At 39.1% G+C, this 144179-nt stretch overlaps 4 protein-coding genes across 6 annotated transcripts; all 4 read left to right on the plus strand.

Annotated features, from left to right (window-relative positions):
* The first annotated feature begins 42246 nt into the window (after nucleotides 1-42246).
* Nucleotides 42247-44473, plus strand: LOC141800666 (homeobox protein MSH-C-like). The gene is made up of 2 exons (XM_074683361.1): nucleotides 42247-42762; nucleotides 43272-44473. Exons 1-2 carry the CDS (start codon nucleotides 42354-42356, stop codon nucleotides 43685-43687), a joined length of 825 nt encoding a protein of 274 aa, XP_074539462.1. The 5' UTR covers nucleotides 42247-42353; the 3' UTR covers nucleotides 43688-44473.
* Nucleotides 44474-46508: 2035 nt separating this feature from the next.
* Nucleotides 46509-49546, plus strand: atp5pd (ATP synthase peripheral stalk subunit d). The gene is made up of 6 exons (XM_074683373.1): nucleotides 46509-46605; nucleotides 47627-47757; nucleotides 48757-48853; nucleotides 49010-49081; nucleotides 49208-49270; nucleotides 49362-49546. Exons 2-6 carry the CDS (start codon nucleotides 47636-47638, stop codon nucleotides 49491-49493), a joined length of 486 nt encoding a protein of 161 aa, XP_074539474.1. The 5' UTR covers nucleotides 46509-46605; nucleotides 47627-47635; the 3' UTR covers nucleotides 49494-49546.
* Nucleotides 49547-50652: 1106 nt separating this feature from the next.
* Nucleotides 50653-109187, plus strand: pnpla6 (patatin-like phospholipase domain containing 6). Of its 3 annotated transcripts, XM_074685493.1 has the most exons (37): nucleotides 50653-50735; nucleotides 59240-59337; nucleotides 62213-62266; nucleotides 65277-65364; nucleotides 65465-65547; nucleotides 65627-65718; nucleotides 65808-65948; nucleotides 66134-66293; nucleotides 68609-68689; nucleotides 69080-69208; nucleotides 70907-70987; nucleotides 71184-71316; nucleotides 71457-71531; nucleotides 74129-74229; nucleotides 75326-75505; nucleotides 76252-76329; nucleotides 78353-78558; nucleotides 80275-80406; nucleotides 80491-80614; nucleotides 80708-80821; nucleotides 80894-80969; nucleotides 81060-81209; nucleotides 81434-81497; nucleotides 82590-82758; nucleotides 82862-83044; nucleotides 83150-83268; nucleotides 84639-84795; nucleotides 84886-85002; nucleotides 85075-85144; nucleotides 92777-92893; nucleotides 95611-95727; nucleotides 101279-101427; nucleotides 101503-101655; nucleotides 103082-103198; nucleotides 103300-103387; nucleotides 103629-103774; nucleotides 105744-109187. In XM_074685493.1, the coding sequence occupies exons 2-37, from the start codon at nucleotides 59281-59283 to the stop codon at nucleotides 105810-105812; spliced, it is 4170 nt and encodes a 1389-aa protein (XP_074541594.1). In that variant the 5' UTR covers nucleotides 50653-50735; nucleotides 59240-59280; the 3' UTR covers nucleotides 105813-109187. The 3 variants fall into 3 exon arrangements, with proteins under 3 accessions (XP_074541594.1, XP_074541609.1, XP_074541601.1); XM_074685508.1 differs by lacking the exon at nucleotides 95611-95727; XM_074685500.1 differs by lacking the exon at nucleotides 92777-92893.
* Nucleotides 109188-112885: 3698 nt separating this feature from the next.
* LOC141800589 (ependymin-2-like) lies at nucleotides 112886-117462 on the plus strand. Its single transcript, XM_074683239.1, has 6 exons — nucleotides 112886-112961; nucleotides 116524-116558; nucleotides 116639-116764; nucleotides 116881-117064; nucleotides 117148-117235; nucleotides 117312-117462. Exons 1-6 carry the CDS (start codon nucleotides 112886-112888, stop codon nucleotides 117460-117462), a joined length of 660 nt encoding a protein of 219 aa, XP_074539340.1.
* The last annotated feature ends 26717 nt before the right edge of the window (nucleotides 117463-144179 follow it).

The raw sequence follows: 144179 nt of genomic DNA on the forward strand, positions 1-144179 counted from the left end.
AAGCGTCTGAAAGCGTCTCTGAAAGCGTCTCTGAAAGCGTCTCTGAAAGCGTCTGAAAGTGTCTCTGAAAGCGTCTCTGAAAGCGTCTCTGAAAGCGTCTCTGAAAGTGTCTCTGAAAGCGTCTCTGAAAGCGTCTGAAAGTGTCTCTGAAAGCGTCTGAAAGCGTCTCTGAAAGCGTCTCTGAAAGCGTCTGAAAGCGTCTCTGAAAGCGTCTCTGAAAGCGTCTCTGAAAGTGTCTCTGAAAGCGTCTGAAAGTGTCTCTGAAAGTGTCTCTGAAAGTGTCTCTGAAAGTGTCTCTGAAAGCGTCTCTGAAAGCGTCTCTGAAAGTGTCTTTGAAAGCGTCTCTGAAAGCGTCTCTGAAAGTGTCTCTGAAAGTGTCTTTGTAAGCGTCTGAAAGCGTCTCTGAAAGCGTCTCTGAAAGTGTCTCTGAAAGCGTCTCTGAAAGTGTCTCTGAAAGTGTCTCTGAAAGTGTCTCTGAAAGCGTCTGAAAGCGTCTCTGAAAGCGTCTCTGAAAGCGTCTCTGAAAGCGTCTCTGAAAGCGTCTCTGAAAGCGTCTGAAAGCGTCTCTGAAAGCGTCTCTGAAAGCGTCTCTGAAAGCGTCTCTGAAAGCGTCTGAAAGCGTCTCTGAAAGCGTCTCTGAAAGCGTCTCTGAAAGCGTCTGAAAGTGTCTCTGAAAGCGTCTCTGAAAGCGTCTCTGAAAGTGTCTTTGAAAGCGTCTCTGAAAGCGTCTCTGAAAGTGTCTCTGAAAGTGTCTTTGTAAGCGTCTCTGAAAGTGTCTCTGAAAGCGTCTCTGAAAGTGTCTCTGAAAGCGTCTCTGAAAGTGTCTTTGAAAGCGTCTCTGAAAGCGTCTCTGAAAGTGTCTCTGAAAGCGTCTCTGAAAGTGTCTCTGAAAGTGTCTCTGAAAGCGTCTCTGAAAGCGTCTCTGAAAGTGTCTCTGAAAGCGTCTCTGAAAGCGTCTCTGAAAGCGTCTCTGAAAGCGTCTCTGAAAGCGTCTGAAAGCGTCTCTGAAAGCGTCTCTGAAAGCGTCTCTGAAAGCGTCTCTGAAAGTGTCTCTGAAAGCGTCTCTGAAAGCGTCTCTGAAAGCGTCTGAAAGCGTCTCTGAAAGCGTCTGAAAGCGTCTCTGAAAGCGTCTGAAAGTGTCTCTGAAAGCGTCTCTGAAAGCGTCTCTGAAAGCGTCTCTGAAAGTGTCTCTGAAAGCGTCTCTGAAAGCGTCTGAAAGTGTCTCTGAAAGCGTCTGAAAGCGTCTCTGAAAGCGTCTCTGAAAGCGTCTGAAAGCGTCTCTGAAAGCGTCTCTGAAAGCGTCTCTGAAAGTGTCTCTGAAAGCGTCTGAAAGTGTCTCTGAAAGTGTCTCTGAAAGTGTCTCTGAAAGTGTCTCTGAAAGCGTCTCTGAAAGCGTCTCTGAAAGTGTCTTTGAAAGCGTCTCTGAAAGCGTCTCTGAAAGTGTCTCTGAAAGTGTCTTTGTAAGCGTCTGAAAGCGTCTCTGAAAGCGTCTCTGAAAGTGTCTCTGAAAGCGTCTGAAAGCGTCTCTGAAAGCGTCTCTGAAAGTGTCTCTGAAAGCGTCTCTGAAAGTGTCTCTGAAAGTGTCTCTGAAAGTGTCTCTGAAAGCGTCTGAAAGCGTCTCTGAAAGCGTCTCTGAAAGCGTCTCTGAAAGCGTCTCTGAAAGCGTCTGAAAGCGTCTCTGAAAGCGTCTCTGAAAGCGTCTCTGAAAGCGTCTCTGAAAGCGTCTCTGAAAGCGTCTCTGAAAGCGTCTGAAAGCGTCTCTGAAAGCGTCTCTGAAAGCGTCTCTGAAAGCGTCTGAAAGTGTCTCTGAAAGCGTCTCTGAAAGCGTCTCTGAAAGTGTCTTTGAAAGCGTCTCTGAAAGCGTCTCTGAAAGTGTCTCTGAAAGTGTCTTTGTAAGCGTCTGAAAGCGTCTCTGAAAGCGTCTCTGAAAGTGTCTCTGAAAGCGTCTCTGAAAGTGTATCTGAAAGTGTCTCTGAAAGTGTCTCTGAAAGCGTCTGAAAGCGTCTCTGAAAGCGTCTCTGAAAGTGTCTCTGAAAGCGTCTCTGAAAGCATCTCTGAAAGCGTCTGAAAGCGTCTCTGAAAGCGTCTCTGAAAGCATCTCTGAAAGCGTCTGAAAGCGTCTCTGAAAGCGTCTCTGAAAGCGTCTGAAAGCGTCTCTGAAAGCGTCTCTGAAAGCGTCTGAAAGTGTCTCTGAAAGCGTCTCTGAAAGCGTCTCTGAAAGCGTCTCTGAAAGCGTCTCTGAAAGCGTCTGAAAGTGTCTCTGAAAGCGTCTCTGAAAGCGTCTCTGAAAGCGTCTGAAAGTGTCTCTGAAAGCGTCTCTGAAAGCGTCTCTGAAAGCGTCTGAAAGCGTCTCTGAAAGCGTCTCTGAAAGCGTCTCTGAAAGCGTCTGAAAGCGTCTCTGAAAGCGTCTCTGAAAGCGTCTCTGAAAGCGTCTGAAAGTGTCTCTGAAAGCGTCTCTGAAAGCGTCTGAAAGCGTCTCTGAAAGCGTCTCTGAAAGAGTCTCTGAAAGCGTCTCTGAAAGCGTCTGAAAGCGTCTCTGAAAGCGTCTCTGAAAGCGTCTGAAAGCGTCTCTGAAAGCGTCTGAAAGCGTCTCTGAAAGCGCCTCGAAAGCGTCTCTGAAAGCGTCTCTTAAAGTGTCTCTGAAAGCGTCTCTGAAAGCGCCTCGAAAGCGTCTCTGAAAGCGTCTCTGAAAGCGTCTCTGAAAGCGTCTGAAAGCGTCTCTGAAAGTGTCTCTGAAAGTGTCTCTGAAAGCGTCTCTGAAAGTGTCTCTGAAAGCGTCTCTGAAAGCGTCTGAAAGCGTTTCTGAAAGCGTCTCTGAGTATCTGGAAAGGCCTTGATCAAAACTTGTTGACAGTTGCTCGGTGTTTGGGAATGTCATGTATACTTCAGATGCTTTCTTCTCATTAAATCAACATTCAGGATCAATACAGAATATGTATACTTCTGTTTTAAAAGCATTTCCATGCGTATACCAAGAATGTGGCTGTAGCAAAGACCGGGCTGCGGTTGAAATCCAATACGTATGAAAAGGAACATTTATCCTTCCAGAAAATCTCCAACGTTTCTCTTTGCTTTGCATTTCTTCTCTTCCTCTGCAAAGCTTTTCATCTTAGTGAGGTTTCACCGCATTACTACAGGGACCTTCAACCGCAGGACCAAATCCTCAAGGTACACAGAGCACAGGCCGCGTTCCCACAGACTTTCAAACACCCGTATCAGCCCATGTCTGCACATCTCTCCCTTACATCTCCCTCACAGCCTGTAAATCAGCAAAGCTCACTCCGGGCCGCTGAATAAACGCGCAGGAGTCGCTGACTAATTGATAGCGTTACAATCTGAACTGGTTCAGAGCAGCGCTAAATTGGAAACACCGGGAGAGGAAGACAGAGGATGTTGGCAGTAAAAGAGGGAGGAGAGACGGAGGGAGGGGGAGACACAGGGTTTGATGACAGAGCAAGAAGAGGATGAGGAGGAGAGAGGAGTTCACACGAGAAACGGCCCCAGCTGATACGTCGGGAACGTCTTTCCTTTGGGTTTAAAAACACATGATCACAGAAACATACTCAATGAGGTTCCTGTCTTTCTGGTACTTAGGGTTTAGTGATAACCTTAACGCTTTGAGGCATTTCCCTTCTTGGCCCAGGTAACCAGGATAACAACGGTACCAGAGGAGGAAGATTAACTTAAACACAGCAGCATCTGATCATAGAAAGACTGTTTTTCTACAGATCAGCTAAATTAACCATCATGGGCCTTTGTTTCCTCTGTCTTTGGATTGGCCTCGTGTTGTCACACAGCAGCAGCTACCAAAGGAGTGACAAGGACGGGCCAGAAAGACCCAATGGCATGACTTTAAACAAAACAAAGAAAAACTTTTTATTGTCAAGAGTAGAAAGACAAGTTTCAAAAAAGGTAAAGTGCTGGAAGTGAAGAACAAAGCAACAACCAAAACTCTAAACTACGCTGGCACAAACGAGAAAAGCAAAGTAACAACTGAGGATGGGAACCAGATGAGGTACTTTTCAGTGGAGGCTGCTGGTCAGTCAAGGAGGAGAAGCTCATTTTTTTCCAGCCTACATCATAAATTTGTTCATTTATTTAAATGTAAACTCTACCCTCTGTTCCTTTTCAAAAAAATGATCTGAAAGGTGAACTCACAGGGGATCGATAAAGTGTCCGGATCAGTCCAGAACTACTGAGAAGATGCTCCTGTGGAGGGTTATACTTCAAGATCTCTGACTGGCTCATTCCACTGTCAATCAAAAAGGGATTCAGCCTCAGACAGATCATCCAATCATCATGCAGAAGCCCAGCGTCCAGGCCAGCCCACTGCCTCATAGACCCCCAGAGACGCTGAACGTCCGATGGGTGGGACAAAGCCCAGCGTTTATCCAATGACCGTCCAGTTTCCACAGTGGAACAACCCACTCTACGCTTCCCCGCTGAAGTCAGAAGACGCTCAGCGTCCGACTGTGTTAAAGCGCTGGGACGCTGCGGGGATGAATGAGAAGGAGGTGGAGCCAGTTACCTGTGATAGGAGCTGATTCTGAACTAAAGATGAAGGAATTCTAGCTCAGATTTTATCAATGAAATGTTCACACAGCAGAACATATCAACACTTTTTATAAGGACATTTTAGAGGAAGCTGAGCTTCACTTGAAGTCTTAGAGCACCACTGGTACTTTTTTAGGTACTGACCGAATTCTGTCAAAAGTACCAGGTACCATGTTACCCGGTACCCGGTACCATTACCACGTTAAACCAAAAGGTACCATGTTTTGGTACCTGAATGCATCCTTGTGACTGTGAGGGAGTGGAAGAGAAGGAGATTTCCCATACTGGACAAGAAAAAAAAAAAAAAAACTTTATTGAACAAATTGATATTTTATCATACAATTGTATCGTTCCGTATCATTTTAAATGTGAAAGGTACCCATCTGTAGTAACAACAGGAACTCGCAGCAGGGAACTGGTAATCCAAAATCAAAATAGCAACAACAAACTTGGCTCAAGGCAGGGAAAATAGCGAGGACGCCACAGGAACGAATGACGAGACGAGGATTAGACAAAGACTTTTATACTGGAGGTAATGGGAAACAATCATCAAGATATGAAACAAGAGAAGAAATGAGGCTGCTAAATAAAACCAGACATGGCAAACATGGGAAATAAGACTGATGTGAAAAGGTGCAACCTTAACCTAACGATGAGCCTCCACTAGGGATGGCTACCTTGCACATTTGCAAAGATATGGTACCAATTTATGGAACTTTGCAATCAGTACGAGTGCTCAACGGTACCAATATTCAGAACTTTTCTGTGTGTTTTTGTCGCAATGAAAACAAATTAGTTCAATCTCAAAATCTCAAAGTTTTCCAGTTTAACTCATCGATTTTTTAATATATAACATTGCAATGCTGTGTTCATGTCCAGCATGGAAAACCACCTACTCTTTCACTAGTCTCTACTCCGTCTTCGCTCCGTCACAGCACTGGATCAGAAAGTTTTCTATTCAAGTCAATCTGTCATCTCAGACCATAGACTGTATACAGAGTGGACAGAGTGTCTCCGCCATTTACCTTTGTACGGTTTTGAAGCCAAAATACCCCCGTCACAGGCCCAGACATTGGCAGCAGTTGTGCAGCAAGAGTCTGCAACCCCCCCCAAAAAAATACACAAGAACAGCAGCTGTCAATCATCGTTAGATGTGACGTAAAGCCTCGTTTTTAACCTCTTATAACTAATGGAAACGAAACTTTTCAGAAAAAGAGGACTTGAATACAATTCAGCCAAATTATATCTTCAAATCACCACAACAATCAGACGTGAGAAACATTTCTACCAGGTGAATTAATTCTTTAAAGTTTGACCACAGCCCATCTGGAATGACTGGGGAGATGGATTTTTAAACCTATACTGCAGCCAGCCACAAGGGGGAGCAGTTTTTGTGGCAACCGCACTTCGAGCCGAGCAAAATGACTTCCTTTTTTTTTTTTTACAATCTATGTCCATTGGTTTGCAGCCACCCTCTGGTGGACACTCAATGAACTGCAATTTTTTTTTTTTTTTATTAATTATTTTTATTATTTTTTTATTTTATTTTATTTTTATTTTTTTTAATTTCTATCTTTTATTCTTTTATTTATTTGTTTATTATAGTTTTTAAATTTTTATTTATTTATTCATATTTTATTTTGCACTTTCACACTTTCACTCATGATATAGTATTGGTTAATGTTAGACTTAAAGGTTGAATGCTGCTGAATGGATAATATTGGTTTTCCAGAAGTGCATTACACACTCCCAGACCTGCAAAACGTCAATCAACATTTGACCTCGCTAGTAAATGCAAAAAAAAAAAAAAAAAAAAAAAAAAAGGCGAGGAAGAAGAAAGAAAAAAAAGAATCAAGTACCAGGAGTTTAATCCAAAATGGCAAATGGACTTTCCAGTTTTTGGATCAGACTCTGAATTATCATGACCTGGATGAACTTTCACAGACGGCACAAAGATAAGAAGCAGGACAACACCAAACTTTTACACGGTCATGTTTCTGTCTCTTTCCTTCCTCTCAGCTCAGCTCTGTGTCTACTATCAGACAAAAAAAGATTGATCCAGCCTGGAAACTATTTGTCAAAAGCTGGATTGTGTTTCTTCAAATCTGAGACCCCAACAGAAGTGGAGGAGGAGTGATAGACAAACAGAGATGTGGACATGGAGGAGGAGGAGGGGGAGGAGGAGGGTTAGAGGGGGCGTCTGTCTTTGATCTCGGAGCATGTCTGCTTCGCTGTTTTCCTTCAAGGCTTCCTGGTAAGTTTCAGTAGACACCAGCAGCTCCGCTCTCAGGGCTCGGACGCTAATGGATCAGTTAAAGGGGCCTTTGCTTTATGAGCGGGCTGAGCGTTATCATGTGGGGTTAAAGACACTGACCATGGGGCGAAGACCTGGCAGATAACCGCTCCTCTGGGGGATTACAGTAGGCCCTTTGCTGGCGTGGCGCTCCCTCTTTGATTCCCTCCTCCTGCGTCCTTTCTCTCCTCTTTTCTGCTGTTTGCACCACACACCCATCAGGGAATACTTCTCTGAAACCATTTGTCAGTTGCGTAAGACAGAAAGCTGCCGATGGATTCCAGAGATGGAGGCGACCCCTTTCATACGGCGGTTTATCCGTGAGACCTGTCAGGGCCGAGCGCTTCAAATGGGACGCAGGGCCCGTCAGATAAGGATCACAAAGGCAGAGACATACCTCCTAAAGTGATCTTTGTGCGTCTGTGTTTCTGTTCGACCAGCCGGCCCGGGCTTTGGATTGACAGCTCGTAGGCCTCCTCTAATTGAATGTGATAGATTCAGTCATTACGGTAATTGGCAGCTGGTTTTGATCGGGACCTGTCACACTCACTCACAGGTTTTATGGCCTAATTTCTCTACTCGATTGGGAAAGTGAGTCCCCGCAGAGAATACCCGCTTCTTTTCATCACGTCATGTTAGCAGTATGTGGTTTTCACATGTCTCAATCCAGACGCTGAGGGAGCTCAGATCAGTGGGTCAAGGTCCAACATGTTGGGACCTGGATTTGGATCCAGAACTTTCTCCCTGACAGTCACTTAAGGGAGCACCATACCAACCTTTTTTCTCAATTTTTTCTGTCAGGTTTCCCCTTTTTTCCTTTTTTAAATACATTTTCTAAATTATTTGTTTTATTTTGTTTGTTTTAAAACATTTTCATTTACTTTTTCCTCTTTTAATTTTTTTTAAATTAATTTTTTCCTTTTTTTCTTTATTCCTCGTTTCACTTATTTCTAATTTTACTCCTCCTCTTTCTCTTAAGAATTATCTTATTACACTTTATATATCTCATTTGCGTTTTTGTCTTAAATTGTTTAATACTTTAGATCAGTGCCTCGATAGCAAACTTGTTGTGCTGGATTTGGATCCAGAACTTTCTCTCTGAAAGTCATTTAAGAGAGTACCAAACAAACCAGAGTTTTTTTTTTTTTTTTTTGTTGTTGTTGTTGGGTATCCCACTTTTTTATTATTTATTGATTTATTTATTTATTTATTTACTTTTTTAGTTTATTATTATTATTTATTGATTTATTAATTTTATTTATTTATTTTTCTTTCTTTTTTCAATTACCTTTTTTTTTAATTGTATTTTGTTTTGTTTGTTTGGAATTTTTTTTTCTTCTTTTTAATTTTTTGTTTTTTTTTTCCTTTTTTTCAATTTGTTTCACTTTTTCACTCCTTTCTAATTTGACTCCTCTTCTCTTTCCCTTAAGTTTTATATTATTTCACTTTATATTACACTCTGACAGTTACTTAAAGAAGGACCAAACAAACCTAAGTTTTGTTTTTCTTTTCCTTTATTTGTTAGGTGTTACCATTTTTTTTCTTTCATTTAAAAAAAATATAATTTTTTTTGCGTAATTTTTTTTATTTTTTTTTATTTCATTATTATTATTTTGATTTTCACTTAAATACTTTGGAGCAAGGGGAAAAAATCTTGGTGAAGGAAAAACTGATTAATTTTTTGAACGCAGATTCAGGTTAAATTTTTCTTCCAGTTATTTTGAATAGTTGTAATAAAGTCTCTCTGTTTCCTGTATCATCAGTGTCTTTTTTCCTCTTTGCTGTCATTGTTGCCTTTTTTTTATAAGTTTACTTATTTGTGTATTTATTAATTTGTTGTCACATAGTTGGGGACCCTTTTTTCTGGCATCATACCACTTCTGAAAAATGTAAAATGTTGCCATCCTTGCATTGAATTTAAAGAGATTTGCATTGAGTGTTAAAACATGAAGACAATAAAATGTAAAAAAAAAAACCTTTCCCTCTCCAAACCTGAAAAGTTTTCTTCAGCAACCCGTCGAGAGAAAGAGGGGACCTGTCGTAAAATAGCCAATAACACGTGTTTCAAATTGGCCATTGGTAATAGATCGGTTTACAAGCCTGGCTGCTCACGGGCCCGGTGGCTTCACCCCGTGTTGATGGAGCACCAGGGAATTGTGGGTCAATTAGTTTGCCACAGCAGAAAATCCTGCCAATTAAAGCCTGTGGTCTGCTGCACACTCTTCCTGTTGACAGCGGCGGCAGAAAGCTCCTCGCTCTGCCAGAGCTGCTGTGGGTCCAGTTCTGCTGCGTGGGCGTCCTCAAACAGGGTTCCCCCAAAAATATCAGTGCTGGGGACTAGGGACCCCCTGCTGTGGGAAAAACAACAGGCCCATCCAAAAACAGACAAAACTGACTAAAAGACTTCATTCTTAGATCATGATACACATTTTCTTCTTTTAAAACTGAAAATCTGCTCCAGTAAGATAAAATCATGACTGAACTTCACCTACCAGGGTTTGTTTCAGTGCAAGTATTTATACCTACAAAGGTAAACATAACATTTGGCACGTTTTCAGCAGCTTTTTAAGGTTATTTCTCCCCATAACCCTGGTTTGATGATACCCTCATCGTGGATATTTACAGTGGAAATCAGCAGGTGAAGCTCCTCTAATGTGGCGTTGGTGTCTGCTGTTAGCTCTGTTAGCCATGTCTGCGAATAGCATGATGCTACTCTGCCCTCTGGTATTCCCTCTGTTGCTGGGTTAGCACAGCTAGCTCGTCCATCTTATTGGAGATAGATCTTACGTTCCCAATAACGATGGATGGAAGGACAGGTCCATGTCGTCACTTCTTTGCTCTCACCTCAGAACCAGCACGTGGTCCTCACCTTGTTGGTAAACATCTGGCCTAGCACCAGTTAGCATTGACATGCTACAGGCTGCTAACAGCTGATTTCACATGTAAACAATGCAGCCATGGTTAAATGTAGGATTTCCAGACAAACATAGGAGAAAAAATAGTAAAAATATCACTGAAGACACAAAAAGTTTGGCGCCACGACCGACAAATGAGCCATACAAAGTAATGATCCACTCCAAAGACAAAATTAATGAAAAAGAGACAAAAAATGACAAGAAACGGAGAAGGGAGATTTTGTACCAACACACCCCCAGCGAGCAAGATTGCACTAGTCCATCCTTGTCATGTGACCAGAAATGCGACACCTCCATTTGGCTGTTATTAGCCTGCTAGCAACAATTCAGGCTGCGCATGGTACTTCACCCCCATGGACAAAACTACAGCAAAGTGTAGTATGTGTAGTAAAAATGTGCAACACTGCAGCTTTTAAACAAATTTCTGTGTTTTGCTTTCAGCATTTTTATCAAATTCATATTTATTTTCAATATTATTTATTTTATCTTTATATTTTAAGTATCATTTATCTTAAAATTTGTATAACTAATGTTTCATTTTATCTTTTTAAAAAGGCCATCAAAAGTTATACACTATAAAGCTGTTTAATTAACAGTACCTGTCATGTGAATTATTTTTGACAGTTACGTTTCAATTCATCAACATAAAAACAAAGTCTCAGGTTGGAGACAATGTGCCAATAAAGGTAATTAGTATCATATTAAATCTTTAAAGTTTGGTATCACCCAGCATTTCTTTGCAGAATGCAGTACCTTGAGTGTCCACTAGAGGCTGGCTGCAGAAACATCAGAAACCACATACACACACATTCAAAGCAGACAGTTATTACAGTGAAAAACAAGTTCATGGCCTGGTTCAAAAAAACAGTTTGGGTCAAAAAATCACATTTTTTTTTAATGAAGAGTATTTTTTTCCTAACTTAATTTTTGAAGTTATTAAACTTATAAGTTTTGCCCATATAAGGGCATGACTTGATTGACAGGTAGGCACCGTGTAGCTGACTGCAAAAAGACTGAAGGCGCTCCTCAAACAAAGCTTGGTTGAGTTCAGCATTTTTTATATACCCGTAGCCCACGGTGGGCTTTAAAACTCTGTGCTTGAAATAAATGAGTGATGTCACTCATGAGCACTATGTCTTTATTTTATACAGTCTATGCTCTGTTCTTTTAATACAGGTAAAAAACAAAGAGAGAACACAAAGCACATGTGTTCGTGGACAGCTGACAGACGGCTCTTTTGTTCCAGTCCAGTGATTGAGTTTCATATTTTCTGCTTTTAAGTGCCTGGAAATCTGTATACAAAAAGATAAACAGGACATATAAAGAAATAAACAAAATCAAAAAGGCTTTAAAGGAGTTCATCAGTTCAAAGGAACGGTTCAGTGCGGGGATGATTGGACCGTAGGCCACAGCGCTGCTCAGTGTAGACAAAAGAGGACAGGAGATGATTGCAGGGAATCACTTTTCCATTCTGCTCGCTCCGACTCGGTCACAATAGCCTCGGAGAGCAAACCTATCGTCTTAGGAAGGAGGAGGGGAGACTTTTATCTTTGGCCTTTTTTCTTCTTTGTTAGAAAAGAAAAGAAAAAACAAAAGGCGCTCGCTGTCAGAAGCTTTTATTGTGAAGTCTTCTGTTCACAACGCGGCTGCAAATTGTTGTTTTTGTGACGGAGCGTAACAGTAAACAGGAGTTCAGTGTGGGATGTTGGTGAAGGTTTGGACATCACCAGATTTTTCTTTGTCTGTGTGTGTGTGTGTGAGTGCAGAAAATTTAAGAGACAATCAAACTTCTGCAGCAATCCTTTTCCCAATCGAAGCTAAAAATAAACATTGAGTTTAAAGAGGGAGTTTAGCTTCTACAGTGTTTCTTCACTACGTCTAAAGTCTGGTTTCTCCCTCTGCGTTAACTCTACACTGAAGTTACCGACACAGATTTCAGCTCGAAATACTCCTGCACCCATGTGTCTGTGTCACTCTGCATTTCTCCTCCGAAACACTTGAGGGCGCTGTGATGGAGACTGAAAGGAATACAGAGGAAACATCTGCGGACACAAATTTACACCACTGAGTATTTCAGACTCTGTCTCGATGTCCAGTGTCCGCGGATGTTTCCTCTGTATTCCTTTCAGTCTCCATCTGTAGCAGCTCTTCTTCTGTGTGCTCCGGTTCATACAGGTATCCTTTTGGTTCCAAAGTGAATGAAACTTCATCGTCGCTGTCATAGTCACTCATTTTGAATTTCCTACGCTGCCTCACAATCCTTAGAGTACAAACAAAAGAATTACGATACTTGATCAAACTTACACGAGGCTAAAACCAGCGCTCGAAGCATAGCTTGTTTACATTCCCTACAGCTGAAAGGAGGAGGGGGGACGGAGCGCACTAGAAGGATACATGACCAGTTAGTTAGGTCCGGATAAATGTTTATATTACCGAAGACTTAATGCACTTGAAAAATATTTTATGTATCGTACTCTTAAACTGTGGTATTACTTTTTGATTTTAGTTCTTGTAGGCAGAGAAAATAGCCTTTGAATTTGGTACCGTCTGTCCCTGTTAGCGTCTATTTCCTCGTCACCATCGATTAAAGTTTGTGTCTTACTGAGGGAGAGGAGATAACTTTCTACTGTATCTAATGTCCTTAGTGGTCACATAGAGCTCATACAACCCCACTTCAAAAAAAGCTGAACTATCCCTTTAAGTCAGGCTTTTTCAATATGACAGGCTTTAAAACTCTGTATTAAAAACAAATGAGTGATGTCACAGAGACTGTGCTCATATATGATGTTGACTCAATCAGAAGTGTGAACCAGGTTTTAGCTGGCGATGGCTTCGTAGAAGGTTAAAAAACCTAAAAGTGACACAACCGACTGTGTCAGCCTCCAGACTGGTTTGTAATAAGTAGAGAATTAATAGATTTTCAAAGTTGTTGAGTAAGTAATAAAGTTTTCTCTTTGTTTTAAACTCTACTCAGAGTCTGATCTGACTCAGCCTCTCGTGTCTGATCCGTGTCCCCGTCTGTGAGCCCGAGGCCTCAAACAAACAGAGTGGAAACCCGGGATCGCCATCCTCCAACATGCACAACCACTTATGATCACTTCTAACAAGTCTGCAGACACGGCGAGCGTCAGCTGATGCACGCCGACAGGCACAAGGGTCGGCACCGCGGGAGGATCTCCCTTTAAAGGCCGATTATCCCGTGGAGTCGGCGCGGTTTCAAAGGCCAACAGTAGAAGATGTTGGCCTCTGATAAGACACACATGTGTTCCATCACACTTAATTGAAGCAGGGTTTCCTGAAAAAGAAACAAGCCCGCAGCAAAATGACAAAACAAACAGATTTAAGGACATAACAACTGTATTTGTAATGGGAATGTTTTTCATGCTGCATGGAAATGGCTTCTCGTGGGGCATATTCCTTTCTGGAGTAGTCATAGTTCATCCCAGCGTGGTGAATGTGGTGAATGTGGTGAATGTGTGTGTGTGTCTCTTTTTTTTTTTCACTGGACATCTTTCTGTCTTGGAGAGCGCAGCGTGACGAGAGCTTTCCAAATCTGATTACAGGTCTGCAAAAACCTCAAACAATGCCGTGGCAAGCCTGTCACTTACAGTCACAAGCCAAAGTCCTTCTCAGATTTTTCCCCTGCCGTTTTTTTCTTCCTCTTTATGATCCCAAGTTAAGAATAAAGACATTAGTCATGAGTTTTAAGAGGAAACACGCAAAACAAATTTACAGAGCTGCATGAAGGGAGGAGATAAAGCTTGATGAGAGCTCTGTAAACACAAAGAGATGCAGATTAGATCGATAGATCCAGCTTTGAGAAGAGTCAGTGAGCTGTGTGTAAGGATTACATCATCTTCAAACATCAACATGGGAAAAAAATAAAATCTAAACAAGTGTTTTATGTTTTATTCTTTATAAAAAATCATCTTTTTATACTTTAAATGAGCCACATTCCCCTGACAAGTTCAGAAAAATGAATTTTTAATAAGTTTTTAAAAGCAAAAATGGCGTCTGAATTGTTTGTAAAGAGGAAAAAAATCGTTTTGCAAAGTAAAAAAAAAGTGTTTGTCTCACAAGTGAAAAAAGTTTTAATTTAACAAAAAAAAAAAAGTTGTAAAATTTTGAGAATGGACTTTTTATGTTTCAATGAGGATTAAAGGATTAAAGTTACAATGTTACAAATTTAGAGCTGTAATCATATTGTAGATCTGTTTTTGGAAAGGTTGAGTTGATTCAACTCGTTATGTGGTGAGATTTGAGCTTCAGTGTTAAAACATCAAAGTTATAATGTATCAAGAATAAAGTCATAATGATAAGCAGTTAAAATTGGAATGTTAAGAAAAGAGTGGGTCATTACTTTGTATGGCTCATTTGTTGGTCATGGACACCAAACTTTTTGTGTCCTCAGTGATACTTTTACTATTTTTTCTCCAGTGTTTGGAGATCCTACATGTAACCATGACTGCATTGTTTACATGTGAAATCAGCTGTTAGCAGCCTGTAGCATGTCAATGCTAACCCGTGCTAGGCCAGATGTTTCCCACAAGGTGAGGAGAAGGAGATGAGGACGACGTGCTGGTTCTCAGGTGTGAGCGAAAAAGTGACGACATGGACCTGTCCTTCCATCCATCGTTATTGGGAACGTAAGATCTATCTCCAATAAGATGGACGAGCTAGCTGTGCTAACCCAGCAACAAAGGGAATACCAGAGGGCAGAGTAGCATCATGCTATTCACAGACATGGCTAACAGAGCTAACAGCAGACACCAACGCCACATGTGAAGAGCTTCACCTGCTGTGAGCAGACAGGATCCAGGAGACAGAGACTGAACAGACTGCTGAAGAAGCTCAGTCCTGGACCCTGTGGAGGTGGATATCAGTGGAATAATTTAGGAAACAGCAACATGTGCTCAAAGGTAGGCTCATTTTGTTTGATGGTCGGATCCTGTGAGACGTGTCTGTAACGTGTAACGTCAGTGAATCCTGGTTCTGTCCTACCAGAGCTCAACTACCAACTCCAACCTCACCAAGCAGAGCTAACGTAACCTCACTCTTCATTTTATTGATAGACTCTCAAGTTTGAACAGACCACTGCAGAATAACTGCTGACTGTGGGTTGGAGCCAACATTAGCACAAACAGTTTAGCACTTTTTTTAGCCTTTAGCTCGTGCTCTATCTCTCTCCTGTTTCTCTTTCTTCTGCTCTTCTGTCCTTTTTCTGTCTGACAGTTAGGCTCCTGTGTCCACCATCACTACAAAATTAATCACAGAAATTGTTTTCAGCAGAGAAAAACACAGATCTCTCTTCTCTCTACTAAACTTGTTGTCATAGAAACCCAGACGTGCCGTAACTCAATCCGGTCCCCGACGACCTGATCAAGAAGCTAAGAAGTAGCATTTCACGATAACCTATATTGATGCTGATAATCTGATTTTAAAGTGTGGATTAGGATCAGGCAGAGATCTAGAAGGGAGAGTTTTTCAAGCAATGTTTGGAGGTTGAAGTTGTAAGGTTATTTTTTTACCCTAGTATTCAGGAGTCATTTTTGTCTTTTTTCTGGACCTGTCAGGTCAATGTGGCTCATAAAAAGTTGGTGAACTTTGCTAAAAAGGTAATGTGAGTTTTATTTGTTAAGGAAAGGAAAAAAAGGCTCCTCATCTCTAAATCCATGGCTTCCAGCTTTTTTCCCATGATCCCCTTGGATGTATTTAGCATTTACAATTTCTCATTTACGGGGATATTATTACCTCTCTGGCACGGCGCCCCGTTTTCTGAATCCCTCCCTTTAATGTTAAATCCTGTGGACATTAAAGTCTTCCCTTGACTTACAAGACATGACATCTCTGGAAACATACAACCCGGGTCAAAGATGGAGCTCGTTAAAGGATTGCACACGACCACAAATTCACGGACGGGTGTGTGTGTGCTTGTCTGGTGTGTGTGTGTGTCGTCGGGGAAGCCGGGCTTTGTGAGCGGCCGCTGGAGATGAGAGACAAAGACAGTTTTGTGCAGACGGCTCAATAAGCGTCTCCTGTCATTTTTGATTCATCGCGTGGAAACTGTGTTTGTTATTGACGACGGCTTTTAACAAGCACCGCGAGCAACTTTCAGGATACGACTGTAAGGAGATAAAACCTCAAAATAAAGCACGCTACGCTGCCTCCCTGTGATGTTAAATCAAGAGCACGTTTTCCAGAAAGGTCAGGTGATTAAAAGCTGGTGCAGGAACAAACTGGTTCCCCCTGTTTCCAGTGGCGTATCACTGACACAGCGTCCGCTCTTTGCTTCTTATTCTATCTGTTTGCTCTTCATAACTCAGCTTTTCACATCCCGTCTTTTATTATCGCTAAATAAACCAAAGTATAACACTTCATCCAGCCTTTGAGTCTCACCTACAGGGTACAAAGAGGCCTCACAGCGTCCGCAGCCAACGTTCAGCCAGGCATAACTTCAGCTAACTGTTTGTCTCATTATCTGCAGTTTGTATCTCGTTAAAGCGAGCCGGGGAGACGCTTAATGACCCCACAGACGAGCAAATTACAGAGTTAATATCATGATCTTTAATTAGACTTTACAAGCACAGTTATTTTAAAGTCTTGTTTTTCTGCACAGATCCTTTAACTGAGGCTACATCTCCACAAGACGAGTTTACACATCCCATAACTGCTCAATAATCCCATTCGCTTTAATTGGACCATTTTTTTCTCCACACTACCCTCCCTCCTCCCTCCTCCTTCCTCCTCCTTCCTCCTCCTCTCCTCTGTGCTAAAATGCCCCAACATCATGATGCAATTTGGGTTTTTTTAATCACCGTTTTAGCAGTTACAGCGCGGCTGTCCGATTTCCTGCTACAAAAGTGTGTAGCGCCATTAGCGTGAGTAATTCCACACAGCAGGCCTCCAGTTGTGCGTGTGATCGCAGGAGGAGAGAACAACAAGGTCCAGGATGGAAAAGCTGAGTTTACGTCCCGTGATCGACCGCCTTTGTTGTGGTAAAGGGAAAATACTAATGTACACCGATTTTCAGGTGTGTTTAATGTTATACTGTCTCTTTAAACATACACTCAAAAAACACACCGTTAGATAACTGTAACTACCTTAAATACATCCAATCCAAGAGGCCCAACCGTTTCTTTCGGGGACTTCTTTTCTCTGACCTCCTCGTTCCATCACCACAGACTGAGGAAACCAAACTTCACCTATCTTTTTTTGACCGCTACTCCTTCTACAAACTTTAATAGATTTTCACCGTTCAAACTTCAAAACGTGCGTCTCATTCGGGAATAGGGGGCTGTGACATTTCATGACCTTTTCACAAAAGCTTTCAGAGATATTTCAGGTTTTATGCGATTTCAGTCCCATAGAAATGAATGGGAAGTTTTCAAAATTTTCTCCCCTCAGGACATTTTTCAGCCTGTTTTAAACCCTTCTCATTCAGTCATACATTCAGCTAGAAACTTCACTCAAACTTCAAAACATTCAGCTACTTTTGGGCTTCATTTTGTGGGTTTTGTGTTCTACCAAGCATTCATAGTTTCTCCACAAAGACCCTTCAAAGGTCATGATGCATTTCAGCCCGTCGAGTCGTTAAACATTGGTGTGTATTGGACGGAATGTTCCAGATTTCTGGGAAAACTGCCCCCTTGGCCACATTTTTTGCCCCACCAAGACATATGAGGTACCAAAACGTAGGCAATCTTGTCCTGCTTCTGACAAAGTGTTTTTTAAAGCAAAAAGATGGAGCAATTATTCACAAAATGGCCAACTGTCAGGAAAAGTCATTAAATCACCCCATGTATTCCAATGTTAATTCTTGAAGGGTTTTGTCAGAGATCAGTGGAGGATCACTCATCTGTCTCTCGCTGTCACGACCACATTTCTGGGTCTATAGACATGAAACTAACATGCACAGCTTATTCAGGATATCAGGACTCATACAGTCTTGTTGTTATTCTGACCATACCATTGGTTTTGTTACAACTGCAGGCAGTTTGACACCTTAATTTTAGTGGGAAGTTCTTGGGAATCAACAAACTTCACCAGCTCTTTGATGGCTGTTGGTAAACAATGATTACCATGGCAACATCAGGCTTCAGATAAGCCTCAGCTGGCGGGTTCATTCAAAGTATAACCCTCAGTCATTTCATTATTTTCAAGTAAGTTCTTTAAATTTTTATTAATTCCTTTAATTTTTCAATACATTCAGCCTTTAAAACCTTTGAATTCATTCATCAATTCCATTTATTCATCCATTCATTTCCTTTCATCCAAGAGTTCATGACAGGTTCCTTCAGCACTCTGCATTAGCATTGTAGAGAAATCTTTTCAGAACTTTATTCAACCATTTTCAGACATATCTTCAGTCATCCATCTTCAGCATTCTGCATTCACAGTGCAATTTCTTCAGCAATTTAGGGATCAGACTTCCGTTTTCCCTGTGTCAACTCATTATTTTTGTAGATTTTTTTCTTCAATTTTTGATCTTAAATTGATTTCTTTTAATCATTCCTTTAATTTTTTCATACATACATTTATATATATATCTTTATCTATCTATCTATCTATCTATCTATCTATCTATCTATCTATCTATAAATTAAAATGTTAAAACTAGTAACAGTGAAGGCAATGAAGGCTGGGTCTTCCAAACTGAATTGGGACACAGCTAAAGACAAACCTTTGAGATCTTCTTTCACACTGTGGAAGGCGATTGTCAACGAGCCTCAAGGAAATTATCGCCATCTGCTGTTAAGGAGTATGATTGGACCACACTTCTCTTCAAAATAAAAGCACAAGATGTTTTCTTAGCATATTTTTATGTCCATGCAAAAATCTCGATCCATTTTCAAAAGTTTTCCTGATTAACTAATCCAACACAGCTCTGGTTGACTTTAAAGAGCGTGTGAGAGTCCCAAAAGGTTTCCTTAATGTGTCTGGAGGAGCAGAGGTAGTCAGTGAAGGTCAGGAGTGACTCACGGCGAGAGTGGGATGCTTTGCTGCTGTGTCACTGTTACATTCAGGGAGGTCAAGGTTGAGTGTTTCCACAAAGAATCACCTCCCGTGTCTGAGGAGGAGCGCACACCTTCATTAAAGTGTATTTGACGCTCACCCAGCCCTGTGTGCTTGACAAAACGGACCCTAACCTCGCCGTTTGTGGCCCCTCCACCTTCCAAACCAGCGGAGGAGTCAAGCAAGCAAAGCCACTCAGCGGGTCAGATATTGAAAAAGCTGCACTTACAGAGCGAAAAGCAAAACAGAGAGAGTTTGTCTTAAATAAACGCAGCCGGGGCTGGGGTGATATCTGATAAAATAGATCAAAATTACATTATTGGCTTTTATAGCCCAGTGAAAACATAGCCAGGAGGTTTGCTGTTTGGCAGAGAGCGGCTCGTAATATGTCGAGGAATTGTTACCATCTGGCGTGACTGCAGGGAACACTCCTCTCTTAAAAACCTCAAAGTCAGAATGATACAAGTAAAAGCCGGCATTCATAACCAGGTCGGCTTTTTATGGAGGCCTGTCCACATCGATTTGGCTCCACGGCGTCTTGAAGACAACTCGAGGTATCGAGAGCTGATTCTAGTTTCACGGCGTCCAAAAACAGCATTTAGTTTTTTAAGGCGTAGAGCTTGAAATGTGTCATTTTTGCTCCAAAGAGAAATCCTTCTTCAGCATGACTTCATCCAGCTCTCAGTGAGGAGGACAAAAACAGCGATACCCCAGAGCTACACCCCTCTAATCGTGCTCTCGTACGCAGTCTCAGCCCCATTATCTCATTATGAGATTACAATGTCAGCGTGCTCACAATTGTCACAATTAGAGTAAGTGCTGCAGTAATTTCCAGCATTAAATGGACTCTTTGTGAACTCTGTGTCTGCAGGCTGAAGGAGGGCGAGCTGGCGTTGGGTCAGATGTGATGTCATGAGTTCAGGTGAGCAGGTTAACACATCAGAATGAGAGACTATGAAGAGAGAGTCAAGGTAAAGATCCGTTGGACATAGAATGACATTAACTTTAAACTGCTTCTTCAGAGATCCCGAGAGTGCTAAATCAGGGCCAGGAGTTTGGATCATTAGAAAAACAAATTAAAAGCTGAAAGTTTAAGCTTTGAGCTTGAACTTTAAAGAATATATCAGCAAATTAAAATAAAGATAAGTAAAAGAAAACCTGAAGGCTAAAACACAAACAATATTAAAAAAAAAAAAAAACTAGCTAAAGGCTAACACACTGGTTAATGGCTAAAAACACAAGCTAAAGGCTAAAACACAGGCTAAAGGCTAAAACACAAGCTGAAGGCCAAAGAAACTAGCCAAAGGCTCACACACAGGCTAATGGCTCAAGGCTTAAATACAAGCTGAAGGCTAAAACACAAGCTGAAGGCTAAAACACAAGCTGAAGGCTAAAACAGAGGCAAAAGGCTAAAACTTCTGGTAAAGACTAGGACTCAGACTGAAGCCTGAAATGTAAGCTAAAGGCTTAGACAAGGAATAAAGGCTAAAACACAAGCTGATAGCTAAAACACTAGCTAAAGCCTTAAAATCTAGCTCAAAGCTAACACACAGGCTAATGGCTAAAAATACAGGCTAAAGGCTAAAAAACAAGCTTAAGGCTTACATAAGGGCAAAAAGCTAAAAATTAAGCTAGAGATCAAAACATGGGCATGAAGCTAAAACACTGTGCTAAAGGCTAATACATGGGCTAATGGCTAGAACACAAGCTGAAGGCTCAAACATTGGCTAAAGGCTTACACACAGGCGGCTAATGGCTAAAAAATAAGCACAAGACTAAAACAATGGCTAAAAGCTAAAACACAGGCTAAAGGCTAGAACACAAGCTGAAGGCTAAAACATGAGCTAAGGGCAAAAACATCAGGTAAAGACTTTAACTTAAGCTGAAAGCTTACACACAGGCTAATGACCTAAACATGGGCTAAAGGCTTAAACACAGGAAAATAACTGAAACACGGACTGAAGGCAAAAACATGGGCTAAAGGCTGCAACACAAACTGAGGGCTTAAACACTAGCTTAAGTCTAAAAACTTAGACTCAAGCTGAAGGCTAAAATGTGAACTAAAGGTTTTATCAAAAGCTAAAGGCTAAGACTGGGGATAAAGAATGAAACACAAGCTAAAGGCTTAAACACTAGCTAAAGTCTTAGGACTTAGACTCAAGCTGAAGGCTAAAATGTGAACTAAAGGTTTTATCATCAGCCACAGGCTAAGACGTGGGATAAAGAATGAAACACAAGCTAAAGGCTTAAACACAGGCTAAAGGCTAAAATATGAGCTAAAGACTAAGACATGGGCTTAAAGCTAAAATATGGGCTAAAGGCAAGAACACAAGCTGAAGGCCAAAACATGGATTAAAGGATAAAACTTGGAAAAAAGACTGAAACACAAGCTGAAGGATAAAACACAAACTGAAGGCTAGAACACAGGCAAAAGCTAAAAAAAAGCTAAAGACAAAAACATAGGCTTTAAGCTTAAACACGGGCTAACGGCTAAAACATGGGCTAAAGGCTTGACAAGGGCTGAAGGCTAAAACATGGGCTAAAGGCTAAAACGTGGGCTAAAGCCTTGAACACGAGCTAAAGGCTTAAACACAGGCTAAAGGCTAAAATTTAAACTAAAGACTTAAACATGGGCTTAAAGCTAAAGTATGGGCTAAAGGCAAGAACACAAGCTGAAGGCTAAAACATGGATTTAAGGATAAAACCTGGAAAAAAGACTGAAACACAAGCTGAAGGATAAAACACAAAATAAAGGCTAAAACACAGGCAAAGGCTAAAAAAAAGCTAAAGACTAAAACATAGGCTCTAAGCTAACACACGGGCTAAAGGCTAAAACATGGGCTAAAGGCTCGAACACGAGCTGAAGGCTTACACATGGGCTAAAGGCTAAAACGTGGTCTACAACACGAATGCTATATACCTAAATACCTTACCTTAGCGTGTTGTATCCAGTAAACAAAGAAGATTTATCTTCTCCAATCTCTGCCAAACACACGCCTTGCTCAAAGTAATTCACAACAGTGTACATAAGACCAGAAGGTGGCGCTGCAGTCCAATTAAAACAGATCCTCCTCACTGCACCTTAAATAATGCAATGAAATGGAGGAACTGGTGGTACTCAATAAAATCACTATTTAGTTCAGCCCTTTCATTACAAAAATAAATAATCTGAATGATCAAAACTGATTAATTTGAGAGTTTTATTTGAATGATTTATTTTTAATCAATTTTATCTGTGTGCCCGTACTTCACTTTGTGTGTAGTGCGGGATTAAAATGTGTTAACTTTGAACATAACAAGGGTCGACCAGAACCCTGTTGTTCCCCAAGGCAAAAGACCAAAACCTGAAAAATGTCTGTTAGCTTCATGCTAACACCAACAGAAAATCCCATTGATGGGCTAACACACTTAGCATCGGGACTTTCCTACTGTCTGTGAGCACTCTTCTTATCTGAACCCACAGCTACATGTTTTCCTGCCTCTTAGAAATGACAAGAAATGATTGAAACTGAAGTTTCTTCTGCAAGTCATAGAAAACTTCATCTAAAGAGCTTCAGAAATCCTATAAAACACCAAGAAAACATGCAAATACTCAAAGTCCATCCTTATGATTTTTGTATTTTTTCTATTTATTTTTATTCAAAGAAAGAAACCGATGCTCTCACAGACCTCTGAAGGTTAAAAAAATGTTGTTGTGGTTTTTTTTGAATCTTTAATTCACAGGAAAAAACCGAAGTTCTCGGCGAAAACCTAACCAAGACAAAGGCCTTACATGTTCCTAGCTTTTTCAAGAAGGAAAAGGCCTAGTTGTTTTAAACGGTCCATATGCTCGTAAAGGTCAAAGGACCAAGGGTTACGCATATGGGCCAAGACCAAAGAGGTCCCGGTCATCATCACCAAGCACCACGTCCAGTATGTTTCCCTACGTATCCTCCCCAAAGTATTTTTCAGCCAGTTAAAGGGTCTGCGGAAAAACCCCCCAAACCAGTGGGGAGGTTCACGATTGGGGATGTCAGTCTGTTCCTCAAATGTTGGAGTGTGAAGCTCTCTTGGAGGGGAAGATTTTACCCTCCTCCCTGGGAGCTGCCGAGCAGACTGGGGTGTCTGTTCTGCTCTTCTTCTGTTATGTCCTCGATTTCGGATGTAGAATTGGTTGTCTAAGTTTGGGGCGTACAGCCACCGTGGAGGGTGCATTTTTGTGCTTATTTTTATAAGCTGCTGAGCAGGCTCTGTTGACTCTAGATCCTTCTTTGATCTTTTCACAGGTTGAATATTCGGAGGGTCTAATCGTTCCTGAGGTGTTGGGGCTGAAAGCTCTTTTGAAGAGGATGGTTTCACCTCCTCTTCTTGAAGCTGCTCAGCACAGTTTGGTGTCTCTGAAGCTTCTTTTTCAACACTTTGGACTGGTCTCAACACAGGAACTTCTTCTCTGGTCTCTGGGTCTTCTTCTTCTTTGAGATCAGTCTCCACTGGTCTCAGCTTTGGAAATTCAATCCTGGTCTGAACTTCTGGTTGGTCTCCCTTCCCAGGTTGGCTTCGTCTCAACTCAGGAAATTTCACTGTGGTCTCTGGTTCTTGATCTTTCTGAACAGCTTTGACCAGTATTGACTCAGGAAGTTTTTCTCTGGTCTCTGGTTCTTCTTCTTTGAGATCAGTTCTGACTGGTCTCAATTTAGGAAATTCAATCCTGGTCTGATCTTCTGGTTGGTCTTCCTTCCCAGCTTGCCTTCGTCTCAACACAGGAAATTTTTCAACTCCATGACATGTGCAATATAAGGGCTGGTTATCTTGGACGGACACCCTCATGCAGCAAACCAAGCCTCTCTCGCGTAGCTCTTTTTCGTGAAGCCTCCTAAGGGCCTGTCCTCTTGTTTGGGGTTCAGGTCTGTTGTCCAGTTCAACAGCTGGAGTATTTTCTGGGTCAAACTCAGGTGGCTCTTCAGAATCCAGGCCGAGCCACATGAGCTGGCCGAGAGATAGCGCCATTCTTTTAAAAAAGGACATCTTCTCTAACAATGTGGGCGATGATAATGTTTAAAGTGTGTGTGTGATCCAACCTAAGTGTGTTTGTAAAATGAGAAACCAGAGTCTGGGTGAAGCCTTTTGGAAGGTGAGATGAGGGGACAGATGCAGAACTCATGGAACACTCCTCTGTGACATCACACTATGACATCACAAACATTCCGTGTGTTGATGTCTGAAGAACTGGAATTCAAATTCAACTTTATTAGCATGAAGTTTTAAACAATAACAACAGCTGTCAAAGCCAGAGTTCTGATTCAAGGATTGAGGAAACATCAAGTAAAGACACATACAGAGCAAAAAGAGTAATAACACCAATAAAATAAATCAAACAATAATAAAATAACAAAAATAGACTAAAAACGATCTTTATTTACGTGGACATAATGTTTTTGTTACCTAACAACACCTGTTTAACTGTCTGGATCTGTTCCTCTTCAGTGAGCTTAAGAAATTTGGGCCATAAATGTTTGAATTTGGGGAAAATGTGTCTCTAATATTTGTCTCATTTGGACAGGTGATGAGGAAAAGGGTCTCAGCTTCTACCTGTCCTGTGTTACAGAGCCGACAGAGTCTCATTTTAATGGCCAGTTTATGATCAGAGAGTCTGTATTTATTGAGCGTCTGTCTCTTTAAGAGCTCTTTAATAACTGTGAAATAACCTGCAGATTTAAATTCTCTCTTTGTTATATCAAATGAGGTCTGATATTTAAATTTGTTGATGGGTTGAGTTTCCAGCTTCCACTGATGGTAGTTTCTCTCCTTGTTGGTGATGACTTGTTGGTTTTTATTTTGAAAAACAGATCTTATTTCCTGTAGTGTGGTGTTTTCCTCTGGCCCAGCCGTGGGAGGGACTCTGTGGACTCTTCAAATGTTGTTACTGAACTCCAGGAGGACCGTTCCTACTGGGTTTGAGTCCCAGAGTTCTGCCTTCATTAAAGCACTCCAGACCTCACTTCAGTACGGTAGGATGGGCTCGATCACACTCTTAAAAATCTTAATTCAAATTTTAACAGGGGGTTAAATCTAAAAAATGTCCTTATAGATCGAGGGTCTGAAACCTTTACTTTCAAAAGAGTCTTTTTCCTCAGCTCACCTGGATGAAAGCCACAAAATCAACTTTAATTTCACAATAAAGACAAAAAAATGGATAATCTAGTGATTAATAATATAAATTAGAAGTTTTACATTTTTTATTCATAATAAATTTGCAAATTAGAAAAAAGAAAAACTTGTAATGTCAATATTTTATAGATTTGCAAAATTTATGAAATTTTAATAAGTTCAAAATAAAAAAATGAAATTTCAAAAATTATCAAAAATTGCAAAAATTAAATTAAAATATGTGCAGAAATTTTAAAGTTTCAAAAAAATTGTTGAAATGTCATAAATTGAAAAAATAAAAATAAAAAATGCAATTTTAAAATGTTGCTTGATTTCCAAAAAAATTTAAAATTTCTAAAAATGGCAAAAAAAGGATTCAAATAAAAATTTTAAAGAATTGCTGTATCTTCAAAAAATATTAAATTCTTTTCTCAATTTGCAAAAATGTCAAACATTACAACAAAAAATTTCCCGAAAATCTTTCCAAAAATTGCAAAAATTAAAAGCTTTATTTCAAGAGTTGATGCATTTCTAGTACAAAATGTGTCGTTATCATCTATACCCTTTGTAAGAAAAATAAAGATATATATATTCATCATCAATGAAAAAACTTTAAAGCTAGAAGGAGCCACTGCAGAGGAGTCAAAGGTTGCAGACCCCTGTTATAGAGTAATGTAATGAAATGGAGGAACTGGTGGGACTCAATAAAATCACTATTTAGTTCAGCCCTTTCATTACAAAAATAAATAATCTGAATGATCAAAACTGATTAATTTGAGAGTTTTATTTGAATGATTTATTTTTAATCAATTTTATCTGTGTGCCCGTACTTCACTTTGTGTGTAGTGCGGGATTAAAATGTGTTAACTTTGAACATAACAAGGGTCGACGAGAACCCTGTTGTTCCCCAAGGCAAAAGACCAAAACCCGAAAAATGTCTGTTAGCTTCATGCTAACACCAACAGGAAATCCCATTGATGGGCTAACACACTTAGCATCGGGACTTTCCTACTGTCTGTGAGCAATTTTCTTATCTGAACCCACAGCTACATGTTTTCCTGTCTCTTAAAAATGACAAGAAATGATTGAAACTGAAGTTTCTTCTGCAAGTCATAGAAAACTTCATCTAAAGAGCTTCAGAAATCCTATAAAACACCAAGAAAACATGCAAATACTCAAAGTTCATCCTAATGATTTTTTATTTTTCTATTTATTTTTTTATTCAAAGAAAGAAACCGATGCTCTCACAGACCTCTGAAGGTTAAAAAAATGTTGTTGTGTTTTTTTTTGAATCTTTAATTCACAGGAAAAAACCGAAGTTCTCGGCGAAAACCTAACCAAGACAAAGGCCTTACATGTTCCTAGCTTTTTCAAGAAGGAAAAGGCCTAGTTGTTTTAAACGGTCCATATGCTCGTAAAGGTCAAAGGACCAAGGGTTACGCATATGGGCCAAGACCAAAGAGGTCCCGGTCATAATCACCAAGCACCACGTCCAGTATGTTTCCCTACGTATCCTCCCCAAAGTATTTTTCAGCCAGTTAAAGGGTCTGCGGAAAAACCCCCCAAACCAGTGGGGAGGTTCACGATTGGGGATGTCAGTCTGTTCCCCAAATGTTGGAGTGTGAAGCTCTCTTGGAGGGGAAGATTTTACCCTCCTCCCTGGGAGCTGCCGAGCAGACTGGGGTGTCTGTTCTGCTCTTCTTCTGTTATGTCCTCGATTTCGGATGTAGAATTGGTTGTCTAAGTTTGGGGCGTAAAGCCACCGTGGAGGGTGCATTTTTGTGCTTATTTTTATAAGCTGCTGAGCAGGCTCTGTTGACTCTAGATCCTTCTTTGATCTTTTCACAGGTTGAAGATTCGGAGGGTCTAATCGTCCCTGAGGTGTTGGGGCTGAAAGCTCTTTTGAAGAGGATGGTTTCACCTCCTCTTCTTGAAGCTGCTCAGCACAGTTTGGTGTCTCTGAAGCTTCTTTTTCAACTCTTTGGACTGGTCTCAACACAGGAACTTCTTCTCTGGTCTCTGGGTCTTCTTCTTCTTTGAGATCAGTCTCCACTGGTCTTAGCTTTGGAAATTCAATCCTGGTCTGAACTTCTGGTTGGTCTCCCTTCCCAGGTTGGCTTCGTCTCAACTCAGGAAATTTCACTGTGGTCTCTGGTTCTTGATCTTTCTGAACAGCTTTGACCAGTATTGACTCAGGAAGTTTTTCTCTGGTCTCTGGTTCTTCTTCTTTGAGATCAGTCTTGACTGGTCTCAATTTAGGAAATTCAATCCTGGTCTGATCTTCTGGTTGGTCTTCCTTCCCAGCTTGCCATCGTCTCAACACAGGAAATTTTTCAACTCCATGACATGTGCAGTATAAGGGCTGGTTATCTTGGACGGACACCCTCATGCAGCAAACCAAGCCTCTCTCGCGTAGCTCTTTTTCGTGAAGCCTCCTAAGGGCCTGTCCTCTTGTTTGGGGTTCAGGTCTGTTGTCCAGTTCAACAGCTGGAGTATTTTCTGGGTCAAACTCAGGTGGCTCTTCAGAATCCAGGCCGAGCCACATGAGCTGGCCGAGAGATAGCGCCATTCTTTTAAAAAAGGACATCTTCTCTAACAATGTGGGCGATGATAATGTTTAAAGTGTGTGTGTGATCCAACCTAAGTGTGTTTGTAAAATGAGAAACCAGAGTCTGGGTGAAGCCTTTTGGAAGGTGAGATGAGGGGACAGATGCAGAACTCATGGAACACTCCTCTGTGACATCACACTATGACATCACAAACATTCCGTGTGTTGATGTCTGAAGAATTCTAATTCAAATTCAACTTTATTAGCATGAAGTTTTTAACAATAACAACAGCTGTCAAAGCCAGAGTTCCTACTGGGTTTGAGTCCCAGAGTTCTGCCTTCATTAAAGGACTCCAGACCTCACTTCAGTACGGTAGGATCGGCTCGATCACACTCCTAAAAATCTTTATTCAAATTTTAACACGGGGTTAAATCTAAAAAATGTCCTTATAGATCGAGGGTCTGAAACCTTAACTTTCAAAGAGCCATTTTCCTCAGCTCACCTCGATGAAAGCCACAAAATCAACTTTAATTTCACAATAAAGACAAAAAATGGATAATCTAGTGAATAATAATAAATATTAGAAGTTTTATGTTTTTTATTTATAATAAATTTGCAAGTAAGAAAAAAGAAAAACTTGTAATGTCAATATTTTATAAATTTGCAAAATTTATGAAATTTTAATATGTTCAAAATAAAAAAATGAAATTTAAAAAATTATCAAAAATTGCAAAGATTAAATCAAAATATGTGCAGAAATTTTAAAGTTTGAAAAAATTGTTGGAATGTCATAAATTGAAAACATAAAAATAAAAAATGCAATTTTAAAATGTTGCTTGATTTCCAAAGAATTTTAAAATTTCTAAAAATGGCAAAAAAGGATTCAAATAAAAATTCCAAAGAATTGCTGTATTTTCAAAAAATATTAAATTCTTTTCTCAATTTGCAAAAATGTCAAACATTAAAACAAAAAAAATCCCAAAAATCTTTCAAAAATTGCAAAAAGTAAAAGCTGTATTTCAAGAGTTGATGCATTTCTAGTACAAAATGTGTCGTTATCATCTATACCCTTTGTAAGAAAAATAAAAATATATATATTCAGAATCAATGAAAAAACTTTAAAGCTAGAAGGAGCCACTGCAGAGGAGTCAAAGGTTGCAGACCCCTGTTATAGAGTAATTAGCTCTACAAGCTTTATCAGCCAATGAAACGTTGGCCTAATCAAAACATCCTGAGACCCAGGTACTCCATGGTGTGACTTCCTGTTGTGTTCCACTAAGTAAAATGATGTTTAGCCTCTGTCCAGCCCCACCAACAAGTCAAAGAGAGAAACAAAACTGAAATAGTAGCGTCTGTGGTCAACATGAAAAATTACAGCGTTTTCAAAACATGTTCCTGAGAGCAGTTACTCACCGTACCATGGGTCAGTCTTTCGTGGTCAGAGTCAGTCGGTCTTATCTCCCCTGGGACCGGTGCTCCAGGTGTTTAAGCGTACTCAAATATAGCTTCGTAGGGGTGTCATTATGTGATATCCTTCAAAGAGCTTATATTTCTCAATTTACGTTAGCATTAGAGCTATACTGTGTTGTTGCTTTCCCAAATCAGCTGACACCTATCGGCCATCGCAGTGATTGGTGGACTCCCTTAACGGGAAAGTCCTGATGGCTTCAACATGACAGGATGAGGCGGCACAGTGGAGGGGGCGCCATCATGATCCGGGGACCTTCAATGGACCAATGTAGCTTCAGGTTGGTCAGGGGCGTCAAACGGCGGCTGGCTCTGTGGAGATGTTGCAGGGGACGTCCTTCATGACTGAGGGCCCTGGTCTGTGTGGTAAGGGCCAGACTGTGAACGAACCTTCGTGAAGCCATCTTCCCCACATGGAGCAACCTGGAAACACGGGCCACCTGTGTTTGGTTCACTTCTTTAAAATCCAACAGAAATGGGATTTCTTTATCAGATTTGCATTTTTCTCACATTCTGGGACCTCTGAACTCTTCTTCAGGCTCTTCTCCCAAAATGTTCACAATCCATCGATGAAGACGTGAATTCTCGTCATTTTTTTTCCAGTGTTGAGATTTTGTGTGTGAGGAAACATGCGAAGAGGCTGGAGCAGTGTGTGTGTGTGTGTGTGTGTGTGTGTGTGTGTGTGTGTGTGTGTGTGTAGGCCTGTGGCATATGAAACATGAGTCCCTGTTTAGCAGTGTGAACTGTGGGGGGGAGAAAAGGGGGGAGGCTGTTTTCTCAATTCCTCCTTGACCTGTCACTATTGATGATGTGTGTGTGTGTGTGTGTGTGTGTGTGTGTGTGTGTGTGTGTGTGTGTGTGTGTGTGTGTGTGTGTGTGTGTGTGTGTATGTGTGTGTATGTGTGTGTGTGTGTGTGTTTGAGAATCCCACAGACATGAGGAGAAGGACAGCCCCCCCTCACCCTCCTGATATCCTCTCATGCCACCCCCCAGCCCCCTCACCTCCTCCTCCTCCTCCTCCTCCTGCTCTCCTCCCTCTCCTGGCGCCCCGGTATGAGGGAGAAAGCTGTTGTTAATAAAAAGTTTTCAAAGAATGGGATGAAAAGGGAGGTGAAATTGAGCGGCCCTGGCCGTATTATTTCTTCTCCGTATGGGAGCTGGCCTCTCGCGGTCTCTCCGACGCTCTCGGACCAGGAGGGGGTCGCTGGCTCGGTGACCATTCCTGCCCCGGGGCCAAAGCAAATGATTTGCCTCTCTGAGGCTTCAAAGGGGAGCAATTACACTTAAGTAACCAAATGAAAAGATAGCCCAGCTTGGCAGCAGTTTGGGGGAAACAGTGGAGGCCTTTGAGGGGAAGAGGCACCACACCTCGGGAGTAATGTGTAACAGCTCGCATCGCCGCGCACAAAGAGGGAAGAGAGCGCAGGAGAAAACAAACAGCACAATAATCTGCCACTGGATCCAGAAAAAAAGGTGCTGAAACCAACCCAAACCAGAACAACAACATCATTTAGAGCGGTTCACCAAAGCGGCCGACAGCTTTCAGAGCAATTGTGGCTTTTAGAGGAACACGGAGCGAAGCGGCGGCCGCTTTGGCAGGAACGAAACACAAACACAAACCGACTGTGTGCAACAGTATACCTGGGAAATGCAGCTTGAAACAGACACAGAGGTTTCCTCTGCTGGGTTTGTGTACGTTACAGTTTTTCTCCGCTGGTTTGGCTCATTTCTCGACACTGAAATTATATTCTCAAAACTTTAACCCAGGTTTCTGCAACCTTTAGTTTAAAAAATAAAAGGAAAAAAAAAACATTTTTCCTCAGCTCACCTGGATTTAAGTCATTCAGGAGCCAAAAAATCGACTTTATCTTCACAATTAAAACACAACGGTGAATTAAATTCTCAACAAAGTAGAAATCTAGTGAATGATTATCCAAACCAAAAGTCTTTTGTGTTTATAAAACTATACTTGTGATGTCTTAGTTTTTTTATTATTATTATTAGATTTGCAAATTTGTAAAATAAAAAAAAATCATAGAAATTTGTAATTTCATAAATTTTATAAATTTTAAAAATGTGTACAATTTCAGAAAGTTTGATTTTTTCAAAAATGTTGAAGTTTCAAAAATTTGCAAAATAAAAAATGTAAAAAAAAGTATAAAAATGCAACAATTTTACAATTTAAAAAAATAGCAAAAATTATAAAAACAATGTATAAAAAAATTGGAATAATTTAGAAATTTCAAAAAATTAGCAAATTGAAATAAATAAATAAATAAAAAAATGTAAAAAAAAAAAAAAATTGCAACAATTTTGAAATTTCAATAAATTTAGCAAGATTTCATAAATTTAAGAAAAAAAAAGGAAATCAACCCTAAATTATGCAACCTCCAAGTTTTGCTGAATTTTCAAAAATTCTGGCCACAGATTGTTACCCACGTCACAGAGCAGGGGCAGCGCCATGGGTCTTATAAACATAATTTTTTTCTTAAAAGAAAACACCAAAACATTGGTTTTAAAGAGGAATATCATAAAATGTTGTCACTTTAAGCTTGTTTTGGTATTGACAGATATCCTGTCTGAATAAAATGAGCCAAGTTTGGTGATCTTTGAGCCTGTTGATGGAAAAGTTATGACTCATTCAGGCTCCTGTTTTACCAGTAGGACTAAAGAATGATTTTGGGAAAGACTGTAGATTTTTGTCTTTTATTTAAATGTGGTTAATGTTGCTGCTCTTACAGCCTATAATACATGGAAAGTTGAGGCGGTGCAGCCCATTGTTGGGTTAGAGCGCTACTCTTTGGCAGATACCACTGAGAGCCATTGCTGCCTGATGAACTAAAATTTTATCAAATATAAAAGGACCAAAAAGTAACAAAACCTGCTTTAAAACATAAAAGGGAGGACTGAAATTTCAACATTTTCATCATGGTTTATTTTCAGAGGGACATTCACGCCAACATGGTTACTACATCAGGAGATGATGCTCCAGCTTTATCAACTGTGAAAAAGTGAGACTTCAAGAGAAGTACGGAGAGCCTCAAAGATGACCCAAGGTCTGGACGTCCTGCCACAGCAACAACCCAAGAAAACATGAACTTTTCTCACGGCAGCAGCTCAAAGCATTTATTCATGTAGACATGGTCAAGAGGATCTGCTGCAGCTCAAAGTGAGCATCACAACAGAGAATGGTCCCAAAAAGAGAAAATATCCAGTGAGCAGCAGTTCTGTGGGACAAAATGCCTTGTTGATGCCAGAGGTCAGAGGAGAATGGACAGACTGGTTGGAGCTGATAGAAAGGCAACAGTAACTCAAATAACCACTGGTTACAACCGAGGTCTGCAGAAGAGCATCTCTGAACACACAACACGTCCAACCTTGAGGCAGATGGGCTACAGCAGCAGAAGACCACACCGGGTGACCCTCCTGTCAGCTAAGAACAGGAAACTGAGGCTACAATTCACACAGCAACACCAAAACTGGACAATAGAAGATTGGAGAAACGTTGCCTGGTCTGATGAGTCTGGATTTCTGCTCCACATTCAGATGGTAGGCTCAGAATTTGGCCTCAACAACATGAAAGCATGGATCCATCCTGCCTTGTATCAACGGTTGCTGCTGCTGCAGCTGGTGTAATGGTGTGGGGAAATTTTTCTTGGCTCACTTTGGGCCCCTTAGTACCAACTGAGCATGGTTTAAAGTCCACAGAAAAAAAAGAAAAAAAAGAAAAAAAAAAAAAAGAAAAAAAAAAAAAAAAGAAAAAAAGAAAAAAAAGAAAAAGAAAAAAAAGAGAAAAAAAAGAAAGAGGGAAAGAAAGGGGGGAAAAGAAAAAAAAGGAAAAAAGAAAAAAAAGAAAAAAGAAAAAAAAAGAGAAAAAAGAAAACAAGAGAAAAAAAGAAAGAAAAAGGAAAAAAAAGAAAAAAGAAGAAAAAAGGAAAAAAAAAAGTCCCCAGCCTACCTGAGTATTGTTGCTGACCATGTCCATCCCTTTATGAGCACAGTGTACCCATCTTCTGATGGCTACTTCCAGCAGGATAACGCTCCATTTCATAAAGCTGGAATCATCTCAGACTGGTTTCTTCAACATGACAATGAGTTCCCTGTACTCAAATGTCCTCCACAGTCCCCAGATCTCAATCCAATAGAGCACCTTTGGGATGTGGTGGAACGGGAGATTCTCATCATGGATGTTCAGACCACAAATCTGCAGCAACTGTTGATGCTATCATGTCAATATGGACCAAACTCTCTGAAGAAATGAGCCAAACCAACGGATAAAACCCTGCCACAGTTTGTGTCTCTGTTTGTTTGTTTATTTGTTTGTATCTTGTAATCACTGCGGACGTAAATCAGCAGACTGCGTGTGCAGCGGGATAAACAACATTAACTGCGACGGCGAGCCCCATGAATTGTGGCTCTGTGAAGTCAGCCTGATAAAAGCCTGGAAAAAGGATCTATTGAGCGCGGTGGAGACGGGGAGTTCGGCAGGGGAGCTCACCTGTGGAGAGGAGTCTATAGCTGCATAGACGGCCCAACAGCTGCCAGGGTTGTAAGTCTCGGCACCTAGCAGAGCTGCAGAATGGGAAATGCTCGGCGCTCTTTCAATGCACTGCCACTTAGTAACAGAAGGCATGTGCCAAACTTGCAGAATGAGAATGAAGACTCCCCCTTCAGAGTTCACTAAATATCAACTCTCCTCACCCCCTCCTCTCCCCTGCCTTTCTCCCCCTCCTTCAGTCTATTATAATTCCTCCATAAAAGAACAATGGCTGGCTGAAAGACCCCCAAACCACAGAGATATACCAACAATCGGCAGGGGAAAGGGGGGCACGGAGCTGAAGTGTGGAAGCCATCAATTACCGAGGGCCTAAAGTTAACATCCCAGCAGGATATGTGCATTAGAATGCAGATATAGGCCGGCTACGGGCAGCAGATGCCGAGCGGAGCGGTCAAAAGAGCACGCAGAGCTCGTGAGAGGACATATGCAATGTGGGAGAAACCCAGAAGCAGCCGAAGAAGAAAGAAGAAAAGAAAATTAAATTGAATGATGATTGCAGACGCGGCGTGGAGCAGCTATTGTGTGAAACCGAGCGGTTTTAAAATGTGACAAACAACCGACATCTCTCAGCGCGGAGGCCAAACACACGGCTCAATAAATCTCACACATCATCAGCAGGGAGATGGGCTCGGCGGCAACAAGTGGAGCAAACTCACCGCGATTCCTTCACACACACACACACACACACACACAGCGCCCTAACGGGATTTTCCTCCCCGCGCCACATCTCAGCAAGACTCAGCCCCGGAGGCTTCCTCAGCCCGCTCATTTCCACCCCGCCTGCAGGGCTACCTTCACCGCCATTGTGTGATCAGGCTCATTAAGCAACAGGACGGAGAGGAGGACAGGCCTCGCAGCCTCCCTCAGCGTTCCCGCAGCACAGCTCTCGCTCAGGTTGTTCGTGTTTACTCCACCGGTTGGAGTCAGGGATGAAGACGACGAGGAGGAAGAGGAGGAGGAGGAGGATTTACACACACACACACTCAGTCGCCGCTCTCGGTCTTCTGAGAACCAATCCGGCTGCTCGATAGCGGCCCCATTCAGGAGCCAGCCATGCTTGTTTGTTTGAAAGAGAGGCTGCTTTCTTAACTTCCCACCCTCTCCTTTGTTCCTCTTCTCACGGGGAGGACTTTGAAATTGTAATCTCAGGAAATTCAAACACTCACATTTGTTCTGACCTCTGGTGCCTGCAATAACGTTATGACTCAAAGACAGGGAGTGAAATCTTTAAATCTACACGTTCAGCAAGCTTTCAGCGTCTCATCAACAACGTAAAGGTTTAAACAAAGAAGACAACGAGACAAACCTACATTTACACTGTAAAAAATACAACATAAGGAAGTCTTTGTCTCTGTCATTAGACCTAACACCTAAAAAGTCTAGATCAGGGGTTTGCAACCATTACCTTTGAAGGAGCCATTTTCCCTCAGCTCACCTGGATTAAAGTCATTCAGGAGACACAAAATCTTAACTTCACAATAAAGACAAAAAAGTGCATAATCTAGTGAAAAATTATCTAAACAATTACTTTTTTTTGTGTTTTTTATTTTTTATTAAATTTGATTTAAATTAGAAAAAAAGAGAAATTTTTTAAGTCGTAAATTTGATCAATTTTTGCAATAATTCATTAAATTTTGGAGATTTAAAAAAAATAAAAATTTAAGAAATTCAAAAAAAAAAAGAATTTAAAAAATGTGCTAAATTTGATATTTCATAAAATTTGCTGAAATGTCAGAAATGTGCAAAAAAAACAACAACAACCTTGAAACAGTTTCAAACCTTTGCTTCATTTCCAAAAAATTGTTAAAATTTCTAAAAAATAAAAATAAAAAATGCAAAAAAGGGTGTTTAAAAAAAAAGTCTAAAAATTTGCTAAGTCTTTGAAAAATTTGTATTTTTTTGTCAATTTTTTTTTTTGCAAAAATGTCAAAAAAATGAAATTAAAAAATTCCAAAAATATAGAAAAAATTAAAAGCTGTTTTTGAAGAGGTGATGCATTTTTATTATAAAATGTACAAATAAAAGTCACTTTTTTTGCATTTCCTCATGCTAAGAATAAAAACCCTGATCTCCAACTGCAAAAACTGAAATGTGAGCAAGTTTTTGTGTTTTTCTTTATTTGTATGTATGTCTGTATTTACTGCTACAAATATCTGATTAGAGCTGATCTGTTTTAAGATATCATTAGACAAAAATGATGCCTGGTTTACTGAAGAGTAAAATTAAGATTAAGAGTAAAATTGAAGAAAAAAGCAAAATTTTTCATTCCTCTGTGTATTTTTTTGTCTTTATAGCAATTCAGGCGTCATTTTTGCCTTTAATTATCTTGAAATCAGACATTTTTCTGTGACTGATCAGTTGAATGTGGCTCACTTCAAGTCTAAAAAGGACATTTATACTAAAATCTGAACATCAAGGACTGCTTAGATTTCAGTTTTTGCAGTGAAAAAAAAACAAAAAACAAAAAAGATCAGGTTTCCATTGCTTGAAGTGAGGAAATATAGGAAAACATGGCTTCTAGCTTTTTTCCCATGATCCTCTTGGATGTAATCCTCTTCCCCTATACTCAGGCTTCACTTTTTAGATTTAGTGTCTTCAAATAAGACATTTTTCTTTGACTTGTTGGGTAAATGTTGCTTATATCAAGTCTAATAAGACAACTTTTTACTTTACATAAAACAAAAACACTGGTTTGATTTCAGTTATTTGACCACTTTCAGGCCAAGTGTCCTTTTTTTTATTTTAAATCTAAAAATGGTCTGATTTAACGTGATATGAGGCACGTTCAACTGACAAATCCAGAAACATGTCTTATTTAAAGATATTTAAAGACAAAATTAGGTCTGAATTGCTTGTATCTGGTGAATGTGCTACGAGCAACTTACATCCAACCCTCCGTGCAGATATTTGTTACTTGTTACAAGAACTCATTTTTATCTTTTAATAACTTGAAATGAGACAAAAAACTTCATTAGATCAGATTGATTTCAGTTTTTTGCTGAGAAGAATTTAAAAACGCCCCAACTTTGTCATCTTTTCATTGGTAACCTGTTGATTTTAGGATCAGACTCTCAGTCTTTTTTAAGGTACAGGACTCACCTCTTCATACGTTTCTGAGCAATAAGCCTGGACTCCATCGCTCACATTTCACATTTGATTTTATCCTCTTCCTCATCAAGACAATTTCCCAAACTACGACCCAAACACTCGCTGAGATTCCAGTTTTACGGTGGCTGAAGATCAGGATTTTCATCGTCAGAAAGAAGAAATGAGAAAAGCTTTGCTTTGCTTAAAGTTTGGTCGGTTTTTACTGAACATACACAGTTTCTCAGAGCAGAGGTTCCCAAACTTCCAGGTCTCATATCCCCAATAAAAAAAACGAAGAGCTGTAAACCAGAGACCTTCTACTGTGAGAATACTTGGATTAAACTTTTGGACTGAATGTCTAATCCAAAATCAGACTAAAAAAGGTTGAAAAATACAGTGTTTCCCAACCTGTGGTTCACGGCCCCCTGGTTGGCCGCGAAGGTATCGCAAATGGGCCCTCAAACTGTTTCCAAAACAGTCTGAACTTTGTGTTTTTGGGAACATCGTTCTGTATTCTTTTCTGTTTTAAATGTTAAAACTCAACATGTTTAAAAGGATATTTAACATGTTTACACTTTTTTCCCCATTATTTATTTATTTATTTTCCCCTTTGTTTTCCCTTTATAGGGTTGGGAAAAAATTTAGGAACTTAGAAACGAGCCCTGAGTTGGAAAGGGTTGGTAACCACTGATTTAGACTATCTAAGGTCACATGTCGATGCTTTTCCTAAATGAATCTACCTCCACTGACACCGAGGTCTTTGACAGAGAAAACACTTTAAAAGTTTTTGTTTTCATGCTTTTTAAAATCAAATTTAGCCTCAATTTCTTAAATAGTTTCACAAAAATAGAATGAAATATGCAAATGTAGGCATTTTTTGATGGTGGACGACATTTTGTAACCCTGACTTTGGGATCCACTGGGTTTGATTTTGTTGTTTTTGTTGTTTTTGATTGAATTCAGCCTTTCAAGAGAGAAACCTTCACAGTCACATTTCTCTTTCCCTCAGGGTGAATAAGGAGCTGATACATTTTGTATGGCATTCTCCAAATCACTACACTTTATTCAGCAGCCTCTGGTTTTGGCTCGGCCGTGCAGAGAGAGGAGAAAACTGAACTGCTGCCTTCAGCCTCCGCTCTGCGTCCCGGCTCCGGGGCTGCTGGGAGCGAATCAGATTGTGGTGACATTCTTGGGTTTGCGAATGAGACCGCCGAGCAGCCGCACAAAGTTCCTCGTCCCAAGTCCTCAAACCCAAGCCGCCCACTCACATTGTCTCGAGACTTTCCTCAAGAATGTGGATTTCTATGGCCGACGGCGGAGCCAGACAGAAATTACCAATTGCATTGTCACCTCTTGTGGTTTTACTCCTTTAACAATCTGCGCTGGCAGCCGAGCTCTGGAGGATCCCTCTGCACGAAAACATCTGAAAACATCTGCTGCTGAGAGACGGACAGAGAAAATCTGGAGAAATCTCCAGATTAAGCCGACGATGGAGGCAATTTGCTCGCTGCAGAAATATTTCCCTCATTACCCGGCGTGCAAACACAGGGCGCTCTGATGCCACAAGAGGAAGTGGCTTTGGCAGAGAAACGCCAAGCTAGCGTTTAAGTGCAGGATCGAAGCCTGTTTGATGTGGAGCGGATCAACTTGTTAAGCTAAATGAAAGGTCAAGACATTTTTTCCAGGGCGATGAGCAAAACTCAAAGCGGCTGGAGCTCGATGCCAGTCAATCCACCGAGGAGATGTGCCCCTCAAAACCTGAACACATCCTCTAAAACGACGTGTTTGTTTGTCACACCAACACCTCACCTGGACCTGGATCAGCGTCTGTTACGAGCACATAAAGCTGTTTTCGCCCTCGCTCTTTACGGCCTGGTTAAGTGGGTTCAACGAAGCATGAGAGCACTGAAAGTGGCCCCCGTGCGTACACGTGGAAAAAAAAAAGGAGAAGTTTTCATTTCTGAGGGGAACAAGCTCTCCTGGCCTTGAAGGACAGATCTGCTTTCAGACTCACTAACACCTTCTGACACAGTTCACTCGCCTGCATGCTGTTACAGAAATGTCTTGTGGGGCGGAGGAGCCGAGGGCCCCGAGGTAAACACGGCGAAGCGAACACCAGGGGAGGGGAGTTGACTGTACGTGTGGATTTATCTGCGTGTACCTGAGTCCTTGAATCCTCTTCTGGCACGCAGCACGGAGATGAGACGGAGGGGAAGGGGACGCGCGGTCGCTGGGGTTCAAACCCAAACCAGCTGGGTGACGAGGGGCCCTCAGAGTGTGAGGAGTGCCCCCACTTTCAGGATTTACTCAGGTCATAGGATGACTCCAACTTCAGCCTGATCGACACTGACTTAAGTTCCTTAATTTAAAGGGACAGTACAAATTTAAAGCTCAGAGAGGACTTTCTAAGAGATCTTGAAATAGTCTCACTTTTATATAATTCACTGTTCGTAATCACAGTATAAAGTGAGATTATCGCCAAAGTTTAGATCAAGGGTCTTCAATCTGTGGCTCTAAAGCCTCATGGGGCTCCTTGACTCCTTTGCAGTGGCTCTTTGTAGCTTTAAAAAATGTTAATAAATTAATAATATATATATTTATTAAAGATGGTGTTGATGATTAAAAAAAAATGACATGGAATAAAACAATTTGTTAATATTTTGTTGAACTAAATGTACATATCAGTCAATAAAGCTTTCAATTCTTTTCAAAAAAATTTGCAAATTTTTGTCTTTTTTTGATTTAAAAAAAAAAACAATTTTCAAAAGATTTTGTAACTTTTTATAACTTTTAAAAATTAAAAAAAAATCTGAATTACTGCAAATTTTGAAAATTGATAAAATTCCCTTTAAACCATTTGGGGGACTTTTTTTTACATTTCTTAAATTTGCAAAACTTTTTTAATTACATTTTTTTAAATTTTTGCAAATAAATTACTTTTGACATTTTTTTTAAATTTCAAGATTTTTTTTATTTAATTTTTTTTTAAATCATATTTTTAATTTTTTTTCTTAAAATCATGTATTTTATTTTTTTTAATTTTGCAAATTTATGAAATATATGACATTATACATTTTTCAATTTTGTAAAATATTTGAAAATTTATTTAAAATAAAACTATGACTATAACTAAATAAAGCTTTACTTTTATCCACTTTTTGTCTTTACTGTGAAGATAAAGTAGATTTTCTGGCTCCAGGATGACTTTAATCCTGGTGAGCTGAGGGAAAATGGCTCTTGTGAAAGAAAAAGTCGCAGACTCCTGGTCTGGCTGTAAGAGGAGTGATCTGTGTTTGTCTCTGCGGGAAACGACAAAAACAAAAAGGAGGCCAGAGCACCGAGCTGTGAGGAACACGAAACAGTCTGCTCACCTTTTGAACGCTTAACAAATTGAGTTCACCAAGTTTGACTGTCACCTTTCAAACGACAAACGCATTCTTATTCCTCATCGCTTTGCATCCTGGGAAAAGTTCTGGTACAAAGAAAAGCAGAGTTAAAAAGAAGAGTGGTGCACACCTTGGCTAAGTCACGTCTTTACAACAGTGGGGGATGGTGCTCATGGGAAACGGAGTCTTTATTCCAGATACGACAACAGTTTTAGGCCCCGTTTACACTTGGCGGAGACTCCCGCAACGATTCTTCCTTTGCGTTTCCAAAAGCCACCCGCGTTTACACGAGGACGGCGTGAAAACGATCCACGTTCATACGACTCCAGGAGGACAAGTCTCTTCTTCTGTTCTTTCTTTTTCTGCCGTTTTGTTGTGTGAGACGGTCGGGAATCCAACCATAATGCGTATTACCGCCACCTACTGGACTGGAATGGCTCAACTGGAAATATGGCTGAGCGCACAGCCTTCACCTGAAACTGCGAGTGCACATGCGGTGACGTCAGCGTTTCACCCTGAGACGCTCCGCTCTGTGTTTACATGAAGCTGGATGGAGGAGCGGATTCAGATCTTTCCACTCTGGGGAGCGTTTTCAAAAGTTTGCGTTTTCACTGAAAACGCAACGTGGTCTCACCTAAACGGAAGGCCAAAACGCAACGAAATGTTTGCGGAATCAACTGTTTTTCGGCGTCATGTAAATGGGGCCTTAGAAACTGCTCCCCCTGGTGGCTGGCTGCAGTATAGGTCAAAAAATCCATCTCCCCAGTCATTCCAGATGGGCTGTGGTCAAACTTTAAAAAATTAATCCACCTGGTAGAAATGTTTCTCACGTCTGATTGACGACAAGATATCATTTGGATGCTTTTTATTCAAGTCCTTTTTTCTGAAAAGTTTTGTTTTCGTTAGTTTTACGAGGTTAAAAATGAGGTTTAACGTAACGTTTAATGATGATTGGCAGCTGCCGTTCTTGTGTATTTTTTTCAGGGATTGTAACTCAAGACAGTTTTAGCGCCACCTACAGGCCTGGCATGCTTACTCTAGCGTTTCCTTCCCTTTTTCTCTGAATTTCAGCGTTTTTGGTTGAAACATTGTCGTGTTAACGGGGCTTCAGACTTCCTCTTTCATATTTTCCCTTAAAAAGTGCTAAAGTATGATTGAAAGCTGAGCTTCCTTCACCTGTCCAACCCTGATCCAGACCCAGACTTTCATAATTTACCCTGAAAAACCTCTTTAGTCCAGTTTTGGGACCATTTTTGCAGATCAGGTAGAGTTTGTGTAATCTGTGGCTACAATTTCTTTAGTTTAAGGTCAGATTTTAAGTGATTCTGCGATAAAGTCATCCTGATTTGAATGAATTTGTCAGACAGAGAAAAAGTCCTGATCCATCACAGCTGATCCCATCCACCTTTCACACACTCACCCCGCGTCCCTGAAAGATGTGGACCTGAGTCCCCTCGGCCCTGCAGCCTCTCAGACCAGACGTGAAGGAGTTAACTGTCAGCTCCGCCGGCTCCGCTCTGCTCCTGCAGCGGACTATGAAATATTTGGGGGACAATTGGTTAAGTGGAGTTAACCGTTCGCCTTTTCTCCCTGAGGTATCTTCCTGTTTGATCCCGCCGAGCCTGGCGCCTCGAAAACACAACTTGTCTGGCTTATTAAAGAGTCTGACCTGCAGAAAGAAAGCGCCTGTTGCGTCTCAACTGAGGCCATTGTGAGGCGAGAGGAGCTCCTGACAGCCTTTAAATTGCTGTAACGCTGTGTGACCAACAGTCATACCTAATCAATTTCTCCCCGGACTGCACCTTTTCTCACTTCCTCTCACTCTGGCCTTCATTGTTTTTACATTTAAGGCTCTATTGTTTGTTTTACTCTGCGCAAAGTGCGCATGAGCAGCACACGGAGCTCAACGTGTCAGATTTTCCCTATCAGATTTTTGGCTTTTGTTCCTCTCCAGTGAAATCATCACTTTGAAGTTTGCATCTCTTGCTCCCAGTGAGGAGAGGAGCTCGCTGAATGGTGCCGATGCAGCTCCGTTAATGGATGTAAATGGCCAGAAGAGTCCTCCCCACTGGTTAATTGCGCTAAAATTGCTCTAAGCTACTTTGTGAGGGCCATCAATGGCCCCGCGCCGCATGGGGTCTGTATGATTAACTTCTCCTTCCTTTCAAAGGCCTCTTGATGTTCCCTTTGGAGGCAGCAGGCCAATCAGAACCGCACTCCGAGACGTCACGAGGCCGGTTTGCCGCGCTGATTGGTGGGACCGGGATGTGGGACCAGCCCCTGTCCTTGTATAGACGACCCCGTACAGCGCGTAAAAGCTCCTGGGCACCTCTCTGAGCGCTGAGACGCGTATTGGACACTGCAGCTACACCTCCTCCCTCCTCTGAACGGGCCACACGGAGGTGCATGGCCCCATCGCCCTGCGTCATGATGAATCCTGCGCAGGGATCACCGTCCCAGGACGCCAAACAGCTTCATCCGAAGGAGGAGACGGACACGGAAGGAGAGGAGCCCAAAGACATGACCACTGAGAAAGGATACAAACGGAGCAGCCTCCCGTTCAGCGTGGAGTCCCTCATTTCCAAGAAGACCACCTGTCGGACTTCCTACTCCCCCTCAGACTTAGCTCAAGTCCTGCCGAAGCCCGCGGCCGGCCAGGGCGCACAGTTCTCTCCAAGGACTCTTTACGCGGAGAGGAAGGTGTCCGCGGAGAGCTCGCAGGGGGTTTCCAGCAGCTCCAGCGAGGACAGTCCGCAGTTCTGTGAGAAGGATCAGGGCACCTGGTTCCAGACGAACTCCTTCACCACTCCGCCGCGTAAGTCAGGAGGAGTTCACACTCTTTGAAACTCTGAAACATGCGCGCACTACATTTAACAGTCATATCCAAGACAGCACACAACACAAGGAAACACAGGGAGGCAGTTATAAAACTTTAAATCGTCCCATCGTGCGTGCGTAAAGTTTTGTCCGAGCCACTGAAGCGATGGCAGAATTGTTTGTTTGGGATTTTTAGATCATATTTTGTTAAAGTTACATTTAATTTATTTTCGTTTGTCTGAGAAATGAGACAAAAGTGTCTCGACGAATGAGGAAGAAAAAAAAAACTTCAGGCCTCTTAACTTTGGAAGAATGTTTGCTTGACTGAATAAAAAAACTTTTTGATTCAAGATATTTTTATTTCTCAAAAATGTGAAAAATAAAAGACTCATTAGGATTTTGATCGTATTTTCTGCCAGCGCATGTCCAGTAATGAGATCATTTCAACAGAGAGAAATAAGATAAGATTCTGAATTTTAATATTTTTGTCCCGTTTTTTCTCAACAGGGAGCTCCAGTCCAACTCAGTGTACTCTAAGGAAACACAAAAACAACAGGAAACCTCGCACACCCTTCACTACCTCTCAGCTGCTCGCGCTGGAGCGCAAGTTCCGCCAGAAGCAGTACCTCTCCATCGCCGAGAGAGCCGAGTTCTCCAACTCTCTCAACCTGACGGAGACTCAGGTCAAAATCTGGTTTCAGAACAGGAGGGCCAAAGCCAAGAGACTCCAGGAGGCCGAGCTGGAGAAGTACAAACTGGCCTCGAAGCCTGTCCTCCCTGCCTTCGCGCTGCCTTTCCCCCTCGGTGCGCACATGGGCTCCCCGGCATCATGGGGCCCTTCTAACGGCTTCCCGAGGCCCAGCCTGCCGGTGCCAGGACTGTTCAGTGGACCCGTCACTTATGGGATGTACTATCTGTCCTAGTGTTGTTTGTTTGGGGAGGTTAAAGAGGGGGAAAGTCACCTGTCGTGGTTGCAATACACTTAGAAACGAGAAAGCTGAGTTGTCCACTTCTCTGAAAACATTTTATAATTTCACTTTGGAGATCAGGTATTTTCTCCAACCTCCAGGGAGGAATAGAAAAAATCTGGGAAGCATTTTTGATACATAATTGTGCGCGTAATTGGCCAGAGTGGGATCACTTGCTCTCCCACATTTCAATCGGAGTCCAGGTTTGTGGATTGTGGACTCGGTTTTCAGGCAGGACTCCAAAACTAAATGTCAGGCCTCGAAACGACATGCCTTAAATATCTCTGAGCAGCCCGTCCGCCGCGCTGGACACTTCTTATGCGTCCAAACCTGACGCTAAAGGTCTTCTAATTCAGAAACAACACTAAAGTACTTAAAGTCAGTGCCTTAAAGAATTACTTGAAGTATTTCTGCTCCTCCAGCATTGACTGCTCGTCCTCTCAGCAGCTCCTGTCACACTTTCTGTACTTTTTTAACATGAAGCGGAATCATATTCTAGATTTCAAACAGCCTGTATTCTTACTTCTTGCTCTCACAGCGTGGCCTTTGAGAAGGGAAGATGTTTTCGGAGGGTTTTTGCTGTAAATGTAAATAAACTGTTGTTGGTGAAGAGCTGCAGTGACGCGCAGCAGGAAAAATGGTATTTATTGAATATCTTTGTATCTGTACTGTGTACATACATCCCTGTAAATGTTTACTTACATGTAAAAACAAAATGATGTTAGAAAATAAAAATTATACACATGGAAGGATCTCGATGGGTGATTTATTTTAACAACTTGTTTGATTTTACTTCCGCAGTTTTTAAAAAAATCTTTTGTGACATTGTATTTTAAAACAATCTAGTTATTCCAAAATCATTCGCACTATTTTTGTAACAAGCTTGAATATTGAATGATTTTTTTTATCACTTGTTTTTAGATTTTTAGTCTTACTTTCAAAGTATTTTTTGCCCTATCTTTGAAAATTGTCTTGGAGAAAAAATATTTCGATCCAGTTAAAATAAACTGGATTCTCGTTTTGAACACGTTTCTATTTTTAGTTTCTAGTTACATTATATTTTCCCAAATGCAGTTGAACATGTTCTCCAAGAAAATATTGTAAATAGATCATCTAAAAAAAAAAAAAAAAAAAAAAAACCTTCAGTCCAGCTATATAATTTCTTTTGGACGTGTTTCACAGTAAAAAAATAATAATAATAATGAAAAAAAAAAAGTTTGCTGGTTTGCTGGGTGGATATAATGACTTACAATGGTGCAACTAATTCCAAAAGCATGGTAACGTAATGTGTTAGCTTTCACATTTTTCGCAGGTTATTCTTAAATATATATATATAGCTTTAAGTTTGCAGCCCCTTGCAGAAGTTAAGAAATATAGGCCATTTAAAAAAAAAAATGATTAAGCAGATCACTTTTCTTTCATTTAGAGATTGTGTTCAGGTGAAGCCTTTATCACAACAAAACGTTGCATTCCCTTTTTAAGTCATATTGATAACTGAAATCACCAAAATGCCCTTATAAGCAGCTTTCACACACGCTGAAATGTCTGTTAGGGGTGAGTGTCCACACCTGTGACTTTAAAATCTATAAACACTCAGCTCGATACATTTAATCTAGAGCTGCACATAATTTCTAGACAGGGTAGGTGTATTTTCTAAATCATGAAAATGGTATAAAAAGTTATCCACAGGTTTGAAAATGCAAGTCAGTGTTTAAACTCTGTTTAAAGGTGGAAAGTTGGTGGTTGTGTTGACATTTTCTACCTGGGTATTTAAACCTTACAGTCTCACAGTGCCATTCTCTTCTTGTCACCCTTCTCTTTAACATATCCAAGATCTCAAGTGGATGCTGTAGAGGATTAAGGCCACTGGGGGAAAAAAACATACTTCCATTATTATTTTAATTACTATTCTTTCTGAGAAAAAAGGCAGAATTCTGAGATTAAAGTCTGAATTTGACTTTTTTTTGTCTAATTCATTTTTTTTTTCTGAAAAAATAGTTCTGAAAAAATTAGCAGTGTATTTATTTTTTTCAACTGTAGAATTGTGACTTTTTTCTCAGACAAAAATTGAAATTATAAAAAAATTGACATATTTTTTTTCAATGGCCCTAATCCTCTTTCGTGGAATTCTGAGTTTTTTTGTTTGTTTGTTTTGTTTTCCAGAAAAAATTGTTGTAAAAAATTGGCAATATATTTATTTTTTTCAACTGTAGAATTGTGACTTTTTTTCTAAGACAAAAATTGAAATGATAAAAAAAAGTTGACGTATTATTTTCAATGGCCCTAATCCTCTTCCATGGCATTCTGAGTTTTTTTTTTATTATTATTTTCAGAAAAAATAGTTATAAAAAAATGTACAATGTATTAATTATTTTCTTCTGTAGAATTTTGACTTTTTTTCTCAGACAAAAATTGAAATAATAAAAAAATGACTATTTTTTCAATGGCCCCAATCCTCTTCCGTGGAGTTCTAAGTTTTTTTTCTCAGAAAAAAAATGTCATAGCAATAATAAAAAATTGACGTTTTTTTTTATTATTATTATTATTTTTTTTTTTTTACAGTGGCTCTGATCCTCTTCTGTAATACTGAGCATGAGAACCTAATATATTTACCTTTTGGCTGTTATTGCATTTCTTTTGTCTACAAAAACATTTAGCAGAGCTTTAAATCAGCTCTCGAAGTTTTAGTTGTCGATGAAAAGAGAGGAAAAAAAAGTTGCCATGGTTTCTCAATCTCTCCAGCAGAGGGCTCTATTTGCTTCCTAAAACCCGTCCACTAGGGGCGGTGGCGCTCACTCTGCAGCTCCTGGGTCTCATGAAGAAAAGCCACTTCCGCTCACCGTCCTGTCACAGACGTCACTTGAAGCAGCGAGGTAAGAGTGCTAACGGAGAGCCTAAAAACAAGGGCATTCAATGGACAAATGTGGTTTCTGCTTCCTTTGCATGTGTTTTTATGCCTCAAATACAACAATAAACTCGAAATTTTCTCTGGTTTCCGGTTAAATTCTGGAGGAACGGAGAGATTTATCTGACCTTGGCTAGCTGCGGTTAGCTTAGCTTTGCAGAGGTCTGAACAAAATGTCAAGGGCCCGGTGTCAGTGATTTTTAATTCAGTAATGTCTTTACTTTTTTGTAACATAAATGACTTATTAACATATTTAATGCGGTTAGCAGCAGTTTTATTTGTCTGACTATGCCTTTTAATTGAGTTTATCTGTAAAACAGGAGGTTTAACGCTGCTCGAAGTCTCAGCGAGTGAAGCTATCGAGATTATTAAATGAAATCTACCATGTATTGACTGAAGTAGTCTTTCAAATCTTTGACAGGACTAATTTTAGTCATTGTGGACGTTAATCTCGTGATAACAAATACGTTAATGGGGTATAAAATGTCCTACCATGTCTTTATGACAGAAACATTAGGAGAAATAAAAATAGTGCTTCTTAAAGCAACAACAGCTATAATATTTCTGCCCAAGTAAATTATTGCTCTTATTATTACTTTTTACAAATTAACTTTATGAAGTTTGTGGTAGTTATAGTTTGGTATAAACTGCACCGCAAAACACAGCTGACTGTTGTTTGTATCCAACCTGCCTCCATTGATACATTCTCAGTCAGGATGATTCAGAAATGCAGTTTCATTACAGCCCTGAAGGCTTGACTTAATGTGTCTGCAGAATTTAAGTGAAAGATTCAGGTTTAGCTTCCATAACAGAAGACAGGTAACATCCAAGAATCACTAAGTCGACAAAAATTAAACTTCTTAACAGTTCAACTTACCTCAAACTGATGTTAATCTAGTAGTCAGTGTTTGGTGTGGATGCATTTTGTTTGGCTTGACTTCAGATTGTTATTTTTGTCCTCATGAAGTTCATTTGTCTCCTGTTTTCAGATTGTAAGGATGGCAGGCCGTCGTGTAGCCCTCAAGGCCATTGACTGGGTGGCCTTCGCAGAGCGGGTCCCACCCAACCAGAGGGGCATGTTCAACGCTTTGAAGACTCGCAGTGATGCCATCGCTGCAAAGTTAGTTTCACAACAACAGAATAGAGCAGAAATCATTTTACAACACACAGAGGGAGAAAACAGTGCTAGTGCTACTGCTGCTTCATAGTGTGTGTTCAGCATCCATCCGGGGCAGGTTTCAAGGATGCTCATTCTCCAAGGAGCAAAATCTTCAATTTTTAAAAAAAAAAATATTAATTCAAATTCTGAACAAATGACCAGTCTAAAAGGAACAAACCAATCAAAATTGAATAAAGTTTTACCACAGGCTCCTTCGGTAAATATTGCCAAATGAGCATGCTGAATAAGGTCAACACTAGCAGAGCTAGCATCACTCATGCATGGTAGCATTTACATGTCTAAGCTAGTTACGCATTGCTTGAATTGAGTGGTTTTATCCAAGGTAAATCAGACATAGCTTCATATGTCTTTATGTTTTAATCACTGTAAATTGTGCCTGGATACAAGATGTCATCCTTCCCCTGTGCCTGTTTTGGTTTGGGTTGTAGAGCATATGGAATTTAGCATTATGGTAGGAGTCACAGCTTTAAAACAGGGCTTGGCTCATTTTGTAGTCCTAAACTAATCTTAATGTTAATCGTTTTTAATAGATTTCTAACTCTACTACTAAAGATGAGTAATTTTAATTGTTAACTTGACCTAAGATGCATTTCACTTTTTCAAAACTTATCAGTTTTACTTCTTTAAGGGGAGGGGGAACTTATTTTAGTCTAAGGATTTTTAAACTTTAACCGTAAAATGTTAAAGCATCTTTTCAGGTTTCTATCAAAACTTTAATTTGGGGCCACTGAAAGGGTTCTTACAGAAACTGTGTCCCAGCCTAAGTTGCTGTTTTGATTGTGACGTCTGCTTTGAATTACTTTTTTTTTTTTTTTACATATCAATATCCGAGCACATGTGCTTTACTTTGCTATTTTCTGAATCTTTTAGTCTTTCTTCAGATTGAAAACTATATCTTTGTGGTCATCAGTTAATCTCCATCTTCCCTCTTCATTCCAGACTGTCCTCCCTGCCAGAGACTCCTGCTGCCATCGACTGGAGTTACTACAGAGGCGCTGTAGCCAAAGCCGGGATGGTCGATGACTTTGAGAAGAAGGTGAGCTCCATTCAGCAGAGCAGTTATTCAGCTATCTGTGACTTCCGACACCAACAACTTTCAATTGATAGTTTAAGTGAGACGCAGCTCAGCTATTTGTCCTACAGCTGTTTTCTTACACATCTGTCTGCTCTGTGTTGTTCTTTCGATTCATAGTTCAAAGCTCTGCAGATCCCCGTGCCTGCTGACACACAGACAAGCTCCATCAATGCTCAGGAGGCTGAAGCTGTAAGTGACAGCTTCACAGAACAACATGTGTTCATTGAAACTGTAATTTATTTTACAGAAGCAGTAGCATTATGATTAAAACAGTTAATTTTATCAGATGTAACTGATTCTCTTTCTTTCTTGCAGAACAAAGGTGCAGCAGCCTACATTGAAGAATCCAAGGCTCGTATTGCAGCATATGAGAGTCAGGTCAGAATGAAATTTCATCAGTTTTGAAAACAGGAAGTGAATTTTATCTATTTGTGTGTAAATGTGACTTCTCCTTTTTTTTTTTCCTCAGTTGGAAAAGTTCAAGAACATGATTCCCTTCGACCAGATGACTATCGACGACCTCAACGACACCTTCCCGGAGACCAAGTTGGACAAGGTCAAACACCCCTACTGGCCCCACAAGCCCATTGCCGAGCTGTAATCCTCTTCCTGGACACTGACCTCACAATAAAGAATATGTATTTTAAAAAGAAAGTTGCATGTTTGTTGTGTTTTATTCATGTCTTTCAGAGTAGTTTTGAAATGGGAGAGGTAGTGTGAGATTACTTTGAGTGTAGTTGCTAATGCCCACTAGAGGGCGTTATTGTCTTAGTCTCATTGTGGTGGCCAGGTTAGCCAGCCTTCATTCCTAGAAACAGCATATTTTTACTGACCCAAAATTCAATCAATCAGACTATATTTGTGTAGCACGTCACTTGTGCTTATAACAGAAAAAAACATTTTGACAAAAAAAAAAAAAAGCAGCAAGACAATAACTTCCCCTTACAAAACCACATAAATAGAATTGGTGCTGACAAACTGAAAAAATACTATCATGAGATCTTAATGAAGAAAGGAATTGACATTGTTTTAAAAAATGTTTTAACACTATGAATTAAATCAATCTTGAATCGTTTTTTTACACACAACATAGACGTAATCACTAAATGTTATAAGGTGATTTTCATAAATACAAAAGGGTTTCTGCGGGAAGTTGGTAAAAAAAAGCCGGGAGTTATCTTGATTTAATTAACTGAATACAGAGCTGAATACAGTACATTAACATACATACATATGGACTGTGGTTTTTAAATAATGACCTGAGTTTTAATAGTATACATTAAGTTAAAAATATTATTAAACTGACTGGTTGATTGTTAAGCTCAGAGACAATGCACCCATAAAAATGTGTTTCATCATAATAATCAATATATCAGGGGTAAGTACCAAAATCTCTGTTTTTTCTTATGTTTTATTTCCTGTAATCTGGTGGTGTTTTTTAGCCTTAAAAAAGGTTTTTTCTTCCTGTCATTTTTTAATCTTGTCCTCCTTACAGTTCTCTCTTATTGTTCATTTTTATTTTGTAAAGCCACTTTGTTTGGAAAGTGCCACATAAAGTTTATTATTTGTAAAACTATTATAAATGTTGACGGTGTGTTAACCGACATGTCAATCATTTCTAGTATCCAATCACAGAGCCGTTTTCTCTCACCCTTAAACATCATTGGACAGCGAGTCTTTATTTACATAGAAGTAGGCGGGACATCAGCTCTTCACTCCAGTTTTGCGTTCTGATTGGTCCTTTTGTTACACTGCCTCTGAATGGGGCGGGGTTTCACGGCCAGTGATTCCTGTGTATGTTGTTTGACAGTATACGACGATTGACGGGAGTCCATCAGCCCAGGTAAAGACCTCCTTTATGTAAAATGAATAAAATATCCTTATCATGTGATGTTAGAATTATTTATTCTGGAAATTCCCCTCCATTTATACCGTTTACCTACTTATGGAAGACGAAGCTATCATTTCAAATGAGTCAGTAACGGCTGGGCTCTACGGTAGGAGTCACTGACTCATTTGGGATGATAGCACGGGGTCGTTAAGAAAAATATGAAGCCATTTCAGCGTTATAGTTTGTTATAATGTTTTTATTTATCAGCTATGGGGATACGAAGAGCATTCAGCTAACATTAGCCTCCCTAGCTCGCTGAAACTGACAACGTAAGCTAAGGGAGATTACGTTATGATGGAACAACCAGCCAGGTGCCTTCTGCTCTGGATGGAGGAAATCCGCTTTTTTCAATGAGATAGATTCAGTTTAACACGACTTTAGATACAAGAATCTCCTCTTAACTGATAACAGTTGTGTGAACATAAACAACCCGGCCTTAGTATCTCTGTACAGCTATCACAGGCTTCGTGTTGCTTGCTAACGGTTCAGCACTGCGTCAAAACACCCTCTACTGGTATGGATAACAGACATTTTCCACCAGCTTGAGCTTTAATTGAGGAGAAGTCTTTATTCTAGCCTTCTCTAGTTGTCAGTTTGTTTACAACACATCTGAGGAATCCTGCCACGAGAATCACGAGAGGCCGGTGAGGCAACACACCGTGGGGTGTAAATTCTGCCCAACTATTTTGGCCTGAGAGAAATCTGAGCTGGTGTCGTCCCCTGGGTTCACCTTGGTCAGTGTATTGCTGTCATTTGTAAAGAGCTAATGCCATATTTATGTAATAAAACGGTTACTCTATTTCGTTTTGAGGCAAAGTTACATGAAGTTATTGTGGGAAGAGAAAATTAAAGCATTGAAATTACTTTCGGGGTCAAAGGTCAAAGGCAGTTTGTGTCTAAACAAGCCTGTGTTGACAGAAGCATATATCACCCCAGGCTGTTTCAGTTACATTTTCACTTACACTCCATAAAACTTTATTGTCTTTAAAATAAGTGCTGTGAAATTTTCTTTCTGGCATTTCCAACCACCACAGCTCCGAAAGCAGGGGTCTGCAACCTTTACTTTCAAAAGAGCCATTTTACCTCAGCTCACCTGGATAGAAGTCATTCTGGAGCTACAAAATCTACTTTATCTTCACGATATAAACAAAAAAAGGGTGTAATTCTAAACTAAGCAAAAAAAAAAAAAAAAGAGTGAATGATTATCTAAACAAAAAGTTTTTTGTGTTCATGAAATTGTAAATGTGGTGTCTAAGTTTTGAATTTTTAATACATTTGCAAAACCATTGGAAATAAGGTAAAACTTGTAGTGTCAGAAATGTAATACATTTTCACATTTATGAAATTTCAATAAGACAAACATTTTTCAGAAATGTGCAAAAAAGATAAAAATAAAATGAGTAAAATGAAAAAAAAAAAATTGCCAAACTTTCGAAGTTTTAAAAAACTTGCCAACATTTCATAAATTTCTTAAAAACTTAACTAAATAACAACTTAAAAATGTTATTATTGCATTTAAAAAAAATGGTTTCAAATTAATATTTCAAAAATGTGTAAAAATTCAAAAAAAAATTTGAAATTTGCAAAATCTTTTGACAAAATCTGTTTGATTTTTTTTACTAAATTTTGAAAATTTCAGATAATTGAAATACAAAAAAACTGCAAAACTTGCAAAAAAATGTGCAAACGTTCCAGAAAGAATATAAAAGCTTCATTGTGATAGGTGATGCATATATAGTTCCACAAAATGTATATGTATATTTAGTGTCAATGTCTTTAATAATCAATAACCTCTGAAAGAAAAATAATCAAAAAAGAAAATTCAATTACATTTTTTAAAGCCACAAGGAGCCACTGCCAATGAGTCAAAGAGCCACATGAGGCTCCAGAGCCACAGGTTGAAGACCCCTGTCCTAAAGCATCACATATCTCAAAAATGCAGACTTGGTATTGTGAATCTCATGTCCTAAGTGTTTATTGTGTTTGGGGGAAAACAGACGTGGTTGTGTTAGTAGTCGACCCAGGTCTGCCCCTGGAAAGTGGAGTCAACACTGACTTCATTGTCCAAAGAGAACAATAGGAGTAGGCCTGCATGGAGGGAGGCAATGCTAAGAGACTGAAGCTGGGTACTGTCTCATCCCGAGAGTAGAACTGTGCTTTTCTTACAGCGTTATCGCCACACACAAGGATATGTAAATGCAACGAGAGACATCCGAGCAAAGCAGCATCTGTAATTATTGGACAGGGCATCTTAAACTAGCCTATACTGAACCATTTAAAGTCACTAAATACTAATACAACCAAGTGACACCCTTTATCATTACAACACATGGATAAAAATGGTATTTGAACTCTGAAAGTAGGACTTTTCTGAAGCTATACTGTGCCTTTGAAAAAATCGCGCCCTGCTTGGTGGTTTGTGTGTCACTCAGAGGGTCCCTTAATGTAAGGTGACACCCGATCCTCCACCTTTCACTGATTGAATTTCAGCCATACAGCAGTTCAGCCGCCCTCTCTGAGCCACTGATATTATAGATTACGCAGGAAATGCATCAGACGAAAGATGCAGCTGGTGCCAGCAGATGCTCTTGACACACATGTAGCAGGGCTGCTCGATATTAGACAGGAGGTTGTACTGTTTAATTAACGTTTTATGAACACACTATTGAAAATGAGCTAGTGTCTTTTTTTAAAAAAATTTGTGACCTATCTGTAAGAAGTTTGGTAGATAAACAAATATCAACGTTTGCATATTATCTATTCCACTTGGTTTTACTTAGCACATGTGTTAACAACAGTCAGAGCTCCTGAAGTCTCCAAATATAACAATTCTCAATCTAAATTTAATGATTTTGTTCACAAAAGTTATCATCTTGTTTGCACAGGAAATTACCTTGTGAGCACAACTAAGTGGAAGCAAGGCATTTGGGCACAGGGTAATTGTTTTGTTTGCACAAATAATTTTATTCCAGTTATTATCTTGTGTAACCTCCAAGTTTAAATGTGTGTTGTCAGCTTAGATCCTAATGTAACAGTCCTTTTTAAAACAAGTTGGACTTTAATCTAAGAAAGGCTGTACAGTGATATTTTTTGCTGCTCTTGCTCTGAGACGTATGATCCTGTTATCAGCAGAAATCATCACTAAGGACTAGTTATTGATGATCTATGTTGACAAAGTGCTCAGAAAGTGGACTTGAAGCAAAAAAAGTTTTAACATAATATAAGCAGGTCTAGACCTGACACATGAATTCATATGATAAGCTTTAGATACGTATTAATACTTTTTGATGGCTTCTGTCTGAATATAATTCAACTTAAAATCTATAAAACAGAAGTTATATTTAGGGAACAAGGTGTTTATCATATGTGCACAATATACTGCAATTATCTTGTGCCCAAAATATAAAAAATTCTTAAAAAACTATTTAAAAAATGCAAAATAAAAAAGAACAAGAAATGTTCCCAAAATAAAGAAATGAAATGTAAAAATTTTGAAAATAAAAAATAAAATAAAAACAAATTACCAAAAAAAAATTCAATTGGTCTTGAAATGTATAAAGTTTGCAAAAAAAGAAAAAAGAAAAAAATAAATAAAAAAGAAAAAAATAAAGTGTTTTGGGGGGGCTTCAGAGGCTCCATAACAACATATAATAAATAAATAAATAAATAACATTTAAAACATTTCAATTAGACTTGAAATTTATAAAAATTTGCAAAAAAACAAACAAACAAACAAACAAAAAAAATGTTTTTTGGGGCTTCAGAGGCTCCGTAACAAAATAAATAAATAAATTAAATAAAAAATAACATTAAAAACATTTCAATTAGTCTTGAAATTTATAGAATTTGCAAAAAAAAACAAACAAACAAACAAACAAAAAATTAAAATGTTTTTTGGGGCTTCAGAGGCTCCGTAACAAAATGTAATAAAAATAAAGAAATAAAAAATAACATTAAAAACATTTCAATTAGTCTTGAAATTTATAAAAAAATGCAAAAAAAAAAAAAAAGAAAAGTTTTTTGGGGCTTAAGAGGCTCCATTACAACATTTGAAATATTAATCTAAGATCATTCTGTGAAGCTTTTTTTCAGAATGGTCTCAATCACTGCAATTAAACCCAGGCCTCCATTCATCTCACTAACAGAGCAGATAGAGTAGGAAAGTATTGATTGCATTCATAAAACAATTCCCTAACACGCTGCAGTAAATTCAAATTCATGATGTTGTAATAATCATTGTGCCGCCTAGGCTGCAGAGAAATAAAGAGTATTTACAGTGTGCTTGGCAAAATGCTCTGCAAATTAAGAAATGTCAACAAGAAAATGAGCAGAGTGCATTAAAAACCCTCAGAGGACAGAGAAAGAGGACTCTCTACATCTGTTTCCAAAGGCACGGTGATTTTCCCTCTAATGGTCTCTGAGTTCAGGCTTTTAGCCCTGAGATGCTCCCTTGTGTATAGGTTTTGTCATGCAAGTGCAGCAGCCTACTTTGTATGCCTTCAGCAAACCAACAGACTGTGCTGCTGCTGCTGTTGTTAGCTCGGTTGTTTTCCCTCCTTGCCTCACTTTCAGCTGCTGCTGTCAGGGTTGGAGGAGGAAACCATCAGACTCTCAGAGAGCTAAGTTAGCATAGCTGCTCACTTGTCCGTAGACAGTGAATGAGCTTGTTGTCACGGTCTCAGCACATACGCCTGTGTCAGCTGAAATCACCCAGACTGGCAGATGTGGGCAGGAAGGTTGGTGTGGAGTGGGCGAATACTGGGTGATTACACTGAGCTGTTAGTCAGGGTAATGTGGCTGAACAAAGAAAATGTAACCAGGTCAAGATAAAAGTGTCTCTATTTAAGTCTTTTGACAGGTTAAGAGCAGGTGTTCTGAGACCTTTACTTTCATAGGAGCCATTTTTCCTCAGCTCACCTGGATTAAAGACATTCAGGAGCCACAATATCTACTTTATCTTCACAATAAAGACTATTATGTGTGTTTAATTCTATGCATAGTTGAAATCTAGTAAATCTAAAAGTTTTTTTAAAAGAAAACTTGTGAAGTCTAAGTTTTTTCTTAAAAGAAAAATTGCAAAAATTGTTTTAAAAAGTGTGTTAATTTTTTTTAAAAATAAATAAACTTGAAAAAAATTCAGACAACTTTAACATTTCAAAAATTGAAAAGAATACAATTTTGAAAATTTGCCAAAATTAAAGAAGTTGAATTATAAAAACTTTCAATTTCTCTTGAAATTTGAAAAAAATGTAAAAGCTTCAAACAATTTCAAATTTCAAAAATTTAAAAAAAGTTGGAAAAAATTAACCAAAACTTAAAAAGAATGTGTTTAAGAAGTTTGCCAAATTAAGAAATTGAGATATCAGAATTTTGCACAAATAAAAAATGCATAATTTTAAAGATCTGCAAAAATTGCAATTAGTCTTGTAATTTAAAATATTTGCAGAAACTTCTAAAAATTTTGAAAATTCAAAAACAAAAAAAATTAAACTTTGATCACATTTGCAAAAACTTAATAAGAATGTGTTTAAGAAGTCTGCCAAAATAATGAAACAACTGGGATATCAAAATTTTGCAAAAATAAAAAAATGCAAAATTTAAAAAGTTGCAAACGTTTTGATGAGTCTTAAAATTTCAAAAATTTCCCCCAAAAATTTTTTTATTAAATTTTTTGAATTGAAAAAAAAAAGATATATTTTTTAAGAATTTTGCCAAAATGTAACAAAAATTTGAACATCAAATTTTTGCAATAAATAAAGAAATTGCAAAATTTTAAAATAATATTAGAAAAATTTAATTATACTTGAAATTTCAAAAATTTGCAAAAACTTTTAATGTTTTGGAAGTATTCTTGAACTCAAGCACACACGTTGATAATAATGGTCAACACAACTGTTGTGTTTTGCTAATGTCTTGCCACATATCAAGCATTTATATTAATCCAGCACGTTGGCACTTAAATGAATCCATCCTCACAGAATTAAAATCAGTATTTTCTTCCAGATGAGTCTTTTTGTAGATGTAGTTATCTTCCCAGGGCTGTAAAACTTGAGGTTAGCCACAGGTGCATGGAAAGTTGGTGGGCTGTTGATGTTGTAGGAGGTGAAGTAGAGCGGTGGCAGGCTTTATTGACAGATGGGATGAAGATTTAGTTCAACTAAATGTTAACGCAGGATTTTATTTAGTGTCAGTGTCTTTAATCATCAATACCCTCTGTAAGAAAAATAAAACTTTTTCTTTCAATAATGATTTTCAAAGCAACAAGGAGCCACTGCAAAGGATTCAAAGAGGCACAGGTTGAAGACTCTTGGTTTAGAGGCACCAGAATCTGAGATACACGAGGATCTGGAGACATAGATATGCCTCTGTCTGCTCTTCTTGTCCCTCCCTCGTTGATTAAAGGGCTAATCTGCAGACTTCTTCTGCAGGGGAAAAGCTGTGGTGCTCCTCTGCACATTTGTGTACGACTGATCATTAACAAACTACCTTTGACCAACACGAACACCTCTCTGCTGCCTTTATACAGTCGCTGATATTCAAAATAAACAAATCCAGGTTGTAAAAGTGGCGGCTGGAAATTTCCTCTAGCACTGAGGCGGTCTCGCCATGCAGAGAGTTTCTTATCAGTTGTGTTTGTGTGGGTTCCTGAGACAAAGCCAGGCCCAGCGTCCTCTGCATGTGCTGCTGTTTGATGCAATAATCTGATCCCTGCGTGATGCTGCGGCTCAGTCAGAGTGATCTCAGGGAGACATTCAGCAGACTGCTTTGAACACACAGCAGCTCTCAAAACTTCAGCCCTGAGGCGAGACATGGCAGTAAGAGCTTCCTGCTTAACTTTGTTTGGCCACATGTCTCTCAGTAGCTTGGCGTGAGGTAATGCTTTAAGAGCAGAGTAACAAAGAGAAGTTTGGTAATTTTGTTGCTGTTAGGAAATGACAAAAGCTCTGCTGAGTTTAGATTGGGCAGCAACAGCAAGAAACTGGAAAAATCAGGAAAGGGTTCATTTTTTTAATACTAGTATCAAAATTTTAAAAATGTCATCACCAGGATTTCTTGGCCAGTTGATAATATTTTTGTTTATTATTGTCAGATAAGCTCTAGCTTATCTAAATGACGGCGCTCATTACTGGTCTCTTACTGGACTGTAATTGTAAACTGAACAGATGACAGACGGCTTTTTGTAGCCTGGTGTGGCAAATATTTGAGACCAGGAGGTAAAAATGTGATTACGCTGAATGTGGTAAACTGGAATAACTGCAAGACTGGAGAAGAAGCAATAGTGAACTGCATGGTGCCCCTGTGGTAGCTTTATATGATTACATCTTTAAAAGTTCTCTGTTGTTCTAGAAAACCCTTATTTCAACCTCAAAAAACACTTTGTTTGAGCTACTGTCTCTTTAAAGGTCTCGTATCCTGCTCTTTTTCTGCAGTTTAATCTGGATCATTGATGTCTTCATGAAATGGTAGTAACATGTTTTGGTCCAAAAAGCCAATAAATCAAGCACAGCAGCATTGTTTCCAGGCTCTCATAGCCCCTCTGTTCAGAACGCTCTGATTTAGTGGGCGTGGCCTTCATATGTAAATGAGCCACCGCTGATACCGCCCCGCTCTTCCACGTCACTGAGAGCGGCGCCACGAGCTCCGAGTGCACAATGTTTAGAAAACAGAGAAGCTCGTTTACCGCAACATTACAGGCTAAAACAACAGGCTAACTGCAGCTAAAATTAGCATCCTGAAGCTAACACAGAGACAGGGGGGACACTGAGGAAAAGCTCTTCCATCTGCTCCACAGCACACAGCATTTAAAATACTCACATTTCCAGGGTCCCAGGTTTGTTGGAGGATGGTTGGTAATGCGCCTGGATTCAGGACCAGTCTATTGGCTAGCTCTCTGTTGGACTGTCCAAAGTTGGAAAAGCAGTCGGCCGTGAAGTGACTAGCACACACATGCACAGTTTTACTGAGTGTAGCAGGAACATTTCCTGATAAATGAACTCTAGACACTTAGTCTGTCTTCTTCTGAGATGGGAAGCTTGAGCATGGAGCTATGTGGCTGTTTACAGCCAAAAACAGAGCAGTGATGGCTCTTCAACTTTGGCTTTCTCCTCCCCGCTGCTGGAGAGAAGACTGACAAGAGGGTTTCCTCTGTTCATTCTGCTACAGAACAAATGTGCCCAGGTGCTGAAAGCGATGAGTGGCGTTATATGGAGGCTGGCAAAATTATCGAGTGCGTTTAATTTTTGGTACGATTAATTGACTATTGTCCCAGGCCTGTCCATTCCTAGTTGCCACATTGATGTAGCTGCCTTTTTTGGGGTTAATGACTCTGTCTGTAGTGATCAGCAGAGACATGTTAATGTTTACTGGCATGGATGGATTGAAAGCTGGTGGTGCTAGCTCTGCTGGTGTTAGCCACACTCAGAAATACTGAAAGCAACATGTTTCTCTGTTTCCAGTGGCCGTTGATGGACCATCCCTATGAAGACACAGGGTTACAATGGGACAGAGTACCTCGGAACAAGAGGTCCAGGAAGACGGCCCCAGTCCCACAGAGGTTGGTAGAGTCTCTGGTTTTATTTTATAACCGTAAACCATATGCAGTAATTAAAGTGTGGTAACAGGAATTTGCATAAGCTCTGGAAGACAAACCACTTCCCTCACCAGCTTCAAGCTCAGTGTGACCTTTCCCCAGCGTGGGTCAGATTACTGCGGTCTGTAAACGTCTTTCTCAGCTAAATCAGAGAGTCCAACAGACTCCAGTCATAGGTCGTGAGTTTCCACTATTAAGCAGCTCCACATCATTGTTCGTTTGAGAGAAGCTGAACCAAGCGTGGCTTAGCATGAAGCAATGTTCAGAGGATTTTATGGCTTTCTTTGTTCCATATTTGTTAACCTGTTATATTTTATGTTGCACAGGAACACTCAGACTTGTATGTGGGTTTTCAAACACCCTCTAAGTTTGTGTGACTCCAGCTTGCACAATCTTGCAAAATCTTAATTCTGTGTGCACACAGCTGAAGGCCCATCTGTTAGCTCCGCCGTCAATATATCGGCGTCCTGCTGAGGCCCTTTACTGCCAAACCAGCCTTTGTTCCTCACACACTGATCAATAACCACTGATAACAGGCATGCAGTCTCATTGGCTGCTAGCCACGACACTAAAAACATATTACCTCTGCTCTTAAATACTTTATCTGATGGCCCAACACACACACACACACACACACACACACACACACACACACACACACACACACACACACACACACACACAGTAAAACAAACAGGCTTATCTCGACCTCAGGATCTTTCCACTCCTTGTGCTGATCATCTTGTTTTGATGAGTGAATATTTTCTTTCTTTGAATCATTGGAGTAAAAGTGATAAGCTTTGCTTCCTCATTACACCCCCTGTTTGTTTATCAGCCTGGTTTCATTGAACACAAAGCTGCAGGCGAGAAGAGGAAGACACTCCCTCATTTTTAAGCTTTTTACTCTGTCTGGCTATCTGTCTCACTTAAACTCTAGATCAGGGGTCTGCAAAAGTTACTTTCAAAAGAGTCATTTTTTGTGATTGTGGAGCTAGAAAATTTACTTTATTCACACAGTAGTAACAGTAGTATTAGTATTCACAAATTCACTAGCAAATAATTGTCCAAACAAAAAGTTTTTTGTGTTTGTACAATTGTCCATGTGATGTCTCAATTTTTTATTTTTGATAAATTTGCAAAAAATAGGATTTTTTTAATGTCATACTATTTATAGCTATGCAAAATTTATGAAATGACAATATGTCTGTTAATATTTACAATTTTTTTAATTTAAAAATTTGCAAAATTAAGAAAAAATGAAATTAAAAAAGTGCAAATTATCTGCAAAAATATTATACCTAGGTTCAAAAATAAAATTTTGTAATAGCAAAAATGATGCAATGAAAAAATTTGCTTTTTTTTTAAAAAAAGTTTAAATTGTAAAACAATTGCAAAAGAATAGAATAAAAAACAAATATTTTAAAAAAATGCAGAAATTCAAAATATTTGAAATCCTAATGTCCAAAAATTGATATTAAAACATTACCAAAATTCACAAAACAGTAAAATTGTTATTTTAGTTCAAAATTATTCCTCATTTCCAAAAAAATTGTGAAAAATTGCACTCTAAAAAATGTGATCAAAAACAATTATTTTTTAAAAATTGCAATTTCTGAGAAAAACTTTGAATTTTTCCTCAAATTGAAAAAATGTCAAAAAATGACCTATTAAAACATTTCCAAAAAATTGTACAAAAAAATTCAAAATCACAAATACAGATAGTTTTATTTTAGTTCAAAATTTGTATAATTTTTTTAAAAATGTAAAGTTTTTGAAAAATTGCAATTAAAAAACAATTATTTTAAAAAATGTCATATTCCTAAAAAAAATGATTTTTTTCTTTTTAATCTGAAAAATGTCCAAAAAATATATTTTAATTCTTTTTTTAATTAAACAAAAAAAGTGCAAAATAAATAAATAAAGTTAAAAGTTAAGTTCAACAAAAAGTCAATGCATATCTTTATTTAGTTTTGGTGTCTTTAACCATTGATACTTACTGTAAGAAAAGTAAAAATACTTAATTTTAACAAAAAAATTAAAGCTACAATGAGCCAAAGAGCCACATGAGGCTCCAGAGCCACAGGTTGAACACCCCTGCTCTAGGTGATTGATTCTGTTCTTCACCTTGAAGAGAAGTTTCACACCCTTGCAGTGACCATAGAGAACATTATTACCGTCATCCATCTGTAAGGACAGAAATACAGCTGCACCACACAGGGTGGAGTTTAATGACTGCCTGGATCACATTAGAGGAGCTCATGACCCAACAGGCGTCACTACAGGTTTTCTTGTTTGTTGATCTGCGGCCTTTGGACTCCAGACCACTCAGAGCTTCTTCCTGTCAGCTCAGATCTTCTCTGGATTTATCTAGAAATTGATTTAAGGATGTTTGCATTCTTTGAGCCTCTTGTAGGATGATAAAGATCTTATCTGTAGATCATTTTCTGAACTCTGGAGAGCAAGGTAGAAAGTGAAGCTCAGGAAATATAATTTAAAGACACATGTATGAGCCACATCTTTAAGCCCTCCTCCTCTGCTGTCTCTGATGGAGTCCCTCAGACCCGGTCCCTCAGACGCTGTCCCTCAGACGCTGTCCCTCAGATGCTGTCCCTCAGACGCTGTCCCTCAGACGCTGTCCCTCAGACGCCGTCCCTCAGACGCTGTCCCTCAGACGCCGTCCTGCCTCCAGTGTAAATCCCTTTTTCCCCACATTCCTTTGCGCTCCAGTGGCAGTGAAGCCCTCTGGTTGATGTGTCACCCTGTGTGTTTACAGAGCGCCTGCAGAAGCTCTGGTGACATGTTTGATATTAAAAAAGCTTCTCTGTCTCTGTCTCAACAGGACGGGTTCAATAACTTCAAGACGTTTGTGGAGGAGGAACTGCAGACCAGCATGGTGAGTGGGTGCTGAGTGGGCTTACCTGCACACATGTTTTTATGGACCACACTGCGTGCTGCTCCCTTTCCACTGAGGGCTCTATGAGTCACATGACACTCTGCCCCTGTCAGAGGAAATTATCCTACAGTAATGTTTCATGGGCAGTGTGGTTCAGTAGTTTTTATAAGGACACTTGAAGAAGGAAGCTGGAGATCAAACCACAGAGTCTTAGATTGAGCCGTAGCTTCCCAAACTTTTCAGCCTGCAAACCCAAGTAGTTCATACTTTTTTAAAGTTTGGAATTGATCATTTCTGTTCCCTTTAATGCGTAATCCATCCCTGGTTTCAACTATTTTAAATGTCATTTTTCAGTGCTTTTTTATGCTGCAGAGTGGTCCACCTTTGTGCACATATCACTGTGTTTTTTAAATGAATCTGCCCCCACCCATACTGCCATTATCCTAGATTGGTCTTTAACAAAGAAATGTGGAAAACAGATCACTCATTTTCTGTTTGCATGATGATGCATGGTGGGATGGGGGAGGGGCAACCCCCAGTTAAAACAACAGGCAGAGTGTGGCAGAGTTGTCTTACATGTAGCAGTATGAGCACTATGCTAAGGCACACACAGAGCCACCACAGCTGGCTGCTAAACTCCACTGCACTGGGGTTAAAACTGTAAAAGAGGCCTGTGCACCAGCCAGTAACATCTGGTGTGAGAATATGAAACAATGCTTAAAGATGCTATCGGCAGTGCATCTGTATCTGTATATGTATCTGTAGGCTAACGTGACAACAAGTAAACCCTGTCAGTTTGTAAGTTTTTAAGTAGCTGTTAACATTACAGTTGTTGAAACTTAGTGACTTAATAGATTACCAAATGCTGCAAATTCTGTACAAAGCTCACGAAAATCTCCCACCGCCCAACATTCAGTTACATTTCATCAAAAGGAAGAGTAGCTACAATGTAAAAGGATTTGAAATATTTTTAAAAGAGAGTCAGAACTACACTGAAGGAAAGAAATATCATAGTCAGGGGTCTCTCTTTATGGAACAACTTGGACATACATTTCAAAGAAGCTAAAACTTTCAGTTTCTTCAAAAAACGAATCAGATCCAGCACATTAGACATTCTAACCCGGGGGTCTTCAACCTGCGGCTCTGGAGACTCATGCAGCTCTTGACTTCTGTGCAGTGAATCTTTGTAGCTTTAAAAAATAAAATTGAAATAAAGACTTTCTGAAAAAGAATTCTTGCAAGGGTATTAATGTTATCAACACAGACCCTAATTAAATCATAATTAAAAATTTTGTACTAAAATGCATCACCTTTTGCAATGAAGCATTTTATTTTTTTTGTGATTTTTGATTTTTTTTTTTTAGATTTTTATTCGAATTGTTTTACATTTTTGCTAATAAAGAAAAGGGATTTCCACAATTTTTGGAGATTAAGCAAATTTTTGAAATTTTAAAAATTTTATAGAAATAAACAAAATATTGAAATTGCATTATTTATGGTTTGTTCTTTTGCAAATGTATGACATTTCAGCAATTTTTTTGAAATGTCACAATTTTGCACATTTTTTATTTTGTTTTTTTAATTTGTAATTTTTTTTTTAAATTTCACCTCTTGCAATACAGCTTTAACTTTTTGCAATTTTTAACATTTTTTTTTTAGATTTTTGAATTTTTGAATTTGAATTTTTTTAGCAATTTTGCAAATAAAGGAAAAAGATTCCACATTTTTGAAGATTAAGCAATTTTTTTTCAATTTTTTAGAAATCAAAAAAGAAACAAAAATGGCATTATTTAGGGTTTGTTCTTTCGCAAATGAATTACATTTTAGCAATTTTTTTAAAAAATCAAAATTTTGCACATTTTTTAATTTCATTTTTTTAACTTGTGAATTTTTTAAAATTTCACTTCTTGAAATACAGCTTCAACTTTTTGTGATTTTTTTTTTTAGATTTTTGGATTTTTTAATTTGATTTTTTTCAACAATTTTGCAAATAAAGAAAAAGATTTCCACATTTGTGAAGATTAAGCAATTTTTTAGAATTTTTTAGAAATCAAAAAAAGAAATAAAAAAGGCATTATTTAGGGTTTGTTCTTTTGAAAATGAATTACATTTTGGCATTTTTTTTGAAAAATCAAAATTTTGCACATTTTTTAATTTCATTTTTTTAATTCGTAAATTTTTAAAATTTCACCTCTTGCAATACAGCCTAAACTTTTTGTGATTTTTTAAAAATTTTTTGGGTTTTTTTTAATTTGAATTTTTCAACAATTTTGCAAATAAAGAAAAAAAGATTTCCACATTTTTAAAGATTTAGCAAATTGAATTGAAATTTATACAATTTTTTGCAAATCCCCAAAAAACTTTTTTAATCTTTTTTTATTTATTTGTAAATGTTTTAAATTTCATGAAAAAAAAAATGGAATCTCGTGAATTCTGCAAATTTATAGAATTAATTACGTTATTTTTTTTTTTTCAGATTTGCAAATTTAATAAAATTAAAAAATTAGAAATCAGGTGTACAATTTTATAAATGCAAAAAACTTTATTTTGATATTTTTCCCTAGATTATACACTTTTTTGACTTTAAAGTGAAGATAAAGTAGATTTTGTGTCTCCTGAATGACTTTAATCCAGATGTGCTGAGGAAAAATGCTCCTATTAAAGTAAAGGCTGCAGACCCCTGATCTAAACTCTGTCTGGTAGTGGGTTTTTTGTTGTTTGTTGTTTTTTTGTTGCTTCCTTTTGTTCGGGTGAAACTGAGTTTTATGTTTGTGAATTGTTTTGATTTGTGTTTAGCTCCAAATTTGATCTGATAGATCTAGAAATATATCTAGAAAGGAGACTTTTTTAAGATCACTTTCAAACTCCTCACAGGTGTGGCCATTGTTGAAAACTCGAAGCTTCATTTGTCTTTAGTTTGTGTTAAAGATGAATGTTAGGAATAACCACATCAGACTCAGCCTTTGACACAGACTGATCCTCTTTCTCCTCTTTCTCCTCTTCCTCTCAGATGGTGGGGATGGTGATCGGTGCGGGCATCGCCATCGTCCTTATTGCCATCCTCATATTCTTCATCCTGCGAAGGATACAGCTTCGAAGTCAGTATGATCTGAAATCACTGAGGATTAAAGTCATAAAGACACCAGACGTGTTTTTTCTGTTTCTATGAATCATATGGTTTTATTTTGTTCTGCACAGACCTCGAAGCTCAGGAGGCCCCAAAGTATCGCTTCCGTAAGAGGGACAAAGTCATGTTCTACGGCAGAAAGATTATGCGTAAAGTGAGTGTGTTAAAAGACAGAAGTAGTTTTCATTCAGCGACCAAAGGAATCCTGTTTCAATAAATCTTTTCCCCTAAAGGTGTCACAGTCTACCTCCTCCCTGGTGGGCACGTCCTCGTCCTCTCGGCCACGCCTAAAGAAGAAGCAGAAGATGCTCAACATTGCCAAAAAGTAAGCCGGTCATCTCCACTTCAAACCTCAAACGTCTCTTTGTAGCTCCTCTGCATCTTTTAACCTCATCCCAACCTCCTCCTCTGCAGGATCCTGCGCTTTAAGAAGGAAGTGCCCACCTTACAGGCCAAGGAGCCGCCTCCCTCCGTGCTGGAGGCTGACCTCACTGAGTTTGATGTGGCCAATTCCCACCTCCCCTCCGAGGTGCTCTACATGCTTAAAAATGTCCGGTAGGTGGGACTTCCTGTGATGTGGTTTCTTCATGACTGAGCCGATCGATGAGTGATAAGAGAATCACTCCCAGACGTGTGTTATGCAGACTGCGCTCATAAAGCTCGGTTATTAGCATTCCTCTTAAACGAGCACAAAAGTTTGTTTTTGTGTGTGTGAAACTCTCTGTGTTCCTCCTCCGCAGCGTGCTGGGTCACTTTGAGAAGCCGCTCTTCCTGGAGCTCTGCAAACACATGGTGTTTGTTCAGTTCCAACAAGGCGAGTACGTCTTCAGGCCGGGCCAGCCCGACAGCAGCATCTACGTGGTCCAGGACGGGAAACTGGAACTGTGCCTTACAGGAACGGTACGGCAGCTCATGTGTTCACGCACCCACGCCCTTTAATCCAAAGTCGCTGTGGTTTTCACCCGAGGCGCGGCGGCTCCAGGATTACGCCGTGCCGAGTATTTTTCAGTAAAAGCTTGATTTACAGGAGTAAGAGAAGCTTAAGGAGGCTTAACAGTGGAAGCTCTGGCTCGGCTGTGATTAGCATTTATTAACATTTGACTTGAATAATCTCATTAGGAAACCTGAAGAATGTTGTGAAGACGAATAATATTAAAAAACACCTTTAATCAGACATAATACGTACACACTAAAACTGAAACTTCCCAGGCAGCAGCTCCTGGAGGTCAGGAACATGTGATGAACACTTGTGGAGTCATGTTTCAGTTTCCAGGCTTTACATAAGAGATAACCTCAAACTGAAGTTTCACTTCTCTCTCAAACACGTCAAACTTTGCTGAAGTTACGCTGGAAAAACTGGAATCTTACCAAGTGTTTTTGTTTTGTTTTCAGTAGAAAATGTCTTTTTAGACTTAACATGAGCCACATTCACCTGACCAGTCCAGAAACATGACTTGTTTCAGGCAATTCAGACCTCATTTTGTCTTTAAATAACTTAAAACAAGACAATTTTCTGGCTCATTTAAGGTGTGATAAGACAACCATTACTCAAAATAAGACAAAAATACTTCATAATATTTCATTTTTTTGCAGTGTACAGGCTCTATGTTGTGGTATATTTTATTTGCCTTCCTTCAAAATCTTCACTGTGCAAAACCTAAGTAAAAGTTTATGCTTCGCTTAAAAGGACAAATACAAAAATGAAGCTTTCTTCAACTGAGACATTTTTATTTCTAAAATTTTTACTCTACTTAAACAATTTGGCATCATTTTTCTCTGGAACATGCACTGGACTAGTCGGGTAAATGAGTCACAAATAAATCTAAGAACGCAATGTTTACACAAAAAAAAGTCATAAATGCTTGCTAGACTGCAAAAAAATGAAATCAAAGCAAGTGTTTATGTTTTATTTTTAGTGAAAACGTCAAATTCTACTTAGTATGAGCCACATTCACCTGACCAGCCCAGAAAAATGTCTTATTTCAGGTTATTGAAGGACAAAAATGTGGTCTGAATTGCTATAAATAGTGCAAAATGATCCGTGAAAGGAACAAGACAAATATGTTCGGCAAGTTTCTGGAAATTAAAACTTTTCTCTCCCAACTTTTCACTTGTTACTAGAAATACAGACCTCATTTTTGTTTAAATACGTTGAAATCTTTTTGTCCGTTTGTCCTCTATCTTATCTTTTTTATCTTTTATTTCAATGTCTCTTTGGTTTTGCTTTCGTGTTTTGCTTTTTTATTGACTTATCTCCTGCTCATTATTTCATCATTGCTTTTATTATTTTTAAATTATTTTATTCTCGTATTAACCCTCTTAATATTGTCTTTTTAAACTTGCCGTTGTGCTCTCTTGTTTTTATGTCCTGATTATTGTCAGCACTAAATATGCTATACAAATAAGGTTATTATTATTATCATTATTATTATTTATTATTATTTATTATTATTATTATTATTATTATTATTATTATAATTATTATTATCATTATTATTATTATTATTAATAGTAATTTATTTATTCATTATTAATTAATTTATTATTATTATTATTAATTTACTATAATAATAATAATAATAATAATAATAATTATTATTATTATTATTATTATTATTATTATTATTATTATTATTATCATTTAAAAAATCATTTCTGAAATAGTTAGGTGAATGTGGCTCTATTTTAAGCCTGAAATGATATTAAAAATTTATTTTTAATGAAAATAAGACATAAACACTTGATTAGAGTTCAGTTTTTGCACTGAAAGTTCTGATTATTTCACTGTCAGAAAGGGAGAAATTAGAAAAGCAGGCTCTGGTGCAATTTTCACAAGAAGTAAGATAAACACAGGTGCATGGATCAAGGCTTTCCAAACTTTTCAGGGTACGACTCTTAAAATATTAGCGCTGGAGACCGATGATGCTTTACTGTTAACAAACAGCTCAGGCCTCATTTTTCTCATTTTTTTATATCCTGAAATAAGACTTTTTCTTGACTATTAAGACTTTTTAAAATAAAAAAATAAGACACAAACAAGTTGTTATAGCACAGCAGACTGATAAATCTATGCAAATAATGGGGTTTCTATTTCCATTAAAAATACCTTCCCAAAGTGTGAAAAAACTGAAACATTGCTTGAGATGTTACCATTTAAACCTGTTTTGTATTTATCTGTGCTCTGAGGAACAAATCTCTTCTTCGTGTTTTTTCAGGATGGCAAAGAAAGCGTCGTGAAGGAGGTTTACCCCGGAGACAGTGTCCACAGCCTCCTCAGCATCCTGGATGTCATCACAGTAAGACACACCTGCTTCCTGCTACACAAAACACACAAACATGAGTGTGTGTTCAGTCACACCTACTGCACACACACGTCCTCTGTACACTCATGTTCCTGTGATTCATGCTACCTGGATATCAGCGTTTAGGCCGCCGCCCACTGACTCTCCCCTGATGTCACTGACCACCTGACTCATCCACTTGTTCCTCAGGAGTCACATGACTCATGAGCACCTTTCATTTCCTCATGGTTGTAACAAAGTTAGGGACATCAGAGCTTGATGATGACTGTTGTTCTTTAACTGTTCCATCAAAGGCAGTTTAAACCAATCAGAATCAGTTTCATGTCGCTGTCATCGTAAACCGTGAGTGTTGATGTTTGTAACCTTTGTGATCTGTGTGTCCAGGGCCACCAGAAGCCTTACAAAACAGTGTCGGCTCGGGCTGCAGAGGTGTCCACTGTCCTCCGTTTGCCTGTAGAGGCCTTCCTGTCCATATTCGAGAAGTATCCAGAGAGCCTGGTGCGAGTAGTCCAGGTAAGCTGAGTGTGTTGTAGATTGTGTTCCCTATAATAGAGGCATCAGCTCGTTGCAGCAGGAGTAGAAGAAAGTTCAAATAAAAAGGAATCAATGCTGAATAAAGTAACCAGAAAATAAAGACGAGCAGGTGGTGTCAGACGAGTTTAGTGTCGTGTTGATCAGCTGGACGGTCTGGAAGCTGTCAAACATATTTACAAGAATACACTCACCGGCCACTATATCAGGTAGACCTTGCTAGTCCCGAGTTGGACCCCCTTTTGCCTTCAGAACTGCCTTAATCCTTGGTGGCACAGATCCAACAAGGTCCTGGAAACATTCCTCAGAGAGTTTGGTCCATATTGACATGATAGCATCACACAGTTGCTGCAGATTTGTGGTCTGAACATCCATGATGAGAATCTCCCGTTCCACCACATCCCAAAGCTGCTCTATTGGATTGAGATCTGGGGACTGTGGAGGACATTTGAGTACAGGGAACTCATTGTCATGTTGAAGAAAGCAGTCTGAGATGATTCCAGCTTTATGACATGGAGCGTTATCCTGCTGGAAGTAGCCATCAGAAGATGGGTACACTGTGCTCATAAAGGGATGGAAATGGTCAGCAACAATACTCAGGAATAACCAGCTGACTTTTTTTTTTTTCTCTTTTTTCTTTTTTTTTTCTTTTTTTCCCTTTTTTTCTTTTTCTTTCTTTTGTTTCTTTTTCCTTTTTCTTTCTTTTTTTCTTTTTTCTCTTTTTTTTCTTTTTTTTCTTTTTTCCTTTTTCCTTTTTACCCCCTGTCTCTTTCTTTTTTCTTTCTTTTTTTTCTTTTGTCCCCCTTGTTTTTCTTTTTTCCTTTTTTTTCTTTTTTTTTCTTTTTCCCCCCTTTCTTTCCCCCTTTCTTTTTTTCTCTTTTTTTCCTTTTTTTTTTCTTTTTTTTCTGTGGACTTTAAACCATGCTCAGTTGGTACTAAGGGGCCCAAAGTGAGCCAAGAAAATCTCCCCCACACCATTACACCAGCAGCAGCAGCCTGAACCGTTGTTACAAGGCAGGATGGATCCATGCTTTCATGTTGTTGAGGCCAAATTCTGAGCCTACCATCTGAATGTGGAGCAGAAATCCAGACTCATCAGACCAGGCAACGTTTCTCCAATCTTCTATTGTCCAGTTTTGGTGTTGCTGTGTGAATTGTAGCCTCAGTTTCCTGTTCTTAGCTGACAGGAGGGTCACCCGGTGTGGTCTTCTGCTGCTGTAGCCCATCTGCCTCAAGGTTGGACGTGTTGTGTTCAGAGATGCTCTTCTGCAGACCTCGGTTGTAACCAGTGGTTATTTGAGTTACTGTTGCCTTTCTATCAGCTCCAACCAGTCTGTCCATTCTCCTCTGACCTCTGGCATCAACAAGGCATTTTGTCCCACAGAACTGCTGCTCACTGGATATTTTCTCTGTTTGGGACCATTCTCTGTAAACCCTAGAGATGGTTGTGGGTTAAAATCCCAGTAGATCAGCAGTTTCTGAAATACTCAGACCAACAACCATGCCACGTTCAAAGTCCCTTAAATCACCTTTCTTCCCCGTTCTGATGCTCACTTTGATCTGCAGCTGATCGTCTTCACCATGTCTTCATGAATAAATGCATTGAGCTTTCAGTTCAGAAAGCTGAACGCTGACTGAAACGGTTTGCTCAGTGACTCACTTCCTGTCTAATCTGCTCAGATTATCATGGTTCGTCTCCAAAGAGTCACAGTCCTGGCCCTGCACAACTATCTGGGGCTCACCAATGAGCTCTTCTGCCATGTGAGTTTATCACTGACACACACACACACACTCACACACACACTTACATCTGCATCCTGCATCAGTATCTCACTGCACATGTTTTTTTTTTATTGATTAGTTGATTATTCTTAATATGGCTGTTTTTGTACACTCAACCTGTGACAAACACTCCGTCATGTTAATGAAATCTTACGATTCGTTCTTGTACTTCAAGGAGATGCAGCCATCGCGTCTGCCGCCTCCGTCTCCCCACCCGACTCGCACCAGTCCCATCCGCCACGGGAAACGCTTTGGGAGCCTGACAGTGCCTGAAGAGCATCGGGAAGCTGCCGTCAAGGAGGCCGCAGGTAGGGACGGATGATCGGCTGTTTCTGTTAATTTGATCATGGGAATCGATTTGTGCTCCAGTTCTTTACTCAGTTACAGCATCTCTGCTTATAAAATGTCAGATATCACATGTTTTAACTAAGGCTTGCTTTGTGTCAAGAAGGAGAACAAGGGAAGGATGGAGCAACAGTGCCAACTCTTAGCAGAACCATCTCCATGCCTGTGGATATCGCAGGTGAGTGGCAGAAATCATGCTGTGAAGACATGTGTCTACAAAGTGTTTTCATCTTTTGCAACCACAAAAGCTTTGGCCTGAGTCCTGAAACCACTCGGCTCTGCTCCCCTGATCAAACCTACCTCCAGTCAGTCACACACACAGTTTGGGCATGATGAGTCCAGTCACACTAGTAGCAGCTTTTTTTTCCCTTTAAGGAAGTTTTTAACTTTAACTTCCTGAAAAAAAGGTCAGAGTGAAGTTACAGACAAAAGACGCTGCTTTAGGGCTTTCCCAGCAAGCTGCAGGTAACAACACGTAACAGATCGACTCCTGGCTATGATACCACACACGTGTGATGAAAACCTGTGGAGTCATGTTAAAGAAGCTGAGCTTTATGCAAGAACTAACCTCAAACTGAAGTTTCACTTCTCTCTTTGACGGATCTAACATGCTAAACTTTGCTGAACTCACAGACTTTAAGTTAAATTCAAACCCAGTCTCCTCCACATACGAAATATACACACTGCCAATGATGAGCTCAAAAAGTAACAAACAGATCTGGATGAAATTTTCAGGAAATGTTCAAAATGGCATAAGAAAGAAGTGATTAAATTTTAGAGGCGATCCAGATCACATCCAGATCTGGATCCAGGATTTTTTTTTAAGAATTGTAAGATAGGGCCCTTTCTCGACATATGTGTATACAACTCCACCATAAATGGATGGATTGCTTTTCAAAACAATACAAGACAAGGTCAGCATAATTTCTGACAGGTGTTACAGTACGATCCAGATCTTGGAAACACTCTGGATACTAAGACCCGTCATCATCATTTTCAACACTGTCAAGTAACAAATTATCGTACAAACCTGCAACTAACACCAAATTGTAGCAGCAGTCTGCTGAAAGGAAGTATAACATTAAAGTAGGACTAAAGTGTTGGTGCCAATCACTATATGCTTGGTAAAGGTCTGCGCTCTCTGATTGATTTTCTAGTTTTGATTATAAAATCCCTTATAGGACTTAATTTAAGCCAAATTCACCTGAAAAATCCAGGAAAAAAATTCAAGATATTTAAAGACAAAAATGATGTTCAAATGGAATGAATAAGTCTTGCTAAAATACACAATACTAAATACAAGACATAAACACTTGTTTAGTTTTCTGATTTTGCTGTAAAGGGATCTTCTCTCTTCTTTCTTTACAATCCTTTCTTAGCATCCTTATCTCATTGTTTTCTGTTTAACATTGAAAATCTGGACTCTGAGCAAGTGTTCATGTTTTATTTCTCGTAAAAATTGCTATATGCTATTTTTGACTCAACATGGGCCACATTCATGTGGAACCCCAAAAGATTCACAATTAAATAAATAAAAACAACATTTTGAAATAAACACCAGTTTGATAAATAACTGACAAATATGAAATATGTCGAAAAAATTGTAAAAAAGGCAATGTTGTTATGAAATATGTTTTATTATTCTTAAAAATTGAATTAATAAAATAAAATATTTCATGATTATTTAGAAATTTTCATACTAAATAATAATAATGATAATAATAAAAAAAATAGTAATCACTTTTAATACAGTCCTTTATTTGAAAAAAAAAACAACAAAAAAAACAAATGTTTTTTTACAAAGTTGATTTTTATTTCCTATTTTTTTTCCCAGCAAGACAACATTATTAAATAAAAGTGCATAGTAGAAAAAGGATGTTATGAAATAAAGATTGACTTTGTAAAAAACATTTTTTGATTTTATAAAAGCTTGTAAAATGAATAACAATTCACTATTTTTTATTTTTATTATTAAAAAATTATTTATTTTTATTTTTAATGAAATTGTTAAAATAATCATAATGAGATATTTAATTTTGATGATTTGATATTTAAGAATAATAAAACATTTTTAGTGATGATAGTGCCATATTTCACAATTTAATGGTCATATTAGATATTTTTCTGTTATTATGAAAAGACAGAAATGGCGCCCTTAGTGATTGTAAAGGGTAAAATGAAATCTGTGATTGGAGTTTGAAAAGGATACTTGTTGGTTTTCTTATATTACGACATTATTTACATACAAAGAAAGACATCAACACTTGCTGAGGTTTTCATTTTTTGCAGTGAAAGATCAGGATTTGCATTTTAAAAAACAGAGACTTGAGAGAAGAAGACTAAGAAGCTTGACTTTTATTTATCAAGGGAAACTAAAAGACCCCATCACTGCAAAAGTAAAATGAAGCAAGAGTTTCTGTCTTATTTTAAGCCAAGTTCACCTGACAAGTCTGGACTTCTCGGTTTGATGTGGCTAATATTAAGTCTGACAATGGGCTGTAATTAAAATAAAACAGACATTTGCTCAAATCTCAGTTTTTGTTGTGCATGTGTCCAAAAATCTGTGGAGTCAGCCGTTTCCTGAAGTTTTATTTGCCTCTGAAACAAAAACATACGTGTCTGTAAAAGTTTCCTGACATCTTTTTCCCTTCATTCACAGGATCACGTGTTTGGACCCTTTAGTAGATGTGAAGTTCAGTTTCTTTTGTGTGAAATCATTTGTATTGTACCTCACAGATGTCTCTGTAATGTGTGGTCTTCATCCCGTCCCTGCAGGTATCCAGAAGAGCCTGAGGTCAGACTTTGATATGGCGTACGAGAGGGGACGGATCTCTGTGTCTGCAGAGGACGGAAACACTCCACCTACTTTTACGCGGGTCAGTACATCGCAGAGACGTGACGGGGTTTACTGCAAAAAACTGAAATCTTATCAAGTTTTTTGTTGTATTTTAAGGAAAATTGTCTTGTCATAGTTGACATTCAACTTATCAGTCCTGAAAAATGTCCTGTTTTAAGTTAAAAAGACTTTTTCCACTAAAAAATTAGACAAAACCACTTGATGAGATTTTTTTTTTGCAGTGTAGCAGTTTTAGGGAAGTTTAGCCAAACTCTAGGTTGGTTGTTGCCGTCCACTTTGATCCTCTTCTCATGGCTTTGTTGACATGCTGTGTCACATGTGATATAATAAAACACTGACTCAGCAGGTCCTAACACATAAGAAAAACACTTTTCGATGACTTTGAAATTTTTACTAAGGTTCAATCCTTGCAGGAAATGATGAGAGGAGGTCGAATTTATGTGGTTTATTAATCCATACATTTTGGTAAAACGTACATAATCTATAGACCAATCCTGAGAAACTCTGGAAGTTGACCAAGGCGGCAGTACTACGATGGAAAAGCTCCTTAAGTAGCATATCTTTAAATGAGAGCGGACAGAAAAATTAACCGAAGCCACAGTATTTCTGTTTTATCACTGTAAAATAACTATGCCAGGGAGATTTGGGGAAATTATGACTTTTTCCAGTCATTTTCCAGGTCAGTTTGTGTAATCTCTGTTTCAGACAGGCTGTAAAAACAGGATTGTCAGCTCAGGCTGAGGTTGGGTTCGGTTTTTATAGTCTTTAACTCGGGTGGAGTATTGTGCTGAAATTTGTGGCTCCAGCCTTGCTCTTGTGAGAAATGATACTGGATCAGTGTTTGTGTTTTTGGCTGTTTTATTGTTGTTAAATACTCAATATTACTGTATAACTGTAAGTGGTATTTGAGTGAATTCTGGAGGTTGGCAGCGCTCACAAATCAGCTGTAGGATTTGTCTTTATTAGTGTGATATTTGCTGCTTACTGGAGCCAAAACACTCATGCACTACTCTAAAAATAAATCAGATTCTGCATGTTAACTTTAGCGCTTATTAATTAATCTTATGACAATAAAATGAAAAGAAATCATTTTTTTTGTTCGTTCCGTCTCACAGTCTGTGTCCCAGGACCAGCGGGAGAGGAAGGTGACGGTGGACGAGGTCCCCTCTGGGATCTATCTGTATCCTGAGGAGGAGTCAGGAGTGGACAACATCTTCTCGCCTGTGTCTGGTCGCTGCAGCACCGCCATATTTGAGGAAGCACAGAAGGAAATCCTGAAACTCATGAGGATCGAGGTTTGTGTGACTGTCATGGGTTTTTTTGGTCATTTTTTTTTTTTCATGCAGCCCCGTCAAGCTACTTGATGTCGATGTAAGGGGACGCACAAGCCAAACACCCACAAGCTTTCAGGAGAAAATCTGCACAATGGCTTTAAAACCCACAGTTAAAGACAGCGATAAGCAATAAATGTCGTGCCAATGACATGATGATCTGTATTACATGAGAGGCTGTTATTGAATGGTTATATATTGGAGCACAGTGGCTTTTCTTGTTCTACAGTTTGTGCATTTCTCTCCAGATCATTCTTTGTACAGTACGGCCACATTAAGCAACAATAACTGACTCATTTCATTGTCCCTTTTCTGCATGAGTGAACCCATTGTTTCACATCATCCCGGAGCATCTGCTGACAGATTATGATGTAGAAAGAAGGTCAGTTGGCAGACTGAGACTGGACCCTGTTAAAGGACGAGGGGAGGGAGGGCAGGGATGTGACCTTTAGTGATGGTTACACATCAAAATCCAGAGCTGGAAACAGCAGGAAGTTGTTAACCCCGGCTTGATGAAACCTTTGCTGAACCCTCTCTGTGTTGCTCCATCGTCTATTTCCAAACATCACGCTGGTGTAACTGCACCAAAGCGCTGTGGCTGAAAGAGATGTTGCAGAATCTCCTCCAGCTTCTCTAAAGACAAACGAATGAATCATTTCATGCATGTTCATAACTTTATCTCCTTTGTTTTTCTTTCTTCTTGAACACAGGACCCGTCTCTGTTGGCCGGGAAAGTGACTCTGCATCATGCAAAAGCTGGAGCTGTGTTAGCCAGACAAGGAGACCAGGTATGTTTCAGACAAACAGTCTTTACATGGACTGTTCTGGTTCTTTAGGCTCTATGCTGCCTCACAGTGGTACAGCAGAGTTACTGCAGACTCAGTGCAACAAGATATGAACTGAGATGGTTTTTACTGGGATATTGTTGCAGTATCTGCCTGAATATAAATATATCCAGCCAACCTGGAAACTTCTATTTCAAGAGAAAGTCACAGGAAATTAGAAATCAGGAGTAAACATGAGACGTGAGAGGGAAAGCTCAAATGACTGGCTCGACCGCGTGAGTGAAATTATTTCAAAGGACACGGCAAAATCTGCGGTGCATGGCAGCCTGTTGCTGGAATATTACCCCAACATCAGGACAGAAGAATACCAAATGTCAGACTCACAGTTTGTCATACCTGAAGAATCTACAGATACAGTGATCTTATTAATAACTAATAAAATATCATTATTTTGGAAAAAGTTAATTTGACTGACAAACCAACAGTATGACATTTTAAAAGGGATAAATTATGTTTAAGCTACCATAGTGTTTTACTAAATATTTTTTCCTAAATTGGTTATTTCCCATCAATACATCAAGAATACAGAAATGTTATTAATACAACATGAAAAAAGTTTAACACATTATTGATAGAATAGAATAAAATATAAAATACTTTATTCCCAAGGAGAAATTCAGGAGGAATCACAGCAGCAACAAGGACAACAAAAGTAAGACAGTGTATAGAAAGTGCAAAAAGGTACATAGGAAAATAGCCCTCTGGTTTTCCCTCTGTTGCTGGGTTAGCACAGCTAGCTCGTCCATCTTATTGGAGATAGATCTTACGTTCCCTATAACGATGGATGGAAGGACAGGTCCATGTCGTCACTTCTTGAACCAGCACGTCGTCCTCACCTCCTTCTCCTCACCTTGTGGGGAAACATCCGGCCTAGCACCAGTTAGCATTGACATGCTACAGGCTGCTAACAGCTGATTTTACATGTAAACAATGCAGCCATGCCAGAGATTTAATTTGAGAGCAAGCTGATTACACACACACACTGATTACACACACATATGTAAAAAGAGTGCTCTCCCATGTGTTGATTTACTAAATTAACTTTTAATTTCATATATAATTTGTTTTATATTTGATTTTATCATATTTAAATTGCTCATAGTGTGATTAAGGTGACATCAAGGCTGTACATCCTTTTTATTTATTTATTTATTCATTTATTTTTTAAATGACGCCTGAGTGGGTTGGTAAAAACCTGACTTTAAGTTAAGAAAACTGTACTTTGTAGTTTCTGGTTCTGAAACGTTCTTATTTCAAGAAACTTAACAAAAACATTTAAAAGCAGATTTTTTTAAACTCTGTGCTTTTTTTCATTAATTGAAAATGTCTTGAAATAAAACATTTTTTGACTTGTAAGGTGAATGTGGCTCAAATTAAGTCTGATTAAACTATTTCTACTAAAAATAAGACAGAAACATTTGCTTAGATTTCCGTTCTTGCCGTGTAACATCAGGAAACATTATAAAAGTTTTCTTTTACAAGTTTTAGGATGCAAGTTTAATGATAGCCTTTTTTTCAAGGCTAACTCAGTCTTGCAATTTTCATAAAGCACACACTGAGACTGACTGTTTCCACCAAAAAAAAACACATAATAACCTAACATGCAGCCGGAGTTTACTCATCTAACAAAAATATTAAATATTTTGAAAAAAAATGAATTCAGCTCAAATTTTATCACAAATTTTGTCCTACATTTGAATTTTAAATCTTCGATCTTTAATTATGTGTTTCTCTCTGCCACCACAGAGATATTAGTAAAAATTCAAGTAAATGTTGTTTAAGACTCTGATCTGATTTTTTAAAAAAGATAATAATTGCACTAATTGTCTCCTTGCAAATGTAAATTAACTCTACATTTTTTATATTTCTGTTCCTGGGTAGTACAGAGCTGAGTAGACTGTGAGACCTTGAGCGTAGTTAATGTAGTTTTTCTTCCATCATGGTCTTCCTCTTTTCTCTCCTGAAGGACGTGAGTCTGCACTTTGTCCTGTCCGGCTGTCTGCACGTCTACCAGCGCATGATTAACAAACAGGACGCCGTCTGCCTCTTTGTGACGCACCCCGGAGAGATGGTCGGTCAGCTCGCCGTCCTCACAGGAGAGCCTCTCATCTTCACCATCAAAGCCGTCAGAGACTGCACGTACCTCAAGATCTCAAAGTCTGATTTCTACGAGTGAGTCTTTCACATGTGACGCACAAAAAACGCAGGAAGGAAAAACACATTCAGTGGGGAAAACAAGTATTAAACGCGTCCACTTTTTTCTAATCACATTTATTTCCAAAGATACAATTCAAACAAAATTTCTCCCAGACATTGGTATGAACTCAAATAATCCACACATGAAAAGAAATCACAACGTTCAGGTCCATAAATAATGATTATGGTGAATTAAGTACGATAACACAGGAAAAAAGTATTGAACACACCATGGAAAGGCTGTATACTTTGGACAGGAAATGCACCATACCACCTGAAATCTGTCAGTAATTATTACTTGAACTTCCAATTAGTGCAAACCAACATCAGCTGGGCTAGAGCAAATTGATGGTCCTATAAAAAAGGTGTTTTTTTTCACCAAGCAGTTAAATAGCACACACCTCATGATGGGTAAAGGCAAAGAGCTCTCTGAAGACATTCACAACCTGATTGTTGCTCAGCATCAGAATGGAACTGGTTACAGACTTATATCAAAGCACCTGAATATTCCAGTCAGCACCGTTGGGGCCATTATTCACAAGTGGAAGAAGCACCACCTTACCATCAACAGGCCACGCACAGGAGCTCCTTGAAGATTTCTGACCAGGGAGTCAGAAAGATAGTCAGAAGAGGACTCAACCAGCCAAGGACCACCCTGAAAGTGCTCCTGAAAGACTTGGAGGCAGCAGGTACGATTGTTACAGAGAAAACAATAGGCAATGCACTCCACCGCCATGGCCTCTATGGACGCTCAGCCTGCAAGACTCCATTCCTCAAGAAAAGGCATGTTGAAGCTGGTTTAAAGTTTGCTAAACAGCATCTTGACAAGCCTGTAGAATACTGGGAGAATGTTGTCTGGTCTGATGAGACCAAAACTGAACTTTTGGGCTGTCATACTACAGACCATGTTTGGAGGAGAAATGGCTCTGCACATCAGCCAAAAAACACTACACCAACAGTGAAGTTTGGAGGTGAAGCATCATGGCATGGGGTTGTTTCTCATCTCATGGTGTTGGCAAACTTCATATAACTGACGGAGCGATGAATGGAGCCATGTATGGGGAAATTCTTGATCTGAATCTGCTGCCATCCACCAGGATGATGAAGATGAGACGTGGCTGGACCTTCCAGCAGGACAATCATCCAAAGCACACGGCAAAGTTGACTCTCAAATGGTTTCAGAAAAAGAAAATCAATCTGTTAGAACGGCCTAGTCAATCACCTGACTTCAATCCAACTGAACATTTGTGGAAAGAAGTAAAGAAAAGGGTTCACCAGAGGGCACCAAAGAATATTCCAGATTTAAAGACAATCTGTGCAGAGGAATGGGCCAAAATCACACCTGAGCAGTGTGGGCCATTAGTTCAAACATATAAGAAGCTTCTGGAAGCTGTCACTGCAAACAAAGGCTTCTCCACTAAGTATTAGATGAGTCTCAGTTAGCGTCTTCAATACTTTTTTCCTGTGTTATCGTACTTAATTCACCATGATCATTATTTATGGACCTGAACGTTGTGATTTCTTTTCATGTGTGGATTATTTGAGTTAATACCAATGTCTGGGAGAAATTTTGTTTGAATTGCAGCTTTGGAAATAAATGTAATGAGAAAAAAGTTGACGCGTTTAATACTTATTTTCCCTGCTGTATGAGAAGTGCCTACGTGTTGTTTTTGACTGTGCTGCCCCCTGCAGGATCATGAGGGAGCAGCCCAGCGTGGTGCTGAGTGCCGCTCACACCGTCGCCATCCGCATGTCGGCCTTTGTGAGGCAGATGGACTTCGCCATCGACTGGATGGCCGTGGAGGCCGGCAGAGCTCTTTACAGGTATTCTGCTCCGGTTCTGTTAATAATCTGTGCTCAGTGATCAAAATGTTTGAACATCTTTATTGTTTTTCTTCACATTTACAGACAAGAAGACCAGTCAGACTGCACATACATCATCCTGAACGGACGTCTGCGCTCGGTCATTCGTAAGGCGAATGGAAAGAAGGAGCTGGTGGGGGAGTACGGCAGAGGAGACCTCATTGGAGTGGTGAGTTCACAGCTTCCTGTTCGCTCAGTGAGACTCTAAAGGCGCTGAAGTGTGAAGTGTTTTTGTTTCGCCTCATTCTACCTCCTGCGTCAGGTGGAAGCTTTGACCAAACAGCCCAGAGCCACCACAGTCCACGCCGTGAGAGACACAGAGCTGGTCAAACTGCCCGAGGGAACGCTCAACAACATCAAGAGACGATACCCTCAGGTTTGTTCCCTGCTCTGGTTGTGATTGTGCTCCTGTGCTTACAGCTGTCGCTCACGCTTCCTGTCTGTTTAGGTGGTGACGAGACTGATCCACCTGATGGGTCAGAAGATCCTGGGGAACCTGCAGCAGGGTCGTGGCCCGTTCTCAGGTAAAGTGGTTAGAAAAATAAAAAAAAACGCACATACGATACGGTGAGTGTACAGGAGACTGTCTTTACACTCTGGGAATCTGTCCTCAGGTTCAGCTCTGAGTCTGCCCTCCATGGCAACCAGCGCTGACGTCACCAACCCCGCCAGTAACCTCTCCACCGTGGCGGTCCTGCCGGTTTGTGATGAGGTGCCAATCAACGCGTTCAACCTGGAGCTCAGCCATGCCCTCAATGCCATTGGTAAGTCAGATTCTTGATCAACTTAAAGAGGGGATATTGTTTTTTTTTGAGTACATGAGTGCATTACATGATTTACAGCTCAGAAAAATCCCTGTTTTTTCACACTGGTGTTTTAGTATGTTTGGTATCAACACCCAGCGTAACTACTTTTACCCCCTCTTAAATTTGACTACCCCCTCTTTAATTGGTTAGGGAACTCATCTCAAAATGTCTGGCACTTGCAGGTCCCACTCTGCTGTTAACCAGTGATATCATCAGAGAGCGTCTTGGTGCTTCTGCTTTGGACAGGTCAGTAACATAATTAGAAAAAAAACATCTTTTCGATTTTCATATTCTCCTTCACTCTCTTGTCCCTGTTTGGTTTGTCTACATCAGGGGTCTGCAACCTTCACTTTAAAAAGGAGCCATTTTGCCTCAGATAATCCGTATTAAAGTCACTCTAAAGCCACAAAATCTACTTTATCTTTTCAAAGAGAATTAAAAAAGGTATAAAATTCGATACATTGTTATAATCTGGTTAGTAATTATCTAAAAAAACCCAAGAAGTTTAATGAATTTGTAAAATTGTACATGAGATCTCAAAGTTTTTATTTCTAATACTTTTGCAAAATAAAAAAAATAAAAAATAAAAAAATTGAATATATTTGCTCAATTTTCAAGAAATTCTGAAATTAAAAAATTTGCAAAAAATAAAAAATAAAAAAAATACCAAAACATTTTAAAACTCTTTGAAATGTCAAAATATTGCAAAACATTTACCTTTTTTTTTTCAAATAAATATACAAACATTTGCAAAACTTTCAATCAAAAATAAGAATTTCAAAATGTTATTATTTTAAATTGAATAAATAAATTAAAATTAAAAAAAACATTCAATTTATTGGGCAGTTTTTTAAAGATTTTGGAATTTTAAGAATTTGAAAAATTTTAAAGAAAATTTTAAAATTCCAAAAATTAAGTTAAAAAAACTTTTTGAAAAATTTGAAATTTCCCCAAAAATGTTTTTGGAAAAATGTAAACAATTTTTAAGTTTCATTTTTTTTTAATTGATTAATTTGCAAAAATTGTTGTCTGCTAATGTCTCGCCACATATTTAGCAAGTATACAAATCCAGCACGTTGTCAGTTAAATGAATCCATCCACACAGAATTAAAATCTGTATCTTCTTCCAGATTAGTCTTTCTGTAGATGTAGTTATCTTCCCAGGGCTGTAAAACTTGAGGTTAGCCACAGGTGCATGGAAAGTTGGTGGGCTGTTGATGTTGTAGGAGGTGAAGTAGAGCGGTGGCAGGCTTTATTGACAGATGGGAAGAAGATTTAGTTCAACTAAATGTTAACACAGGATTTTATTTAGTGTTTTTTCTGCTTTGCTCTCGTCAGTATCCATGAGTACAGGCTCTCCGGCTGGCTGGCCCAGCAGGAGGACATCAAACGGATTGTCCTGTACCAGACCGACAACAGCATGACCCCGTGGACTCAGCGCTGCATCCGCCAGGCAGACTGCATCCTCATCGTGGGCCTTGGGGACCAGGAACCTTCTCTGGGAGAGGTTTGTGTGTCTGACACCTCAAATGAAAAAAAGACACTCTGAAAAACATCCTGGTGTCTTCACGCTCTTTCTCTGCGGCTCGTCTCTTGTTCCTGATCCCCAGCTGGAGCAGATGCTGGAGAACACGGCGGTCCGGGCTCTGAAGCAGTTGGTCCTTCTGCACAAAGAGGACGGGCCGGGCCCCTCCAGGACGGTCGAGTGGCTCAACATGCGCAGCTGGTGCTCCGGGCATCTGCACCTGAAGTGTCCTCGCAGAGTTTTCTCCAGACGCAGCCCCAGCAAACTGGTACGATACAACATTCAGTGTTTCCTGTCACATCTCTGTAACAGTGTGTGCTTAAAGAAGCATCAACACTTCTTCTGACTAAGATTCCCACCTTTCTCTGTGCAGAGGGAGGTATACGAGAAGGTGTTTGAGAAAACTGCAGACCGCCACAGTGACTTCTCTCGGCTGGCCCGAGTCCTCACTGGTAACAGCATCGCTTTGGTTCTGGGAGGAGGTGGAGCCAGGTGATATAACCAAGCAGCTCTTTCACACCTTGATCTCTGTCTACCAAGTCATGTCTTACTGATTGAAGCCATGTAGCTAAAGATAATTACCACCATACAATCAGCCAGACCAGGGGTCTGCAACCTTTACGTTCATAGATACCATTTTACCTCATCTCACCTGGATTAAAGTAATTCAGGGGCCACAGAATCTACTTTATCTTCACAATAAAGATAAAAAAATAACATTTTACACAGATAATTTTAGTGAATAATTATCTTATCTGGTGGTTTTTGAAATTATCAAATTGGACATGTAATGTATTAGATATTTATTAAAAAACAAAAATCAATAATTCACATTTTAAAACTTTGCAAATCTTTCAAAAAAATGTATTTCAAAAATAAAAAAATTACAAAGTTGTAGTAATTTCAAAACTTTGCAAAAAGTTTAAAAAAGTTACAAACTTAGACAAATAAAAAAATATTGCCAACATTTCCAAAAATTTTAAATAACAAAAAAAAATTAAACTTTGCAAAAATTTCAATTTAATTTTTTTCCAGAAATTAACAACAATTTATTAAGTTGATTAAATTTTAAAACTTTGCAAAACTTATTTAAAAGTTTACAAACTGAAAAATTCAATAATTTGCCAAAATTTCAGAAGACTTTAAACTGAAAAATGCAAAATTTGCCAAAAAATTAAAATAAAAAATTAAAACTTCTAAAAGCCGCAGAAGATTCAAAAAATGATTTAAATTTTTGAAAATTTATGAAAAAAATTGAGAAATTTGCAAGTTTCAAGGTTTTGAATTTAAAAATAATTACAAATTATTTTTGAAAAGTTGTAACTGAAATAATACACTTTTTTATTGTCTATATCAAAATATAAAGAAATTAAAATGTATGAAATTGTAAAACTTTAAAAGAATGTTAAACATCAATTTTTTTGAAAAAATGAAAATTAAAAGTAACAAAAAAAAGTTAAAATATTTCTAATAAGAATCAATTTTTGAATTGATACTTGAATTCGATTACCTATATTCATATTATTGTTTAAATTCTCTTTCTTGGTGTGTTTGCTATTTTCTAACCACATATCAAGCATTTATATTGAACTGGCACATTGTCAGTTAAATGAATCCATCCACACAGAATTAAAGTCTGTATTTTCTTCCAGATTAGTCTTTTTGTAGATGTAGTTTTCTAAAAAAAAATGTACAAACTGTAAAAATGCTAGTGCAGGAATTTATTTAGTGCCAGCGAAGTAGAAGGTGAAGTAGAGCGGTGACAGGCTTTATTTAAGTCAAAAAGAGTCAAAGAGCTGCATGAGGCTCCAGAGCAGCAGGTTGAAAACCCTTGAACCAAACAGTTTGATGTCTTTCTGCAGAGGCTGCTCTCATGTGGGTGTGATCAAGGCGATGGAGGAAGCAGGGATTCCTATCGACATAGTGGGCGGGACCTCCATCGGCTCGTTTATTGGTGCGCTGTACGCTGAAGAAAGGAGCGCGGTCAGAACCAAACAGAGAGCCAGAGAGTGGTCAAAGGTACGGCACTGAAACATTTCTGACACTTTTCTTCTTCTTTTAAAGATAAATCAGAGAGACACGTTTATCTGTATTTCCCTCCTTTAACAGGCGATGAACTCCGTCTTCAAAACAGTCCTGGACCTGACCTATCCCATCACCTCCATGTTCTCCGGTTCAGCTTTCAACACGAGCATCTACAAAGTGTTCCAGGACAGGCAGGCGGAGGTGAGGAGCTGCAGGAAAAAGGGGTTTCACACATGGAGAGGTTGTGTTACTGACGTCCCTTTGTGTCCTCAGGATCTGTGGCTGCCGTACTTCAACGTCACCACCGACATCACGGCCTCGGCAATGCGCGTTCATCAAGACGGTGAGTGACAGCCGGGCTGACGGCATCGGCCGCCGCCTCTCACAGAAGTTTATTTTAGGTCAGCTTCAGGCAGTGTACAAGCTTTTACTGCAGAGGATGAAATAGAAACACACAAACAGGAAGTAAACAAACAGTTGCATGCACGAGTAATCAAGCTTTACTCAGTAACTCCAATAATACCGCTCTTAATGACAGAAAACTAATGTGTGAAATATGCTTTCTTACTAGTTTAGGATGTAACAGTTTTTATATGATGTGTAGTTTCTCAATCAGGTAGACGTAAAGCTGACCAGGGATAAAAAGTGTCAGAGTATAAGCTAGGGGTGGGAATGAAGTATGCTCATAAAGTCTGGTCTAAGCGATGGCCCTGATGACATGAACGAGAGGGAGTGAATGACAGTTTATTGACCAATATAGATACTGGGTTATCAGCAATAACAGCAATATTAATACGGGATATCGGTATTGGCCAAAGTTTTATATCAGTGCATCCCTAAAAGTTACAGCCTGAGACATTCTTTCATCTAAATGAAATCAAACCAAAGTGCAGTGAAAAATTACATTTATTCTGCTCTTTGTCTTTTAAAAAGCATTTTTTATTCTTGGATTAATCAGACAGTTTGATAATATAACATTACAGCTATAATCAATATATGACATCATCATGGGCCAAGTATTGTGTATTGTATCATGAGCCAGCCATCCTCCAGATTCCCACCCCTAGTATTTGCCGCCAACTGGTTTCACAAGAAACATTAAACTGAAGCAGTTTTAATCCTCAATACCACAAGCTGTACGACTCTGCACAGGAAGTTTAAGAAGAGACAGAGGATATAAATCTATGAAAAAAGACATTTTGATTTAAGAGTGATTCTATAATTAGGGGAACATTTCAGGTTTACAAAAAAAAATTGATTTTTTGGCTTCACATTTGCTTCATTAGTTGGCAAGCTTAAGCTCTGAATTCTTAAATATTTGAGTAATAAAAAAAATGGTGCATTATTTTTATTAACTGTGTTATGGACAAAAGTTGTGGCCTTTTTTTCAACAGAGTTTTTCAACATTTCTATGTCAGGCTACGCTCCCTAGAAATGTCCCTCATCATTTATATCAGAGATTCCCAAACTTCACTACACCAAGACCTCCAAACAGCATTTGCTTCTTGGAAACCAACAGACGATGTTTCAGAATATATAAAGAAACATCAACTTTAAGAATGTATTTTCTAACTTTTATTCACTTTTCAATAGTTATTTCATTTGTTTAGAACATGAAATTATTAACAAACAAAACCCAGACTCACACATGAAGGTTGTAAAAAAAGAGGACTTGACTACAAGACAGCCAAATGATATCTTCAAATCACCACAACAATCAGACGTGAGAAACATTTCTACCAGGTGTATTAATTTTTTAAAGTTTGACCACAGCCCATCTGGAATGACTGGGGAGATGGATTTTTGACCTATACTGCATCCAGCCACAAGGGGGAGCAGTTTTTGTGGAGACCTCACTCCGAGGCCTAGCAAGCGGATGTCCATTTTTTTTGCAGTCTATGGTCGACACAGATCATGACATCATCATGCCAAAGTTGCAGCAGTCGCACAAGGTGTGGTTAGGAAACTTGAGAATCCAACGATTAAGGCTTTTTACCTGTTGTATGTTCAGGACAATTGGTTATAAAAAACAAATAAATTTAAAAAAAAAAAAAAAAAAATCCTATTTTTTCCTTCTCCCTCCAATTTTCTGAGGCCCCCCAGATGCCCCCTTGTGGCGCCCAGGGGGGGCCACAGCCCACATTTTGAAAACCACTGATTTATTCACAGTTTAGCCATAATTGAAAAGAATTATGGCTCAAGAATCACTGTAATCGCAGACCTTGAACATGTCGCCACCTGACCTCAGTTTGGTCTTTATAACATCTATAGTAAGAAGAACAGCAAATGTTTTTAACACAGTTGATGAACAGTTAATGCGCCCCATGTACAGACAATCATTCTGATGAAATATTGTTGAGGAGGAGCTGAAACATGACACACTTTCTTCAAGGTTCACACCAAAAAGGATGGGACCTCAGCTGATTTGGGAATTGATAAGATTTTGTCAACACCAATGCCCTTATCGATTCAGCTTATCGATCTGATTCTTTATCGATTCCCTTATCAATTCCTGTTGTGAATTTTCTTGGTACAAAAAGTAGCTTTACAAGTTTTCTATGTCAACAACATTTAATTGAGTTTATACTGTAAGTGAATAAAATGTAATTGGTCCCTGAGTCTGGATATTTATGGACATAATTAAACAGAAACAGGTAAAAGTTTCACACAATGTGACGTTGATGTTCTGTGTTGTAATATATCAATAATTCAAGTAGGCCATCTGGTGTCTCAGAGTGGTTATAGCAATGGTTTAAGTTGTTTGGAACCTTTCCATAGTTATGAAGTCAGCTGTTAGCCTTTCATTAGCCTGTTAGCTTTTGACATTTGAAATTCTCTTTTTTTTTTACAAAGAGTTGATGTGATATGTTTTTGTGATTAAAGCTGAAATTCTATTCTGAAGCTGAAGTTATACTGATGTATGCTAACTGCTAGCATATCAATGCAGTTTCCCATATACGTTAGCATCAAGCTTAATAAGGTGATTTATACCAGTTCTAATGTACTGAATATGAATCTACTGAGAGAGTGATGTACATTTCTTTATGAAGTCAGTTCTTCAGGAAAACTTCAAGCTGAAAATCCTGAATCAGAGTTTTCTTGGGAAACGTTAGCTAACTGCTAAGCTAAGCTAGCTGCAGAAGACTAGTCAACGTAAGGTCCGGCGGCTCCGGCACAATGTAAAGAATTGATAAGGGAATCGTTAAGCACAAAGGCTAATGGTATCGATGGATTGAAACATTTCTTATCGATTCTCAACAGGAAACTGTTTTCGATTCCCATCCCAAGGGTCATGTGACTTTGGAGCAAACCATTGCTGATTTATAGGGTTTTTTTAATGGGTAACACAGTTGACACAGATTTCTCAGACACACAAAGTGAATTATTTTATCTAAATTAGAGACAGGTCGATTATCAGGGCCAATATTTGGCATTTTGGGGCATATCGGCATCAGCCTTTTTTTTAATCCGATGGCCGATGGCGTGTCTTTACCAGCTCAGTATACAATGCTAAAGATGTGTGGCTAATTTATGCTTATGTGAAGCGAAGCCTCAGTTTCCCAGTGACGCGCACAACACACAACCAAACTCCATGACGCTTCGGTAGCTGTGCAGCTAGCTGACGTGAGAGGGGTAGTGGGGAAGGACGAGGTGGGACCATGGGCATGACAGTGCGAAGATTGGTCAACTAGTGTGCAGCTTTGCAGTGAATATACTGAATGGATTTTTTTTGTTTCTTTTTGGTCTTTATATTGTGTAGATTGGACCATAGGACCATTACAGCCCTATAATTTAATTTGTTATTAAGATGTACAAAGGTTCCAAATCGTAGACAATAGCTTTAATAAACTCATGCTTTAAGGTTTTTGAATGAAGTTAAGTGTTGGAGTTTGTATTGGTAAAAATTTTGACTCCAATATTTGCACTTTGACTGCAAATTAATATAGGCTCAAATATCAGCTATCAGCCTCCTCCAATAATACTGAAAATAATAAACATAAACATGTACTCTGTAGTGTTAATTATGAAGCGCAAACTTGACTTTTGAGAAATCAGACAGAACAAAATCTGCAAAATTGCATTTTTTGCTAAATAAATGACCTACTGTAAAGTTGGTCATGGAGTAGTGCGCCCCATGGACTTGAAATGTACCCCTAATTAAAGAATCACTCTAAAAACTAGCTTTACATTACAGATTAATTAATATACAGAATCAGTGAGGTGGTGAAACTGAACATTTAGCCTCTGCATGCAGTCAGGTTTTATTTTACTGTGGTGTTTGTTAGATTTTTTTAGAAGTAGAGCAGCATGAACATGTTTAGAAATCTTTCAGATAACTGTTGTGTTTGACTGGTATAAAGAAGTGCACCATCACTAATGTTAGCTGACGTAGATTTAGCCTGAGAAGCTCCTCCTCTGACCCTGCACATCCAGTAAAACAACGTTCAGCTCATTCGATGCCACTCATGAGAGATTAATTGTGATTTGTAATTTCTGATAACACGCTGTGATTGCTGGATCTGAGGGGTTTGCAGGCTGGGAGGAAATGAATGCTTCTGCATCTTGGCATGTGTACGAACTAACTGCTGGAGCAAAGCCTTTCCATCTCTCTGTCTCATCGTTTCCTCCATCAAACCTTTCCCTCCTTTCTCTTCTTTCTCTTTATTTCTGGTCTCTTTCTTTCTTTCTGTTTTCATTCTCTTCATTTCCTCACGCTAAACTGTCGCTCCATTATTTCCTCGTCCACCTGACGTGTCTTTAAGTTCCACATCACGCCCCGTAGGATAGCTCTTCTGCACACTGAACCATAGTTTATGGTGTAACGACTCTAAACAGCTGACTACTCCCATGTCCATGTCAACACGTAGGATCCAGAACACGCCACCCTGCTTCCTCCTCCCTCCTTTATAACATCCCGTGTCGCTCCCCCCTCCCCTTCACATCCATTCGATGCTTCCTGTAGTTTTTCCTTGGTGCTTCTGTCAAACATTGCTCAGGTGGTGCTTTCCAGAGTGCAGTCTTCCTCCAGTCAGGACGGTAATTGTCCTCTCTCGGTTTCAGTCCAGCCGTGGTGAATCTTTCCTGTCAGGTTTATCTTTGTTGTGGGCTCTACCTCTCTGTTTCTCCTCCTCTTTGACTCTCACCTCCTCTGTCCTCCCCTTCCTCTCCCCTCGCTTGTTGGATCAGACGTCTAACAATGCTAATACTTTAATATGGTGATATGCTTAATGAGCAGACATCTGTTAAATGTGCATCGTAATATCTGAACTAATTCACATTGTGTCAGTCAACACAGTCATCTACACAACGATCTACACAACAGTTGTTTCACAAATCGAACACATGGTGAAATTCTGTCTTCAAACATGTCGGCCTCTCTGATTGGTGGTTAAAAAGCTGCAGAGGTGCCACCCTTAAAATCCTGAGCTGTGATGGATCCTGTGTGCTCAACTTTCTGGGCTGTGCTGCAACAGGCTTCTGGAAGCCTCCGTGAATTTCCATGTAACATATTTCCTGTATTATTTTTTATTTTGAGTCGTCTTCTTTCTGAGTCCTTGATGATAAGTAAAAAATAGAGACATGTTACCGATTACCTTAGCTTGGGTACTAAGAACTGGTCTTTAATCTATGAGTTTGGTGGATTTGATAAGCCACATCCATTTTGTTTCTCCATTAATGCAGGAATTTAAAAGAGCTAGGACGATATGCTATTCAATTCAAATTGTGATTCTTTGATATTTACGATTTTTGGGATTTTTAATTTGCTTTTTTAACACCAGACCACGTGAAAAAGTTAAATGATGATGATGTCAACAGACTATATCAGGAGCCATATATTCCCAAAAAAATCACATCACATGAATCAGATAGAAACATTTCGCCCTCTGCTGGAGAAAAGGGGGAACTTTTTGACAATCCAGTTTATAAACAAAAACTGAAATGAGGAACTTGTATTTGAAAAAAAAAATCATGATTTTGATATTGTCAAAAAAAAAATCCTGATATATTGTTTTTTTTTATTTTTTTCTCCCACCCCTAAAATTTGACTAAGAATGGGTGTTTGAGTTTTGTTTGGAGAGCAAAAACCATTCACAAAAGCATCAAAACTTTTTGTCAAATCATTTTTAAACTGCAATTTTTTGCTCAAAAAAACATCTTTTTTTTTTCAAATCTAAATACTTCATTTCTGTCTTTGTTTATAAGCTGGGCTGGAAGCAGAGGGTAAAATGTTTTTGTTCAACAATGTAGTAACTTGATGTCACATCCCCTGAATAAATTCAAAAAACTGGGGATGAGCCGATATCAGCCTTATTTCCAGAAAGTAAGAAAGTGTATAGAAAGTGTAAAAAGCTCCATAAGAAAACAGATGGTGACAGCTTGTCCATCATTGTCCAGTCAGCCAGCCTCCACCTCCACAGGGTCCAGGACTGAGCTTCTTCAGCAGTCTGTTCAGTCTCTGTCTCCTGGATCCTGTCTGCTCACAGCAGGTGAAGCTCTTCACATGTGGCCTTGGTGTCTGCTGTTAGCTCTGTTAGCCATGTCTGTGAATAGCATGATGCTACTCTGCCCTCTGGTATTCCCTCTGTTGCTGGGTTAGCACAGCTAGCTCGTCCATCTTATTGGAGATAGATCTTACGTTCCCAATAACGATGGAGGGAAGGACAGGTCCATGTCGTCACTTCTTAGCTCACACCTGAGAACCAGCACGTCGTCCTCACCTCCTTCTCCTCACCTTGTGGGGAAACATCAGGCCTCGCACCAGTTAGCATTGACATGCTACAGGCTGCTAACAGCTGATTTCACATGTAAACAATGCAGCCATGGTTACATGTAGGATCTCCAGACAAACACAGGAGAAAAAAAAGTTTAAAAAAAAATCACTGGAGACAAAACCAGTATACAACGTAATGATCCACTCCAAATACAAAGATGAGGAAAAAGAGACGACAAATAAGTTTATTTATAGAATACTTCAACTTTAACAGTTTTTAGTTCATGTGCTCTTATTCATTCATTCAATTTAATCGTCATTAAAGAAGTTTACGTTTTTAGCTCGGCTGTTTGAACCTTTGATTCTTAGAATGACTCATAGATTTTAATCCGTAGTTTTTTGTTTTGTTGACTGCGCTTTGTCTCCTAAAAAAAAAGGTTTTTCATCCCAATGGGAACAACCTGGTTAAATAAAAAGATGAAATACATAAAACAGATGTTAATTCCAGTCTGTTGCAGCTCAGCCCAAACAGCATGGTAACCAATCATAGTTGAGGATTGTGGGGAGGCCACTGTGGTTGTTATTTAGACATAAGGGAGGGGGGGGCGTGACTACAGCAAAACCAGGGCAGTCCGGGTAAGAAACCATCTGCACGAGTCGATTCTGTTTATTTTGTTTCTAGTGACTTCCTTTCTGTCTCAGTCCTGGAGGCTTCTGTCAGCCGCTGTCTTCATTTCTTCAGTCTGTTACTCTCTGTTCTCGTCTAGTGCAGGGAGGCACCGATCTGACTTTTTAAATCCTGAGTACAAGATATTGATTTGATCTGATACCGGTATCAGTTTAACGTTCTCAGTTACTTTATATGCAGATGATACTGATACTGATACTTTCAGTAACTACAGGATTTTCTTTTCTTTCCTTTTCTTTTATTATTATTTTAAGGGATCACGGTTTCACTGTAAACCTCAGCAGGACATAGCATAGAGCATAGAAATGAACTGAATAGATCTGTCATATGGATCAGCTTTGTATCACCGATATCTGATCTATCTTTCGAGTCAGTATTGAAACGTCCCAGGATCAGATCGGTGCATCCCTGGTCTTGTCAGTCTCTCTTTCTTTCTGTCCTCATCTCCTCAGTCCATCTTTTGGCTCCCTTCTTCCTCTCTTTTCAGCATTCTCTCTTCACCTCTTCCATCTGGGATGTGGGGTCCTGCTCGTATTTGATGTGTACCTCCTTCTCCATCTCCATTTCCCTGACAGGTTGCGTCTGGCGCTATGTTAGAGCCAGTGCCTCCTACACCCCCTATTTACCTCCCCTGTGCGACCCCAAGGATGGCCACTTGCTTGTGGATGGTTGCTATGTTAACAATGTCCCAGGTCAGATCTTAAACGCCCGCTCACCGCCCTCATCCCTGAGTGGAGCATCAGCCACTCAGACATCCCTCCTTTCTTTGTCCCCTCCCCCTTACGACTAACCCTCACTGACCAGGTGAGCATTGGGAGCCCATGGTTTGGAAGGAAAGACTAGAAACCAAAGATGGTTTAGGATTGAGCCAATCAGAGCTTCACCTCACACCAAATCATTTCCTCCTCCTAGCTTCTTTGATTCACACAGACTGATTAATCCCCTGCTTGTTGTCGTACTGTTACGAGACCCACACATATCTGGACGTATGAAGAGATGCATGATGGTCTGGCTTCCTCTTCTGATAGCTTAACCTTCCTTTATACCTTTAAAGCTCTGAATGTGTTTCACAGAAGTCTCCGTGCACCACTCTTCTTTATTTATGTTTCTGTCAGCGACGTTGAGGTAGCTCAGATCAAACGTGTTAGCCGCGGAGCACAGGGAGGCTGCTGAATGTGACTCTCGTGCCTCAGCGGAGGGCTGCACCATGTCAGCATCACATCCGTCTCCTCTCATCGTGTGAACCAGTGGTCCTAAACGTGTTTGTCCTTTGGTCCGAGCAGCTTGAGGAGGTCTCCCTTTTCATTTCAGCCACCTCTGCCCACAGGAACGTTCAGCCTCACCCACACAGCTGTCCTCTCCCTGGCTTTGCTTGCTTCTATGTGCATGCAAAACACTGTGAGCCTATCTATATATTTCTCATGAATATATACTGATGGCATGTGTTTCCTCCTCCTGTATCATTAGGGAAATGTGTTCTGGATCCTGCTGTTGCACATTGTAGCTCCCATACGAACAGAATCTTTACAAATGGTTTGAACTCCTTTATGAGTATTTAGCAGAAGAGTTCCTCCTCTCATTCACATTCTCTCACGCACAGTTGCACCCCTTGCTTTTCTTTGTGGTGCTCCTTATCCTTCCAATCCATGCAGCGCCCAGCCTGCTCCTGCCCCCTGCTGCCTCTGAGCGGGACTGCAGCAGTGGGCAGGCTGGGCGCTTCCTGCCATGTTCACCGGGGAGGATCTCCAATCACTGTCACAACATCCGCCGCTGATAAACTGAGTACATATATATTACGTTAAGTAATTTTAATAATATGAATGTTCATGAGCCGGGGTCTGCAACCTTTAGTTTCATAGGAGCCGTTTTACTTCAGCTCACCTGGATTAAAGTCATTCAGGAGCCACAAAATCTACTTTATCCACACAATAAAGATGAGAAAGTAAAAAATTTCTACAACTAGTTAAAATCTAGGAAATAAATGTATAGTGAGAAGTTTTTTGAATCTATGAAATTGTACATGAGATGTAAAAAAAAATGTAATTTCCAGGAACTTAAAAAATAAAAAAATAAAAATTATTTATTAAACTGTCTAAAATTTCAAACGATTTTGAAAATTAAAAAAAAAAAAAAAAGTTAAAAAAAAAAATACATTAAACAAATTGGCTAGTTTAAAAAAAAAATTGAAATTGAAGAAAATTTCAAAACATTTCAACAATTTTGACATTTAAAAAAATTGTGAAAATTAACATTTTCAAACTCTAAAAAAATTGCAAAAATTTAAAAAGGAAATTTTATAAATTTGCCAAAAAATTAAAATTTCAAGTTTTTTTTTTTAAATCTATAAAATTTAAATTGATAAAATTAGAAAAAAAAAACTTTCTTTTTAATTTCCAACATTTGCATAAATTAAATACAAAGAAATTTGCAATATTGAAAAAAAAAAATTAAATAAAATTGAAAAATTAAAAAAAAAGTAAATAAAATTGAAAAAAATGAAATTTGAAAAAATTGTATAATTGGTTTAAAAACTGAAAATTAAATGAATTAATTAATAGAAAATTAAAATTTTCAAAAAGAATACTTGAAATTGGTAACATACATTGATTTATCACTCAACGCCTTATTTTTTGTCTTGAGCTAATATCTTTCCCATATCGAGCAAATTAAGTTAACACATTTTAGTCAACTGAATCCATCCACACAGAATTAAAATCAGTATTTTCTTCCAGATGAGTCTTTTTGTAGATGTAGTTATCTTCCCAGGGCTGTAAAACTTGAGGTTAGCCACAGGTGCATGGAAAGTTGGTGGGCTGTTGATGTTGTAGGAGGTGAAGTAGAGCGGTGGCAGGCTTTATTGACAGATGGGATGAAGATTTAGTTCAACTAAATGTTAACACAGGATTTTATTTAGTGTCAGTGTCTTTAATCATCAATACCCTCTGAAAGAAAAATAACTATTCTTTATTTCAATAATATTTTTTAAAGCTACAAGTAGCCACTGCAGAGGAGTCAAAGAGCTGCAGGTTGGAGACCCTTGGTCATGAGTTTTGAACGTAGAGAAGCTTGATTCATGCTGTAAAGCCCCGGATCAGTGACAGAGTTTGGAGATCCAGACAGCCTTGGTGCTCTGCGATGGTTGCCATTTACTTTTTTACCTTCGGCAGAAGTCTCAGGCTCTCTGTGCAAGGTAACGAGGTTTGCAGTGGTGCTCAACAGAGTGTAAAGGTGAGCAGAGCCGCAGTCCTCACCTGCGCAGGAATCAGCTACTCGCCAGTCTGGACTGCGATCTGTGTCGACACTAACCTACAGCAAACATTATTGAGATGTTATCCCCCCTTCCTCCTCCTCCTCCTCCTCCTCCTCCTCCTCCTCCCTCCCTTCCTTCCTCACCCTCCTGGTGTGTCAGGCTCTCTGTGGCGCTATGTGCGAGCGAGCATGACCCTCTCGGGGTATCTGCCGCCTCTCTGTGACCCCAAAGACGGAAACTTGCTAATGGACGGTGGCTACATCAACAACCTGCCAGGCAAGTAGAGGTGGTGCCCTCTGAGCCACTATCCCACCAACTCTTTACCCTCCGTCTCCACCACAGAGGGGGGAGGTGGAGAGAGGGGAGAGGGGGAGGATTTGAGGTGTTTTTTCATGATCTTTAGGGGCTGGGTAAGTATGTAGATGTCGGCTGTATCATCAAGGAGGGGGGACAGGTTGGAATGGAGGAGTGATTGTATTTTTCCCCATCTTAACATGAAGCATATTACTCACATCCTCAGCAAAGACTTATTCAGTCTTAATCAACCACCAGATCCGTCTCCGGTCCGTCTGTTGAAGTCAATATTTAACTCACACTGGCTCCACTCCAGCTCCGTCTCAGTCTCTGATACACAACTCTTTATTTTGCTGGATGATGGAGCAACAAAGCCTCAAATTTATACATGCAGGAAAGAGAATTAGACTTCTGGTGAAGAACGTCTCACTCCGCTTCAATAGGCAGCGCTGAATCCTTTTAGATCATCAAAGCTGCGTATCAAACTAGTTTCTGTTCACCTGAAGGGGAAGCAGCTTTCTGAGGACGATGGCGGAGACTGACCTGCCAAATCCAGCCACAGTCTGATAGAAATCACATTATCTAGGTGTGTCAGTCGAGCTACGCTTTGTCCGATCCTGGTCCGACTTTCAGTAGTCCATTCTCGCACAAACTAAGTTCATAGTCTGATTTCTGCATGTAAATGTACTGAGTAGTACAACAACAAACCAACAAAATAACAAAATAAGTGGAATAGGGCTTCCTTAACATGCCATTTCAGTAATCCAGTAGTCTATCCATTATTGTGGTAAGCAATCCAGCAATCAACCGTTATTTTGGTGATTAACTGAGTAATCAGGCAGCTATCCTGCTGATAAACTATGTATGCTATCGCTTCTTCTGGTGATTGATTGAGTAACCTGTGGATTCTGGTGATTAATGAAGTAAGTTATCGATTATTCTGGTGATAGATTGAGTAACCTATCGATTCTGGTGAATAATCCAGTAACCTTTCAATCATTCTGGCAATTAATCAAGTAAGCTATCAATTATTCTAGTGATTGATCGATTCTGGTGATAAATCAAGTAACCTATTGATTATTCTGGTGAATAATCGAGGAACCTATCGATTTTGGTAATTAATCAGGTAACCTATTGATTATTCTGGTGAATAATCGAGGAACCTATCGATTTTGGTAATTAATCAGGTAACCTATTGACTACTTAAGTAACCCATCAATTATTCTGGCAGCTAAGTAAGATATTGATTATTCTGGTCATTAATCGATAATCGATATCATGTGAAAAAGCGAGTAATCTATCAATTATTCCGGCAGTTCCATCATTTATGCAAATAATGGAAGTCAAGAAACTCTTTGATAGCTCAGGCAGTTAATAAAGAAACCCTTCAATTATTCTGATGATTAATCAAGTAATTCATAGATTTTTCTGCTGGCGAGTAATCCAGTTATGTATAGATTATCTTAGCGATTAATCGAGTAGTTATCGATTACTCTGAAGAGTTATAGAGAAATCTTTTGACAATTCAGGCGATAAATCTATTGTTTATTCTGCTGGCGATTAATCAAGAGATATATTTATGATCTTGTAGACAAATCGAGTAATCTATTGATTAATCTAGTGAATAACTGAGGAATCTGTTAGCTATTTAGACGATTAACTGAGTAATCCATCGATTACTGTGGTGATAAATTGTGGAATCTAATTAGAGTTGTTGCACACTCAGCATTTATTTTCATTAATTCATTGCCGTCATATTTTTAATGAAGCAAATGTTCCTGCTGTAGTAATATGAAGGCTAATCATTTATTTTCAGGCTTTAAACACTTTAAAAAACTTTCGGTTCATTAGTCTGGCTGATACATCTTCACCTGGTTAATATCTTTATCTTAAGTCATCAAAGGAGGTAAATATTAAAAATCAAATGATTAAGGATAGAGACGTAAAGGACACAGATCTGGTGTGAATTAGGCCTAATAAAGATTTTACAAAATGCCTTTCCCTACCCTGTGAAAGACCTGTATCAGACTGAGGCAGTGTGTGTTCATAGATGGGGAAAATGTGAGCACCTAAACCTTTACTAAGACTTTCCTGAAGAGCAGAAACAAAGACAGTTTCTCACTCTGAGGAGGGAAACCTGGTGTTTGCTTCAGCAGCCTGGTGTCAAAAGGTTTACAAGTTGAAAAATAAAATAGTTTTAAACTTGAAGCAGAAAATGTTGATTTTTGATTCTTAAATTGGACTTTTGTACCAGGACACCAGGCTGCTGTGGGAGAGATGTTTCTCCTGTTGAAATGAGCGCTTAAATGTTGGGCTGGGCGACGGTTCAGGAAACATTTTTGTTACCTCTCAGCAGATTTATCACCCCAGGCTCCAGTTCATGGGAAATTCGAGGCCTGCTCTACTAAGAGAGTTGCGTCAGGAGTCTGGTTATTAAGTTACAGAGTCAGACGAGATAAAGTGGGGTTAATCAACGCAGAGTTACTGTGAATGTGTCCACACGAAAAATTCCAGGGAGTTTCAGACATTCTGCACAGCAGATGTGTTAATTGTGATTAATTAATTAATCAGATTAATCAAAATGATGGGTTTAATCTGATTAATAAATTAATTTTGACAGCACTAAAAATTAGACGAAACACTCAATAAGATTTCAGTTTCTTTCAGTACACGCTCACTCTCCACCCAGAAACATCCTGAAACAACCCAAACTGTGATTGTGTGATGTTACCACAAGAGCCAGTTGGTAAATTACTTTTAAAAAATAAAAACTAGGGCTGTCATTTTAATGCGTTGATTAGATCAATTAATTACACCGCAAATTAATGCGTTATAAAGATATCGCAGATTAATCTGGATCCAAAACCCGTGGGGCGTTCAAAGACACACTTATTTTCAAATGTCTGGCATTTACAAATATCCTTTTTGAAAATCTGCAGAAAATCAACCGTTTGCTCTAGCTCAATTCTGTAAAAAACAGATAATTCTACACTCTTTACTGCTTTAAACAAGCCCTGAATGATCGATATTTGTCCAGTATTTAAATCTAAAGAATTCTTTGAAAATTTGCTTCCATCTTCCTGGTGTCATGTTTCAGCTTGGGGCTGCTCTGCACCAATCAGCAACAGTTTGTGTGTTCAGAGCATGTTAAACTGAGAATACTTCACTTTTCTTTGATCCAAGACTTGAATTAAGTGTTTTGTACATAGTTCCTCACAGTTTTTAGCCTTTAGCCCTGGTTCTCCTGACCTCATAGAAGTATAGAAGTTCATATTGCAGTGAAAATCACATCCAGTAAAAATGTGACAGAAGCAAAAACCGTCCTAAAAATCAAATCAGCTTATCTTAGGTGCAGGACTGTGTAGATTTTGTAAAGATAGAACCATAAAACTTTTTTCATTTGTTCCTTATGCCTCAGGGTACCTAAAAATGTGTTGTATACATTCCCACCTTATTTTTAAATGTATTTTAATGTAATTTTAATGTCCTGAAATTCAAATTCTTTATTTTGGGATCTTAAGCAGATATGAGATTAAAATGTGATTAATTAGATTAATTAATTACAAATCCTGTAATTAATTAGATTAATTTTTTTAATCACCTGACAGCACTAATAAAAACATAAATTAATGTTATCATTTATTTCTAGATTTGGGACTATAACCGCTCATATTAGTTTGTGTTAATATTTTTGTAAAAAATTTAAAGATTACTTTGAGACATTTTAAGGTCAATGCCTTTTAAGACTTTTTAGAGATCCACAGGAACCCTGAGGACATTAAACCATCACAGAAAGATCTCATACCAGGTTCAGGACTCATTGGAGAGCACCACAGTCTGCCCATAGCCCCGCCCCTTCTGTCCACTCACAGTGAAGGGGGTTTGTGGAGCGGGGAGCCTTAAAGAGACAGACACTAAATGAAAGTATTTCAGACAGAAGCTGAAATAAGGGTTTTCTAAAACAACAAAGAGAGAAAAAAATGATTTTTTTTAAAGCTGTAAATCACATCAAGCTACTGGACAGAATGAATTAAGACTAAAATATTAACACAATTAACACCCCCTCTTTAAGGATTTAAACCCAGAGTCTTCTATTTATTGGTGTTAGTTGTGTCTTATTTTAAGTTAAAATTTTCCTATTACTCTTGATATGAGCCACATTCACCTGGTCAGCCCAGAAAAAGGTGTCTTGTTTTAAGATATTTAAAGATTTAAATGGGGTCTGAATTAATTGGAACAAGTTAAAAAAAAAAACGGCCAATGGGAAAAAAAAAATTGTCTTAATACAAGTAACTTTTCTCTTTATCTGTTGGCAGAGCTTAAGCTGTCTTACTTGTTACAAGTAATTCAAACCTTATTTTCGTCTTTAAATAACTTAAAATAAGACATTTTTCTTGACTGGTCAGGTGAATGTGGCTCATATTGAGTCTTAACAGACATTTTCTACTGAAAATAAGACAAAAACACTTGATAAGATTTGAGTTTTTTGCAGTACATGCTCACTTTCCACCCAGAAACATCCTGAAACACCTAAAACACCAACATCCAGGCAGAGCAGGGGGCTGAGGCCGACACAGACACTGACACACATGACACAGAAGTGACGTACCTTTCAGGAGAATCCTGCAGACCCTTCCTTTAAAGAGACAGCAGCTCAGACGAAGCGCTCAGACAGAAGCTCAATTAAGGGTTTTCTAAAACAGCCAGGTGGGAAAATAGAAGAATATCTTCATTTAACAGTGTTAAAATGATTTTTGCTGTCTCGCCCAGCCACACATTTTGTGTTCATTACCCTGAAGCTGTTTTTGAAGTCAAGATGTTTGTTAAAGCCAGGGGAGGGGAATTAAAGAGCCTCTCCAAAGACGTTTTTCATCTGCTGACTGCTAAGAAATAAAGCTGCAGACAAAAAGTTCACGTCACTGCTCTTATCCTGGATGTTGGACTTGAACAGTTTGAAGCTTTTATTCTGGTCTGCAGATGAAAACTCCCCTGTGTCTGTTTTGGTGTTTTTATGAAAAACTTGACCAGGTTTCACAAAGCTCTGGACTGAAGTTAAAAACTTTTGTCTTATTATCTTATAAACCTAAAACATTTCAGAGGTTTGTGAGAAATGGTTCCTTCTGAGCCCAAACGTTGATCCAGGAAGAGGGAGTCTGCTGAAGTCTACATCCGCCCCTCATGCCTGGAGAGTTTCTCCTCCATCGGCTGAATTTAAAGTCGTTCTTGGCTCCTTGGATCAGCGCTTTGGGCTTGTTGGACGTCGTCCTGGTTCTGTTTTTAAATAGACTCACACCACGAAAATGCTCACTTAATTTAACACGAGGTTACCACTCTTCAGAGTTTATCCAAAAACTAAAAGAGTGGTTTTGTTGTGTGAGTCTGTTTGGACGGTTATGGTCTAAGTTGTTTGATTGAAACAAGCATTAACTGGCGTTTTGTTGTCTTACCATCTCCGCTGCTGGATTTCCTCGTGCCATGTTTGTCCTTGTTTGTGTGTGTTTGTGCGCCGGCGTACACGTTACACGTCCGACAGCCGACATCGCGAGAAACATGGGCGCTAGAACAGTCATCGCCATCGACGTGGGCAGCAAAGACGAGACGGACCTCTGTAACTACGGGGACTCCCTGTCCGGCTGGTGGCTGCTGTGGAAGAGGATCAACCCCTGGGCTGAGAAAGTCAAGGTGAGCTGTGGAGACACCGGGGACCGTTTGTGACTCAGAGTTTTTGGAAAACTTCCCGTCTCTCCTGGTCTGCAGGTTCCAGACATGGCGGAGATCCAGTCTCGGTTGGCCTACGTCTCGTGTGTTCGTCAGCTGGAGGTCGTGAAGAAGAGCGCGTACTGCGAGTACATCAGACCACCAATCGACCGATTCAAGACCATGGACTTCGGGAAGTTTGATGAGATCTATGTGAGTGTCCAACCATCTTAAACAAATTTGGTTTTGTCACTTAAACGCAGGGGTGAGAGATATAACCTCAAAATTAAATCACAATATTTTAAGGGAATTTGCGATGATGATATTTATGATGATATGGGGGAAAGTTCAAGTTAAAAGTGGGTTTAAGCAGACCAATAAAAAACAGATAAAACCGAAGCGTTGAGTCCAACACTTAAAATGTCCAAGTTAGAAGTCAATTAAATGAGCAGCGAAACAAACAAAAAAAGAAAAAACAATTTGTTAAAAATAAATTTGCATCTCCTCTTGAAATGAAGTTTTTAATTTTGGGGGATTTTTGCAATTTTTTTTTTTTTTTTTTTTTTGGAATTTATTGTAATTTCATTTTTTGACATTTTTTCAGGTTTAGAAAGGAATTCCTCAATTTTTGGAAAATTTGCCAATTTTTTTTTTTATTTTCTTTTTTAACATTTTTACACATTTAGAAAAATAATTTTATGATTTTTTTAAATATTTGCAAATTTTTGCAAATTTCAGTATTTTTTTTTATACATTTATTTTTTATTTTCTTCTTTAAAAATGATTTTTTAAAATTTCATTATTTAAAAAATTTTTGAATATTGTGCAAAATTTTGACATTGCATTATTATTATTACTTTTTTTGCAAAATTATGAAATTTCAGCAAATTTGGAAGCATTAAAATCTTAAAAAAAAATTTGCACATTTTTTGTTTAAGTTTGCAAATTTTTTGATATTTATAAACCTTTGGAAAATTTGCCAATTTTTTTTTTTTAATTTTCAAATTTATAAGATAAATGACATTTCATTTTTTCCCTTTTTTTTAAACTTGCAAATTTATTTAAAATTGAACACAATTTTTTAATCACAAAAATGCTTTTGATTTGATTTTAATTGACTAGATTTTCACTTTGTTTAGAATTTTAGACAATTTTTTAGTTTTTTGTGAAGATAAAGTTAAATTTGTGGCTCCTGAATGACTTTTATCCAGGTGAGCTGAGGCTAAATTGCTCCTTTAGAAGCAAAGGTTGCTGACCCCTGTCATAGACGGTATGATATGGCACACCCCTACTTTTTATTTTATCTACAAATCTTCTCCTCTCATGAATTTATTTGACTAGTCATGCTATACAATTTTGTAATGTCTTAAAATTAAGATTCTTTATTTGGGACCTTAAGCAGATATGAGATAAATGTGATTAATTAGATGAATTAATTACAAATCCTATATTAATTAGATTAATTTAGTTAACAAGCAGCTGAACAGGTGAAACTGCTGAAGTGGCCGAGGAGTAAATGAGCAGATTTCTTTTCTAGAAGTCAGAATTTTACCTTAACCTGCCTTTAACCTATTTCGATTTACACAGCTGTGAGAAAATGTGTCTGAGTTCTTCCTAAAAGTTGTTTTCGGCTCGTCAGGATGTGGGCTTCCAGCACGGCAAGCTGCTTTTCACCGGCTGGGCTCGAGGGGACATCATCGAGAACATGCTGAAGGATCACCGCTCAGCCGACTACAACGACGGAAAGAGAACGGATGTGAGAGACAAGTTCAACCCTCACACACGTTCACCCACGCCGTTTCTGTCCGTTATCACAGCTCTGTCAGCAGCTGATCACTGTGGTATCTCCTCTTTTAGCTGTGTGCGTGTCCCGGAGCCGACTTCACTGACCTAGCAGAGATCGTTTCCAGGATAGAGCCGGTCCAGAGCTACAGCGCTGCAGAAGGTGAGTGAGTGACACGTCATGTTAAAGCTCCTCGTTACAGCCCTCACTTCTGCTGCGCCCCTTTAAGGTGGTGTCAGATTTAATCCATGTCGTAAATAACCGGTCGTAGCTCTTACCTGCTGTGTTCTGCTGAAACGCCGTCGCACACGTCGCTGATGCTTTATGGGGGCTATCTAAACCCGGAGGCTCAGACCGAGTGTAAATCCTCTGAGTAATATCTGCTCTAAATCTTTCTGTGCAGCCGAGGAGTCGGACTGTCTGACGGAGTACGAGGAGGACGGGATGGACACGGTGAGAGAGGAGGAGGGAGAGGAAGAGGAGGAGGAGGCAGAGGATCCTGAGGACCACTCCCCTGGAGAGTGGGGCCAGAACGGAGTCTTCCAGGCTGTAAGCAGACCAGGACCTGGTTCTGTCCCCACTTAAACCCCTGACTTCTTTTTACTGACATAAAAACTTTACAAAGAGCTCTTTGTGTCGAGGTTTCTCAGCAGGGGACATGAGTCGATGAGTTAGGATGAGGTATTGGATCTGTTTCCAGAGGGGAGAGGCTGGATTAGAGCTTCATTATTTTTAACAAAGTTTGTCCCGTTGACATGAATTTCTGCATTTCTGCTTAAAACTGCTTCAACTTGAAGATACCAAAGATTCACTTACCTTCACAAACCTTTCCTCAACTTGACTTATGTTTATCTTTTAGTTTTTGTCTGCAGCTTTTGAGATTTTACTGTTCAAGCAACATGAAGTTTTGGTTTAAAACCAGAAAAAGCAGCTCATCAGAGTGAGGGACCTGCTGATGAGATCGTTGAAATCTTCCAGACAAACTGCCAAAAAATCCACAAACTTCCCTCCACAAACATAAATAAGGCATCAAAACTTCCCCTGGCTTCTCCTGCTTCAACTAAAAAAGATATCAAAGCCAGGGGTCTGCAACTTTTTCTTTATAAGAGCAATTTAGCTTCAGCTCACCTGGATTAAAGTCATTCAGGAGCCACAGAGTCTACTTTATCTTCAGAATAAAAAACAACAAAAAAAGGAAGAAAATTATGTACATGGTGAAAATTTTATAAATTTTATCTAAACGGGAAGTTTTTTGTGTGTATAGAATTGTACATGTGATGTCTTAGTTTTTTTATTTCATATATATTGAGATGTCTTCTTAAGAATTAAAAAAATTATAATGTCATCAATTTTATAAATTTGCTAAATTTATGTAAATTCAATAAGTTGTGAAATTTTCCAAAAAATTTGAAGTTTTAAAATTTGCAAAATTTTCCAAAATAAAAATAAAATTGCAAAAAATTGCAAAATCCAAAAGACATGAAATTTCTTAAATTTGACAAAATTTTGTAAATTTGCAAAAAAATAATTTTATTTCAACATTTTGCTTCACATTCAAAAAAATTGACACATTAAAAAATTTGCAAACTGCAAAAAAGTAATTTCCAAAATGCACAGAATTTAAAAAAAAAATCAAAAACAAATAAAAGATTGCATCAACGCCAAAAAGTCAAAAATTAGCAAAATTTTCCAAAATAAAAATGAAATTACTGAAATTTCCAAAAATCAAAAACACACAATTTCTTAAATTTGACAATTTTTTTATATTTGCAAAAATTAAATTATTTTATTCTAAATTGTTCCTCCATTTAAAAAATGTAAAAATTAAAAAAATAAATAAATAAAAAGGATTTTTCAAAAATATGCGGTTAAAAAAAATAAATTTGCAAAAAAAAATTAAAAACTTGCATTAATTTACAAAAAATGTTAAAATGTCAAAAATTGAAATTCAAAGAATTTTAAAAAATGATTTTCATTGCAAGAGGTGATACATATTCAGTTCAACAAATTGTTAAATCATGATTTTATTTAGTGTCAGTGTCTGTGTAAGAAAAAATCTTTACTTTAAATATTACTTTTTTGAAGCTACAAGGAAGCTACTAGAAAAAGATTTACCCTTTGGCCAGATTTCAGGCAAATGCCAGACAAAACCTGTCAGACAAACTCAGTGTTCTTCTCCTGTTATTGAATGTAGTTAGCAAGCAGCTATCAGACATGCTGTCGCCACCATCTGGCAGGAACTTTGTATTGCAACCAGGCACCGGTAAAAAGTAAGAAAGTTTTTGCATTAACTCTAATCACAGAACTTTAATGATTCCTAAACCATCAAATTTAGTCTTTATAACATCAAACTCAGAAATCTGGTTTTACTTTAAAAGGGTAGTAAGGGCCTTGAAAGATCTGTGTAGATCCTGTTTTTCCCAAAACTTTCCCAGAAATGAGATTCAGCTTTGAGATCGTTTTTATCAGGGTCAGTGGAGAAAAATCAGTGAACACCTCGGAATTCTTTTCTTTACAGGATGAGGAAAAATCTGTGAGACAACGCCGGAAACTCACAAGTGACACATCTGAAGTCTCCGACTGCTGACAGCGGGCCACGGAGGAGCAGAGGGGCTTCAGACGGGAACAAGGGCCAAAAACCGGGGTCCAGAAACTGACACACCAGGAGACCTGAGCACGTGGCTCAGCTCCTGAAACTTCTGTAACTCTGAAAAAGTCAAAACTCACTGACTTCGTCTGTTCACCTGCCAACCCCACCGCCAGAAAAATGAATATTCCACTCCTCAAACGGAGAGATGAACTTCACGCAGGTCTCTTATCATCGCTTTCACATGAAGCTGAACCTTTGCCAGAGTCCCTTCCTGCCAAGTCCCAACCCTGCCAAACCAAGACTCTGAAATCTCCACAGTCACCTTCCTGATGATCCCAACGTTTTCACTGCGCTCTGTGATCCCTGTTTGTTCTGCGTTTGGTCCATGAACTGATCAAGTGGTGCCTGTGTGTGTGTGTGTGTGTGTGTGTGTGTGTGTGTGTGTGTGTGTGTGTGTGTGTGTGTGTGTGTGTGTGTTAGGATGAGTGTTGAAGACAGAAAACGTTCACGATCTGAAAGTTTAGAATCAGGATCAGAGGATTAGCCGTTCACGTAGAATCCAAAGTAGGTTAAAGAGAGATGGACCAGTTTTTGTTAACACGAGACTTAGAAAGAGTTCATGTCTGATTTGAGTAGTTTAGGAATTAAACAAGAGACTTTGAGAGGTTTTGTTTGTATCTCATTTATCTAAAACTCACCCAGAGCAGAAGAGTGTGAGCTTGGAGGCAGACAGGATCAAGGATGAAGGTGTGTTTTCAGCGAGTGTGTACGCGTGTGAAAGGTTTTTGTTTCAGCTTTTTTTTTTTGGTTTGAGATCAAGACGATGCCTTCACAACCAGTGTTTGATTCCCTCGCAGAGAGACGGGAACATGACGGAGGGAGCCGCCGTTTCACCGTCACAACACTACAAGAAAACAGCGTGAGCTCGTGCTGAGGTCACACAAACTGTACTCAAAGTTTCTACGCATCCTGGAAGAATCCATCCAACAGGAAGTCAGGAAAAGTTTAAAATTCATGGATAAATTCTTGTTGCGTTCACACCAAAGAAAACTGCTTCTTCTCTCTTTATCTTTAGCAACAGCAGCACAGCGGAAAATTAACAGCCCACAGGAGGTAGCAGCCTCCTTCATTTGCGCTTTGGTGCTGGTGCTAACCCACCAATAGTCAGTTATCGAAGGCAAGAACAGGAAGAAACTGGAAATGGAGCCAGAAACTCAGGAGGAGTCACAGCAGCAATCAAGAAAACAAAAGTAAGAAAGTGTATAGAAAGTGTAAAAAGCTCCATAAGAAAACAGATGCTGACAGCTTGTCCATCATTGTCCAGTCAGCCAGCCTCCACCTCCACAGGGTCCAGGACTGAGCTTCTTTAGCAGTCTGTTAGCTCTGTTAGCCATGTCTGTGAATAGCATGATGCTACTCTGCCCTCTGGTATTCCCTCTGTTAGCACAGCTAGCTCGTCCATCTTATTGGAGATAGATCTTGCGTTCCCAATAACGATGGATGGAAGGACAAGGCAATCACCTCTTCACCTCCTTCTCCTCACCTTGTGGGGAAACATCTGGCCTAGCACCTGTTAGCATTGATATGCTACAGGCTGCTAACAGCTAATTTCACATGTAAACAATGCAGCCATGGTTACATGTAGGATCTCCAGACAAACACAGGAGCAAAAATAGTAAAAATATCACTGAAGACAAAACCAGTTTAGTGTCCACGACCAACAAATGAGCCAGACAAAGTAATGATCCACTCCAAATGCAAAAATGACGAAAAAGAGACGAAAGAATAACAAGAAACAGACAAAGAAGACAGAGCCACAACCGGGGGCAGCGCTTAGCAACAAAAAAATATGAGCATATTCTGGATTTTAGTGGTAGTACAAGGTGCTTACCAACTATTTAGTTCCAGGAACTTCGTAAGTCCTGGTTCCTGTGGCTTATTGTTGTCAGTGTGCAGCCCGTGTTGATTTCAATCATGCAGATGGATTTGTTGAATCAACACTTGAAATGGATCTAGTGTTTGTGGCAAAACCGTTTCAAACGCAGAGATCGACCGGTGTTTTGGTTCAAAGAGCGACCGTGTTGATTGTCGACCTTTAGCAGGATGAATCTTTCTCAGACACTCCAGACTAAGGCCCCGTTTACACGGAGACTCCCACAACGATTCTTCCTTTGCGTTTTCAAAAGCCACCCGCGTTTACATGAGGACGGCGTGAAAACGATCCGCGTTCATACGACTCCAGGAGGACAAGTCACTTCTCCTGTTCTTTCTTTTTCTGCCGTTTTGTTGTGTGAGACGGTCTGCAATCCAACCATAACGCGTATTACCGCCACCTACTGGCTCAACTGGAAATGTGGCTGAGCGTGGAGCCTTCACCTGAAACTGCGTGTGCGCATGCGGTGACGTCAGCGTTTCACCCTGAGACGCTCCGCTCTGTGTTTACACGAAGCTGGATGGAGGAGCGGATTCAGATCTTTCCACTCTGGGGAGCGTTTTCAAAAGTTTGCGTTTTCACTGAAAACGCAACGTGGTCTCGTCTAAACGGAAGGCCAAAACGCAACGAAATGTTTGCGGAATCGACCGTTTTCGGCGTCGTGTAAACGGGGCCTAAGTGGCTGCGAGGGGGGATACAAAAAAAAAAAAACAATGTGGGTACTCCACAAATCAGGAAAAATTTGCTGTGGACCTCTGCCCTAAGCAGGGATGTTTCTCAGGGTGGATCAGCTACCCCAGAACTAACTTTTAGACCCTAGTTCCTGCCCCTCAAAAACTTCCTAGTTCCTGCTGAAAGTTCCTCCACAAAACCTTCACGCGTTCATATCCACGTGGACCACATAACTGCATTTGGTGTGAGCGCAACATTACAGAAACTCTGAGTACTGGATCACCTGAAACAGGCAGTGTTCCCTCACCTGTGACTTTTAACACTTTAATTAACACGGACCTCTTGTAGAAATTGTAACAAACTAAGTGATGATAATATCCACCATGTTAATACTGATATATGTATATAAGGTGACGTTTGTAAGTTGATGCTTCGCTGCAAATCAAGGGAACCTCCGCCGAAACAAGAAGAGTCTCCTCTCTGCACATCCTGTTTGGTTTTATTTATTTATGTTAACTACTGGCTTTTTCAAAATGCTTTCTTTTTTTAAAAACGAGCGTGGGAGAGAGCATGGGGGGGGGGTTGTCTTATTTAAATCACTCGGCTTTAGCTGTTTTTGCACTGAAATATTTGAACTATTCTCTGCTCAGATGACGTTTGGTTTATTACTTGAAAACCTCCCTGAAACGTGACGGGAACCCTACGAATTAAAACAGTGACGGTCGTTTAATACGCATATGAAAATAAATAGAATATGCATAACTTCACCTGGTGTCTGGGGTTTCTGATTTTCACCTTTGTGAAGCACATCAAGCATGCAGCGAAATCAAAACGATTAAAGAGGGGGTATTCTGCTTCCTTATATTTTTAAGATTTTTAAACCCTGAATCTGTAAACTGATTAAAATCTGATTGTTCTGAAAAAATATATAAACATATAGCGTAAGTGCTGCACAGAGTTCCAGAGAAAGCTCCGCCCCCCACAGGCCTCAGGAGGGCTGGCCAATCAGAGAGAAGGGGGTTTGTGGAGTCAAGTAGCCTAAAAAAAGACAGCAGCTAACACCAGGGTGAGGAAAAGTAGGCTTTTTTTCTACACCCTGCAAAAATTCTTCATATTTTCCCACCCTGGTTTTTTGATTCAGCTCCCATCTAAAACGCTTTGTTTAAGCCGCTGTCTCTTTAAAAGTGGGGTCTGCAGGATTTAAAAAAATAAAAAAAAAGAATCAACTTTTTCTGGGCCTCAATACATGTGTGTCAGTGTCTGTGTCTGGGTGGAGCGCAAGCAGGTACATCAAAAATCTGAAGTCTTATCAAGTGTTTCTGTCTTATTTTCAGACATTATTTTAGTTTTTTAGCAAATTTTCAAGCATTTTTTTTCTATTCCCATTGGCTGATTTTTTTGTCTTAAATGTCTTAAACTAATTTCTAAAATTCTTACAAAATATTAAGAATTTTAATATGATTGGTAATAGTCCCAAATCTAAAAATAAATGATAACATTTAATTTTTTTTTAATAGTTCCAAGTAATTCAGACCTTTATTTTCTTTAACAAGACTCTTATTCTGGACCGACCAGGTGAATGTGGCTCATATCAAGTGTAACAGTTTTAACTTAAAACAAGACAAAATAACATAGATAACTCCTTAGATAATAAAATTTAAACAAAATCATCCTTAAACCAAAATAACACAAATAAATAGAAGACTCTAGGTTTTTACCTTAAAGAGAGGGTACTGTGCTGTTATTTTTGTCTCACTTCTTTCTGTCCAGTATCTTGATGTGATTTACAGCTTTAAAAAAAATCCAGTTTTTCTCTCTTTGTTGTTTTAGAAAACCCTTATTTCAGCTTCTGTCTGAAATACTTTCATTTAGATTCTGTCTCTTTAAGGCTCCTTGCTCCACAAACCCCCTTCACTGTGATTGGACAGACGGGGCGGGGCTATAGGCAGACTTTGGTGTTCTCCAATGAGTCCTGAACCTGGTACGAGATCTTTCTGTGATGGTCTAATGCAGGGGTGGGCAAACTTTTTGATTCGTGGGCCACAGTTGGTTCTAACATTTGTCAAAGAGGCCGGACCAGGAGCAGATGGATGGAGAGCTTTAGTAACTATCAGGGTATCATTCGTTCATTCCAAATCCGTTTTAGAATCCAAAATCGGAAAAAGGATAACGACGAAAACTAATAACTATTTTTCGCTGTTTTGATTTTGTTTTGAAATTAAAATTAGAATATGAGAGAATGGAATTATAATAGGATTTTAATCTGTGTATGGTTCGTGCTTTCGTTATTCTGTTTCAAAACAAAATTTTATTTTATTTATTTATTTTTTTTTAAAAAAGGACTTGTCGTTTTGTTTTTCTCTTTTAAAACCAAAACAGAAAAACATAATTACAGAAAAAAAGAAAAACACGTTTTTTCTGTCCTGGTTTTAAAAAAGAAAAAACAAAAAATAATAAAAGATTGTATCCAAATTGTTTGTGTGAAATTTTGATATTAAATGTGAACGTCTCTATATAAAAATTAGACAAATAACTCACCTTCAAGGTTTATACAGACATGTTCCTGAGCTTTTTTTATTTTTTAGAAGTAACAGATCGCTGACGATCCACTCCATCTTATCCGCGGGCATATGCGCACTTCCATGTGTTTCAATGAGTTTTGTTTTGTCCACTTTCCTTTTCTTAGGTCCGTTCATCTTTACAGAAGGGCTGATGGGTCAGAAAAGAGCAAACGTGGAGTAATTATCAAAAAAAACAAAAAAAAAAACAAGGTTTATTCATTTAATTTTTTCAAGTTCGGCGGGCCGGATTAAAATGTTTAACGGGCCGCTTGTGGCCCCCGGGCCGTAGTTTGCCCATGCCCGGTCTAATGGTTCCTGTGGATCCCTAAAAGTCTTTAAAGGCATTGAATTTATGAATCCAAATGCATGGCCTTAGATGGCCTTAAAATGTCTCAAAGTTTTAGAATAGAATAGAATAGAATAGAATAGAAAATACTTTATTTATCCCCGAGGGGAAATTCAGGAGTCACCGCAGCATTTAAGAAAACAAAAGTAAGAAAGAGTATAGAAAGTGCAAGAATGTCCATAAGAAATTAGATGACGACATCCCGTCCACCACTCGTCCACCACTCTCCAGCCCAGCCAGTCTCCACCTCCACAGGGTCCAGGACTGAGCCTCCCCAGCAGTCTGTTCAGTCTCTGTCTCCTGGATCCTGTCTGCTCACAGCAGGCGAAGCTCCTCCAATGTGGCGCCGGCGTCCGATGTCAGCTCCGTCAGCCACGTCCGTGAACAGCATGATGCCGCTGGATTAGCGCAGCTAGCTCATCCATCCCCCGGAGCGAGATCCCACGTTCCCAACAACGATGGATGGAAGGACAGGTCCACGTCGTCACCTCCCAGCTCACATCCGAGAACCAGCACGTCGTCCTCACCTCCTCCTCCTCACCTCGAGGGAAATCATCAAGCCCTACACTAGTTAGCATTGACATGCTACAGGCTGCTAACAGCTAATTTCGCATGTAAACAATGCAGCCATGGTTACACATAGGATCTCCAGACAAACACAGGAGAAAAATAGTAAAAAATATCACTGAAGCCACAAAAAGTTTGGTGTCCGTGACCGACAACGAACCATACAAAGTGATGATCCACTCCAAATACAAAGATGAGGAAAAAGAGACGAAAAAACCACAAGAAACGGACAAAGACTAGAGAGCTGCTGCAACAGGCAGCTACCCGGGTAGCGCCTAGCAACCGTTTGTGTCTCATTATTAAGTAAAATTTGTCTTGTTTTTTCTTTATTTGAGCAAAAAAAAAGAGGTCTGAACTACTTGTAATAAAAATCTGCCAATGGAACAAGAAAAATTGGCTTATAACTAGAAAAAAAAAAAAGAATAATAAATAGATAAAAAAAAATATCTTATCTTCTCCGAGCAGCAGTGATACAACACCACCTTAAAACATTTTCCACAGCCGACATTTTGCCCTGATTCTTTCTGTCCTCTGTGTGCGATGGTGTGACCTGCACGTGGAAAAACAAACTTTCTCCAAAGCTCTGACCTTTTTTTAGCTCTATGAGAGGACGCACACCTGACCACAGCCAGGTAAACACAGGCTGGGAGAGATAGGTGGGTTTACTCTCTCTGGGAATATTCACAACTGTAGTCCAGACTCAGATTATAAAGTCACCATGAGGAGACTCTTAAAGGGACAGTCCGTCTGAGAATAAGAAATATGAAGATTAAAGAAATGCCCTCTGAGCAAAGAGAGGATGAGTTTCAGTCAGGTGTTGTGATCTTTGTGCTTCAGCGTACAGCAGCGTTTATCTCCATGAAGCATCAGCTGATAGAAGCTGAGGACGTCACGGCACGTTGGGGGCGGGTTGGGTCACCTGCAGCTGTCGGCAGGTATAAATGAAGGTGCGTGTTTCACCCTGAGCGCTCTCAGCTCTTCTCCAGTCAACATGAACGTCCTCGAGGTGCTGTCCTGCTTCGCCCTGCTGCTGGCTGCTGCTGCCAGCCAGGCGCCCAAACCCTGCGGTGAGTTTAGCTCTGAGGAGTTTAAAGTTGGTCACATGGTGAAGCTGGATTTTGTGATACGGCACAAAGACTGAGAGATCCTTTTGAGGACGCTCACACCTTCTGCCAAAGCTTAGCAATGAGACACAGGATCTGTGTTTACTCTGCTGAAAAGGATTTCTTGATTAAATTTTGTAGTAATGATGGAAACTACAACTCCGCTGTATTGTCAAAAGGCAAGTTAGTCAGAAAACTAGTTTGGATTCAGTTTATATTCATGCCTGGTAGCTATTTCCTGACTAACAGACCTTCTGATTTACCGACTAACAGATGGACTAATTTCCTGATTAACAAACCTCGTGACCAAAGGACCTTCTGATTTTCTGACCTACAGGCCTTTTCATTCTCTGATTTACAGGTCAACTGATTTCCTGACCATTGGGCTCTCTAGATTACTGGCCATCTGACAAATCAGCCTTCAAACTAACAGGCCTCCTAATTTTCTGACTGATAGACCTTCTGATTTTCTAACAAATGGGCCTTGTGACATACTGACTAACAGGCTTTCTGATTTCATGAACGACAAGCCTTCTGATTTTCAAACTAACAGGTCTTCTGACCATTGGGCTTTCTAAATGACAGGCCATCTGACTAATCAGCCTTTAAACCAACAGGCCGTCTCACTTTATGACTAACAGGCCTTCTGATTTTCTGACCAATGGCCTTCTGACTTTCAGACTAACGGGTCCTCTTACCATTGGGCCTTTTGACTAATGGGCCTTCAAACTAAAGCTGCGTTTCCACCAAGCAGTCCAGGGCCCTGTTCTACGAAGCAGGATTCCTGCCTAGCGAGGTAGCTTTGAGGATAGGTTTCGGATTCCCTGTTCTACGACACGGGATCACTCCTCAGCGAGGCGAGTCTCCATGGCAACGTACGCTAAATGGCTAACCTGCTCCGGGGCAGGTTAGGTTCCAGATTGAACTCACGGACTATTAAAACCCCGCCCACTGACCAATGAGCGTATCCGTTCTCAGAGGATCCCGTGGACATCGGAGCCCGACCCACTCTCTTTTTCTGATGACCACCTTTATGAAAGTTAGCGGTTTTCCAGGGAGGGGTTGGTAGTTCATAACACTTTCTAACGGTAGTTAAAGGGAATGAAGAACACTCATTGCCGTAATAAGATCTTCAATGCCAACACTTCTGTTCCATGACAATATTTTATCGCCCGTATTAAAATTGTGACAGGAATTCATGTAGGGCTCGTGTGGGCTACATGTCTCACAAAAAATGTAAACACGATAGGAATGAACAAATGAATAAATTCATCTAAGAAATAAATTAGGTATGGTGCATGTTACAGTAAAAGTGCATGGTGAACAGTGCTATTTCAGGATGATAATGGCACAAAAGATTTTATTTGCACTACACCACTACACTTACGCATTTAGACTGTCAGCAATTTTCTGCCAGCACTCCTTCCGTGCTTTAGCGGCAGCGACAGTGCTGCTTTTAACGTTAATTACATGTTTCAGCTCGTCAAACTTCTTCATGATCACCTCCTGCTCCTCCTGTGTGAAGTATGCGCTCCTTCTCTCTCTGACGCTCCAGACTGCTCCATGTTCGCGATTGGTCAGATGCAGCGGGCTCCGCCTTATATGTGTGCACGCGCTCATTGCCTAGCTGGATCCACTTATGAGGTTGATAACCAGCGTCGTAAAACCGTGTAGCGAGATTTCCAGCTACCACGCTCAGCTCAGCGAGGTAGCTCCAAGGCTATCTCGCTAGGCTGAACTCGCTTCGTAGAACAGGGCCCAGGTCGGTTCAGTACGGTTTGTCACAGTTTGGTTCAGTTAAGTCTGATCCCGTTTGTGTTTCCACAGCAAACTGTGCCCTCTCATGGTGGGCGGCGTGTAAGCTGGATGCCGGAAGCCACAGCTGGTAAACAATAGCGCGACGCCGTAGCAGCTTACCCCGCTATTAAATCCAACAAAGAAGAAAAACACGAAAACAAAACAAAGAGCATGGATGGAAGACATGCAGCATTTCGTCCTCTCTGTGATTTTCATGTAACTCTTTGATACAAAGAACAATCAAGCTTTGATTCAGAGAAGTCTGTGAGCCGCCAGGAGAAATGCAGTCGCTGTGTGTAAGTGACGATTCTTTTGACCAATCAACGGTCTGCAGTGTGTTGCTCCACCTTCAGAGGGTGGATCGGTTCAGTCTGGCACCCATACGAAAGGGTCCTAAAAAAGTGGGACGGCTCGTCTCGGTTTTTAGGGATCTGTCCCAGGATAAGTCAGTGGAAACGCTGCTAAAAGCGCACCGTACCGAGACGAACCGACCTGGACTGCTTGGTGGAAACGCGGCTTAACAAACCCAATTTTCTGACTCACAGGCCTTCTGACCATTGGGCTTTCTGAATTATATACCACCTGACTAATCAGCCTTTAAACTAACAGGCCATCCCATTTTCTGACTGATAGGCCTTCTGATTTTCTAACAAAGGGGTCTTCTTATTTTACGACTAACAAGCCATTTGATTTTCTGACTTACGGGCCTTCTGATTATCAAACCGACAGGTGTTTTGACCATTGGTGTTTCTGACTCATGGGCTTTTTGACTAATAGGCCTTCAAACTAACAGGCCTACTGATTGTCTTAAAAAACTAAAGCCGCGTTTCCACCAAGCAGTCCAGGTCGGTTCGTCTCGGTACGGTGCGCTTTTAGCAGCGTTTCCACAGACTCATCCCGGGACGGATCCCTAAAAACCGAGACGAGCCGTCCCACTTTTTTAGGACCCTTTCGTATGGGTGCCAGACTGAACTGATCCGCTCTCGGGAGGTGGAGCAACACACTGCAGACGGTTGATTGGTCAAAAGAATCGTCACTTACACACAGTGGCTGCATTTCTCCTGGCGGCACACAGACTTCTCTGAAACGAAGCTTGGTTGCACTTTGTAACAGAGAGTTACATGAAAATCACAGAGAGGACGAAATGCTGCATGTCTTCCATCGTTGCTCTTTGTTTACTGTGTCGCGTTTTCTTCTTTGTTGGATTTAATAGCGGGGTAAGCTGCTACGGCGTCGCGCTATTGTTTACCAGCTGCGGCTTCCGGCATCCAGCTTACACGCCGCCCACCACGAGAGGGCACAGTTTGCTGTGGAAACACAAACGGGATGAGACTTTACTGTCCCAAACCGTCCCAAACCGTACTGAACCGACCTGGACTGCTTGGTGGAAACGCAGCTAAACAAGCCTTCCAATTTTCCGACTAATGCATCTTTAGATTTTCTGTCCAAAGGGCCTTTTAATTTTTCTGACTAACAGGTCTTCTGACAACGAGGTGAGCACCTTCATAAATATTTCAGACACTTTAAACAAACGCACACCTTGGCAAGAGTCCCATCTTGATGACAGTGGGTGTTGGTGCTCATGGGAAATGAAGTCCTTCACGCCTGATTCCGACCACAGGCGTCACTGTCGTCATGGTGACACAGATAGTCCTCACAGCGCCTTTCAGTAGCTCCGCCCACCCACCTCTGTGGTCTGTTTGAAAGATCTGGATTTGCTCTCCCACAGTGTCTCCGCCCTTGATGACCGGAGGTTTCACCACGGTGAGTCTCATCGTCTGACCCCTCTTTAACGAGCTCGTCATCCCATTGGTCCTCCTCACTCTGTGCTGCGTCTCCTTCAGATGACTCCTGACGCCATGACGTCCACGGGAACCGTCAGCTACGATGCTTTTGGTCAGAGGATGAGGTTTAGAAGCGTGGGGATCGGTCAGAACCAGACTCTGGACCAGCTCATGTTTTTCTCTAAGGTATGTAGCGATGATGATGATGATGATGATGATGATGATGATGATGATGTTTTATCCACTGATTTGAAAAAAGAAGATTGTAGATGAAGAGATGTGTCTTTTCTTCGTCTCCTCAGGGAATCTACTACGACATCGACTGGAGCCGATTCTCCTGCAGGAAGAAGAAGCTGGACGCGGACTTCGTCCCCATGCAAGTTCCCTCTGATGCTAAACTGATGGGTCAGGTGGTCATGGGCTCCTCCTCCTCCTGGGGGATGGGGGTGCTGACTAACACCTGGTATGGAAACATGGCAGGAAACGGTAAGAGACGACTGATTGACCCTGAATCAGGATGAGTCCTCAGACCTGACAGACATGTGGTGGTTTCTGCTTCTCGTGTCCAGTCACTTACTCAGCCGTGTTCACTGAGATCGGCTGCATCCCCATGTCCATCTCCGCCTACACTCCTGCCACCGGATGGCTCGGTCTGAGGTGAGAATCTGACTTCAGTATCCGATCACTCAACTCCATCCATCCATCGTTTCTGAGATTACGTCCTTTGTTTCAGCACCTTCAACTGGGTTCTGGGAAACACCAACCCCATGGACTTCCACCCTCCTTTCATGTGCGCCAAGGCTCAGCTGGAGGAGACGGAGGCTGCAGACAACATGTTCAGCGCCCTGAAGTCTCTGGCTCAGAGGAGCAGGAAGGTGGAGTGAACACCTGGTGAACGTGATCACTGATGATGATGATGAGAGCTTCGTTTGAAGGAATTCTTCACGTCTAATAAACTCCATGAAGCTTGTTGTCATCTGTAGACCTGGTTCTTGAAATCTTAAGTACCCTCCCCCAAGCTGACTGAGGCACTGTGCCCCTTCAAAATAAAAGCTTTAAACATAAACAACTCCTTAGATAATCAAACTTTAACAAAGTCGCCCTTTAACCAAAATAACACCAACAAATAGAAGACTCTAGGTTTTTATCCTTAAAGAGGGGGTACTGTGCTGTTATTTTAGTCTTTATTCATTCTGTCCAGTAGCTTGATGTGATCTACAGCTTTAAAAAAAACCCTATTTTTCTTATTTCAGCTTCTGTCTGAAGCACTTCATTATCAATCTTCAATTCTGAGCCTCTTTACATGTGTGTCGGTGTCTGTATCTGCCCTGACCGCCTCCTCTGCCTGGATGTACATGTTTTGGCTATTCCAGGTTGTTTCTGGGTGGAGAGTAAGCGTATTCTGCAAAAAAAACTGAAAGTGTTTTTTTGTTGTATTTTCAGTAGAAAAAGTCAAATCTACCAAAATAACACCAATAAATAGAAGATTCTAGGTTTTAACCCTTAAAGAGGGGGTATTATGCTGATATTTTAGTCTTTATTCATTCTGTCCAGTAGCTTGAAGTGATTTACAGCTTTAAGAAACCCTATTTGTCTCTCTTTGTTGTTTTTAGAAAACCCTTATTTCAGCTTCTGTCTGAAACACTTTCATTTAGCTTCTGTCTCTTTAAGGCTCCCCGCTCCACAAACCCCCTTCACTGTGATTGGACAGAAGGGGCGGGGCTATGGCCAGACTTTGGTGTTCTCCAATGAGTCCTGAACCTGGTACAAAATCCTTCTGTATAAGGCCTTAAAATGTCTTAAATGCATCTTTAAAATTTTTAAAATATCAACAACTATTAATGTTATTGTTAATGTCCCCAAATCCTAAAAAAAGAAAAAATCAATTCTAATTATTGTTATTTAAAAAAAAATAATAATAATAATTTACCAAATGACTTCCGTGGTAACATTTTGCAATAACGATAGTGGAACCAACAAACAATTATTTGCAAACAGCAAATTTTTAAGCAATTTTTTTCTTTTACCATTGGCAGTTTTTTTTTTTTTTTTTTTTTTTTTTTTTTTCACCTGTTTCAAATAATTCAGACCTCATTTGTCTGCCTTTAAATATCTTAACAAAAGACATTTTTTCAGGACTGACCAGGTAATTGTGGCTCATATCAAGAGTAACAGTTTTAACTTACAACAAGACAAAATAACAAAAATATTCCTTAGATAATCAAAATCAAACAAGATCTTCCTTAATCCAAAATAGCACCAATAAATAGAACACTCTAATATATTATCCTTAAAGAGGGGGTATTGTGTTATTATTTTAGTCTTTATTCATTCTGTCCAGTAGCTTGATGTGATTTACAGATTTAAAAAATATTATTTTTCACTCTTTGGTGTTTTAGAAAACCCTTATTTCAGTTTATGTTTGAAATACTCTAATCTTTAAGGCTCCTTGCTCTACAAACCCCCTTCACTGTGATTGGACAGAAGGGGCGGGGCTATGGGCAGAGTTTGGTATTCTCCAATGAGTCCTGAACCTGGCACGAGATCCTTCTGTGATGGTGTAATGTCGTCAGGGTTCCTGTTGATCCCTAAAAAGTCTTAAAAGGCATTGAATTCATGCATCTTAAAACATGGCCTTAGAAGGCCTTAAAATGTCTTAAATTAATCTTTAAAAATCATAAAATATCAACAAACGTTAATGTTATTGTTAATATTCCCAAATCATCAATTTAGGGCCTCTATACATGTGTGTCAGAGTCTGTGTCTGCCTCAACCCCCTCCTCTGCCTGGATGTTGATGTTCTGGCTGTTTCTGGATGTTTCTGGGTGGAGTGTGAGCGTATTCTGCAAAAAAAAACTGAAGTATTATCAAGTGTTTTTGTCTTATTTTCAGTAAGAAGTAAAATCTGCCGATGGAAGGAGAGAAAAGTAACTTGTACTTAGAAATTATTCTAGTTTTAAGAAAATTTTCGAGCATTTTTTTTTCTTTTTTCATTGGCATTTTTTTTTTTTTTACTCGTTTCAAATAATTCGGACCTCATGTATGTCTTAAAATATCTTAACATAAGACATTTTTCTGTACTGACCAGATGAATGTGGCTCATATTAAGTGTAACAATTTTAACTTACAACAAGACAAAATAACACAACATTCCTCAGATAATCAAATTCAAACAAGATCTTCCTTAAACCAAAATAACACCAATAAATAGAACACTCTAATATATTATCCTGAAAATTAAAAATTAAATCTTGAAAAAAAAAAAAAAACATTAAATATATTATTAAAAATATAACACATATTAATAAAATTGTCAATATCCCCAAATCTAGAAATAAATGATATATATATTTTTTCCAAATAATTTACCGAGTAACTCTCGTGGTAAAACACAAAATCACGATAGCGGAACCAACAAACACTGAAGTAGTTGCAGCTGGGACTCAATTAATTGCCCCTAACCCTGTGTAATCAACATGGCATTTTTTTTTACATTTGTGCTTATTGTAAAATCAGTCTTATATTTAATCTTAAATGGCATTAAGAATTCTTAAAAAGCCTTGAATTTAACTTGTTTTAAGCTGTAGGAACCCTGGTCCTGACGATCTGGTAAAGATTTGGTGCAATTTTTCATTTATTTCACATTTTTTAAGAACAGAGTACGTTCTAGTGTTTACAGTCAGATTCAGGGATTTCTACAACACATGAATTAGTGGAGATCTGAAAATCTGGGTAAGCAGAATACCCCCTCTTTAAAGCAGGATACCCCTCTTTAAAGCAGGATACCCCTCTTTAAAGTTAAAAGTCTCACAAGAAACAATACTTAATTTTACATTTACAAAACTAGCATCCAACAAATGTTATGACTTACTGTGAAAACTATCAGAGCTTTAACTAGTGTAACTTAGCAAAGCAAAATATGATTCATGTTTATTTTTCCCACTTTAACTATGGCACACTTATCTGAAATCGACAGACAGTGACAATAAATTTACTGAGTGTTATTACAGCGGGAAACGTCACATTTTTCACTCCCGAACAAACATTTCCAGCTGGTTAAAACCAGTGACCCATGAAGACTGGAAACCCTGAAACTCTGGAAGAACTGAGCAGGAAACAGTTGTTAGAAATAATTTCAGCTGCATTCGTCCCGGTCTATGTCTCTGGTCCCCCAAAGCACCAAAGAATCAGTTTTATCTGACGTATCATGAAGGAAAAACGCCTTTTCTTTTCCCAACTGGCTGCTCCCCAAACACTTCTCCTTTTACCGCCATTCTCCTGAAGCCCCGCCCCCTCTGCACACCTGACACAGGAAATATGGAAAAACAAAGCTGCTAATCTGCTAATCCGACCTTTTTACTGAAACGAATCAGACATCTGGATCCTGATCATTTAAAGAGATGAAGAAATAAAACATCACAAGTTATAAAAATCCTAAAGTCCGAATCAAGATTATTTATTTTCCTGATTACTGAAGGAAAAAACGGTTTTAATCTGGGATGTTTATCAATAAAAGTCTAAACCACATAAAGGCTGAGTGATCAAAGTGTGCTCAAGTCATTTTCAGAGTCTTAGTTCCTGTTTTTAAAGATGGAGGCTGCAGTTCTTCCTGTCATCCAGTAGGTGGAGGCAGCATCACTCCGTTCTTAGGGTTTGATTTATGAAACTGATTCCTCTCAGAAATTTACTCCATGAGCAGAAACTAAAGATGCTGGAAGAAGCTGGGTGGTGAGAGGATAACAAAAAATGAAACAACTCTTCAGACATTTTTTTTTTTTTTAAGTTTTTCCTCATTCACAGTAAATTCAAGAAACCCACATGACATAGAGCAAATTTAAGTTCTGATCCCAACCTGAAAAATGTCTGAGATTTCCTGCAGATGATCAGTTTCTCTGCATCAGGCGTGTCCACAGTCAGCGTTTTCATCTTGTAATGTTTTAATCATGTCACTGAAATAAATCATGGTCCAAATTCATGTGCACATTCACATTTTCACAAAGTCTAGTCCAGCTGATGTCTTTAAATGAATGTTTTTATCAGGATGTGAAAATGTGAGAGTACTGAAAAAACACATTAGAAGATCCTGATCCTGCCATAAAAACATCCTGACACATTTCCCCCGTATCGCCCCCTAATGGAGAACATTTTCTTTGAGGAGACGCAGAATTTGAAGTCTCTCAGTGTGCTCTCACAGACTGATGGAACCAAAGCTCACCTGTCCCTCAGGTGTCTCTGAGCCCAGATGATCAGTGGTCAGTTTTCTGCAGAGTTACGTGCTGCGTAAACATCAGCAAACTCTGCTTCAGACCAAGGAGAATGTTCTCCATTAGGGGGCGATATGGGGAAATATGTCAGGATCATCAGACTGTCTAAAATATAGACGCAGTCTACTCCGAGCTCTGAAGCCTGTCTCTAAGACTGCTTCACACTCGAGCTGGAGGTCAGTGTTTGATGAGGCCAACAGGACCACATCATCTGCAAAAAGCAGAGACTGGATCCTGATACTCTGAACCGGACTCTGAACCCAGTCCATAAACCAACAGAATCGGTCCTGGAGGAGTCCAACCCTGACTGGCAACGAGTTTGACTTACTGTTGGCAGTACAGAGCTCTCACTCTGGAAATACAGAGACTGAACAGCCAGTAACAATGGGCCATCAACTCCATAATCCCAGAACACCCCCACATCATGGGTCTTCAACCTGCGGCTCTGGAGCCTCATGTGGCTCTTTGACTCCTTTGCAGTGGCTCCTTGTAGCTTTAAAAATATTATTGAAATAAATACTTTTTGTTTTTCTCACAGAGGGTAGTAATGATTAAAGACACCCACACTATGAATATATATATAAATAAAAGTATGCATTAATACTTTGAAGAAATTACATATGCATTACCTCTTGTGATAAAGTTTTCAATTTTTTTAAAAGAGAATTTTTTTTTAAGTTTTTGCATTTTTTTGCAATTATCTTTAAAAAGAATAATATTTTTTTAATGTTTGCAAATTTCATTATTTTTGAGTTACTGCAATTTTTTTAAAAAAAATATAAAATTCTTTTTTTTGATACAAAAAGGGAAAATTTTTAGAAATGTTTATAAATTTTAGATTTTTTTCAATTACTGCAAATTTGAAAGAATTGTTTACATTTCCTTTTTTTTAAGAAATTGCAGTTTGAGAAATGTTTTTGCAAATTTCAGAATTTTTTTAATTGCTGCAAATTTGAAACAATTGTTTAATTTTTTTTTTTTTTTTAAAGAAATCGCAAAGTTTTAGAAATGTTTGCAAATTGAAGAATTTTTTGGATTACTGCAAATTTCAAAGAATTATTTAATTTTCTTTTTTTGCAAATTTTGCAAATTTTTTGAAATTTCTAAATCTTTGGAAAATTATGCAAATTTTTGAAATTATATGTTTTTTGCTAATTTATGACTTTTTTTTTCCAAATATTTAAAATTTCAAAAACTCTGGCATTTTTGCAAATTTGACATCTTTTTTTTTTTCTAAAAAAGAAAAATGTTTTAACTCTTAAAATTTTTGAAAATTATAGCCTTTTATTGAAATTTTATTAATTTTGCAAATTTGTGAATTTTATTGCGACACAATCTTTTCTATTTTAAAAATATTTACAAATTTAATTTTGAACAAAAAACTGACATCATATTTAATTTTATAAACAAAAAACTTCTTGTTTAGATAACTTTTTTTTTTTTAAATCAGATTTATACTTTGTTTAGAATCTTATTCACATTTTTTGTCCTTGTTGTGAAGATAAATTATGTGGCTCCTGAATGACTTTAATCCAGGTGAGCTGAGGGAAAATAGCTCCTATGAAGGTAAATATAACAGACCCCTGCCCCACAAGGTACCTCAGGGGACAGGGTCATAAGTCTTTTCCAGCTTTGACTCCGTCAGCTGTGGGAGCTGTTGAGTTTCTGCTGAATGTACAGAGCTGTAGCTTCAGACCAGCAGCCTGTACAGTGCAGATGGAGTTCAGTGAGAGCACATTAGATTGACTTTGGTTTGTTTGGTTAATCAATCTGTCAGTAAGAGTCTCTGGCCCTCTTTGAGGAAAGTTTTAGTACCCTGCTCACATCCAGCAGGAAAAAAACCTCCATTAAAAGTTTCCCTCTGTGGTCGCCGTGTCCCTGATATCATTTAAAACTTCTTCATTTACTGAACCACCCTGGTGTGTCTGCTTACAGTAACGGCTGACTAACCCACCACACATCAATAAGAACGCCGTCTCTTTGTCAGCCGAGCTTCTCCTCACACGCCGCTTTCCTTCTGGGGTTTGTGAGTCATCTTTAATAATCAACAGCGAGGTATTCTCACCCACTGTTATAAAATTACTCCTCTATCCTGAGTGATTAAAGAGATGAGAGCCTGCTATGGAAGCGTTTGCAGCAATAATGGCGCTGATGTCTGTCTAATTATCAGTCCGATGGTTACCTGAGCGCGGCAGGAAGTGGCTCTGTGCGTAAAGCCCCTGCTGTGGCAAAGGAAATGACGCCGCTGAAGACAGATCTGCCTCCTGGTTTCAGCAGATTTCACCCAGAAATGTTCAAATCAAAGATGCTGTTTGCAGATTTGTTAATTTTGTGCCTCAGTGCAGGTCAATGACGGAGTGGAGTGGAAAGTGTTAGCAATTTTAAAGTCTGTTAAACTGTCAGCAGTGCTGCCAGCTCAGACTTTAAATAAATAACAAGAACAACATCGACCTGAGAGAGGAAAACACTCTGCTTCTCCAGCACGGCTCCATGAGAAAGAAGCTTTCGTGCTTACACCTTTTCGTAGCTTAGCTTAGCTTAGCTGTCTCATCACTCAGGTAATGCAGTACAGCATAGTGAAGTCTGTTTGCTGTGAATGAGTCACTCAATCTGACATCAGATTATCATCACTCCGTAAAAACGTTTTCGCTTTGGAAAAGAAGAAACAGTCGCTCTGACCAGGAAAGCCAGCGAGCGTCCAAAGGTGATGACGTAGCGGGGATCGAGTGGCGTTTGGTTTCTGACGTGTTTTCACCCCATCCCCTCAAACAGAGGGCAAATGTAAACCAGGGGTCTGCACCTTTACTTTCAAAGGAGCCATTTCCCCTCAGCTCACCTGGATTCAAGTCATTCAGGAGCCACAAAATCTACTTTATCTTCACTATAGACAAAAAAGTGTGTGAAATACTAAACAAGTGAAACTCTAGTGAAAAATTACCAAAACCAAAAGCATCCATTCATCCAACCATTTTTCTAGACCACTTATCCTGTTCAGGGTCACAGGTGGCTTGAGACTATCCCAGCTTTCATTGGGCGAGAGGCGGGGTACACCCTGGACTGGCCGCCAGCCAATCACAGGGCTGATAGAGACAGACATCCATTCACGCACACTCACAACCAAAAGCATTTTTGTGTTTATAAAAGTGAACATGTGATGTCTTAAGTTTTTTTTTTATCTTTGATAAATTTGCAAGTATTATGAAAAAAAAAAAGTTTAATGTCACAAGTTTAATAAATTTACAAATTTAAAAAAATAATAAATTATTTGGCAATTTTTCCAAAAAGTTTTAAATTTTTTTTACGATTTGCAAACATTTTTTCAAAAAAAAAAAGAAAAAAAAAGGATTAAAAAAAGTGTTAAAAATTTGCAAAATTTTGATATTTCATAAATTTAAAAACAAAAAACTAATAAAGCAATGCCAAAATTTTGCTCAATTTTCAAAAATTCTAAAAAAGAAGATTTAAAATATATATATTTCTTGAAAAAATATAAATGAATGTTCAAAAAATGCTCAAATTGAAAACATGAAATTTCCAAAGATTTGCAAAAATTTAGAAAATTCTTCAATAATTGAGAAATTGTTTTCTAAACCTGAAAAATGTCAAAAAATGAAATAAAAACAAATCCAAGTATTCAAAAAAATTGCAATCCCCCCCCCCCCCCCCCCCCCCCCAAAAAAATAAAAAATAAAAAATCAGGAAGTCTTCTTCTAAACCTGACAAATGTCAAAAATTGAAAATAAAATAAATTCCCAAAATGTCAGAAACTTGCAAATTTCTCTAAAATTTAGGAATTTTTCTTCTAAACTTGAAAAAACGTTTCAAAAATGAAAAGAAAAATGAATCAAAAAATTTCACAAATTTTCAAGATTCTGAAAAATTTGGGAATTTTTCTGCTTAACCTGAAGAAATGTCAAAAAATGAAATTGAAATGAATTCAGAAAATTTAAAAAATAATCAATTATCACAAAAATGATAAGCTTTATTGCAGGAGGTGATGCATATTTAGTTCAACAAATTGTTTGTGGTTTTTTTTTGTATTAATGTCTTTAATCATCAATACCCTCTGTAAGAGAAATAAAAATTCTTTATTTCAATAACATTTTTTTAAAGCTACAAGGAGCCACTGCGGAGGACTCAAAGAGCCGCAGGTTGAAGACTCTTGGGCAAGACGAATGTGAAGGGGAAAGACTGACTGTTGGGACAGGTCTTGAATGCACCCTTTTGTTTTTAGATTCTTCGATGAAAAAAAAAAAAAGTATGTGCATGTTGTTTATTCAATGATCAGAACCAGTTTGATGGACTAACTTTTCAGGGAACCAAACTCTGTCTGGTCTCTCTGTGCTCGACTTTCCGTGCGTCATCCTCCTTCAGCGTCTTTATAAACGGTAAAAGTATAAAACTGAACTGTTGACACTTAAACACTTATGAATGCAAATGAGAGCGTGTTTCGACTCGGGGTGTCGCAGATGTTTCCTTACATTTCCATCTCAGAGAGAGGCTGAGTCTGCCTCTGAAGCTTTTCTCTGAGAATCAGGATGATTTATGCTCCTGCTCTTATTGGGCTGTGACTGCAAATCAAAGCCATTTCAGTCATTACCAGAGTTTCTCATCAACATTTGACGATCCTGCAAATATTTCCTGGTGCAAATTAGTGCACACTGTCATCTGATGACTTATTGAGCTGCTCGGGGTGGGAGTCGTCCCAGAGTCAGCTGAGGAGGAGATGAGGAGGAAGTTTTCTATTAAAGAGGATGTGGACATGCTCCAAAAGTCCTCCTGCTTTGTTTGCTTACATGCATGATGGCCGATAATCAAATATTGATGCTCCTGCTGCCCGCTGCCAACTCCCACACTGTCCACACACACATTAATCCTCCATGTTTGTAATGATTGGACAATAATCCAAGAGGAAAACTGTTTCAAACATCTTTTGTTCAGAAATCTCATGTGACTAAAGACAAACTTACATTTCATTCAGGCATGGCGTCTGGATGTACTCACGCAGACACGCTTTAATCTCCTCTCTGTCACATGAAGCTGAAACATTATTCACCTCCTGGCTCTGCAGCAGCACACAGAAAAAACACACATCAATAATAGCGAGCATGAACCCACTCATTCACCCACAACAACACCTCCTTCATTACTCCTCGTACTTATTGAGTCCCAAAGCCGGCTGATCAAAGCCGCTAATTACAGCCATTAGAGAGGGATGACTTCACTAAGTAGGCACTACACATACAAATAAGACTGGCTGTGAAAGGTCACAGGTTGCTGTGTGTGTGTGTGTGTTGTGTGTGTGGGTGTGTGTTTGGAGACGCAGCCGTTCCTGAGTTAGTCAGCGTCACCTCGTGTTCAGAGGACGGTGATGGACGTCAGGAGGTCAGCCGCCAATTATCCTCTTAACGCTGATGAGAGAGCGTGGACCTCCTCTTCATGCTCCTCCATCAACCCCCCGCTTCATGCGTCACCGCACGTTTACGTACAGTTAAGGTCCGAATGATTCGCCACAGATGGAAGTTTAAGTTTTTTTCTTTTTCAAAATGTCCCGAGTGCTGCTATGTTAACGGTCAATTCAACCCCTTTCTGTTTTCATGTTGACCAAAGCATCTTTTCTTTTTCTTTATGAAATTTTGTGACGTTTCCTCATCTAGGGTCATACTCAGTGTAGTGTGTCCAATCCAATCCAATCCAACTTTATTTGTTAAGCACTTAAAAAAAACAACCATAGTTAAAACAAAGTGCTGTACAAGAGAGTGAATAAGATACAAGATAAAGGAATAGACATAAAACATAAGTAAAATGAATTTGTCAAGGACAAGGCGGTGTCGGTAAATGTCTGCCCACAGTTTGTAAACAAAGATAATGTTGCGGGTGATTTTGACCCGGACCCTTTAATATGGGTAAGTTATCTGTTCAGATCCAAAGTAAAGATGTTTCTGTGATGTGATCTAATTTGGTGGCCCAATTATTTATTTTTGACTGCCTATGAGAGAGAGTTATTCTCAGAGACTGAGGTGTGTGTAGAGGAGGAAGTTAGTCTTTGGTCCTTGTCACTCTCACATCATCTCTTTGACATATTCACCAAAACTAAGCTCAGGTATGTTTCCAGCTGAAGAGGCTTCATCACAGGTTTTGAACAGAGGAAGTTATTTTTATTGCTTGTTTTGGTTTCAGAAAGAGCACTTAAGTGTGTGTTTAGCTCCAAGTTATGCATGTTAGTGCCTGTGAGGCTCCAAATAGAGCACTTAAGTGTGTTTGCCTCTAAATACAGCATGCAAGTGTGTGTTTTTCGCTACAAACAACAACAAAAAAAACATTTAAGTGTGTATTTTACTCCAAATAGAGCACCTTGGAGTGTGTTTAAGTTTTAAATAGAGCTCTTTAGAGGGTGTGAATGCTCCAAAAAGAGCACCTAGAAGTGCTTTTAGTCTCCAAATAGAGCACTTTGGAGAATGTTTGGGCTCTAGATATAGCACTCCAGTGTGTGTTTTATATGAAATTGCGTACATAAGTCTGTTTGGCTTTGAAAAGTGTATGTAAGAGTGTGTGTTCGCCTCTAAATACAGCATGCAAGTGTGTGTTTTTTTCACTCCAAAAAACATTAAAAACAACAAGTGTGTATATTACTCCAAATGGAGTTTGTAGAGATGTTTAGGCTCTAAGAATTCACTTTACAGTGTGTTAAGGCTCTAGATATAACACTGTACAGTGTGCAAGGCCCTAAACTTTAGAGTGTGTTAAGGTTTCAAGAAAAATAAACCACTCTGTATTGTGTTAGGATTTAAATAGAGTAATTCTGAGTGTGTTTAGGCTCTAAATAGAGCACTTTGCAGTGTGTTAAGGCTCCAAATACAGAACTTTAGAGTGTGTTTTAGGCTCTACATATAACATTTTAGAGTGTGTTAAGGCTATGAATAGAGCACCCGAGAGTGTGTTAGGCTTTAAAAAGAGCACCTTGGAGTGTTTTAAGGCTCTTGATAAAACACTTTGGAGTGTGTTTAGGCTTCATACATGGCATTTTGGAGTGTTAAGGCTCTAAATAGAACACTTCAGAGAGCTTTAAGGCTCCAAGAACAGCACTTTTGAGTGTTCTAAGGCTAAAAAAAAAAACCACACTTTAGGGTGTGTTAAGTCTCTAAAAAAAGAACTTTAAAGAGAGTTAATAGAGCAATTTAGAGTGTGTTAAGGCTCTAAATAGAGCACTTTGAAGTGTGTTAAGGTTTCAAGAAAAATAAACAAAAACACTCTGTATTGTGTTAACATTTAGATAGAGTAATTCTGAGGGTGTTTAGGCTCTAAATAGAGCACTTAAGAGTAGTTTAAGGCTCCAAACAGAGCACTTTGAGTGTGTTAGGGCTAAAAAAAACAACACTTTGGAGTGTGTTAAGGCTCTAAATAGAGCACTTAAGAATGTGTTAAGGCTCTAAATAGAGCACTTTGCAGTGTGTAAGGCTTCAAATAAAGAACTTTAGAGTGTTTTAAAGCTCTTAAAAAAACACTTTGGAGTGTGTTTAGGCTTCATACATAGCACTATGGAGTGTTTAGGCTCTAAATAGAGCACTTCAGAATGTGTTAAGGCTCTAAATAGAGTACTTCAGAGAGCTTTGAGACTCCAAGAACAGCACTTTTGAGTGTTAAGGCTAGAAAAACTACACTTTGGAGTGTGTTAAGGCTCTAAAAAGAGAACTTTAAAGAGAGTTAATAGAACACTTTGAAGTGTGTTAAGGCTCTAAATAGAGCACTTTGAAGTGTGTCAAGGCTCTAAATAGAGCACTTTGAGTGTGTTAGAGCTTTAAATAGAGTACTTCAGAGAGCTTTGAGACTCCAAGAACAGCACTTTTGAGTGTTAAGGCTAGAAAAACTACACTTTGGAGTGTGTTAAGGCTCTAAAAAGAGTCCTTTGAGTGTTTTAAAGCTCTAAATAGAGCACTTTGAGTGTGTTAAGGCTCTAAATAGAGCTCTTTAGAGTTTGTTAAGGCTCTAAATAGAGCACTTTGAGTGTGTTAAGGCTCTAAATAGAGCTCTTTAGAGTTTGTTAAGGCTCTAAATAGAGCACTTTGGAGTGTGTTAGGCTCTAAACAGACCCCGTTGAGTGTGTAAAGGCTCTAGACAGAGCACCTTGGACTGTGTTTAGGCTCTTAATAGAGCACTAGAGTAGGTTTTGGATCTTGTTATACTTAGTATGCTTGAAATAAGAATTACTTCTTAATACAATCAAATTCTCTATTGTTCCATAAGCAGATTTTTTTTTTTTTACCTGTTACAAATAATTCAGAACTCATTCTGTCTGTAAATAACTTGAAAACGTGACATTTTTACGGTCTGATCTGGTTAATTCGGCCCATATTTAGTCTAAAAAGGCATTTTCTAGTGAAAATAAGACAAAAACACTCAATAAGATTTTAGTTTGTTCCTCTCCATACCCCGCACTAGACTCCCAACTTTTGGTGATGGAGCCTGACACCCCAACCTCAGACACTTTTCAAACCAACCCAAACCAAACCGTCAATGTTTCACCTGAGCCTATAAAGCAACCTTGGGTTTTTTTTCAAGGCGCCATATAAATACATATATAAATATGAGTTTTATTATGATTTATATCACTGGGAAGTAACAGCAGATTCAGAAAGTGGTCATTAGGATGCTGTAAAGTCAGCCTGACATATGCTGGAGTTCTGCAGACAGAGCTTTGTAACCAAGAGGTCGACTGTGTCACCCACTGCCAACACTACGCCAGAGCGGTCTCAGTCCATTCAAATCTTTATCAGTATTTACCATTCAGTGTGTATCATTTTCTCTTCCACTACATCCTCTCAAAACGGCTCGAACGCACCACGGAGAAAACAAACTGGCCTCATCATGTCGCAGTTTTTTATTGGCTGCTGGTCCCGCTCCGGGCGCGCTGCCTCCTGATGAATCTGTCAGCTCGCGTGTGTGAGTAGAAGTGGACAGCTGTCAATTATTAGTCATTTAGCTGGAAAGACTTTTTAACCACAGATATGACAGATGCTAAAATAGTGAAAACGTATCATTTCCACTCAGAGTGGGAGGAGGATTGTTTGCTCAAATTTAAAGTCCATCTGTCTCATCTGCATCGTAAGCGTGGACCAGGATGAAGAGGGAGGATTTGGAACGGCTCTCCATGACAGGGACTGATGCAGGACTGACTCTTCAGCTGGTTCAGCACTACAGACTCAAAACGTGAGCGCTGAGGGGCTGATGATGGCGTCTTATTAAGCCAAGGAGAGGACGTTTAACTTTACTTTTCTAGATTATGACCAAAACACACCAACGTGTCCAACTCTTCTCTGTCGCAGCATCAGATCAGATACGTTTCTGTTCAAGTCATCACGTTATCTCACACTGGATCCGCTCTGTTGTGTTGTGGCTGTGTCCCAGATACACAAGATCCATATTTTTACGAGTTTGAGGTTTGCTGTTAGAAAACTGCCCTGATGAGGCCTGTTCCAAGTGGTTCCTCCAAATGTTCAGGAGTTGTGTTTACCATTTTGAGGAGAAGTGACCCTAGACCCCCCCTCTTATCTCCCTTTGACTTGACTTTAACGATACTTTGTCACAATCCGGTACTTCCACTCAGATACATCACGCTTCCAGCTTTAAGCTCCTCCCATCCTCTGCTACACGGCATTTAACCAATAGTGTCACTACAGCAAAGTGATGTCACGCCCTGTGTTGTTTCTGTCTGGAGTTAAGACGGTCTGACCAAATTGTTTTCTTGTGTTAAGCTGTAAAAATAACTTTTTGTTTTTCTTTCCTTTTTTTTTTTTTTTTTGAATTTGCCAAAAAAAATATATGACAATTTAACGTGAATTTAATACATTTAGAAAAGATAGAAAATTTTCAAAAAAGTTGAAATGTTCAAAAATCTGCATAATTTTTCAATAAAATAAAATTCTAAAATGTGCAAAAAAATTACAGAAAAAAACAGGAATTTCAAAAAATTTGCCAAAATTTGATAAATTTGCGAAGAACTTGAATAATGCAGTTTGGAAATTTTGCTTTTCCAAAAATTGTAAAAATTGTAAAAATTGATTATTATTATTTTTTTTAATTTCTAAAAAAATCTGCAGGAATTCAAAACGTTTTGAAATTTTTTAAAACTGCATAATTTTTCAATGAATGAAAAATCTAAAAATGGGCAAAAACTAAAAAAGAAAAGTATATTTAAAAAATTGCAGAAAAAATCATGAATTGGTAAAGAACTTAAATAATACAGTTTAAAATTTTTGCTTGAATTTTAAAAGATTGTAAAAATTACAAAAATTGATTTTTTCTCTCTCTTTTTTAAGGGATTTTAATAAATGACTCAAAAAATCTGCAGGAATTCAAATTTTTCAAATTTGCGAAATCTTCAAAAATGTGGAATTCCTTTCCTAAGTTTGAAAAAAAATGCAGAAAAAATGTAGATCAGAAAAAAAAATCCAAGAATTTAAAAAAAAGAAAGCTCAAAAAAAATTTTTTTTAAGCTATATTCCAAGAGGTGGTTTACTTTTAGCTCAACAAAATGTTTACGCATATTTCTATCTAGTGTCAGTGTCTTTAATCAGCAATAGCATCTGTTAGAAAAATAACAATTCTTTAATCTAATGATATTTTTTTTAAGCTACAAGGAGCCACATGAGGCTCCAGAGCCACAGGTTGAAGACCCTTGAGTCAGAAGATCCTGATTATGACTACTTTGTGAAGATCTCAAGCAATTTCATGACCAAACTATTTCTTCAACAAATGAATATGTGAAGAGTTGCAAATCTGGGGGTAGGCTAAAGTCATCTTTGTTACTCCAAATTCATTGTTTCAAATATGGGAAGATGTTAAAATATTTTGTAGATAAATGAAAACAGATTAAAAAAGTTCAGTGGAGTAGAAATGAAAGAGAAACTTAAATATCGTTTTTAAAAAAATGACCCACTAAAAGATCTCACTTTGGGAATCAGAATGAAAAAGCTCCTGTGTGTGTGTGTTTCCTCTGATTTACAGCCTCAGTCTCTGATTTGTGCCACACACACACACACACACACACACACACACACACACACACACACACACACACACACACACACACACTGCAGGGTTGGAAAGATGAGCTGACCTCGCCTCATAAAACTTTTATTGTGAAATAAAAAATGATCTTCATTTCATCTTGTTTGCACATTTCCCATCACGCTGCTCTCTTTAGAGAAATTCAAACCTGCTTCTTGGAGGAGGCGGTGATGAAGAGCGGAGCGGGGAACGCTTGTTTGTGAAATGGGTTTCTTATTTATTATCGCTGCACTTTCTGCAAACGACCCGAGCCGAGTTCTTGGATCTGAGTTGTTCTTCAAGGCCGGGTAGAAACAGAGAAGTTAACGGGTAATTACGCTGTTTATGGCTCCAACGAGAGGCTCGCTGTGTGACACGGCTTGTTCAAACATGGTGGAGCGTATGTTAGTGTACAGGTTACACACACCTGTAGTACGCACAGCCTGCCATCTGTGTGGAGAGCAAAAAAAGGAGGTCAGTGTTCAGCACATGAACACTTACATAAGGAGAAATGGGTTATCGGTGCATTAGTCACACAGCGCTGTCCAGAAGCCAAAGGTGAAGATGAAAAGATACGAACAGATGAAAATGAGCTGTTTCCCCTTTAAAGTGTTAAAGTTAATCTGCGTCATTTACCCCGAGCCTCCAGAGATGACATATTGTTCCCGTCTCCACAGTTATCCTTGAAAATCTCCCCGTATGTGGCTCGGCTTCAGAGCCGCACGACGGGCGACATTTAGCAAAAAGTTTAACGGGATTAAAAACAGCTTTTCCCTAAAGCGAATGATTAAATGCAGCCGCAGGCAAAACATGTTGACAGGGGGGTTTAATCTAATTACATGCTGTTTGGAGGTCTCACTCCCAGAGCCGAGGAGGGAGCTAAGAGAAGGAGGCGCAGGGAGCCGTGCCAGCTCCGAGAATGAAGTCCCTGAAGCTGTCTAATTTAGGAAACAGAGGCTCAGCTTCAAGTTTCTCCCCTCAAAATGTCAAATATATCCAGCTGAAGGAGCTTTACGAGCACAGGAGCTGGGGTCAGAATTCAGGCCTTTCGGGGGCGGAGCTTGTCAGCTGATTGTTGACTTGACTTATTTCATTCTGTCAAAAAAAAAATAATAATACAAAAATTAGAAATTATACATGAGCAGCACCCCTGAAACCCTGTTTTTTTGGGCATTTGTGAACACAGCAATCGCTCTCGCATGCGGGACAAAACACGGGGGTCGAAATCGCCAACAGCAGGTGGCACAACTGACTCATAACTGTGGCTCACACTGTAGTGATGGGGGCAGTAATGAGTCCATTTCACAACTGTACAGTCAAAACAGTAGAAGAAGAAGGAGAAGAATCAACCACAGCAGGACTCTTAAAAACTACATATGTTGATTACCGCACAACATAAGCCAGATAAATGCTATAACGCTAACTAGCCACACATGTTGCTGATGCTATGGCTGTTCTTCCCTGTAGAAAACTGTTAAAAACACGAATGAATGAATAAAGGAAGATAAGGAAACTCTCCGTCTTCCAGGTATGATTTCTGACCAATGAGAGAAAAAAATTGATCACACCCTGCTTTTGTTTTCAACTTTGGACCACAAGAGAAAACGCACACTGAATGTAATTATTGATGCAACATTGCAACTTCCACTGTCCACTTCAGCGGCGTCAGAGTCGACACCTGACCGGTTGATAGCCGTCAGTGCATGGATGTGGTGTAAGTAAGGAGAGTTCATCCACAACGAGCTAACAGCTAGCAGAGATCTCTGTGCTCCACAGAGCAACACATCCAGAGTTAATAAAGTCAGACCAAACAAACGCTCCAAAATGAACCGATATAATAACCTCTGCAAATCCAGGACATCGTTCACCCTCAGTGAATATTTACAACAGGAAGTCACAAAGATTTGATTCCTCGTCTGGTGTTTGATTACAGCCAATAAAAGCGTCTGACAGTTTGTTTCCTCTGCCCTGTTCAATCATTTTTTGGTAATAAGCTGCATCTCACGTCTCAGAAACCACACGCTGTGTGTTTTATTACAGCCCAAAATCAAAAAGTTGTTTTTGGTCTCGACTTATCTTTGAGCCCTGAGCCCTGTAGGGAAAGTGATTATGAAACCGGTGTTTGTAAGGATGCCTCTATAAGGAAAACAAAGGAAGACCTTTGAGTGTGAGATTGATCATTTTCACAGTGTGATCTTAACGTTCGTCTGTATACACTGTAAGGAGACGCAGGCCAGTCCATACCGTGCCCCTGTGAGTGTATCCTCTATTTAGAAATCTTTCCACACTGGACTCTGTCATGGGAAAGCCTCTTTACACAACATATACATGCTCCTCTGCCCGGGTCTGCAGGCTCTGAATGAGGAGACCGGAAAGATGAGTGAGTTTGATAAGAGGCTGACTCAGAGCAGAGAAACGTCTGTGCTCCTTTAAACACTGAGTCCTGGTTTTGAGATCAGGGGGTGTGTAGAGTAAGGGCGTCAAGTTTAAAACAAACAAAAAAAAAGAAACAATACTTCTGGTACTTGCTATTGTAAACACAAATTCAAACTGGGCTCCGCCTCCTTGGCTCAGTGCCAGCGGCAGCACACACCCACAGCCTCCATGACTACGTGAACTCACTTACTAGCCCAGCAACCACCTGTAGCATCAGGTTTCTACATGGGAGAGACTTCAGAGCACCTAACTCAGCATGTTAGCACAAGCTAATCCCAGGTATTTCACACAAACCTGGTTAGCATAAAGCTAACTCTGGACTTTCTTCGTCCCATACTACTCTTCAATTTCCTGAAAGCGAGTGAAAGTGGAGCCAAGCTTCACCCTCATTCAGGAAAATACTTTATCTGTTTGGAGTTTTGTCTCACTCTGCTTGTGTTTTTCTTCCTTTGTGCTACGTCTGCTAGCGTAGCTTCCCTGATTAGCTTCATCCACTCGCTATCATCAACACGCAGAGTCACTCGCTCACTGGGCGCACTATGATTGGCTGAGGTAACCAATCAACCTCACTCTTTGCCCAAAAACATCCAGATACAATCAAACATCAACATGCAGGCTGAGGAGGGGGTTGAGGCAGACACTGACACTGACACACCTGTAAAGAGGCCCAGAGGAGACGATTGGGAAGAATTATTCCTGACAAAGTTTACCTTTTATATATTAGGGATTACTGCAGACTCTTCCTTTTGCATTGGAAACTTACAAAAAAAAACCTTAAACTGTAACAGGAAATACTTATATTGTAAAAGTTAGAGTATTCAAATTGATAACGTTTTTGCAGAATTCAACGACTTGGACATCAAATATCATTTGTAATAATTTTAGTATTCTAATGTGCATAGTGAATACAGAGGCTCTAAATACTACACTGGATAAAACGGAAATCTTATCAAGTGTTTTTGTCTTATTTCAGTAGAAAACGTCTTTTTAGACTCAATATGAGCCACATTCACCTGACCAGTCCAGAAAAATGTCTCATTTTTAATTATTTAAAGACAATAAGAGGTCTGAATTTCCATTAACAAGAAAAAAAAAATCTGCCAATGGAAAAAGAGAAAAGTTATTTGTAGTAAGACACTATTCTAGTGTCAGGCAATTTTTTTGAGCAATTTTTCTTTTCTTTTTCTTGTTCCATTGGCAGATTTTATTCCCTTGTTACAAGCAATTAACACCTCATTTTTGTCTTTAAACAACTTGAAACAAGACATTTTTCTGAACTGATAAGCTCAATGTGACTCATATCAAGTATAATGAGACAATTTTTACTTAAGATAAGACAAAAACACTTGATAAGATTTTGTTTTTTGCAGTGTAAACCCAACTGGTCAGATAAATATGTTTTTTATTTAGATACTCAAATGTATGTATTTTGATGTATGTATTTTAGTATCTTGATTTTTTTAAACAATTTTAAACTGTTCATTTTTTTTTATTTAAAATATTTTTTGTTTAATCTTTTATTTTTTATTTTTATTTTTTATTTTTATTTTTTATTTTTTATAATTATTTTTTATTATTATTATTGTTATTTTTTATTTTATTTTTTATTTTATTTTTTTATTTTATTTTTTATTTTATTTTTTTTTATTTGGCTCCTGATATAGTCTTTAAACATCATCACCATCGTTTAATTTTTTCATTTGGTCTGGTGTTAAAAAAGCAAATTCAAAATAGAAAAAAAAATGAAAAAATATTTAAAAAATTGGAATTTAAATCAAGCCGGCACCCTAAAATTCATAAAATAATTGAATAGGGAGAAAAGTATATGGTCATCATTTTGGCTAGTGATGCAACTCCAAGTCCAAGTCAGAAAACTGAAGGAGCTTGAAAAGGTTTGTCTTCAAAGTGAGTGTTCAGCTCAACATGACGACTTTACTTAATCAAAACTCAGTCTCAGCTCTTAAAGGGGAAGGTTAAACTGGAATAACAAACTTCACAGTGTTTCCCCTAAAACAAACCAGAAGGACAAAACTGTTTGTAATCTGAGAGTCAGTGAAAAGTCGGACCTCATGTGTACTCTGAAGTCAGAGCCATCCACTGATTCAAACAAATGCACACGGCCCAGAACGTAAAGGAAATGGGGGTCAACGATCAGGGGTAAAGAAAATGATTCATGGACAGAAAGTTTGGCTCTCTAACTTTTTCTCAGGGTGGGAAGAGAGAGCCGACTAATGGTGTTGACCTCCTGTGACCTCAGCCTCCTGCGGTACCCTCTCAGCTGATTGCTCCCAGCTGAGGAGGACATCACAGGTGCTCCTGATATCTGCTGCAGAGGGGGGGGGGCAGCCCCTGGACTGGATTTGGATCTGTTCCCAACCGAGAGCATTTTCATTTAAAGGACCTGTGACTGAAAAAATGTCATTTTTACATATTTACCTGTTTGTAACCCACAATTTCATTGACATTATCAGTGACAAAGTTTCCAATTTCTGAGTTTCCACCGACCGACAGACCAATCAATTCACACCACTAAGACTGAAAATCCTACGCACATATAACTTTAGCATTGGTGTGATTCAACATGTTATATAGCTCTTCATCTACCACAAACAATACAGAGCACTCTGTGCTAGCTTGATGCTAATGTACATTGGAAACTGCATTGATATGCTGGCAGTTAGCTTACATTGATAAAACTTTTTTTTTTTTCCAGCAGTTTTAACTTTCATCACTGAAAACACACAAACAAATATACATTACCATCTGATAAGAAATTAATTTTCACTACATTCAACATTATATATTTGACGAGCATGGCATATATCCGGTTAAATCTCAGATTGTAGGAACACTTCCAGCTACCAGTACAGTAGAGTGCTGTGCTACTGTATGATACCACTGAATACTTGTCATCAAAAATCCCAAACTGTTGTTGATGTTTTTGATTGTGGCCTAATTTTTTACAGGGTTATCACGATAATGTGTAAACGAACAAAAGTGTCCTTTTAAGGATGGGACGACAGCTCTTCTAGCTGCTGCAGCTGTATGCTGTGTATTACGCTTATTGGTGAAAATAAAAAAGAGTTTTTTTAACAGTGTAAACCATAGACTGTATATAGAGTGACCAGCGTGGCTCCATCTTTTACCATTGTAGTGTTTGAAGCCAAAATACCGCTGTTTGAGGTGCCACCATTGTGCAGCTAGAGTCTGTGCAGTAGAGACTAGAATCTGGGTGGAGCTATGTAAACACCAAAACTACCTAGGAAGAGTGGACTCTCTTCTTTTATGTCTCTCTTCCTGTTTTTGATCCCAAAAACAGACAAAACATACTTTTTCTGATCACATTCAACTTGGGCGCTCCATCCTCTGATCCTCTCCATGATCTCTGTCGTCTTTTCTCACGATGGCGTCGCTCTTTCTCTCTGAACTACAGCAACACATCCTCAGTTGGAGCGTGAGCTGCCTGAACTTTTCTGACTTGCAGCGTCTCTCTGTGTCTCTGTCATCTCTCATCTTCTCCTCATATCCATGCTGAGCTCTCATCCAAAGAGCACACCGCTCTCACCCACAGTAGTTCACGAGCAGGAGTTTGATTGACAAACTACACCAGACGTCAACGGCAGCGACTACGGACGTTTTGATATTGGCCAGTTTAAAAAAAGGATAACTACAAATCTTCTCTTCTTTGCGCTTTTTCATTTGATTAGTCATTCTCTACAATTTTGTAATGTCCTAGAATTCAGATTCTTTATTTAATTAAAATTAATAAGGTTAATTTTTTTGATTGCCTGACAGAACTAATATTCATTTTTTAAAGTTTGACCACAGCCCATGTTGAATGACTAGGGAGATGGATTTTTTTTAACCTATACTGCAGCCAGCCACCAGGGGGAGCAGTTTTTGTGGCAACCTCACTTCAAACTTTTTTGCAGTCTAAAGCTGTCTTAGGCTGTGTCCGAAATGGCATACTAACATACTACATACTACATGGTCGTTGTGTATATACTGTATACTACATACTATAAGTATGATTAGAGTGCCAACCGTTTACACTGTAGTATACTACTCAGTTTCCCATGATGCATTTCAAAACCTCCGACGACAAAAATTGGAAGCTACATAAGTCTATGGAAGCACACCAGGCTATCAAATATCTCTGTTGATTCTCCACATTTGAAAGTTTTAAGAACATTTTAGGCGAGAAAGTCATCACGTAGAAAACCAAAATGTGGTCATTTGGGCCACAAAACGCACGGATACAAATTTAATTTCGACATTTCGGACATTCTGTTAAGGGCGCCAATATGCTATCGAAGAAACTTCCGGTCCGCTCCAAAACAAGAGCCCAATTTACAAAAGCGTTAAAGAACTTAAAGGAGATAATAAAGGGTGCTTTTATTTTGAAAACAGGAAGTTCGCTAGTGGATGATTTTTAGTTAACACCGGTCTCAAGACGAATTCATCACTCTTCAAAAAATTGAAAAATATTTACTGCTCGCAGACACCGAAGACGATCCGTCCGTCGCCTCAGGCACTTTATTTCTTTGTACTTACGTTGAGGTTTCCCTGTAGAGCTAAGTCCATTTTAGTTGCTTCTCCTCTTGTCATCTCATTCACTATTTACGTTTATAAATACGGGGCTCGCAATGCATTATGGGGCGTGTCAGTGCGACTAGTATGCCCACCTCCCATACTTCAAATTTTTACCGATATAGTATACTATTTTTGACGTCACACTTAGTATGAGTAGTACGTTAGTATGTCATTTCAGACACAGTCTATGATGGAAAATGCTTCTTCTTCTCTTGTTTAGCACTGTAGTGGACATGTATTTGTGATGCACCGCCCCCTGCAGATTGCATGCGTCTCATTCCCATGTGTCATGTTTATGTGGAAACCATCGCACAGCCTGTAGTCTGCTCATCTTCTGGAGAACCAAACTACAGACTGAGTTTACAAAGTTGATTTATGTCACCTTTCGAAAAGTTGTGTGAGTAGATGATGGTGCTGACTGGAAAATGGAAAAGCAGTACCGATTCTGGCCACAGGTGTCACTGCAGTCAACGCCAAACAGAAAGTCCACACAGCGCCTTTAAAAGATCTAAAAAGTGGTCCCTCAGAGTCCTGATTCTGGAGTCAGTAACAAACCCCTCACTGCCGCTCTCACTGAGCCCAGCTTTGAGATTCACAGAGCAGGGATGGTTCAAGGCTCACCCTCATTTACAGCCCGGCTTGATTAGTCCACTTCAGCGAGGCCTGGCCCTGATCCGTCCTCTCTAACTGATGAGCAGATTCAAACACGGCCCCTGAATGAAGCTCTAATTGATCTGTGTGGAAGTCGCCATCATTAGCTATACGTACCAAACGAGAAGCATCTGTGAAATTACCGCGCGCCTGGAGAGCTGCGCGCTCTTCTATAATGACCTGTGTGTCGTAGGCTGTGTGTATGCATAGATATGAGAGCAGGAGTGTGAGGATGGAGTAGCCATAGAGATGATACACACACTGCTAACACAACCTCGCTGGTTATTCTGCGTCTTCTTCTTCTTCATGAACTCAGGTCAGAGGTCAGAGACAGCCGAGGTCATCAGGAGCAGGAAGTAACACTAAAAAAAAGAATGAGAGTCTATAATTTTGAAGCACAGGTTGATTCTCTGGTAGACTTTTAGGACTTTCATCATCCTTGAGAAGCGGCGCACACGCTAACAGAGACGGGACAGACTGGGTTTTAATGTGGCGCTCTCTGTTGACTGACCGTCAGACGCTCCCGGATGATAAATGTACACGCCGTGCAGACTTTGTGGTCAGACTCTTTGCTCTGCGGCTCACCATTAACCCGTGTCGTCTCCGCTTCACACAGTATGGAGTTTCTGTTGATTTATGAAGCTTTACTCAGCAGACAGCAAATCACACGGAGGTGGCAAAAGATCCGGCTCAACATCTGTCATCCAGGGCCCATCAGTCATGATGTGGAGCTGCATTACAAACTGCTCTGTGTGTGTGTGAGGCGGTGTGTGTGTGTGTGTGTGTGCTGCCCTGGGGTTTCTGTTTGTATTTGCTCTGGAGAGAGTCTATTTGAGCGTGATTGTTCTTGTTTGTTCATGTGGGAGGATTCTGTTTTAATGCTGCCAGGATTAGCGACACACTGGTGATGACGGCGTCTGCTTTTTTCACACCTTTTTACGCTCTCCAGTCAGCCGGCGAAAGTTTGCCATGGAATAGCTTGTTAATTACAGTTTTTGACATTTTAATAATTCAGAACTGTCAGCACAGCTGTTGGCTGGTGCTGAGGAGAATATCTAAATGTCATTTAGAAATCAAAGCGTGGAATCAGAGAGGAGACGGAGAAAAGAGCGAAATCTAGAAGTTTGTCATTACAGGTTAATACATATTTAAACACAACAAACTCAGCCTTTCATCATAAAAATCATTTATGTTTTCATTTACTTGATTATACAGTTAAACAGTATTTTAAAGCTGTGGTCTCAGGTCTTCTGGGGATAAAACCAAACGGCCACCTGTGGTCTTCTCAAAGAGAGTCAATGCAGAACTGCAGTTCCTCGAGTGTCCACTTGAGGCTGGCTGTGAAAGTACCACAACCCACATACACACATATTCTAAAACACTGATCTTTGTGGTCTGATGTGCTCATTTCCTGTTTTATGTTCAGGAAGCAAATGAGTCAACTTTTTAAAACCCAGTGAATGATGTCACATGACCTAAAGGTACAAGATAAGTTATAATTTAACGAAGAATTTGAAGAAGTTGATCTGTGACGGGACAGAAGTTGTAATATTACAAGATAAAAATCTTTTTAAACAAGATTTAAGTTAAAATGTTGCGAAAATTAGGTTTTATGTAAGCAAATGAAAGTATTTATGACACAAGAATAAAGTTGTGATGTAACAGGATTTAATTTGTATTGTTATGAAAATAAAGTTGTTATGTTCATTTAAAAAAAAAAAAAAGTTGAAATTTTAGAAGATTTCAGTTGTTTTTTTTATGGTAATAAATTAGTGATGTTACAAGAATGAAGTCACAATGTTATGAATTAAAAGTCTTAATATAAAGAGATTTAAGTTGTTTTGTTACATGAAAAAGTATAAATATTAAGGCATTAAATCTGTAACTGTGTGAAAAATAAAAGTTATGTGAAACAAGACGTATAGAGTCGTTTTGTAAAGATAAAGAATGTCATAATGTTGTAAGATTAAAGGGGCTGTGATGAGTTTCTTAGTGATGTTGAAGAGACTCTTTTCCAAATATCTGCTTTGTCGTAATCCACACCTTAAAATGAGATTATCAGCCCCAGTATTGGTTTTTGTGTAATGCTATTTTCTAGCTTCCCAAATGGGTCGGACAGGACCGGATTGATTTACGGCACATGGAAGTGTTAAAAAGAAGATCCATTCAATTTTAAAAACAAAATCACGCCTTGTTCCTCATGACAGTGTGGAGCAAGAGCTCATGGAAAACAGAGCCGTAAGCTAGCGCTAACGCTAGCTTACGGCTCCTTCAAAGCTGTAATGCAACAGGATCAAAGCCCTTATGGTATGAAAACAAAGTCATAGTGTTACAAGATTAAAGTCAGAATGTTAAATGAAAAAAAGTCATAATAAAACAAGATTTAAGTATGACAACCAAGGAGTAGAGTTTAAAGTCTAAATGAACCAAGATTAAAGTCCTTATGGTGCGAAAACAATGTCTCAATGTTACAAGATCAAAGCTGTTAAGTGATAAGATTAAAGTCTTAGGCTGTGTCTGAAAATGGCATACTAACATACTTCATACTACATGGTCGTTGTGTATATACTGTATACTACATACTATAAGTATGATTAGAGTGCCAACCGTTTACACTGTAGTATACTACTCAGTTTCCCATGATGCATTTCAAAACCTCCGACGACAAAAATTGGAAGCTACATAAGTCTATGGAAGCACACCAGGCTGTCAAATATCTCTGTTGATTCGCCACATTTGAAAGTTTTAAGAACATTTTAGGCGAGAAAGTCATCACGTAGAAAACCAAAATGTGGTCATTTGGGCCACAAAACGCACGGATACAAATTTAATTTGACATTTGGACATTCTGTTTAGAGCGCCAATATGCTATCGAAGAAACTTCCGGTCCGCTCCAAAACAAGAGCCCAATTTACAAAAGTGTTAAAGAACTTAAAGGAGATAATAAAAGATGCTTTTATTTTGAAAACGGGAAGTTCACTAGTGGATGATTTTTAGCTAACACCGGTGTCAAGAAGAATTCATCTCTCTTCAAATAATTAAAAAATGTTTAAAGAAGAATTCATCTCTCTTCAAATAATTAAAAAATGTTTACTGCTCGCAGACACCGAAGACGATCCGTCCGTCGCCTCAGGCACTTTATTTCTTTGTACTTACGTTTAGGTTTCCCTGTAGAGCTAAGTCCATTTTAGTTGCTTCTCGGGGGTCGCAATGCATTATGGGAACAAGTCAGTGCGACTAGTATGCCCACCTCCCATACTTAAAATTTTTACCGATATAGTATACATCCGGGTATTTCTCACTCACACAATCTTTTCATACTATTTAATGTGAACGCACTACATACTATTTTTGACGTCACACTTAGTATGAATAGTACGTTAGCATGCCATTTCAGACACAGCTTTAGTGTTACTAAAATACTTTTTTTAATATCACCACATCATATTACGTAAAGTAGGGCAGTAAAATTATGATTGTGCAAGACTAGAGTTGAAATGGTAAAAGATTTTAGTTGTAGTGGTGTGGTGAAAAGCTGTGATATTATGACATTTAACCATAGTCTGTATATAGAGTGGACACTGTGGCTCCAACATTTATCATTGTACGGT

Source organism: Halichoeres trimaculatus, unplaced genomic scaffold (assembly GCF_033239565.1).
Source record: "Halichoeres trimaculatus isolate MK-OKI-2021-1 unplaced genomic scaffold, fHalTri1.1 fHalTri1_scaffold_2, whole genome shotgun sequence".
In the NCBI taxonomy this organism is placed as follows: Eukaryota; Metazoa; Chordata; class Actinopteri; order Labriformes; family Labridae; genus Halichoeres; species Halichoeres trimaculatus.

What these genes read in the sequence shown, in the direction of transcription:
- LOC141800666 (XM_074683361.1), top strand. Translation starts at nt 42,354, where the DNA reads ATGGCCCCATCGCCCTGCGTCATGATGAATCCTGCGCAGGGATCACCG. An exon ending in CTCCTTCACCACTCCGCCGC is followed by an intron (nt 42,763 to 43,271) that starts GTAAGTCAGGAG and finishes TTTTCTCAACAG; the next exon opens with GGAGCTCCAGTCCAACTCAG.
- atp5pd (XM_074683373.1), top strand. Translation starts at nt 47,636, where the DNA reads ATGGCAGGCCGTCGTGTAGCCCTCAAGGCCATTGACTGGGTGGCCTTC. An exon ending in AGTGATGCCATCGCTGCAAA is followed by an intron (nt 47,758 to 48,756) that starts GTTAGTTTCACA and finishes TCTTCATTCCAG; the next exon opens with ACTGTCCTCCCTGCCAGAGA. An exon ending in TCGATGACTTTGAGAAGAAG is followed by an intron (nt 48,854 to 49,009) that starts GTGAGCTCCATT and finishes TTCGATTCATAG; the next exon opens with TTCAAAGCTCTGCAGATCCC.
- pnpla6 (XM_074685493.1), top strand. Translation starts at nt 59,281, where the DNA reads ATGGGACAGAGTACCTCGGAACAAGAGGTCCAGGAAGACGGCCCCAGT. An exon ending in GGGTCGTGGCCCGTTCTCAG is followed by an intron (nt 80,970 to 81,059) that starts GTAAAGTGGTTA and finishes ATCTGTCCTCAG; the next exon opens with GTTCAGCTCTGAGTCTGCCC. An exon ending in GGAAGTTTGATGAGATCTAT is followed by an intron (nt 101,656 to 103,081) that starts GTGAGTGTCCAA and finishes TCGGCTCGTCAG; the next exon opens with GATGTGGGCTTCCAGCACGG.
- LOC141800589 (XM_074683239.1), top strand. Translation starts at nt 112,886, where the DNA reads ATGAACGTCCTCGAGGTGCTGTCCTGCTTCGCCCTGCTGCTGGCTGCT. An exon ending in CCAGGCGCCCAAACCCTGCG is followed by an intron (nt 112,962 to 116,523) that starts GTGAGTTTAGCT and finishes GCTCTCCCACAG; the next exon opens with TGTCTCCGCCCTTGATGACC. An exon ending in TGGAAACATGGCAGGAAACG is followed by an intron (nt 117,065 to 117,147) that starts GTAAGAGACGAC and finishes TCTCGTGTCCAG; the next exon opens with TCACTTACTCAGCCGTGTTC.